General features: G+C 28.7%; 10 protein-coding genes and 1 pseudogene across 15 annotated transcripts; 6 read left to right on the top strand and 5 right to left on the bottom strand.

Annotated features, from left to right (window-relative positions):
* The first annotated feature begins 25,458 nt into the window (after positions 1-25,458).
* Positions 25,459-30,156, top strand: LOC111037027 (N-acetyltransferase ESCO2-like). 2 transcript variants are annotated; one of them, XM_022319378.1, is made up of 10 exons: positions 25,459-25,547; positions 25,697-26,162; positions 26,322-26,749; positions 26,823-27,067; positions 27,245-27,398; positions 27,527-27,676; positions 27,754-27,940; positions 28,001-28,168; positions 28,250-28,458; positions 29,268-30,156. In XM_022319378.1, the coding sequence occupies exons 2-10, from the start codon at positions 25,704-25,706 to the stop codon at positions 29,395-29,397; spliced, it is 2,130 nt and encodes a 709-aa protein (XP_022175070.1). In that variant the 5' UTR covers positions 25,459-25,547; positions 25,697-25,703; the 3' UTR covers positions 29,398-30,156. The 2 variants fall into 2 exon arrangements, with proteins under 2 accessions (XP_022175070.1, XP_022175069.1); XM_022319377.1 differs by having other exon boundaries at positions 25,472-25,607.
* Positions 30,157-31,000: 844 nt separating this feature from the next.
* LOC111037009 (cyclin-dependent-like kinase 5) lies at positions 31,001-32,740 on the bottom strand. Its single transcript, XM_022319356.1, has 7 exons — positions 32,449-32,740; positions 32,294-32,382; positions 32,046-32,239; positions 31,899-31,986; positions 31,656-31,827; positions 31,423-31,592; positions 31,001-31,356 (listed from the first exon to the last, which is right to left on the bottom strand). Exons 1-7 carry the CDS (start codon positions 32,483-32,485, stop codon positions 31,222-31,224), a joined length of 885 nt encoding a protein of 294 aa, XP_022175048.1. The 5' UTR covers positions 32,486-32,740; the 3' UTR covers positions 31,001-31,221.
* A 403-nt stretch (positions 32,741-33,143) lies between these two features.
* Positions 33,144-45,523, top strand: LOC111037008 (BTB/POZ domain-containing protein KCTD3). 3 transcript variants are annotated; one of them, XM_022319355.1, is made up of 13 exons: positions 33,144-33,260; positions 33,507-33,612; positions 34,072-34,385; positions 34,589-34,733; positions 34,848-35,159; positions 36,139-36,335; positions 36,398-36,601; positions 36,666-36,782; positions 40,633-40,772; positions 40,839-41,025; positions 41,129-41,225; positions 44,003-44,181; positions 44,881-45,523. In XM_022319355.1, exons 2-13 carry the CDS (start codon positions 33,560-33,562, stop codon positions 45,093-45,095), a joined length of 2,160 nt encoding a protein of 719 aa, XP_022175047.1. In that variant the 5' UTR covers positions 33,144-33,260; positions 33,507-33,559; the 3' UTR covers positions 45,096-45,523. The 3 variants fall into 3 exon arrangements, with proteins under 3 accessions (XP_022175047.1, XP_022175045.1, XP_022175046.1); XM_022319353.1 differs by lacking the exon at positions 33,144-33,260 and adding an exon at positions 33,269-33,427; XM_022319354.1 differs by lacking the exon at positions 33,144-33,260 and adding an exon at positions 33,274-33,370.
* Positions 38,136-40,257, bottom strand: LOC111037010 (annotated as a pseudogene).
* Positions 45,524-48,034: 2,511 nt separating the features above from the next.
* Positions 48,035-50,055, top strand: LOC111037021 (zinc finger MYM-type protein 1-like). The gene is made up of 4 exons (XM_022319371.1): positions 48,035-48,061; positions 48,130-49,180; positions 49,343-49,780; positions 49,871-50,055. Exons 1-4 carry the CDS (start codon positions 48,035-48,037, stop codon positions 50,053-50,055), a joined length of 1,701 nt encoding a protein of 566 aa, XP_022175063.1.
* Positions 50,056-53,315: 3,260 nt separating this feature from the next.
* Positions 53,316-55,199, bottom strand: LOC111037034. Its single transcript, XM_022319389.1, has 3 exons — positions 55,065-55,199; positions 54,798-54,909; positions 53,316-53,720 (listed from the first exon to the last, which is right to left on the bottom strand). The coding sequence occupies exons 1-3, from the start codon at positions 55,110-55,112 to the stop codon at positions 53,581-53,583; spliced, it is 300 nt and encodes a 99-aa protein (XP_022175081.1). The 5' UTR covers positions 55,113-55,199; the 3' UTR covers positions 53,316-53,580.
* Positions 55,200-66,013: 10,814 nt separating this feature from the next.
* On the top strand, positions 66,014-69,893 carry LOC111037033 (peroxisomal membrane protein PEX13). The gene is made up of 5 exons (XM_022319388.1): positions 66,014-66,283; positions 66,360-66,698; positions 68,140-68,387; positions 68,459-68,689; positions 69,102-69,893. The coding sequence occupies exons 1-5, from the start codon at positions 66,261-66,263 to the stop codon at positions 69,479-69,481; spliced, it is 1,221 nt and encodes a 406-aa protein (XP_022175080.1). The 5' UTR covers positions 66,014-66,260; the 3' UTR covers positions 69,482-69,893.
* Positions 69,894-73,453: 3,560 nt separating this feature from the next.
* LOC111037018 (40S ribosomal protein S7-like) lies at positions 73,454-76,760 on the bottom strand. The gene is made up of 5 exons (XM_022319368.1): positions 76,628-76,760; positions 75,814-75,987; positions 74,895-75,076; positions 74,467-74,617; positions 73,454-73,573 (listed from the first exon to the last, which is right to left on the bottom strand). The coding sequence occupies exons 2-5, from the start codon at positions 75,985-75,987 to the stop codon at positions 73,496-73,498; spliced, it is 585 nt and encodes a 194-aa protein (XP_022175060.1). The 5' UTR covers positions 76,628-76,760; the 3' UTR covers positions 73,454-73,495.
* Positions 76,761-77,134: 374 nt separating this feature from the next.
* LOC111037019 (cytochrome c oxidase subunit 5B, mitochondrial-like) lies at positions 77,135-80,674 on the top strand. Its single transcript, XM_022319369.1, has 3 exons — positions 77,135-77,435; positions 79,679-79,752; positions 80,180-80,674. Exons 1-3 carry the CDS (start codon positions 77,333-77,335, stop codon positions 80,387-80,389), a joined length of 387 nt encoding a protein of 128 aa, XP_022175061.1. The 5' UTR covers positions 77,135-77,332; the 3' UTR covers positions 80,390-80,674.
* Positions 80,675-83,152: 2,478 nt separating this feature from the next.
* Positions 83,153-86,284, bottom strand: LOC111037030. The gene is made up of 4 exons (XM_022319385.1): positions 85,820-86,284; positions 84,440-84,809; positions 84,018-84,194; positions 83,153-83,389 (listed from the first exon to the last, which is right to left on the bottom strand). Coding segments are annotated over exons 1-4 (711 nt in total). The 5' UTR covers positions 85,822-86,284; the 3' UTR covers positions 83,153-83,227.
* Positions 86,285-88,185: 1,901 nt separating this feature from the next.
* LOC111037029 lies at positions 88,186-132,113 on the top strand. 3 transcript variants are annotated; one of them, XM_022319381.1, is made up of 7 exons: positions 88,186-88,462; positions 93,123-93,326; positions 122,431-122,500; positions 126,940-127,122; positions 127,275-127,418; positions 129,586-129,651; positions 130,774-132,113. In XM_022319381.1, the coding sequence occupies exons 4-7, from the start codon at positions 126,999-127,001 to the stop codon at positions 131,667-131,669; spliced, it is 1,230 nt and encodes a 409-aa protein (XP_022175073.1). In that variant the 5' UTR covers positions 88,186-88,462; positions 93,123-93,326; positions 122,431-122,500; positions 126,940-126,998; the 3' UTR covers positions 131,670-132,113. The 3 variants fall into 3 exon arrangements, with proteins under 3 accessions (XP_022175073.1, XP_022175075.1, XP_022175074.1); XM_022319383.1 differs by lacking the exon at positions 129,586-129,651; XM_022319382.1 differs by lacking the exons at positions 88,186-88,462; positions 93,123-93,326 and adding an exon at positions 102,617-102,910.
* Positions 132,114-132,961: the final 848 nt, after the last annotated feature.

The following is a 132,961-nucleotide window of genomic DNA, read 5'->3' as shown; positions in this document are numbered from 1 at the left end:
TGACGGTTTTTTCTCGTCGGCGATGCGACGTGACGTCCTGCAACAGTGGCGTAATCATGTGGTAGAGGGGACCTGCAGGGTGTCGAAGCACTATCCCACGCCGCCACTGTAGCTGACGTCAAATCCCGTGGTTCGCGATTTAAGCTCATAATCATAAACTCGGATCGCCCCTTTTGGGGGAGGTATTAGTCGAGCGCGAGAGCGCGCGCGCGCGTGACGTAATCCCACTTTGTGTATACACAATAATATAAGCACTGCCCCCCGGGACAACCCCCGCCGCCTTCTCTACCGACCGCCACTATCGGGAAATGTGTTTATTAGCAATTTTTATTTTCCATTTTTTATTTTGGTACTTGTTATTGTATTTTAATTTCTATGTGCCTTATTGTTCCACTTGATGAAAAATATTAATATCGCATGTACATCATACACATAATCGATGTAATAATAAACCCTATATTAATATATTTATTTGGATTCGAGGTTGACATTGTAAATATATTTCAAAATGGCTTCTTGTCTCTTGAGTGATAAGTAACATGGGTTTATTATACTTGACTACTTTGTTATTCAATAATTTTAATCATAATAACATATTTACTATTTAAACACTTAAGTAAAAATTAACTTACATTATTGTATATTATATTTGTGCCATAAATTTAACCTTAATACACATCGTCTGTATTTATGTACATACGAATTGAGATAATTATAAAAATAAAAGTCAGGTCATATATTATGAATAGGTATTTAATATTTAAACCTACAGAAATTTCTAAGTGCAAATTAACTTTTAGGTATACCTAGCTAAACTCTTATTTTTTTTATTTCAATAGGAAATTTTAATTTTTTTCGTGTTTGCACATAGTGAAAATGTTTAAGTTTAACTGGAAAAAAATATTGTAATATCATCTGTGGTCGAAAAATATACAAAAATATTAAATATTGGTTATTTGGTATACATTAAACGCAGAGTCGGATATGGCTCAATAAATGAAAAAACTTCGAAAGACAGGAATACTAATAAGTTATTATTATACCTTTATAACTAAAAATCATATGTTTTTATAGGCGAAGATAAATCATAGACAAAGAAAATATTACCATAGATTTTTCAGTGACTACTGCAGTACCTATACAGAAAACTGCACTTTTTTATAAACTAACTAATTAAGAATAAGGTATTTTTGAAGTACAATGTTATAATGTAAAAAAGTATCTTTGGAGTATTATCTATAAGGAAGTAGAGCCGGAGATGAGCTTCATCCCCCAAAATTCACCTCTATTTACAAGTATACGGCCTATTAAATTTAAATAAAAAATATTTTATTTCAATGGGAGGAGGGAAGAGGGTGTAAAAGTTAATTTAGATTACTTGTATAGTAACTATACTTGAGATAATATTTCTATATATTTTATAGTGTATAATATACATACTATGATATAAATATAATAATTATAGTACATACCTGAAGGCTTATACCTATTTATGTATTACATTATCTAGTGTATAGGAAATATTTTATACTGTTGCAACGTGCAATAATATATTATATATATAATATAGGTTGGGCCCACTTTAGTAATAAAATGTACTGCGTTAATGCTTGTAAGTTATAATTTATAAACTGTAAAATATAATATAATACCTATATCTAATAGTTTACATATTAATCTGTTTATAGTTATTATGTATTTTATTTTTATTATAAATAAATATAGGTTTAATAAATAATTCTATTTACCTACAATTCTGTATATATTTTAAATATAATATATTGCTCAAGTAGGTATAGAATAATTATTTTATGGAGTTAGATATGTTTGGTTCCCGTGTGTAATTATGCTTATTATAAATTATAATGATAAATATGTTGACGGTAAAAAAAGTGTTAAAATAAATACATTTTAATATTACTAAAATACCGAATGCAAGCCAAAAGTACGTGTACCAAAAAAATATATATATTATAAAATAGAGAAATTACAATTTTTAAAAATAAAATGAAATGAGAGCCAATTTTTTTTGTATATTTGTGATTACAACTTCATTTAAAGTTGAAGTAAATAAAATAAAACGTAGATATATAAAAGTATACAATTTAAAATGTAGACAAATTTAAACTAAGATAGCCTGAGACGCCATTGCTTTTAAAATAAACAGCATGTTTAATTATCTAGCTTATAATGCTAATATTATACTCTATGAGCCTATAAAAGTTTTACTTGCAGGCTGCAATTTAAATATTTTAAAAAGTTCTTGTAATATGAACAATTTAAAATGCAATGGTGGTAGTATTTCTGATTTTTTTCTGAATATTGCTTCTCATTTGTACCTAATTTTATATCTTAAAATATTCTAGACGTACCTATATAGTTGTATAACAATGATTATCGCACTTTGAAATTTAAACAATTCATCGCTCCAATAGTAGGCTGCTTAACTATACAAATTTAAAAGTTTATTGGACTCAATAAATTACAATGACATACAGCAACGTGATTTTAAACTATAAAAATTTATAATACAGACATTTTATAGCGAACCCAGATTGTAGGCAGTGCCTATTTATATAACAGTATATATGTATCAATGAACTAAATAATGAAATAGGTATTTCGTTAGAACGATCAACATGAATGTGCTTAGAGGTATAAGTATATGTATCTATATTACTACCGTAATAATTAAATTAATTTCATTCCATAATTAATATTTCAGTGGTCTATGCCTCTATTAACTCAATTTGCATGCAGACGTCTGTTGTTGGTATTTTGGGTAGAAGCCAATAGCTAAAATCTTGAGTATAATATTATTAACTATTATGTACTGCAGTGATCAATCCTATTTCCACATTATTGAATAATGCGTTTCTATAAATGTATAATCACATCATCATTACTATACTATTCTAAATTCTAATGGAGATTCGATTATTTTATGACTTTGAAATATTTGAGCGAGACGTGTGAACTATAGCAGATTCGTCAGCCATATGCTTGCAGTATATATACATATAATGTTAATGTACTAGATATATCCATCATATTATTTAATTTTAATTTTAATACACTGCACTATATAGGACTATATTACAGATGTGTGTTTGTGATTTGGCCATTTCGGTCCCCGCGAGATCTGCCATCTCTTAAATTGAAAAACGAAAATATGTAATGGTATGCGAAAACACACGGGGGTCGGGAGGGGGCATTAGACGAGTACAATATACATTTCATAAGACACGAAAAAACATAATATATCATCATATTATATTACATTTTAAGCGCCGCCCCATTGCGAGCACGCTGTGTGCACAAGTGCATTTCTACAATATTCTTATATTTTGTCCGTCTTAGGTCGGCTATTGAACTATTCGCGTTGTGGACGATGGGTATCGCGTCCGCCGGACACACCCGAGGCTGCGGGATCTCCGGCGGCCAGTGGTGACGCCGACGCTTATGCGTGTAAGCATTGTGCACCGACTCAATGTGTAGCGGGGGCGTCTGTATGTGCGTGTGTGTGTGTGTGTGTGTGTGTGTGAGAGAGAGAGTGTGTGTGAGAGTGTGTGTTTATGGCGTGTACTGCACCAGAGATGATGATAATAATAATAACAATAATAATAATAATATCACGTCTTCGTCTGCTGCATAGAGTATGTGGTGTACACGCACAGAACGTGACCGGACCCTACGGCGCGGGATTAAAACGCTTCGCATGCGTCCACCGGACGGCCGCCCGTCGTCGACGCCTGCACTGTCGCCACGGTAATCGCTGCAGCCACCGCCGTCGCCACCGCCGAGCATGGTCCGCGTCTCTCCGGACACAGCTGATATATAGGTCGTGTATACACATAATAATTTGAGATAATATAATATAATGTGGACATTGGACACACACGTTCTTGACTCTCGAGACACAAAACTATATGACTAGGTATATATAATATATATTATATTATATGCGTAGTAATAGTGTACGACAGATTTAATAATATCATATGGTATCTGCAATATAGTTGGATCACAATTATTTACAAAATATAAACGTCACTGATGCATCGGAACTACAGGGTAAAACGCAGTCGTTATGCATGTGTGCATATTATAATAATATGTGATGTACTGATGTGTAGTAAGTATGTGCACTGTGCATACTATATACATTATGTATACTGCATAGGCACATATTATAGATTATTAGTACTGTAGAGACGTAGAGTCTATATAGTGTATTAGTGTACTATAGACCGCATCAAGGGAACCGAAAACATAATATTATATTATATATTGTGTTATACACTTATAAAAGTACATTAGTTCGAAAAATGTTAGTTCATTTGATTTTAAATCAATTAGGTACATACATATATATATAATATAATCTTGATATTAGTATATAATAGTATGTAAGTAAAATTAGAAACTATTCCGTAAGCAGAGGTCCTTCGGTATATAAATTATAATAAAGGATATTAGAATTAGTTCGTACCTACCTAATATTGCCATTTAGGACATATACATATATAGGTATAATGTATATAACCATATTATAAATTCTATTGATGAAATAATAGTTTGTTATCGTAGCTTAGTATTTCCGCTTGCTGTTAAAAAATAAGCATGTGCGTCTTTTTTGATTATGCTTCCTATTGCTTGAATAAATATACATAATATAGTTTCCCACGTTTTTGCCGCTTCATTAACGGAAACTTTAACTGAACACCATAGTCCATAGTATGATTGTTTTAATTATAATGATAATATACGTATACATAATTGTATAATATTAATTTGTTATTATATTTACTATTTTTGAATGGTGGTTCCGCAGCTTTCGGTGAAATTTTAGAATTTGTCAAAATGACAAAACAGATGATTTCTGACTATAGGTAGGTGACAATGGGAATAGATTATAATTTCAGCATAATTTTTGGAGTCACAGATACATAACTTTTTTAAAACTTATATTATGTTCTTTTTTTTAAGTGACTAAAATTATATAATGTTATATCGTTGGAATATCGTCTGTTCTATTGTTGAATAAAAGTTTTAAAATAATATAGAAATTGAGTTTGAGCGAATACACTGTACGCCAGATTACATGCAGTGGAGTAGAAAATAATATAGGTACGTTACATTATAATAGGTATATACAATATACTGTGTTCAATGCCATCATTTATGCTCCACCACACAAAAGTTAATGAACCGCTATGCGTTTAATATATATATATGTATATATTTATATCGTTTGTATTTCATGTTATACGAAAAATGATGGAAATTATATGGATGACCTAATGTTAACGAGCAATACGAGCATCTCCGAATTAAGACGCATGTGTATAATAATGATGTTAATTGAACCCACGACACGCCACGCGCGTATCCTGCACGTAGTCGTATGTACGTTTGTTTAATTTGTGTGTAAGAATCGTCGTGTTCTGGTTATAATTAAAATATATAATTTCATATTTATTCGCATAATGTCATATATTATACATCTATACAATCGTCCAGGCGGCGGAGATCAACAATTACGTTTCCGTGAATTTATAATAATATTATCATATATTATTATAATATTGAGGGTTTTATGTATTTATAATAGTACCTAAATGTCGTAAGTGAATATTCATATAATAGTATGATATTGAGTACAGTGCGGAAAATACGTGGGATAAGAAATGAAGGCGAAAAAGAAATTGGCGACATGCTGACGCTCAGTTATTGTGGTCTTATTATTTTAGGCTTAGGATTATTTCATGAAGTTTTTTCTACCTGTACTCGAAGAATAGTTCGTCGAGGTGACGAGGTCCACTGCTGCAATGGCTCCTAAGAGTAATGTTTAGATCAGAGGTATTCAAACTGTGCGTTGTGACTCCCAGAGGCGTCGCGGGAGTTGCCGAAAGGAGCCGCGTAGTATAATTGAAAACTAATAAATGTCATTTATAATTTGGGAGCCTTCAACATTTTGTGAAGACTTAAAGGAGCCGTGGGATGAAAAAGTTTGAATACCTCTGGTTTAGACTTTAAAGGTGTAGTTGAACGTGTTATTTTTGAAATTCGATTATCATTAAACATTTTATTTTATCGAATTTTCAATTTTTTGTTCGATATTCAAACATTTCAAACCTTTTCTGTAGGCCAGGTGTGACTCAAAGAAGCAACTATTTTTTTTTATGAATAATTAAATAGTTTTCGTCTTTGTGATACTTATAAAACAAAAATGATCACAGCAAATACTAACCAAACACCGACCAATGTTATTGGCTAAATTAATCTCTTATAATAAACATTGCTAAAATATGAAAATAATTAATTTGTTTTTTTTACCAACTACCTAAACAGTTTAAAGTTTAAGTTTAATATAAAAATCGCATATTACAATGCAGTTATGAGTTGTGTATATTTTTAATCATTTTCTGAATTATAAATTTAGATAGACAATTTTAAAATGCAATAATCACAAAAAAACTAAAGAATTTGAAGTGATACACAATTTAAAACTGACATTTTTCACACGATTAAACTGCAAATGCTTATAAAAAAAGTTGCCTTTGTTTCTTTAATATTTTTTAATTGCTATAAAAAAAACTAATGAGGAATCCTGTATTCGATTTTCAAGTTTTTTGACCCAACGAAATTTTTTTTACTTCTCGTATATACCTATAGACAGTTAAAAAAAGTAAAAATATTTTGAAAGTTGTATCACATGTATAAAATGATAAAATAAACATTTGGTGGAAATTTCAAGTACCTACAGTTATGTATTTTTAAATTACATAAATATAATATATATATATGTGTGTGTGTAACAAAAATTTATTGAGGTAACAAAAAGAAATAGTCAATTTACAGATAATTTTCACTATCCAATGACGAAAAAATTATTAAATGCGATGTTTACGGTAAAAATGCCTAAATGTATCAATAGGTTATTACTTATTAATATCAATATAAATACCTTCCTACATAAAAAAATAAACTTAGTAATAATATATACGAGTAACAGACCATCTCCGGCCTCCGTCCAGAATCGTTATAATTACACATCGATTACTATGATCTACTCAATGACGAGGAACACTTAACTACTAAACTACTAATCTATACAACAGAGGGAAATATTTTTCTTTCAAGCGATATTCTTATACGAAAACTATTGTAAGTTTCAGTTGTAAAAGTTTAAACTTATAATTATAACTACTAAAATGTATGCTAGCAATATTGTGCAAAATTTTGAGATTTTTTCTATAAAAACCATATTTTGTATTAAAAGGTAGTAAAAGGTAACCTGCTTATAGTTTCATATTTATCTAATGTTGCTTTCACTTATAAATTATAAAATATAAGATTGTACTAAATGTTTTGATATAATATGCTATTTTATTTTTATATGAAACAGTTCCCAAATTTTAATTGGTAACAATTATTATCGATTCCAGTCCGATTTACATTTCTAAAAAAATTGAAAATAGTTGCAATATAGGTTTCCGGTTCAAATACTGGTATTTTTAATTTCGGATCCAAACCCTGCATTTCAAAACACGTGTTGTCGATATGATAAATGATGCGTGCAAGCAATTCACTGTTGCTTAGACAAGAAGAATTCAAAACAAAATAAATAGGTAGGTACATCGTACATGTAGCAGCGTGAAATATGGAAACCGCGATAGCCGATAGGTATCACGGGTGACTCACGAGTATATACCTATCTATAGTAAATAAAAATATTATAAACTGCAATGTGGACCATAATATTATGCAGCCCGTGATACTCGCGATCCCTATTTTCTGTTAGCCAGTCGATTGTTTTCTCAGTATATCAGTTGTTCAATTGTCGGTCAAACTTTTAAGTTTTTTAACGCATTTTTATGACGACAATTTATATTGGGGAGGTGAATAAATGATAAGGTGTGCAGGTGTGCTCCTTTTGATTTGTACTTGAAATTTGTTAAAGATTTTGTTACTTTTTATGGGGGAAATCGGAACTAGTTTTGAAGTGCTGCGTATCAAGTGTGTTTATTGTTATGAATTTGTATAAAAGTTAATTTAATTTCATGCTCTTACTGGTGTAGGTATCCGAATTTGTTCCAAAATGTTCGAATTGGTTCTCAGGCATACAGCTCAAGGGGTAGGTACCATAAGCTCACGCCTAGGATGGCCCTTTAGTAAGGGAGCCGCATTTTCAAAACACTGATAAAATTAATTATGTTTAATTATATAAATTTGATTTTTCTTGGTCCTAGTGCGCTATTTTCGATTGAACTGGCCCTCGAGTTCTCGAGTTGTTACGAAGGGTTGTCCGAATTGGTCCCAAAATTGTTAAAAAAGCATTTTCAATTTTCCTCCCCGCATTTTATACTGAATTATGACTGTCCACATATTATATAGGTTTAGTTAAAAATTGTGTTTTTTGTTTCAGTCGTTTCGATCAAATCTAAAATACAGTCAATACTGTAGGTCACACATGACACATATTTTAGACCCAATCTGCAATCAATATAATAAATATTCGTTTTTTGGGAGTCAGTAAATCCCTATGTGAGCCCTCTTTAAGATGAGAATTTTGGAAAATCCTTTCTTAGTGCAACCTTGCATGGTAGTATGAAGGTACCTTGAAAATTTCAAGTCTCTAGCTATCATAGTTTTGGTTGTACGTTGATTATATTGTATCATTCAGTGAATTAAACAGTCAGGACTTCTTTTGTATAGGTACACACAGATATTAAATATGTATTTATTTTTTTAATGTGTATGATAAGATCCGAGGCCATGATGCCTACGGTAGTCACGGGCCACAGCTCTGGCGAGGCGGACTGGCGGCTCGAATCCTCGAAGAACGCCGGAGCCAATTCAATTCAATATATACCTAATTATTATATATATATATATATATACGTTTATTAATCCGTTTTTACTCCATACTGCAGACACACGTCGTCCACACAAATAACGACGGACGTCGCCGCGTCGGTCTGTCATTTTTATATCTGCATTTGGTCTCGCCGGCGCGCACGTTATCGGATAATTCGATCGATCCCTATCTCTCTCTCCGCGAGTATGGATAATTATGATGATGATGATGACGATGAACCAAGTATCAACATAAGTACCTACGACCAGTATAATAATATATTACGGTAGTTGATAGATGTATATTATAGATTACCTTTACCCGTATTAATCAAATGCATGTTGTTTCATCATTATACAATGTACCTATATAATATTATGTGTTTAATTTTTTAATTTTTAATTTTTTTTTTTTTAATTTTTTGTATTATTACCTATTTAATTATTAACCATTAACCATCTCCACCTTCCCGCCGGTTACCATATCGTATTGTGAGTCTGTGTGCGTGTGCGTGTGTAGGTATACACACAGTATCGTGTGGCGCCGGCGCCAGACGGACAACTCACACAGAAGTCCATTGCATATAATAAACTAGCTAGGTATAAACATAATATTACATATATACGAATACGATATATCAGTGTATAAACAGATACATTAGATACACTATATACGTATATGGTGTACGCTATTAATTTCGTTAAACATTGTTGCTCGTTTATTGTTTCTGTTGTTATAGCTCCTGGGTTCTATATAGAAAAAAACACACACTTAATATAATAATAATATCTTAAAAAACGATGATTGAGCGCATTTGACGAGTGGCAAACCTATCACGCATTTAAACGGAACAACCTGCTGCTGACTGCATACATACATATGTATAATATATAATAGGTATACAGACATGGGTCTTTATTCTATTACCTATGCACACATTTACTATACTTATATAATACACAGTTTGGGTATACAACATATATTTTATATTATACTACCCCGTCGGCGCCAAATAGTCCAGTATATTACATCGGAATGACTTAAAAATTGAATGTGATTATCATAATTGTTATTTCTTTTCGAAATAAACTTCTTGTGAATAAAAAACACAAGTTATGTACTTTTGTTTTCAAATTATTTCGTATGAATGTCGCTTGGGGCATCTTAAAATTTGGTACCCATACTTTCTTTCTATTCGTGCACAATACGCAAGCAGCAATGGTTTTGTACGTTTTTTTATTTGATAAAAACCGAAGTTTTTTTACTTCGCATGAAATATTTAAGTAAATAGTATAATTTATTTTTATTTACTTAAGTGTACTAGGTATATTAGTTTAGATATTATACTGTTATAACTTATAACTTATAAGGTGAATACTGTAATATAAATCAAATGTAAAATTGTAATAACCAACTTCAAATAATAACTACTTATACAAAGAAAACCAAAATATTTTATTTCTCAGCTATTTTAATAACATATTTCAATATTTGTATACCTACAGTGTGTTTATGTGTTTATTATAATATGTTATAGTCAGCAGACAAACAAATTGATTGTTATTGTGTAAAAGGAATAATAAATCCCTTAGTAAACATACAAATATATAATAATATATGATAAACTATATTAATTTGTTATATTTATGTTTTAAATTGGTGTACTTAATATTAATATAATATGTATTAAAACCTATTAATAAACATTAAATAACTGTTTAATTTCTTTAATAATAAAACATTTTAGGTGATAAAAATATAAGATAACCGAATAGTATGGCAAAGGAATAAATAGTAAATTTTTGCATTATATTTTTATTATTACGTACATTATGTGTTTAAATTTTTTTTCCATTACATTTTTGCCTGCAGAGAACGCATAAAACTGTTTATATTCGTATACTATAACGATGATGTCGCATGGTTAATAAATTGGCTAAATAACTTTTGACACATATACCTATGTATATAATATATATAAATATCATAATAATAAACACGAAAAATTTAGAAGAGAGAGAATAGGGATATACAGACGGTGGAGGGATTGTATAGATGTAGTATAGGGACTAGGGAGGGGATTATGAGGAGGGGTGGAGGAGTAACGGAGAGTGACAGAACGCAAGACTGGAACAGTAGTCCGTGTACTTAGAAAATATCTGTCGGTTAAAATTAATAAGTCTGCGAGCTGACTACTGTGAGACATACGAGTCTATTTGTGGTGCCGGGGGGTCGTTGGTCTTTATAAACTTTAGTGTTTCTGTGGGTATGGCGAGTGCACATAATATTTGTGTGCGAGTATGCATTATATCGACCAGGCCCTGGTAACCAAATTAAAATATGAAATTGTTTATGTATACTAACATTGAAACATACCTATATATACGATAAATTAATGTAGAAAATAATGTATATACGTACAATGTGTATTTAGTAATGTAATAATGTATTAAGTATATATGTACCTACTACAGTAATTACTACCTATATTTTATATTGTATTTAAATTGAACACAATTTACGTTACATTTATTCGATTTGACTTCTGAACATAAACCGCCGAATGACGTAAAAATCTAAAACATATTATGTAAGCAGTATAATTTATTATTGCGTGGTATAGTTTTATGGAAAACAGACCGAATCAGAGCTTGCCATAAAGAATTTTTAGAACACTAAACTCAGACCAATATAGTTTTGATTCTGAGTACCTATCGGATAGCGATGAATGCTTATTAGTTATTATTGATTTTATAATGATAATGTATGAATGTGTGTGTTTTTTATGTGTTTGTAGATAAAATGCTTATAGTTTAACTTTAATTGTGCTTATCGGTACAAAATTGGATCTAGTTGGTATTTTGGAGAGTCAAAAGTAAAAAATTTTAAGTACTTTCAAATTAATCAGAAACAAACAAAAAAAAAAATTAAGAAAAAACGGGAATTTAGACAATTTAGATATTTTCAGTTTTTTTGCTAGATCAAAAAGCTTGATAATTTGAAAAAAAGTTCATCATAAGCTCATAATACAAGATTCCTCATGATGTTTTCTAACTATAACAAAAAACTAAAATTACCCGAAATTCACATTAATTTTTTATTGGGGCATGGAGTAAAATTATTGACATTGGATATTCACACGTAAATTAAGTAAGTACCTATATATTTCCTAGATCGATTTTTAATATTTTATTGTAATTCAAAAACTAATAAAGTAAAACAGTAAATTTTAATTTTATAATTTTATAAGCATGTTAGCATTTTTAAAGTATAATTCCTATAATCTATTATATACAAATCTCGTGTCATAATATGAAAAATGCTTGTTACCGAACTCCTCCAAAACGGCTGCACCGATTTTCATGAAATTTTGTATATACATATATATTAAGTAGGTCTCAGAGAGTATACAACACGGTGGCGTAACTAAAACTTTGATTGCTCGTGGCAAAAAAATCCAGCGGGCCCTTACAAATTTGTAATATGAAGAGCATGCACTTACTCACACAATTTATACCTAGACCCACCCCTGCTATAAAAGGTAATAAATAATTAAAAGCATATTTATTATACTATTATGAATAATATGGTCATTTTTTATTACACATTATAATAAGAATCTTATTTTTTTAAATATTATAAATAACCACTTATTTTAGGCAGTTTTGATACTTTTTCTTGTTCTTCCATTTTTTTACGCTTTTCATAGCCGCTAGGTACTTTTTTCGACATGATCACAATATTAATTATTTGGTTCAACGAGTGACGACGACTCACAACTGATGACAGAATAACTAATGACAAAATAATATCGAAAAACGACGGTTATTTCAATTTTCAGCTGGGCAGTATAATAGACTGTATAGTGTATGATATGATAAATGATAATTGATAACGAATCGAGAAATCAACAGACTTCTGAGACTTCAATACGGTATCCTAGACTTCTAAGCGTGTTGCGTGTATCAGTTATTTTTCTAGTTATTACATTTATTTTACTTTAAAGTGATTTAATTTTACTAGAACTTATTAATAACTAAAATTCTATAATAATGGTAATCTGTTTTATTTAAATTGCCGCATTTTTAAGAGGGCCCTCCCCGGCGTTCTGGGGCCCTGGGCCCGTGGCACTTGCCCGTCATGCCACCCAATTGGTACGCCACTGAATTACAACACTATGGTTACCGAATATTAGTATCAATATAACTTTTAAACAATAAAATACATACAATTGATATAAAAAACAGAGCATTGCAATAATATTAGGAGTTTTGGTAAGTTCTGATGGAATATTTATTGTTTTTAAAAAGGCCAGCAATTAGACATTCAAACTAAAGTCTCAAAACTCGCAATGCTACAAGTCAAAGATATACAATATCAAGTAAAGCACATAATTTGAAGGATGAAAAGGTCAGGTTGCAGGTTACTGGAAACCCACGGGCTTCCGTACCATAACATATGTGTATACACGTGTATACAATGTGTATTACATAATACACATACGTTATGTACAACGTTTATTTTTAATTAATAACTCATTTTCTTAATTTTTTAGTGGAAATTAGTATTTTTTTTTTGCTTTTGGGTTGCCAATAGTTAATTGGGCATTGGGCAGAACAAGTCTAAACATGCATCAAATCGAATCTTCGCACATTGCCTACCAAGGAGGCAGAGTTGCACTTATAGCCGCTCATTAGAGTGTCCACAATCAAAATAAAAAACAAAATAAAAATAAAACATATTATTCATATAACCATTATATTATATTATTACAATAATAATTATTATATTATTATTTTATATTATTATATCATCATTATTTATTATCATTATATTTCGAATTATCACCATCAAGTCTCTTATATAGAGATGGCATTTTTAACGGGCAACGAAGTGCACGGGATCAGCTAGTAGCAATATAAATATTATATCTGGCTCCTGCAGGTGTGGCACTGTAGTTGGCCATAGTCAAAACGCGTTATAAGATCAAGCATCGGTCGGGGTTGCTAGCTCCCGGATGGGTGACCACTCGAGTTTTTAGTGACAATTCCTGGCTCTATGTATACAAATCAACTGTACCCTCCCCCACAGTAAAAACCAACTAATAAACTTCAGCTTAATGACCTCAGATGATTGATGATATAATAAAAAAATAATATCTTTATTATTTAGCAGTAGGAATTAGTAGGCTGACAGATCGTTTTTGCTCAGAAATAGAATCGTTTTTAGTATGTAATGGTAAGTATAATATTCAAATTTTAATACATTCACTACAGTAACTCTCACGCGGTGCCTAGTGTACGGCAGGGTACCCACTTGTCCACCTTGTTTTGTATGATTTGTGAATATATGTTCAACTTACTTGTTTAAAACAGTATAAAGAAAACTAATAATTAATCTGCAAAAACACTATGTAATATTATATTTAACTAGGTATAACAATACAATTTTATCACTCATTAAAATGCATTTGTTTTTCCAAAAAATTCACCGCTATCTTCACTTTCAATGGTTTTATTAGTATCTGATGTTTCAAAGAAAACATCATTAAAATGTTGCTTAGGTTCCTTGTTCTTTTATCAATTCTATGCATGTATTTCTACATAACTATTGGTGGACTGTATCCCAATGATTCCAGCTATATAATTGTGTCATTAAATTTATATTTAATGTTTCAATAGTTGTGGTTGTACGTAACGAGGTTTTAATAAGTTGTTCTCATTAATTAATGGCTCTACATCAGCACTATGAGGTTTAATCGTAATTCTCACCAATACTATACAAAGAATTACAAATATATTAGGTAAATATTTTGATTTACCTACAGGCTACATAATGTTTTTACTAGCTCTATAACATTTATTTTTCGCAGTTCAAATATATTTTTCATTGCTTCTTAAACAAGACCGATTTTAATTAAAAATTATGAAAGTTTTCTCTATATGTAATGTAAAATACGTGTGGGTATTAAGCACTATTTAATATTTATACCTACCGATAAATCATAAAAATAATTTATTATTTTATGTGCAAGACCAGACCAAAGTAATGCGAAAGGGGTGACAAGTGCTCTGCATACACTACTACAATCAAACTGATTTAGTGTACGTCACACTTGCATGTATTTTCTCCGTCTTACTACTCTTACAAACGTACAAGTGTACAACATAACTGAATTTTACACAAATTGTACACGTTGAACTTAAGTTCATGACAATTCATTTTATTTTATTCTATTATTTTTATATTTTATAATCGGATTGAATTGACCTATCATAAAATTTGAAGTTGAGACTATTATCTCAGACATCTCTGAGGATTTTATTGATAATTTTGAAGCAAGTTATAATAATTTTATATTTCACAGTTGTGAAATGCTCATATTAACTTCTTCGTTATTAAAATATTAATGTATAAATGCTTCCAATACATGTCATTACTCATTATGCTCTGAATAATAATAATCTTATCTTTAAATTGTATAATAATTAATGAGTCACTCTAATTTTAAAGATCAAAAAAGATTATGGTAAACGTATAATTTGCAATGTTGTATGCAGGTGTGGCGTCTGCTTAAAGCCTCAAAGAAACAAAATCTGGGTCTTATTAGGTCATATTGAGAATATTGTGTAGATGCCCCCAGATGTTACGAATGACGTCAGCTGCTGGCTGGTGCATTTATTATATTATTATTGTTATATGTATATAATACATCACATATATAAGTTAAAAAAAACCCTCATGGTCGATATTGGTATTATTCTTAAGGGCTAACTGCTAAGTGGTTCGTCTCCTGGCGGCGCCACTGCAGCTATATACAAACCGCCGAGAGAGAAACAATATATAATATAAAAGATGGAAGATAATTTATTATACGCGTATAAGGTGGGACGGCGTCTTAAAGATTTTCGGGTCTCGTCCCGTGTTTAATCTCTACAAAATTCTCGTCAAAGTCGTTTCGACCGACTGTTCGGTACCGTGCGGCTGTTGTAACGTTTAATTTTAATAATATACTTGGCGATGTCCTCGCATCGCCGATATGGCGATATGCATGCTGCGCTGGTGACAAGAAGAGTTGATGACACTATGTATATATGTCTGTATACAGGGTGATAAACCGGTGTTAATTTTTTTTTTTTAATAATAAGTATTGGGTAGGTACTTTGTAGTAATTAAAAATTTTTAAAAATGTAACTATTTTAAAATATAATCTTAAATACTAATACCTGATTGCACGAACATTCACTAAACATTTAACGAATCAATAGTGAGTTAATGGTCCTTTAAACATGATTTAGTGGCTCATGATTGGTCCATTAAATGTTATTGGACCGTTAATTAATACATTTTACATACAACTTGACATAAGTAGGAATACATAAAAATCCCAAAAACCATCATTTAAATAAATGCATAGGTAATTTAAACACAAAAATGGGGTACCTATGTATAATTTATAATCAGAAAATCACCCTGTATAGAACAGGGCGCTATTGGGACCATTAGCAACCCGTTATCTCGCGGTCAATTTGTCTTTTGAATGTTTTACTTGACGTTAGCATGTTAATAATGTGTCTGAACTGAACGTTATTAGTTATTATACGTAGATAGGTATGTATATATAAATATGCGTACGTGTCGTATTTACCACTATACTGTGCGTCACTGCCAAACCGAAATGGTATGTCCATATCCACATAATAGTAGGTATACATTTAACGGGCTATTAGTTCACACTTTCACAGCGATCCTGAATTTATTTTAGTTACACACTTTGTAATAGTACGTTAAGCCATGTCAACGAACATGAGATTATTATTCTCATTTAAATTACGTATATAAAATAGCCACAGTCACTATACAATTGTATAGTACACCTGAGTGTATATAAGATCCCAAATCGGGTAGCAGTTATACTATAGCTGTAAAACTTGACTTTGTCTAGGAGAAAATGAAAAAATATAAAATACTGAGCTATACATAGGACTTGTATTTCGGTTTTAGCGTCTCTTAGTTTTAGTATACATCCGTTAATAGGCAAATCCATGTCTTAATAATGTTACCTAGCTTTGTGAAATAATTTGACTTAGATGGATAACTGCAAGTCGTGAATTATTGGATTTATAGTACTTGGTATATATTTTAACATACATAATTTAAACTATTAACTTTACACTTCTCTGATGATATCTTTAAAAGCAATCTCTGAAATTATCGTCAAAATCGATCAAGTACTGACTAAAATGTCATACTCGTAGTTTCGGTGATTTCGACTAGGCGATGTTGAATCAGCTAGGCCAAATTAGTTTATTATTTAACAACTGCTATAAAATATTTAAACACTCAGTGCACTAATTACTTTTATGCCTATCTCCTATACATTGTACAGTAGGGCACATGTAAGCTGCACCCAAATGACCTTTTTTTTGTAAACTGAGCCCAAATATTTATCTATCCTAAAAAGGTATAATGTAAGCTGCGCCTCGTTTGTAATATATTATGCGAAATTGCGTGACTAGTATTGTGAAATGCAAGATATATGCACCAAACCAAACCTAGTAAAATATTTTGCAATGTTATTAAAAATGTACCACTAATGGACAATTTACAACTAAGTAATGTACGTAATATAAAAAAAATGTATCTAATGCTAGAAGAAAGACATTTCCTCCATTTTCTAAATCAATTGATGAAGTTCAATTAATTCTTAACGAACGTGGTGTTCAAACAAATAGAGAAAAGTAATTTTTATTAATAAATAACAAGGAGTTAAAATATGTTGTTTTCAGTTGCATTTCTAATTTAAAAGCTTTTGCAGTATCAAAATGGTTGTACGTGAATGGTACGTTTTCTTACTGCTCTAAATAATCTACTTATCTACACAAATGTTTACAATACATTGTTTTATCAACGGTATATACCACTCGCCATATGTTTACTTTCCGATAAAAGTACAATATCATACAATAATTGCTTAAAATCTATTTCTGAATATAGTTTCCAAAATAATATTACTATACCCCCTTCCGATGTTGTAATAGATTTCGAGAATGCTATTTATTTTTCATGTTCTTCAGATAAAGATATACGGATGTCGCTTTCATTTAACACAGTCATGGAATAGAAGTATTCGACAAAATGGTTTGAGTAATGACTATAATAGAGATTAGAACTGCAATATTGGAAGGTGGTTATTCCAATCCTACGGTTTACCATTTCTAAGCCCTAGAAGTTTATCTGAGTATTTTGAGAATTATTTAATGAAATCAAAGCCTGACGACCCTGACGACAAAAATATGACACGATTTATGAATTATTTGGTAGATGTATATATCAGTGGAGAAGCTCAGAATCTATCTGAAATATCGACTCAAGCATAAGCAGAAATAGTATAGCTAAATGGTATAAATGCACCCTTCAAATATCAAAATACTAAAACCAACAAAAAAAACTCGAAAAATTATTAAATTGAATTGATAAATATAATAGTGGTCAAACTCCGATTGATGAGTATGTAACAACAATATGTTATTATTGTCCTAATATTGTACTTTTTAAAATTATATTTTTTTTTGATTTTCAATTTTATTCTATTAACTATTCATATTATATGGCTGTAATGAAATAAGTATAAATTATAAATTGTAATTTTAGATTAGAAATTTTGTAATTTTGTTTAAAGTTCCAAAAATGTACCCGGGCCCAGTTTATGGGTTGTATTACATGTAACCTTTTTACACTTGATAAAATCTCGGACGCAGTTCACATGTGTGATTTTGTGTTTATCTGTATTTCGGGCATAGTTTACAATCGCCGGTATCGTGTGCTGCACCTGATTTATCCTGAGAATAAATACTTAAAAGTTAAAATACTTAAAAAAATATATAATATACCTATATCTAAGATGTATTTATATATGTATTAAAGTCTAAAGACATGACAGCCACCAAATTATGTTTGAAGATTATTTCATTTAACTCTGGCTGGAGTTGATTAATCTAAAATTCTAAAAGTATAACCTTTTTATATTACCTTCATAAGAAAAGTTATAATGGGAAACTTTTATTTAAAACTAATAATATAAAGCGTTCCTACAGTTTATGTCAATATAAACACTGGTTTTTACTAAAAAACTGATTAATTTAAAATAATTACAATAATTTTGTAGTTAGTTTACTATATCGTAATATTAAAACCTACAGTGAATATTCTATAGTTTTACACTAAATAAACATCACTTATCTTATATCTAGGACAAATATGAAACAGGCCATTTACTGTATTTACTATTAATAATCAACAGACATGTTGTGTTGCATTTTGCGAAGTGTGAACCTATAGTCGTGAAATTAATAATTATATAGTTGTTTAAGTGCTTCCGATGATGTGTTTAGAATACGTATATCATATATGCTACAGATTATACTGAATAAAAATAAAATACTATAATAGTTGAATAGTTCACCAAACACATTGAAATAATTTATTTTCTAATTATAGTGCATTGTACAACATCAACTATACTTAATTTCTAAAAAAGAGGTTAATGAACTTTGTGTAAAGATTGGATGTTAGAGTATTATCTTGAGTATAGACGTAATATTCCTCAGATTTCAAAATTATTTTGTGTCATAACTCATAAATATGAATATCTATGCTGTATTAACCAAAAATAAATAAATAATATTAGACCTTGATAATATTTCTTTAAATATCTTTTACGGTTGTTGGTAGTTCTACAATATTATATATTTTAAAAATTACTTCTTCAAAATAAAATTTAAACTCGATTACTGTTCATTATAGTTGCTACTTGAAAACTTTTATACAAATGATATGACTGTTTTGTTTTTAACACTACAAGGAAAAGGTACCTATATAATTTTCAATTATAAATAATGCAAATCGTGTGGTGTTGTTTTTACATTATAAAAGCATAAACACAACTATTTAACTTAGAATACTGATTCCAACAATCCCAAAAATTCTTCTAATGTCTATTACAACTACTATTCATTATCATAGAATATAATAAATATAAATATTAGTAGCATACTACCCACTATTTGAATTTTGAAGTGAGCAAGACAAAGAGAAAACGTGCATGTTTCCTTTTTAAGCTGAAATACTCAGGAGTGTATTGTGTGGATTCTATTAATTTATGACGCCGCGTTGGTGCATAAGAAGCATTATTTTGCATATTATAGTACCTATGTATAAGTACATTATATTAATTTCGTTGAACGCTATTTCTGTTACCTACGTTAAAGATGTTGATTTTTTTCTCAAATATATAAGAACAGTAATTTAGTAATTACTAACTATAATAGATTGATGATTACTGTTTACTTTTCAACTTGTGTGCGTGAAAAATATTCACACAGGTTATATAATATTTTACAGTATTATGCTCAAAATATTAACCCCTTTTAAAAAAATTATACCAACAAACATACGTATAGCAGTACAATAATTTAATAATGCAACATAATGCTTAGGATTCTAATACTTTAAATTATCTTTATATATTAGATGCTAAGTTACGATCTTACTTATTTAATATCAACAAAATCAAACAAATTTCTCTTGTGATGTTCAAAATGTGTTATGTGTGTTGTGTGTATGTATGTAACTTATATGAGTATTGAATAACTAATGACTAATGAGTATTATAATAATAGGTACACATCTCTCAAGTGATCAATTAATTTGGTAGAAAATAGGTCGAGGATGTGTTAGATGTGTTAGATGTGTTAACATACTTATAATTAAGTTTGTTTAAAAAAAAAGACATTTTACATACATTCACTATATCAATAAATTGTGTTTAAAAATAAAGTCAGTAAATTATTCGTTATTTTTACTGACTAAGGATAATATAGTATTGTAGTCGATATAAGTGGATAGGTACGCCCGGTTCATATTTTATTTATAGGTAGGTACCTAGTCCTAGTGTATCTATTTTTCAAGAAAGTTAAAAGTTAAACATGTAAAACTATATTAAATTAAAACTAGCAATGACGGCGCAAACATTAAATAATATATATTTTTTATATAGTATTATACATTTATAACTTTTGTGGCATGATATCTTTTACTAAAGTTTATCACACGTTATTAAATACGAGCGGACTCTAAAACTTTCAATCCCCCCTTCCCACCTTCCCACCAAAAAGGTTCACTCACCTCTTCAGTCATATACATTTTGTTGCCAAATTTTCTATTTAGTTATAATGCAAAACTAACCGGTCATGGTCTGCGGTCGATCGTAGCGTTTTGATAGAAAAAAATCATGACAGGCGTATATTCATATGATTTGTTATGTTTTACGATCATAAATGTATAAAAATATAATTTAATGTATTATGTATAATATTTTATATAGGTTAGCATAAACCAGAATAAATAACTAGTTATAACATCACTATTGTCTATCGATATCTCTTAAATAATATAAGGGGTGCAAATGTGCAATCATCAGTTTAAAGTTGTGGCTGATCGGTCAAATGTTATCAGAATAAACATGGTCAGTGAGATACAAGTCAGATTTAGGCTAAAATCGTTTTAATTATATACCTACCTATAATGATTATTGCATATTTTAGACGTGAGTTTTTCGTTATTTTTAAGGTTTTGAACATTTATTTTATTAATACATATTATATACACATATTTAATATCACATGCACTTACGTGTTTACTAAATTTAATATACACTGTATTTAAATTTTAATGGAAAAGTCATAAAATTATTTTTCGTGGCACAGAAAAAAAAATTAATAAAATATTATAGCGAAATATTATATTGTTATAATTAAAATTTTTAATATTTTACTATTCTGGTTATTGTTATATCACATTTCATTAATTCAATTAACAAACCGCAAATCTCTTTGGTACAATAATTATAATTTGTATTATAAAATATATCTTTGGATTTATTGTATTTGACGTAATGTCGTAATATAATACAATCCAATCCAAGGCGATCGCAATAAATAGTTGCAGAAGACGCAGTCGATTAAAGATTCTAAAATTTCAGTTAGCAAAGCAGGCGTGAACAAAAACATCCTGTGTTCCGTACGGTTTTATTTTTTATTTGAAGTGTTCCGCAGTGCATACATAATTTCAAGGATTCCGCCAAAGTCTGAAAGATGTTTAAAGTAATTAAGTTTGTTTTCATATTCTTTTGGGGCTTAAATTTACTTTTTTATTTTTTTTTTTACTTTTAAAAAAATTTGGTGTCACAACGATTAATATGGTACCCAAGAAGTGTAGAAGACATTAGACAAGTATTTTATTTTTGAGCGCAAAATGCATAAAATACAGGAGATTAAATAGTACAAATTCCGAATACCATCGTCATTTTGCCGGTTCCCGGTCTTAGGATAATTATAAATTATAATTATAACCTAGGTAGGTATTTGAAATAGACATACATTTCGGTTTAATTAATGGAAAACCCGTTACAACTGATAAGTCATGACTCATGAGACAACATTTTAAATTATAACTGGTACATTTTTTCAAATCAAATGTTAGAAGTTATGGAAAACTATTAATATTTAATTTAGTATATTATAATATATTTTATTGTTATATTATTCATGTATACATAACTTTTATTGTCCACCTAATGTCTATAGTCTATACCAACTATACCTTATGTCCTTGTACACATAAAAAAAAAAAATGTTCACCGAGTGGAAAACTGCCTATCCTAACCAGTCACCACCCCAATTTGTATAAAAAATATACTTATATATACTGGGATAGATATCTTTATGAATAGCGTAATATGCTTTCTTGTATCTTCCAGAATTGTATAGTTCTTCTTTTCTGAGCCTTAAACGAGTTAAATAGTTAATAGTTAATTTAATTTGCATTAAACATTTTTAACTTAACTGATTTTTATTGATATAAACGTAATAAATTACGAGTTATACTTTTAATCAAATCCAAGTTACGTTAATTTATAAAATAATTAAATAAAAAACATAACACAATTATTATTAATGATGGATATTGCATAAGCATTTACTTTTTATTATTTCAAACCATATTACCTAGGTACTGGTTATTTGTGTATTAAAAAAATAAAATAATTGACTTAATTATTGATAAGTTGACTGTAGGTTTCCATATTATTACTTTTAAATAAACTGAGTTTAAAAAAAATTAGAATTTAAAATTTTTTAAAATGTTTTATCTCAACTCAACTCAACTCAGTTTACAATTATCATTAACTTACCCAGGCTTGCAGTTATTATTATATTTTTTTTTTTACATATAGGTAGATACATTACTCTAATCTAATGGAAAAATTATTTATTTTCTTACACAATAAACTTCAGTAATTACCTAATATCTAATTAATTGGTATAATATTTATAAATTCTAGAAATAAAATAAACACACCTACTACTAATCAGTAATAGTAATTAGTCCTTGTATAACCTATTATTAAAATGAAAATGAACTTAGAGTAGCCGAGTTCTAGTAAATAACTGACTTGTCATGAATAGTAATACATAATATTACTTTCGAAAGGTATAAAACTAATAAGTCCTTAAATAAAATATTTAAAACACGAATTATAACACCTAATAACTAGGTAGGTATAGGTAAGATAAAAGCTAAACATTAAACGGCTTATATTTTAGCTTTACTGTATCTGTAATGGATAAAAACACATAGCTCATAGCCCATAGGTAGGTTATAGGTATATTGTTGAACATTTTACTGCAGGTTGAGTGTTGTTTCAGACTTTCAGAAATGGTATTCGCCTGGGTCTTACCGTCATGGTTTGAACTGCTATTAAAGCAACTTATGGGGCCCCTTGCATTAAATGTTTAAGCTTTTTATTCAGTGAAAAAGTTTTTATCAACAGTAATTGAAAAAAATTTCTCATGGCTATAAATAGCTCATAAAAAGTTATGGGAAAATACTAATGTAAATATTTTTTTAAAGTTTCGGGTGTTTACCTACGAATATTAGTTTTTGAATTAGAAAAATATATCAAACATCAATTAATTGGAATTCGTTAATTTACCTCTGAATATCAAAAATCGTAAAAAACGTATTCAAACTCTCATATTAGATGGATTATAAATGGAAATTATTAATTAATGAAGAATGCTAATATAAATATTTTTTGTGAACATTTCAAGTATTTATACGATTATTAGTTTTTGAGAATAAAAATTCCTATTGTTCCTTCATTTTTTTTTTTTTTGTTGTTGGCCTTAATGTATTCATATCCTCCCGAATGCACCAACTAGATTTATCAGAAAAGATACTGATGTCAAAAATCGGAGCATTTTTAGTTTTTACGACACGAAATGTTGAAGTCAGAAAAAAAACACATAATTGTAATTAATATAATAGTTACATTTATACTATTACCTCTACTTTCAGAATCTAAAAAACAAATATTTATTTACTCAATTTTCATTTTTCACAATAATAATATACTAGTTCTAGTATCTATGGCTTGGTGTGGCATGGTGTCTACACCCAGTTGCGTACACGTTCTGAGTATACGCACCGGCCGGCGTTGCAAGCTCCTGGATGGGTAACCACCCGGGATTTTTTGCAGCATATTCTTGCGGCACATTCACAAACACGTGTTAAAACCCTATACCAACTCAAAACCCTACTAAAAATATACCAAAAAAACACAGTAATACCCCACATCCAATGTACTATGTTGTCGCGGGATCCCCTAATAAAAAAATATATGTATAATATACTGTCTGTATATTATAGTTCAGTGCATACATTGTTAAATTATGTATAATCGCACCAATGTACTGGTATAAATCGTTTCCTTAAAAACAAATACAGGCATACAGTATGATATTTGCCATATTTATCATGTAGGCAACATACAATAATTTAAAACCTTTAGTAAAAATTAAGCAAATTTAATTTTTTTCCAAAACAAAAATATGAATTACAGTTTACAAGGCTTATTAATATTTTAGAAAACAATTGAATAATTTTTTTTTTTTTGGGGGGGGGGAGAGGCTAAGCGCACCAATTGCACTTATGAGAAAATGTCCACCCCTCAAATGACGCCACAGAATTACCATCTATAAACTATAAGCAGTATAAGCTAAAAAAAGGCAGATGAGTGGATAACGCTCTGTTGTAGTTTAGATGTCTATGTAGAGAGTCATTGCTGTGGATGTGTTAAATTTGAATTCAGTGACATAAAATCATTGAAAACAAGAAAACGATTCTGAGCAAATATAATAATACTACTAAGTAGGTATATTTTATGATATTGTGATTAAAGTAATTTATTTTACTATATTTGTATAAAATATAATATGTATATAATATACTCTAAAAGTTTCATATACCCAAGCACAATATTTTTAAATCACAACAAAATCACAAATTCTTGGTTTCATCAGCAATTTTGTCCAAATTTGAACTTAAAATGTCTGTACAAATTACTTAAACGGACTTTACAGATTATTAATAACCAATGATAATAATCAATGGTTATATTATGTTATTCTGTGGTTATATAATTTGAATTGTTGTGATAACGGATAACATGTAATCCCTTAAAACGGACATATTGATTGGACGTTTTCCCTCCAAAACAACAATGTAACGAACACCAGTCACCGACGTCACGACGGCGACGCTGCTTTTCATTTTTTAAGTTTCAGTAAGTACTTTAAAACCCAACCATTTTGAGTATTTGATTAACCTCCTACCACGTCCTCGTGTGAGTATATCTCTCAACATTGCTAGTAAAATACTTTGTTGTATTTAATTCAATAGTACAACACCTGTTTATTATTCATATTGTTTTAGGATAAGGATGTCTGCTTTTACAACTCCTCGCAAGTCTCTTCGGTTACGTAAAAATGAACCGTCGCCGTTTTTAAAAAGTAGAAAACGTGAGTTATTCCCGGTGGATAACTGGGATGAAGACAGCCATGACATTATTCCGCTTCAGTCATCTCCTGAAGTGTATGATCCTGGACTTGATTCTCCGGAATCGTCTTATAACATGAATTGCACTCCAATCACTGAATTAAGTCCATCTATGAGTGATAAATTTGAAAGACTTATGTCGGGATCAAAGAATGGACATGAATGTTCTGCTACCATTGTTATCGAGGAAACTCCAAGTTCAAGACGAATTAAAAATGTTAACACAACACCGTTTGAATCAGAAACTAACAAAGCAGCTAAAACTCCTTCAAAAAAAAGCTTTAGTTTAAATAATAAGGCTGTATTAGGAGTAAAAACATTAAACTTTTATGGCAGTAATCAAGTAAGAAATTTAAATGAATTGCTAATAATTTAATAGGTACCTACATGCATTTTTTCTATTGTATATATATGTAAATTTGTTTAGTTACAAATTTGGCACAATATTATTTGCATTATTCACAAACCAATTTTTAATCATTTTTTACTTGTTTATTAATAGATATCATTAGAAGATCTTCGTGTTAAAAGATTTACTCGCTTAAATTATAATCCAAAAGTAAAAGCTAAACTGTTTAAAGATACAAAATCAACGAGTAAGAAAAGACCAAGATCAACCAGTCAAGAACAAAAACCCAAGATAATTTTGTTTCCTGGTGTTACATTGCCATTTAAAAAGAAATCTACAAATAAAAAACCATTCATCAAAACCGATATCAAAACTGAATTATGTGAAGAAAAAGATGATTTAATTGAAAACAATGAAGTAGTTAAAAAAAACAATTTTGATTTTTCTAAACCATCTTCTTCTTCAAAAAATGTCTGGACACAATATATTAAACAGGAAAAACCTGAACGTATAAAAATTGAGGATTCGGATAACAGAAAATTTTTTAAATCAAAAGTAATTCATAATGATACACCAAACAGGTAAGGATTCTTTTTTACGTGAATTATTTAATAAGCTAAAATAGTTCCATTTTAAACATTTTAAATTTTGCAGAAAAGATAATAGCTTTAACTTTAAAGTTGTAAACTGGGGTGATGAAAATAGGATGAGCACTGTCGATCAATCTGATTTTAATAACACAGAAATACTTGATGATAGTGCAATTGAACAAATTGGACAAGAAGTTAATGATTTAATAGAATTGTTAGATGATGAAGATGATGATGACAATTCAACAGCTGTACGTTACCCTGGTCTTGCATCAAACTCTACAAAAAGAAATCATGAAGATCGAGATGGTATAAAGTTATTATAAATAACAAACTTAAATTTTAATTGAATACATTCATAAGAATATTAAACTACTTGATAAAAATATGTATGAAATTTGAGATAATTTTTTTATAGAATACAATTTTAACATTTGTATTTCATTCAATAATAATTTTAATAGGTAATTATAAATTATTGTTTAGATGAAGATTCGTGTACAGGACTAGATTCAAAACGATTGAAGTCAGATGTACAAAGCCAAAACCATATTATTTTAAGAAGTCAAATGCCAGATTTGATTAAAGATGCTTATGCTATTGATGAAAATTGTTATTCAGCTTATTCATCACAAAAATAGTAAGTTAAAAAGTAGTTATAATTAAATTACAATATTTTTTTTTAATGATATATAGGTTAAATAATTTAAGGTAGATGTCATTTATCTATGAAAACCATTTAATGAAACATGTATTATTATTTTTTAGTGTGTCAAGTACATCTGAATTAAATAATATGGTCTTAGATGAATCTATAGATACTTCAAATGATTCTTTTGTTATTTTAAATAAATCGCCACAAACAAAGTTGTTCCCTATTTTTACCAATCAATCGCCTTCTCCTAGTCATATGGCATGGTAATTGTGTATTAATTTTTTATATTGAATTATTAATTATTATCTATAAAAATACATTTTAAAATTATATGTTCTAGTGAAAAACCTACAGCACGAAGAATAAAAAGAATTATTGATGCTACTCAATATCAAATTGATGCAGGCCAAAAGAAATTTGGTGGTTTTTTGTGCAAACAATGTGGTCTTTATTATTCAAGAGGTGAACCAGAAGATGAAGCAGAACATGATAAATACCATGCAGCCAAGAATATTTTTAAGTATAATGTATGTTGATTAAAATAAATTGTTTCCTTTTATAATTTAAACTCTATATTTATATTTCAGAGCTTTAAACATGAAAAAGTTCTTTATCAAGACACTAATGAACGTATTGTTGTTATATCTGGCTCAGATCCTAAAATAGCATGTACCAAAGCTTTAGAAGTTATATCATTTGTTGATGTAGAACTTGGCTTTAACACACAAAATTCTGTTCTACCTACGACTAAAAAGGTATTTCTTAATTTTTTCTTGTAATAGATCTCTTTACATTAATAAATAATATTTTTTTAAGCTTGAAATTTAATATTTCAGGTTTATTTGTATATAAAAGACAAACAAGTGATTGGATGCCTAGTAGCAGAACTAATATCTGAGGCTTATCGTAATCTAGAAACTGAAACAGAAGACATGGTTATTGTGTCTGAAGAATCATATCCTGTAAAAGTTGGTGTTAACCGTATTTGGACTAAATGGGACTGTCGTAAAAGTGGAATTGCTTCAAAACTCCTAGACTGTTTCCGGTAAGATTTTAGGCACGGATATTTATCCGCTGTTCAAAATAAGATCGTACTTAAGCGGCGATTAGGTTTTGTCCCCAACGGTCAGACACATTGTCAATCACTGCCCTCACCAAGTCCAGGGCTTTTGAAAGAATCCACCTCCCATGTGCACATGTTGGCCACGTAGATACGATCTCATTTTGAACAAAGTTTATACGTCATGGTTTTCTAGTGTGACTACCACAAGTTAACACTAGGTTTTATTATTTTAAGAAAATTATATTATTTTGTATAGAAAACCTAGGTCTGCTCAACAGCACTCACAGCATTCAGCATATAACCACGGATTATATAAAACCAAATGTACAACTGCCATTAAACCAATTCCCTAAAACGTGCATTTCCTTCTCAAAAATCAGGGACTTACCCTGTGAATAAATTGGTATGTGACTTTTTCACAAAGTATTGATCATAGTATTATAATACTAGAGAGATGTGTCATGTACTCATGTGGGTCACAAATCTAAATTATATATTGAATTAAATATTTTTGAAATGTAATGTGAATAAAAGAAAAAAATTAAGTAACACCTATGTGTGATGCAGGGAATTGGTTTGTTTGCATAGTTTTACTATTATGTAAAGTTTTGTAGGAAAGACCTACTTGTATACTTGTATTATTTGTCTGTAAATTACAGAATTGTCTTAAAATAATTATAAAGCAGTTTTAACATGTGATATTTTCAATACCAGATTTAAGTTAAAAAAAAGAAAATCCAGAATACTTTTTGTGTTGGTTAATTATATAATACTAATATTAATTGTTTTAGGAAAAACTATGCGTATGGTCATATATTGACACTTGATGAAATAGCATTTACAGTACCCACACGTGCCGGAAAACAATTCATTAAAAAATACACTAACAAAAATGATTATTTTGTCTATACTGGATGGTAATTATGAGTTCATTCTTAAGAATAATTTAAAACAACTTTTTTACTATTTATAATTTTTTTTCATTGTTAAGATAAGATTAAGTCCTAGTGTTTAAACATGATATTCTTATGAAATTTTAATGTTTAATATTGACTAAGTTTTTAACAATAGAAACTTATTTAATTACCAGATCAATAGCTTCTCTTCAAATACAATGTTTTCATAACTTATTGACAATTAAAATTATATTTTTATACTTATCTAATTATAATATTGTAAAAAATGTTCAATAATGCATTTCATAATCAAAATACTAAAGACTTGTATTAAATTATTATTATTTTTTACTATTTGAATCAAATAAGTTACATTTAAGTTTCTAAATTCAAATTCATCTAACTGTATAATATTAAGTTTTGAATTGTAAGTATGCATAGTCCTAATGTGAGCAATTTGTATAGTTTATTTACTTAACTAGAGATAGTAGTATTTATATATTTTCTGTCTTACGCATATTTATTTTTAATAATTATGCACCTATCTATGTCATAAATTAATATGTTTCATTTTTTATAATAATAAAGCTGTGGTTCATTAACTTGATGTTAATTTGATTTTAGAAAACAAAAATAAACATAATGTTTGTAACAGAGGTTTTCAGAAAATGCTAGAATAATAGTTAAATTAACCCACTTATCTATATATTATATTTTTTTACTTTATACCCGGGCAACCAAGACATTTCTCTAATTTGCTTGAATAAAAACTTGGTAAACTTAAGCTGACTTGACATTTTAGTATACTCTATTTAAAATAAGAAAACATTGGTTCCCAGCGTCTGTGCGTGGGCATGCTTTGTTTCAAAGCACTGGCTTAATGCTTAGATTCTGTAGGAGAAGTGTCTTGACAATGCATTTGACCACCACCAACGAAAACTGGTTTTCCGAGGTCTGTTCTTATTTTGGACAAAGTACAGTTAAGATGATAAAAACAAATTTGTTTTAAAAAAATAATTTTGAGCTATTGATAATACATTACAAATATTTATTAAACCAAGGAGAGATGTAAATTTTATATGTAATATATGCCAAACATTTAAGTAATAAATATTACTTTAAATAATCATTGGAATTACAATTTCATGTGTGTGTATTTTTAATCTAACAGTATATTATTCAGATTATTATTTTAAATTGTAATGGAAATTTGAAGAAATAAATACTATCACATAATAATACATTGATAAAACAGTAATTATGATTTTAATATTTTTAACATTTTATTAATTCATATTAAAGGTGTTCACAAAATACTTACAATTGATTTTTAAATGACAAAATAATAAATTAAACTTTAATATAGTTGAGATCCAAAAAGGAATACACTAGTATATACTAGTTATGTTATAATTAATAAATTTAATGTAATAGTAACGTGTAGAAAAAAAAGTAATAACTTAAAATTTATAGATTGGTAAATTTCGTTTAATCAAAAACAGAATTATTAAATTATACCTAAAAAATTAGTTATATAAAGCAAAAAATAATTGATAAAAATTATATAAATCAAACAAAATACCTAACCTAACTATGTAGAATATGAGTACATATTTTTTTAAATACATTCAAATTATAAAATATGACCTAGTTAGAACCGGACAAAGATAGATTGGAGTAAAAACCAGCTATGGCCTAGAAGTAACAAAAGTTAATTCCCAACATGGCAATTTATATACTTCAGTTATTCACAGCCTGGAAATTACTTTTTTAATTTTACTGTTAACAATGTATTGCACATTTAATTATGTTTGGCATTTAAAATTTCAAAGTAAAAATCAATGTTAAATTATTTTGGTAACAAATTTATGTCTGCAAAGTATATATGACTCATTGCTTGTTCTGCTGATATTCTATGCGATGGATTGCACACCAGAAGTCTTTGTAATAAATCTCGCATTTTCGTAGTTGATTTAGGTACTACCTAAATTAATATTTACAGTAAAACATTAAACTCCAGTTTCATTTTTATATTATTATAACCACCAACTTGTACGAGTGTCATATTAGGCTGATATATCGGCATTGGCTTGAAGTCAGGTAGAGTTGTCATGTTAGGCCATGTCTCGTCAGTGGGCGTTCCCAAAAGTTTAAATATCCGTTTCAATTGATCATCTACATCTGAACCAGGAAATAGAGGTCTTCCAGCATTGGCTAACTCTAAACAATGTACTTTTTATTAATAAACCCTTTGAAAGGATATTGAAGTAAAAATAATTATACCAGCAAATATACATCCAGCAGACCACATATCAATAGATGTTGTGTACAATTTGGCACCAAATAAAACATCAGGAGGCCTGTACCATAAAGTAACAACTTCTGCAGAGTAACATTTAACTGGTATTCCAAATGCTCTAGCCAAACCAAAATCGGCTAGTTTCAATTCTCCGTTCTATAGAAAGAAAATTAATATAATATTGATCATCTGAATAAAATATTTAGTTTGATAACTAATTAGGTAACCTTATTTATAAGAAGATTCTGTGGTTTAAGATCTCGATGCAAGACATTATGACTATGGCAAAATGCTAATCCGCGTAATAGTTGGTACCTAAATTTATAAATGTTGTTTAATTGCATTTATCTAATAGGAAGATTATTTTTTAATACATGAATGATTTCACAACATTAGGATCGATTTCTCCATTCAAACTATCAAAATATTTTTTCAAATCTTGATCACAGTGTTCAAAGACAAGTACCAATTTTTTATCACTATGAAGTACATCATAAAGTCGTACGATATTCTTGTGTTTCAATTCCTTCAGCAAACATATTTCACGCAGAGCTGACGAAGGAACACCCTAGAAATATATTTTACTTTAAAACAGACATGACTTAATTTCTTAGATATATACCTCATCATCATCATCGAGCCTCACGCGTTTCAATGCAACAATCTCTAAGGTTTCACGGTTTTTGGCTTTAAACACCGTACCGTAAGTGCCTGTCAATAATTATCAAATAAGTACATAATGTATATCAATTTACTAATCACGTATTATGGACTTACCCTCTCCGATTTTATCTAGTTTTTCGTATTTTTGCATGTTTTTAACGAAGTATATGGAATAACGTGTACGATGAGAATTTAAAAGCGGTACATCTTCTTATTTTCTTAATCAATAACCAAATCTTATGTATACGAATACAATAAATTAAAGACTAGAAGGCCCACACGTCATAATATTATACAAAATATATTATAGTCCGTATGCTGTGCGGTACTGCACCACAGGAGGGATTATATATATCTATTCTGTAATTCTGTAAGTCGTGAGCATAGTTTAGTATATATTATAAACATTATACTATTAAAGAATAAAGATCAATATTATTATTGTTCTGTGATATTAAATATATATATAAGCAAACAATCCAGTGGTATAGTGCTGTGCTACTGATAATGGCTTATCGGAGAAAATAATATATTTTAAATGAAATTTCTGAGGGATACCCCGAATAGGTGAAATACATAGGGGAAGAACTGGCCTCGTCCCTATTCTATCAGCTTTTTTTTCCTTCTTTCGTGTCCATAGATTCATTCATTTATTTGTCGATGTCTTATGTCGTAACTCGTAGCATAACCGTGATAACCGTAGTCTATTTTCATGTCCGTGTTGTGACTAATTTATTGTGAACGTTAAACTATTTATTTATTATTAAGAAGCAATGCGTAACAATAGACATATCACATAATATGTATATCTTAGATGTAAAGGTATACAAGAATTATTACAGAATTATAATATGCTACCATGACGTGCGTTATCATACTATCAGCCGTGGTGGTCCGTGATAATGTGATATTGGGCTGATATGAAGGTATGAAGATTCTAGATAGCAAAAAAGTTATGTCAACATTGTCAACAGAAACCTTAATTAACATTTAACTATGTAAAATATTCTTTAATATTAATAGAAATAGAAAATAGGTATTGTGCTATGGTTTTTAATATTATTTCAGTATTCAAATTTGCCACGTAAACAATGCACGTTTAATTATTTGTTAATTATTACCACAAGTAGACCGTAATTTGTATAATAATCTCTTCTAATAAATTTGTTTAGTAACATATACCAATCAAATACGTCAACTGCAGAATTTAAAAGGCTGATGAACCATGTTACCTCCACACAATGGTGAAATAATGCATCTTAATGTTGGTGGTACTAGGTAAAGAATTACTAATAAGATCAATACTTTGGTGATGATTTAAATTATTATTTATAGTATCTAAGTTATAATATAAATATTAATTTTTATTATATATGCTAAACCTTAACAATAAAAACATTTTCTAGCTTACTCAGTGATAGATGCATTAAAAACATTGCACAATTGCTACATTGTCGTTTGATTGTATTCTTATTTAAAAATCAAATTAAATTCTGAATTCATCTACCTATTTTATTTAATCATTAGCCCTAAACTAAAATCCTTATTGTCCACCTCATTCACTTTTCTCTTTTTTTTCCATGTTATCGATTACACTGCCATAATGGAATTTATATTATGTTAAACATTAAAAATACTAAAATACATGTGTTAGGAACTAATTCAAACCTAAAAATCACAAAAGTACAAAGACTTCAAAAATAAATATGATGCTTAAATCAAAAATATTTGTTTTAGGTTCTCAACATCTCGGCAAACATTAACATGGGTGCCAGATTCTTTTTTTACTGCTCTATTAAGTGGGCGTATTTCTAGTCTACGAGATGATACAGGTGCTATATTCATAGACCGTGATCCAAAAGTTTTTGCCATAATTTTGAACTATCTACGAACACATGACATAGATTTGTCTGGCACTGATATTAGAACATTACGGCATGAAGCGGAATTCTATGGTATTATGCCTCTAGTTAAACGCCTTATTCTGTGTGAAGATCTAGAGCAATCGTCATGTGGAGACATCCTGTTTTATAGCATGTTACCAGCTCCAAGTAAATACAAATTTCAATATAGTTAAATACACTATTTAAAAGTGTTACAAAATTCTCAATTTGTATTATATATTAAACTGCATTAAGTTTGATAATTTGGTGTTTTATTTTCCAACCTACCTATCTCTTCTTTTAATTAGTTTGATATAAAAAAAAATGTTTTTCTGAATAATTCATTATTTTACATATATTTTTTTTCTTAGACCCTCCTATGCAAGAGTCCGAAATAATTAGTAATGCGACTAAAGTAGATGATCAAACAAGACCTGGTTCAATAGTCCGTGTTCCTGAACCAGCACCACCACCAAATTCACCATCATCAATACCTCATACTCATGGTTATCAAAGGTTGGTAAATATATAAATGTATAATATTCTAACTAATTGGTACAATTCAATATTTCATAAAGTATTTGTTTTAAAATAAAGGATTATAATATTAAAGACAAAATATTTTTCTAGTCGTTGTCATTCTCGTAACTCATCTTTAGACATTTCTCGAGTTACTGTAAATGGTCGTGGGTCAGTCATTAACGGACGTGGCAATGGTAATAGTGGGCACTCTCGAGCAGCTTCACTTGGTAACCATGTACCCAATCACCATTCCAGAAACTCATCAGCTGATCTCAACAAGTATATTAGAAATGATGCATTAAATTTGGTTTTTGGTTATAATCAAGGTTCCAACTGGGCTGATCCATTGCGTGTCCAAATCATCAAAGCTCACCATAATTGGATTGTAGTTGCTTACGCTCATTTTATTGTTTGCTACAGGTAAATAAAAACTTGTTTTATGTTTAGGAAACTTATGTAGAGGATTTACATATACAGTAGAACTTGTACATAATAATTTTCAAGGGTTTAAAGAAAATAGGTCATAATAACCGACTGTCATCAATACTACCTATAAAATTTAACATATACAACTTACCTATGCATTTTTCCGAGTCCTTTACTTTAAGGTCGTTAAACCTGATATATCTATGCAACCGGTGTCATTATAAACAATTTTTACAGTAAATTATAAGTGATTAAAAAATCAAAACTTTTGATGTACACCAAAAGTTCTCGTAATTAATAATTACGTTCTAAATTTGTAAATTTTAACCAAAATTAAAAGAAAATGATTATAGTAATTACTATTATTTACTCAATATGAATCGGTCACTGTCGCAATGATTAATCCCTCAAAATGTCTATAAATGGTGAAAAAAATACAAATAAATATAACATTAACATTAATATATTTATATATTATTATAAACACAATTAAACATAATGTATTTTATAATAAGAAAAATAGTAAAATATTCCAAGAAATTTAAACTGCAAGTATATTTTTGATGAATAAATTCCGCTTTATTTTTTATAATTGATTCAAAGCAACAGGGACATTGGTGTAATCTAACCTTTGTAACAAATACCTCTTTGTATTCAATTATTATTTACTGTATTTTTATGTAGTCATTTATATTTTACTGTAATCTATAACTTATATTATGTTTTATTATATTGTGTAAATTGGAATTTATAAATTTGTCATTAGAACATTGAATATGTAAAATAGACTGATAATTGAAAAATATGAAATATACAAACACATATAAATTTGCTCCCTAATTTTAATAATCAGATTGTTTCTGATAACAGCCTAATATCTATCCTTGGATGCTTAAACTAAATAATATGTTTCATTTCTTCCTAGATTTTTGTTGTTATAATTTTAAAATAACATTATTATATGTTGTAACAGATTGAAAGATTCAAGTGGTTGGCAACAAGTTTTCACATCTCCACATATAGACAACTGTATTGAACGAATAGCAATTAATGCCAAGATGAATAGTCAAAATGGTAATTCTGATGGTTCCTCTGTTATGGTTGCTATATCGTATGGAAATCAAGTTCGACTCTGGGGAGTATCAGAACAGGGATCTCGAACCAATATAGGTAATATTTGTTGTATAGTTTTAAAAATGTATAAATTTAAATTTGTAAACAAATGTGTTTAGGTACATTCAATTTGAATGTCCGTGTAGAACATTTATTTTTTATTGGTAGCCAACTTGTTGCTTTATCGCCCACTGGTAAAATAGGGGTTTGGCATGCAATGACTCAACATTGGCAAACTCAAGATGTAGTACCAATCGCATCATTTGATACAGCTGGTTCATTTCTGCTTCTTGGTTGTAATAATGGATCAATTTATTATATTGGTAAGAATTTTATACAAATTATATGATTACAGTACAAATCATAAAAATTAAAATACTCTTTTAGACATGCAAAAATTTCCATTGCGAATGAAAGACAATGATTTGCTAGTAACTGAGCTCTACAGAGATGCATCAAATGATCCAATCACTGCTATTTCTGTTTATTTGACTCCTAAAACAAGTAAGTCTACATAAATAATAAACTAATTCTAAAAAAACCATAATTTTTCAATATTTTATTACACTGTAAAATCAATAAATTTCAATATTTCTAAGAACAGTGAGATTTTTGTCAAAATCAGTCATGAGTGTTTTGAGTATTTAAGCTACAAAAAAACATAAGGTTATAAAATGTAGTTTATTTAATCAATGCAGTGGTTTTCCTAGGTTCTTCCTGACCATGTTTTCACCCAGTTAACTATTATTGGTTCAAAATATACTTATACTTTATAATTTTTTAACAACACAATTAGTATTATGTCAACATCAAGTTTTACTCATTGGAGATTGACTAGAATGTAGTAAAAAAATGTCATAAAATATTTGAATTTTTGGACAGTAATGATGGATGTCCTTTTAAGTTTTAATCATAAACGAGGATTTGTGTCCAATTATAAAAATATTGTGTAAGTACCAAACTATACTCTGTTCAAATTAAAAAACGTATTTGGCGGTGACCAGTTTTTATCTACTAAATAACTAAACAAATATTTAAAATGACTTAAGTATGGCACTGAAAATAACTATGAGCTATAAATTATGAATAAATATAACTATGCAACTTTTGAAAATGTTATAATGAATAGAAAATTATAAAATAAACATTTTGTGAAAATTGCATGTATCTACACGGTTATTCATTTATAATATACAAAAAAAAAAAAATCAATTTGATCAAATACTGGTTTTGAGTAAAATTTCCGGTTTACCAGGTTAATTTGAATAGCTTTAAGAATTTTTTATCTTTGACCCTTCAAAATACCAACTAGATCTAACTTTCTACCAAAAAACACCCACAAAGTTGAAAATCAAGGTACTTTTACAGTACCAAAAGGTAATATATGTTGTAAAAATTAAGAAATACTCATTATTGTATAAAAGATGACTTGATTTTTACCTTTAGAGCTTTTTAAAGCTTATACTGCCAACAATATAAGTTAACGTTAATGTAAGTTTGCTAATTTAAAGTTGTATTGTTGGCTGCACAAACTTAAAAAAGTTCTATTGTCAAAAATGATTTTGAAGTTCTTGGTTGGAGTTTCAATCCAACAATGTCCAACAAATTTATCGGATATATTTAATGTGTCTGTTTTAGTTCAAAACTTAACACATTGTAAAGCAAACACTTTGCTCTTCTCCGGACCTAAAATGTGTGTCTCAAAGCGTTATGCAAATTAAATTATTTATATTGAACATTTTATCTTTATATTTGACTTAATATTTTATGTCTATTTTGTTTAGTTTTTGGGTATACATCAGAATTATAAAGTGTGTAGTCTAATAGTGTACACTAATATACCCAAATAAAAAATTCTTTTTTTTGAAATTTCGTTATTATTTATTGGTTATGACTTAAATTGTATAATTAAACAAGTTATATTTTCAGTTCATGAACTAAAGACTAAAGTATTTTAAGTATTGTTATTTAAATAAGTGCTAAAAATTATAATCAATTGTCTTAATCTATTTTTAAATTAAATGATTATTAATGTGAAAACTTTAAACAGTTGATAAATGTATTATTCTATTTCTAATGGTTGACATTACTGTTTTTGAATCTGGTGCTATGATTACTTGACTGTCATTTGTTACCGTCATGATTAGTGTTTCTGAATCTTGAGATGGCATGATAAATGTATTTGGAACCTGAGATGGCTGAATTAGTTGTCAGTTATCTGTTACTAAATCTTGAGAAACAACTGTTTTTGTATATATCTTTACTTTTTCCACATCATCATCTATCGTTTCTATAATTGGTATATTTGGTACAGACGGTGGTACATTTAAAACATTCATTACTTTGTCTTTCAAGTCCGATGGAAAATGTATAATACCATTAGTTGTACCAAGGGCTAAATCTATAAATTTAAACAAAAGCATTATTACTATCAAGTGAGTTTTAAGAAAGTTGATGTTAATTTGTTTTCCTTTAATATTCAATAATACATATAATATGCTAACATCCAAATGTATTGAATTAGGTGATTGGAAGCAGCATATTTATTAAATTATAGTCTAGTGGTAAACATAAACATTTAAACCAATTTTGACAAAGTTACATAGAATAATGAGATTTCAATCATTAAAAATATTCAAGTTAATTGGCCTTTTATATAGGTTGTTATTCAGTTATTGTGGGAAATTTATTTTTTATATTTCAGTTCAAATTGATTTAAAATCTCATTTTGATTTCTTCAAGTAAATTAAACAATTATTTATTAGAAAGTGACTTCTACAATAATGTAGAAAACATTTCATTAAGTTTAAATGTATACAAAATTAAAATCTAATCATTCTAAATAGGTGTCAAATTTATCGGGCTCTCAGGTCGAAATTGGTTTAAATTAATTTTTTCTATGAGCAAAATATTATATTTTATTGTATTTTAATGTCATCTACATTGGTGTTTAAAATTTGGACCATGCTGGAGATATTCATACAAATGATAATTTAAAACACTTAATAACACAACCATATGTGTTAAAAACTATTTCCTATCAAGTACTCCTTAAAAAAGGTGTGCTTCCGACCCTCTAAATTTTTATGCAACTACAAACCTTTAAGCCACATAAGTTGTTGTGTAAATGTTGGAGAAAACCACGAAACAGAATTTTGGATTTGATCATCTACAGTTGATGGCAAAATCTATTTCAACAGTTCAATGTGTAAAGATTGTATTATTCTACATAACCAGAGAACATCATTTTGCATGTTAACATTTTTAAAATAATAATTGTAATAATATATATTTTTATACTAGGTAGCATGATATTATTTTATTAACATACTTGAGAAGTTGTGCCGGTTACCAACAAAAATGTTATTAGAAATTGCATTGTCCCTCAGTTGCTACTTTAAAACTTTTCAAATGTTAAATTAATTGGGAAGTCTATGCAATACTAAATATTTTATAATTTTGCTTCCATATTTCTTTCACGCATTTTAATATTGAAAACCTGAAAAAAATACTGAACACTTGTGCATACATTTTATGAATCCTACTTAATTTGAAAATCATCTGTCAATGGTTTTTTTTTTTTTGACACATTTAATGTGTGGAAATCATAGTTTCAAAGTTTTAAATGATTTGTAATATTTTTTTTAAAAAACTAACAAATTATAATGAGTTATTATAGAATTATTATATTGAGTTGTATTACATTGATGAAATATCTAATATAAAAAAGTATTTAAATTTTAAACAATTAGTGTGGAAAAATAAAATGAAATATATAATATATTATTGATTTCTTTATACCTGCCTAATTTTATAATAAACTGTAAAGCTTGTTTAGTATAAACTTACATTTCTTATGTTTAAGTTACGGAATCTGAAAATGTTCTTTATTTTATTCAAAATTGTGAAAAATCAATCATTTAACTACTATCATTACAAAGGTATAGACCAAGGGGAGTACTACCTTGTGACTGTGGGCCGGTTCCAACTATTAAGATTTTTGAACTGGCCTGCCCAGCTGACAGATGTTTTGATTTTCTACACCAAGATTCTATCAATGTATATATATATTATCCTAGTTATTATCGTAAAGAAATTAGTTAAATTCTATATGTCATAGACCAAGTGTCCATGACTACTGATAATATAAAACTATATATCATGAACATTAAATGAGCAATAAACAGGTTCATCTTCTCTATATAAATTATCAGTATATGACCATAGTACTCTTTAATTTGTAAGAACTCACTTTGTAAATATAATTTAATGATAAATAATTAACTATGTATTACTATTGCTTATCAGGCATCTATATAATTCTATAATTTAATTAGAATATAATTTGTTGTAGGTGTCAGTGGAAATTGGATTGAAATAGCATATGGTACAAGCTCAGGTACAGTCCGTGTGATCGTTCAACATCCAGAAACTGTAGGACATGGTCCTCAATTGTTTCAGACATTCACAGTACACCAAAGTTCTGTTACCAAAGTTTGTGTTTTAATACTAAATGAAAGTGATGTTTGTTGTTTATTTTTAACTGTTATTTTCATATAGGTTACACTGTCAGAGAAATTTCTCGTGTCTGTTTGCAGTGAATACAATCATGTGAGGACATGGAGTGTAACTAGATTTAGAGGCATGATTTCTACACAACCAGGTTCAACTCCAGTTGCTTCATTTAAGATATTATCACTTGAAGAAGTTGAACCTTGTATTAGCTACTGCGCTGGAAATGATTGTGGTTAATAATTTTTTATATGTTAAACTATAAATTCTTACAGAATAATTTGATAAATTTTAATATTATAATTAATTTATGTATCATATTTTGCTACTAATAATAGGGCCATATGGCGAACAGGATGACGAACAAGTATTTGTTCAAAAGGTCATGCCCGAAACTTCTGAACTATTTGTTCGTCTTGCATCAAATGGTAAAAGGTAAGATATTTATAATTTATAGATACTATGTACAGTAGATTGTTATCATTTAAGTTCATGTTTAATGAACATCCAATTTATGTATGTATAAATTATAAAATATTTTATACATTTGGTGAATTATTCATTACATGAAATGGTAACAATTTTTCACACATCAAGGTATGAAAAAAATCATCAAGCCGATTCCTTTTCATGAAATGCCCATAATAATTTAACTATCCACTATGTGCAATACAATGTAATTACAATTCATTAATATAATATAATTTTACATTTTTGAGTTTAAAGTGATTATTTTCAAAAACAAATAATTTTATAACTATAGGTAGGTATCATTGATTTTATAATAAACTAGAAAATAAATGGTAGTATTTATTTTATTTAAGTTTAAGTAGTGACACTGTTCTGGATCCAATGTCTTTTACCTTACAATTGTTCAGTTAAAAAATACGTTATCGTTTTTATTTACAATTTTATGAACATTGTTATTTTTAATTGTTTGTATTTATCAAAATATTTACTTTTTTTCACAAGCTTGATTTCAATCAAAACATACAAAATCAACAATGACAAACATAACATATTTTATAAGGTTGTATAATACAATATTTATACTTGGCAATATGACGTACACAGTTTAAAAAAAAAATGACATACCAACTCATAACATACAATTTATCTTGTTTATTTTATCTATTTGTCATTTTGATAAATACAAATTACGACTATAATATTTTATCATAATATATGACTAAGGGCTAATGACTAACATAGATATTAGAACAATATTGATCTTCCCTTTAAAACATATTATTTTAATTAGGTATGTTTTTTTTAAGTGATTTAGTAGGGGAGGTGTTTCATAATTTGTAAAAACAATTTGTGGTTTTTTACAATATTCTATAAAATCTTTAAAAATAACCATTTTAAATACTGTTATTTGTATATTATGTCTAATTTTCAGAATTAGCCTTTTTTTGTGACCTTTTGCAAAACTTTAATTGTGCCTCTAAAAATATTTTTGAAAAAAAAAAAAAATATTTATAATAATATAAAAAATCAATCAACTAGCCAAGAGTCACTAATGGGTGGCTACATTAATTATACCTTTCATGTTATAATTTACTGTTGGGGACGAAGTGGGCGAGTAGATAATGCGTCAGTTGCACTGTTGCCGGTTCAAACCTCGGTCACTGGCGGCACTTCTCTCAGAGGCTGCAACCCCCACCCAGACATGACAGAAACCTAGAGGTGCCCACTAGAATTCTGCCAAATAAACACACACATGTTCTGTAACCCTACAGTCCCTAAACCCTTCAGTCCCAAAATCCTACAGCGCCACAACCTACAGCTAATGGCCTCAGTTGCCGAGGCTTAAAAAAAAAATTACACTTATCATATAAACTTATTGGAACTAATTTGTATAGATTGTTTATGTCAAAAAAATTATTAAAAATAGTAAAAAAAATTCTTTGTATAATACTAAAGACTGATGGTTAATTCATTAGTAGTTCATACTTTATTTATTTGTGTATTTATTCTTAGTTTATGCAATAGTGGCCTGGGGGGAGGGGGGGAGGTAGCACTAGGGCCGTATTTAGGAATTTTCTTCTCTTGGGAAACAAAACAGCGCCTTATAATACTGAATAAAAATGTAATGCAATTTAAAAACACCAGGTTTATTGTATGTATAATGTATATTTTATTATGTATATAACATAATATTATTAATACATTTAATTTTTTTTCTGGATTGTAATTAAGCAAATGTATTAACTATTATGTTATCATAATTTATACAAGAAGTTAGATTACTTTTGTCTTTCAACGTTTAATGAAGACGAAGCATTTAGGCGATCCTTATTCATTACCGATGAACGTTAAGTTTTGATTCTTCTCAGGGTTGAAAATGATCTTTACGAAGAACAATTTGTTACTAGTGTTCACAAAACATTCAAAGCTCAATGCCATCATAAGGATAGATTGTTTGTAAATGTTTGAACTGTATCATAATACTAATGTACTGGATATTTCTTAGAGATTTATCTTTAAGAGATTCGGTATGACTTTTTTATATTACTTCCTAAAGTGTTGTACACATTCATTATAAAATCTTTTATCTAAGTTGTTTTTGAATATTTTACATAGTTTTTCAGCACATTTGAAAACTTCTGATTTGGATGTCATAGTTAAGTTTAAAAAATAGGAATGTTTTGATATTAAATTATCATATACCTTTTTTTGTTTGAATAACTCTATATGTATTTTATCTAAAATAGTATAGTATGTAATTATTAAAAAATGTTTAAATTGATTAAGTTCACCATAAAAAATTTTTCTTCATTTGTTGTATATCTAATTTATTTTCATTTCAAAGGTTAGAAATGGATTGAATGAATGATTCATACAAGTCAATATCGATTGACTTTAACTTTTTACTTTCAGCATTAAAACGTCCATGAAGATCATCCCAAAATATTGACATGAAATAATTTCCAAAACAATCCAAATTTTTAAAAATACCTTTTGTTTCACATCGCTTTTGTGCCTTTTGTAATATTAGAGAGGATTAAATATTGAATATATTAGAATATTAGCCGCTTGAGACAACAGCATCCCGTTGCCCTCTACCTTAAATACTGCCATGGTGGTAATGTTACATAAAAGTACTGACTAGTACCATTGCCATAATTATATCTGTGTGCTAATAAATTGTGCCTTTATGTATTTCTTATGTGTATTTGATTTTTGATTTTTGTTTGTTTAAATTTTAGAGTTTGCATAATTCGAGCTGTGGATTGTACGATAATTACTTGCTTTTGTGTGCACGAATGTGAAGGCTCTAGTCGCATGGGATCAAGGCCTCGCCGGTTCATATTGACCGGACATTGTAATGGAGCTATTCAAATGTGGGACTTAACCACCGCTTTGGATTTAGCTAACAAATGTCTGCGTGAGTACAAAAGTTTATATACATAATTAGGGCTCGTAAGTTCATGCATTTGCATTTCAATCTCGCCAAGTTGTATTAAATTAGTTGTATTATTAGTTGTATAGGTTACATAGAAATTTAATTTAAGATGACACAGTTGTATATTTCAGCATAATAATGCAATTTTTAATTTTAAGGAGCATTTAAAATATTAAAATTTAAATTGTTTAAAGCAATTGTTAATACATTGTTATTAGTTTGATGTAAATAAATACCAACTTTTTGATATAGCTGATCAAAAGCTAAATTTGTTTGAAAACTTTTTAAATAATATTATATTTTTATCTTCATTAAATAAATATAATCAATACATAGACTATTAAATGATTGAAAATTTTAATTTGAAAACAACTCAAATAAAAACAGTTATAAATTAATGCATGTACTTATGTACTTAATAAATGTATTTATTCATGAAAGTTTGAAATAAAAAATATTGGAATACAGTTAAATTGTATAGGTTTTATTGCATAATTTTAGGTTTTAACTAACATAATCAGTGTTTATAATTAACTAAGATGCAGCTTTCTCATATAGTCTTTTTTTGTTATTTGTAAGATAACAGAAAGGTTTTGTTTGATTCAAGACCACTTTTGTTACACGATTTCTAATTGTTTTAATTTTACCAATAATAATTACCATTATTTTGTCTCGCACCAGAACCTATCCCAAATGGAGGTCCGACAGCCGAAGAACTGTTACGTTTGCTTGATCAGTGTGACCTAAGCAACAGCCACTGTTCTACGCCTAGTATATCTCCATACCCAGGAATGTTGATCACAAAAGGAAACACGGCTAGATTAAAGGCATCCAATGTGGCCTTCCTCAATCAATCCCAACAAACAGACGCATCCACTTCAACGTCATCCTTATAAAATGATCTTAGGTATATGTATTGAAGTACTAAGTACTAGTTACAATAATAAATTAAAAAATTAAAAGGAGCACGTAGGAGAATCTTTGGAGCATATTAAATTAATAACTCTATATATGCAAGATCAAATGCAGATCACTTTTTTTATTTGAATATTTATATAAGTACAATAGAATTCATAATAGATATTGTGTAATAATTGCTAGGGTTGTAGTTAATACTTAATTCATTACATTTAACTATTCGTCTCAAATAAGAACAACAAATATATGTTTTAACTACTTCATATGGATTATATTATGTAGGATCTAACTCGATTACATGTTAGTTGTATTTCCTCTTTGAATGGTGACAATTAATTGATAATCATTGTCCTAGAAATGTTGTGCCACAGAATGTATGAATAATAAATGCAACATAAAATATTTATTTATACTTATAATAAATATGGGACCAATTTACCTTTTCAATAATAAATAATATATGATGCAAATTCAAATTCTAAATTTACTTTATATTTTGTAATTAATAATAACTAGTTATTTTCAACGTCAACCGTGGTTTTTGCTACATGAATACATATACACAACGTATAAACATTTTGATAAATTTATACTTATGAATTATTATATATAATATGGCCTATTATTGTGACTTTGTAGCATTTACAAACTTGAAATGCAGTTATAATATTCACTTATCAAACACTTAAAATAACAATATTAAATATTTTGTCAGAAGGGTTTTTTGTGACATACTGAATTTCTCCAAGTGGAATTGAGCAGGAAAAAATAAATTGATTATATTAATTACCCAGTAGTTTGTGTTTGTTAAAAAATCACTAACAAATAACAGATATTTAAAAGTATTTTGTTGTAAAAAAGTAATATATCTGTATTATTGTGTTTTGAGTCATGATGTGGGTAACAATAGAAGTGTATTCTAATATAACAACTATTTTTATTCATTTTTTTGCAAATCTATCATTATTATTATCAATGTGATATTAACAGATTATGTGATACTAATAATTACTATATTATATGAATCTCACCAAACCACCCATTGTGTATTGTGAATATTGCTTATGTTTAAAATTAAATGTATGTATTATAAAATAATGATACTTGATTAATTGAATTCCATACTTAAGTTTAAAAGTTGTAATTTAATTCATTGTATTACAGTACCAATATAAGTTTCATTATATTTTTATTATTTATGATAAAATATTTTATATTATTAAAAATGTTGAATTTCTCGATTACATTTTTTTTTTATAAGTTTAAATTAAATTATTGATGATAATCTAAATTTATTCATGAGTAGAGTAATACTATACAGCCCACAAATGAACACTGAATACTATCAATTCAAGTATAAATTTGGTACCTTTTTCACTTTTTGAATTTTTACCCTTCAACTATCAATTTTGAACATTATTGCTCATATATAAAGTATGTGAACATGTGATCATGAAATCCTTAATATGTATTGCTTGTTTAGTCATGTGCATGTTTGTTTACAATATTTGCACATTGTACTAACAAAAACAGTTAATTATTTGTCATTTTTTCAAAATGTATTATAGCTCACTTGTTTATAAAGTCTATTAAATTGTTTAAATTGATGCATTTTAACTTATTCACACAGGCAAGTAATGATTTTTAGTATAATTTATTTAAAACATGTTCTTGCCACACTAATTTTTGAACAGTAAATAGAGAAAATATTTATTGTATACATATTATTATGTACCATGGTTACATTAGTAATTACTAATTAACATTATTTAGATTTAACTAATTATTTCATAACAGTTTTTAGTTGTTTGTATCATTCAATTATTTGTTATAACTACACTTATCAATATATTTTACGTATTCATGTGACCTCACAAGTTGTTATTAAAATTATTCTATTCTATCCATATTGAACATTTTGTATAAATATTATAAATAATAATAAATATTTTTATACTATTTAAATATTTATCTATTTATTGTATTATATTATATATTATTTTATAATACCTATGTCATGTATAAATATTGATAAATACAATGTCGATCAAATCAGTATACTTTATAATAATTAATACCTAATGTATTCATTGAGCTTATTTTTTTCTTTAGAGCGTCACTAATATTAATTTAGATGTTAATCATAATATACATAATTTGATAATACAAAGCAGATAATTGAAATAATTTTCAATTAATCTTCAGAGATTTTTGCTAGGTTAGCATTACTTCTTTAAAGTACAATCTGTGTTTAAAACTATATACAGTGGCGCCGAACACGTACTTCGGATAGTTCAATTGAACTACCTTGAAAATTGGGTGGGTGGGTAGGTAGGTGTGTGGGTGGGTAAAATAATAGAGTACTGTTGAGTCTTTCTGCTTTAATTTTATTACACAAGAAAAAGAACAAAAGAACAAAATGTGAACAGTGATTCAACGTTTAATATTGAGACTTCCTCTATTGGTAAATACAACAATAATAATTATTCATCAATGTTATGATAATATTCAATTTTCGTATAAATTATTATCTATTAATACCTACTTAAATTAAAAAAAATGTATTATACATTTTTACCAAACATAAATTTATAAAGTTATATATTTTCAGAATCCCTCTCTTTAGACTTGAGCAGTTGTGATCCAATTATATTTGTTAAGAAAAAGTTATCACTGGTCGAAAAGTTGGCAATAATTTCTAAAGGCCCCTTCCAGCCTAAAAAGAATGAACTACCGGGAAACAATTTTCCTCAAAAATATGGTCATCGCTTTACCGAAGATTATTACTGGAGGAAACTTACTGGTGATGATCGTGTACATCGAGATTGGTTGACCTTCTCCATCTCAAAAAATCGATTATTTTGCTTATATTGTATGTTTTTTGGTGATAAATATGCACAAAAAAGTTGGATAGAAGATGGTTTTCAAGGTTGGAACAGACTTGGTGATATTAGTTTTCATGAGAAATCAAGTTTTCATATTAATGCGTCAATAATTGTTAAATTAAAACAGAACTCTGTAGCCATTTTACCATCGTTGGAGGAAAAAAAAAGAGAAGAAGTGGCCATAAACAGAGACGTGGTGAATACATTGGTAGAAATTACAAAGTTTCTCGGGAAACATTCTCTTTCATTTAGAGGTCACCGTGAGAATTGGTCTGAGGCTAATAAAGGCAATTTTAAAGATTTAGCAGAACTAATTAGCAAATGGTCACCTTCGTTGGCTATACATATTGAAAAAATAAAAAACAAAGGAAGAAAAGAAGTGAACTTTTTGTCTTGGGAGAGACAAAATCAGCTTATCGATTCTGTGGCTTCGTGTATCAAATTAGTTATCATTAAACAGTTAAAAGAGTCTCGATATTTTAGTGTTTCTATTGATACTACTTTTGATATTTCTAAAAAAGAGCAATTGGCATTTATTATTCGCTATGTTAATTTTGAAAAAACGATACCAGTAATTAACGAACGTCTTTTAGCTTTGAAAGAATCATCTATAACATCTGGAATAAATCTTTTTACTATTTTCCAAGAAATCTGTGCTGAAAATGGACTGAATTGGAGACGGTTTTTAGTAGGACAAAGTTATGATGGTGCAGCCAACATGCGTGGAGAATATGCTGGCCTTCAAGCACTTGTGTGTGCAGAAAATCCTGCTGCTACATACACTTGGTGTTATGCTCATCGTTTGAGCTTAATAGTTGTTCAAGGATCTAGCAGTTCGCAAAATGCTGTTGACTTATTCGGCAATTTAGAATCTTTATACGCGTTTATTACAAGTAGCAAAAAAAGAGTTTCTTGGTTTGATAATGCACAGAAAACACATTATCCAAAACAACGAGTCTATCGACTAAAACGTGTTGAGACAACACGTTGGTTTTCACTTTCATCTGCATTAAATACAGTAATTATAACACTTAATGCTTTGATAGATACCTTAATAAAAATACAGCAAGATGAAGGATGCGTAGATTTTAAAAGTGGAGCAAAAGCAACTGGTTTAATTGAATATTTTCTTTCTGAACGATTTATTCTTACTGCCTTTTTATATATTGATATTTTCTGTATTGTGGATCCTTTGACCAGAATACTTCAATCAATTAATATTGATTTATTAGGTACAATAAAAAGTATACACTTGGTAACTGATAAAATAAAAGAATTGTGAAAAGACAATGCATATACAGAACTTTGTAAAAAAACTGAAAATTACATTGAAAATTCAGATATGGAGTTCTCACCTTTGCCCATTCATCGTCCAAGAAAAAAAAAACGATTGCCAAGTGAACAAATAGAAGATAACCCTATTACTGATCCTAAATATGAATTTAAAATTAAAACATACTTTGTTGCTTTAGACACAATTATCACTGCTATTAATGACAGATTTACTTCTAAATCTCTAAATTTACTAAAAGATATTTCTCTCTTTTCTACTAAACGTTTAAATGAAATAAAATGTAAAAACTCTGCTTTACCGAAGGATGCTTTTAATTCATTTTGTGATGTATACTCAAAGTTTGTACAACTCGATGAGTTAAAAAAAGAGTATGTGCAATTTGCCAATTATTTCTCTGAATTTTCTAACATCATGAAGTTACCCAAAAGTATTCACAATGATTATAGTGTGGAAGTTTGTGATGAAGATAATTTGTCGGATATTGGTGAAAATACACAAATGGATGATTCAGATTCAGATTCTAATGACAAAATTGACTTCAATAATGAAAATATTAATTTAGGAAGTTTATTAGATTTATTGAAATTATGCCATATGTCTGGATTAAAAGAAGTGTTTCCAACTCTTTATACTGCACTTCATATTGCGACCACATTGCCTGTTACAAGTGCGTCACCTGAACGTACCTTTTCAAAGCTTAAAATTATAAAAAAAATCGGCTACGTAGCACAATCTCACAAGGAAAACTTGAAAACTTGATGTTAATATCATGTGAAAATCTTTCAATAAATAACTCTGATGTCATTGATAAATTTGCAAAGCTATCTTCAAAATTATTATAAACAATATGTACACCAATAATTTTTTTTATATATATAATTTTGACTTTGTACGTTATTAAAGGCAAATTAGTTTACAAAATATTATTTAATTATCACTTAATACTCTATTCTATTTCATCAAATTTATGTTAAACAGTGTTTATTTTAATTTATGTGTAAGAGTTAAGAAATCCATTTACAAATAATAATAATATTAACAATTATTAAAAAACATTATTTTTATTTGTATATTAATTTACAGCTGTTGTTGAAAAAAAATCCCGATGGGTGGTAATTTTGAAAGGGTAGGTGGGTGAATCAAATTATTTGAACTGCCAGTTTCAATTTCATTCGGCGCCACTGACTATATACAAGTGGTATTCACCAAGAATGCTCACCCCTATTTTTTCTTAAATACTAAATTTAATTTAATTCTGAATTTTGCTATTTTTATGTATATTATATAACTAAAGACTATACTTTCAAATTCTTGAATTTTGTTGTACTACTTAAAGAGTGTCCTATAGCGATACCAACTTCTGTTTTTCAAGTGTGAACCCCACTTTTTTAACTTGAGTTATTTTTACAAATAATTAATATTGATAGATTAATGACCAAAATTTTCAAAACATCATATACCTCAGATCTTATGAACATTTTATTCTTGGACCACAAAATTAAATAACTCAAAAACTACTAGTACAAGTTTTGATTATGGAACGTCAACATTTTTAGAAAAATTATCCACTGTATAATTTACAATTTTAAGGGGGTGTTCTCATCTGAAAAACAGAAATTTGTATCTTCACAGGACACTCCTTAAGTAGTACAAATATCTCAAGAATTTTGAAAATATAATTTTGGTGAATCACCATGTATATTAAAGTATTGCTACTGCTTTATTATAAGACTTTTATCTACCCATAAATAAATAAATTGTTTTCCAAGAATAACATCAGCTAGTAGCTGTTTTACCTGTAGACTGCATTTTTGGGAATCCATAAAAAGGACTTTTATAAATATAGTTTTTATATTCAGAGCGGAGCGATAAATGTATTGATTTTACAATGATGTGTGTTTTTTTTGTGTCATCGCATTTTGCGGTGTTAAAAATGGTTTGATTTTCTTCAACTGCATATTTTCTGGTAGGAAATTGAATCTAGTTGGTACTTAATACTCTTACTCTAACCTAATCTTCCAATAGTTTTCAAAAGTGCCAGGAAAAACAAAAAATTAAGAAAAACTGAGATTTTTACTTAAAGCTACTTTTCGAAAAAAATTGATTTTGTTTTTTATTTAACTCTAAAAAAAATAACCATATATAGAAGAAATTTTCACTGAATGATAATATAAGATATTTTTATGCACGAAAACATTTTCGAAATATTTTGACTGTTTTTGAGCTATTTATTATACATGCAAAAGAAAAATTCGAGTTTTTTTAGTTTTTTATATTATTTTCGATACACAATTTTTAATTTTTGATCGAAAAACTTGAAAATGTAATAAAATTTTTCTCATAAGTTGTTGTTAGTGGAAATTTAAAAAAAAGTTGAGCTTAAATCCACAATAATTTATTATTACTTTATTAGCGTCAGAAAATAAAATGTTGACAAAATTCATCAAAATTACGAAAATTGGCAAATTATTTAGAAGTTAAAAAAAAATAAAATGTTCAATTTTTATAGCTAAGAATTGAAAATTTAAATCAAAGATTCTCTTAAATAGTTCATACTATAACCAAAAATCAAAAAACTATGCAAGCACAGTAACTGTAACTTAAAACAACTGTTATTTTTTAGGAACATTTTAAGTTCATATTTGAACTAAATAACATAATAACGCTAAGAATAACAATTTTAATTATTTTGTTGTAATTTATAAATATTATTCGTGGGTACAACTATTGAGTAACCTATTACATATTTTTGTTTATTAAATAGGTAGATACCATAATAAATAAGCAGCAGACTGCAGACACATAGGTAAATAATGCAGATATTATTTACATTATTATCATCATAGGTTCATAGGCGGTCCCAGGATTTTACTTCAGGTGCAGCCGTGCAGCATAGATTGCTAATTTCTAAATGTTAGGGGTATTGGGAATGTGTACCTACGAAGTTAGATTTACTGAGTATCAATGAACCATAATTTACTTTAGACTATTATATATAATTTTTGTAACTAGTAAACTAGTAATTTCCTTTCCTCCGAACTTGGTTTTTCTTCATATTATGATAATTATAGATGTGATCGACTATAAATACCACTGTTAGCCTAGGGTCTTCCTCCCTTTAATTCTGGCTTGATCATCAGATCTACGAGCTAACAACTATCTAGTGTTGGGTAAATTACTTTCGATAAGAAACTAATTACGTTACCTACTTATTACATTAAATATTTTTATTTAAATTACATAATTCGCGTTTCCCGACATTATTTTTATCACGTTATGTTACTTTTTCATTCAAAAAGTAGTGGGTAATGAATTGTTACTTTTTCCAAATTTAACGACAAATTCAGTCCATAACGAATGTAATTAGAAGTAGGTATGCTATTAATTATTATATATGAATTGTATAGTAGTATATGTAATACATTAATTATGTAGGTACACTATATTGATAATGGATGGATGTAATACGCATGAATAAAATACGTAAGATGCCTCATGCCTGCATATTTTATAATATTCATCATTATTATCTAAAATTTTCAGAATAGTAAATACATTTTACCGATTTTTAATTTTTCTCGAATATCTTAACCCTTAGTCTATGTCATGGACTCTACATTCATAACTTATTTTAATAACGTGGAAAATAACACGTTGCTCCAAAGAAATTACTTTTATAAGAAATTTCGTTACAATTGCGTTAATTTCAATAATATATAATACAATTACTACAGCGTTACTGGCTACTACAATAGTAATTTGTATTCTTTGTTACGTTACTATCCAACACTGAAACTAACAAAGTAACAACTAAGTTCATGATCAGAACAATATATCGTGAAATAACAAAGATATAAACTATAAAATATCTACCTTATGAGTTATGAATAGTTATATGATTTCAACCAATAAAATAAAGTGATGGTTGTAATGTTAGGTGCAGCACAGGCTGCAGAGGCTGCACCCGTAGGACCGCATATGCATAGGTTGTTTTATTATAAGAACTAAGTGTAAATATATCAGTTTAAGAATTCAATATTTATTGTAGGTATTAATTATACAATTATAATAATGTTGTTGAAATTAATATTTATGAACTTTTCTAATGTAGATTAAATTGTGTAACATTTTTATTACAGTTACAAATTATAGTTATTCAAATAATTATTCAATATAGGTATTTATATATTTCCAATAACAAGACAATTATATTATATTAAACAAAGCGCTTGTATTTTTATGAATATTTATCTACTGTTTAAATTTCTAAGTATGACGTAATGCCTAATCCAATGCATCTGAGATAGTACCCACGGTATCTTTTGCCATTTGTCCAGCTCCTTCAGCCATATCTCCCACACCATCTTTGAAGCTGTCATACCCATCCTTCATTATGCTGGGTACCGGTATTGAAGGCATGTCAACTTATTTAAAAAAAAAAACAATTTGGAAATTAATATTTAGTGATTATCCTATAATATGTACTACTTATACTTACCTACTATGTACTAACATTTAGATATTGAAATAATAAAATTAAAAGAATTTTTCGGCATTATCGAGGTTTGAATTTTTAAAAAAAGTCCAAAAAAATGTTTGAGAGTATATTAAAAAATAATGTACCCGGTTAGGACAGAAGACCCCATCGGATGTAGCAGGAATCAAAATAGAAAACGACCCGGCTAGAACTTGCTGTGATAGCACTAAGCATGCCCTGATAATCTAATAATAATGGTATAGAGATTAAAGAAACCCTAAAGAGCACTATGTGTAAATTGATGGAAATGGAAAACAATTTGAAAACTGTTGTAGGTAGTCTTCAGTAGTAGTTTGCTGAGATGAGGTCGATCATTTATGGAGGTCAGAAGGTTCCATCAGCTAAGATGGAAACCAAACACCAATCGGGCAAGAGGAGGTCCTAGACAATGATGGGGAGATAAGATTGCCAACAACTTACCACTGTTAAGAGTAAAATTAAGAACAATATTGACAAATTAGAGGAAGAGATGGAGGTGATTAATATAGTTACGGTAGTGGACCTAAGTCATAAACGGTCTGTAGAAAGCCAAGAAATGGGTAGGTATGTTTGCCTATTTTTATATTATAATGTAGATATTTTTATATTTTTTGTTAACCTACCTATATGCTAAATAGGTATTGCATTATTCAGATTTGTATTAATCCTATAACTGTACCCACTTCTAAAAGAGTTGTATTGCCATTTTTTTAATAGTTGTGGACCTAATACTAGGTATTATTAAAATATTAATTGCAATCATAAAAACTGTGACATTGCGTAATATGCCTATATTTATGAGTTATGTACAATGTACAGCTACTTATTTTAAAATTTTGAACATAATTTAGCCTAGCAGTAATCTATTTTGAAATTTCAAGTGCATTCAGCATTGTGCACTTGAGTCTTGTAATAGTCAAATGTTCGAATATTGGAATAGGTAGTGAAATATTTTCGTAGGGACATAAATTATAAAGGTACTTACTGTCTGGCATATATTCAGCAATCGTATCTTTAACATAACGTATACCGTCACCCATCTTTTCTGTTAAATCTCCAATTATTGTTTCAGCAGGAGCACAATCCCCTCTTCCAATCTAATTCGACGATAAAATAAAGTATTTATTTATAATAAGTTATAACAAAATTGTATATAAGATAAGTGTCTATGTATAATAATATTTCAATGTTAAAATCTCAATAAAGATTAAAAAATAAATAAAAAGTTATAACAAAAAAAGTTGTATCTTACTTGGCAAGAAATACCGATCAACAACAAAAACGCTAACACAAATTTCATGATTATTATCGGAATTGTCTCTCGGTCACCACTCACTTGTAAATCTCAAATGAATTTGAGAGTGTGAGTGACATTTTATTGTATATATAGCAAAACGAGTATCTGTTTAAGGAATTTTTAATATTCAAAGACATGATTACACTCAACACATTTGCACATACCTATAGTTTTTTTTAATGCAGACTGTAATAATTTAAATATACACAATTTTTAAATCAACAATCAATGTCGTGTAGGATTTGTATTATAGCTACCTATATGCAACAATATAGAAATAATTAAGTCACTATATTTTGGTACGTGAGGAATTCGTAATCTTACGTATATGATTTGTATGTGCACTGTACAATTTTAGCTATACAGCATTTTATGCCCAATACAAATAATAGTTATACGAGCTTATAAGAATACCTGAACACCTACCTGTAGATGAAAGCCGACATACCGCGCATTTTGATTTTTATGCCACTTGATAAAACAATAAATTAGATTTAAAATTAAAAATTTTTTTTTAAAAACTAAATGATTTTGATGCACTAAATTAATGTGCAGTTAATCATGATTTATTAAAAAGTTAATTCAATAACAGAAAAAAATAAAAGATTATTATACTAAAATACTATAATAAAAATTCAATTTGTTGTTTATTTTTTTAAAATTAAAACTCATTGTAAATATCAACTATCATCTATGAAGTCTGCACCTACGCTATATTAAATTCCTAACTATGCGCCATCATACGGCCCAGAAATGATTTATCATTGAATTCTACTTTAACAAATCATTATTTTGCAATAATCATAAATAATAATATCATATATGAATAAAATGTACTGAATGACTAGGTACTTAAACAGTATACACTCGAAATGTACTAAGAACATAGCCAAATTTCTATAATATTATATTTTGAGCGATAATAAGATATTGATTTTACAGTAATGTGTGTGTTTTTTTGTGAATGCGTATACGATATAAAGTAAAAAAATTCGCCATGATTTTTAATTTCGATTTATTTTCTAGTTGGAAAGTGAATCTAGTTGGTACTTTTAGGAAAACAAAATTAAAAATGTTGTGTACTTTTCAAAGTAGGTAATCAAGAAATCCTTAAACCTTTAAAATAACTTTTTATTGTCAAACAATTTTGATATTTTATTGCAATTTATAAATAATTAATAACCGTAAATACTTCAAATATTCACCAACTGTTTATACTAGGCACTAGCATACTTTAAACATGGTGTAATTTTCAAAATATTTTGGCTTTTGAACTATTTATAGACATTAGGTAACAATTTTTTTTATAATTGTCGAAAGCAAAAATAATTGCTGAATAAAAATAACTTAAAAATGTTATATAAGGATTGAAGAATCCTCATAAGATTGTTATTATAGATATTTAAAAATATTTTGGATGCAAAGGCATGGTGTTTCTTACAAGAATTTCAAGTTCGAATTCGAACGACATTAAATATTCAAACGAAGTATAACGATTTTAATTATTTTGTTGCAAATCGAAAATATTTTTCGTAGGGATTTGAAACTTTTACGTACATTATTGTATTTTATGTAAACATTGAAAATATGTTCAAAACATTTAGATTAATTCTATGATATTACTTATAATTACTTATATGGGTACCACGAAAGTTAAAAACAATAATATATACCTATGATCAGTGACGGATTAACTATTAGGCGAAGTAGACACATGCCTAGCACGGTCTAAATTAAAAGTTTTTATTTAAATACTGGTTCTACTGGTTACCTTAGAATTTAAAATTAAAACACTATGTCAATAAAATATATTAAATCATTTATCATTAATTGTATGCGGGTTGTGTTTACGTCTGTAGTATACGCCTTTCTTACAAAATTGTTGTCTTTTGATCTAGTTGCTTAAACTAATCGTGGGTCCGTTAAATAGATCGACTTCACTGGCCTTTCATTCATATATTGGCGCATTTAGGGTCCCCAGTTTTATCCGTATTCCCCCAGTTTTTAATCATATTTTAGTTTAATATATTAACCATCAGAATTTGTGCTGCCGATACAATTCTAGCCCTTCCTCCCCAGAAAAATGCCCCAAGTTGCGCCCATGCTTTCATTATAGTTTAGAACATATTGCTGTTAAATAAAGCCATTCCAATCGTGCACATAGTAATACAGTCGACGCCATTAATTAGTATTTTAAACGTAAGCAGGAAATAATATTTGTTTTTATTTGAAATTTGTTTACCAAATTAATTTCTCAAAAGTAAACAGATTATACTATTTTGAATATTTCATAATTATTCAGATTTGACTAATTATTTCTTCACAGCGTTTTGTTGTTTGTATTTATTATTTTGTTTTTTTAAGTACGATTATCCACATTGAATATATACAGAGTGATCCACCAAGCATGCTCACCTTCATTATTTAATTTCATTAGGTATGAATGATAAATTTATATTTCATACATACTCAAACTTTTTAAATTTTTAAATATAGGTACCTACTTTTATTTATAAAGGCCATATTTTCAAATTATTGAGATCTTTTTGTACTATTGAATATTGATTACCGAAGAACATTTTTGTGGCGATACAAAGTTCTGTTTTTCAAATGAGAATACTACTTTTTTTATTGTAAATCATTTAGTGGATATATTTTTTTTTTAATATTATGTACCTAATTCAAAAACCGAAATTCGAAAAAGTAGTTTTTCAGTCATTTACATATTTGTTATTGTTTTACAAAAATATAAAATAGATGTAATATAATCGGATCTTGTATTTAATATTTATTATACTTAGACCATTTTTAAAATTTATATGAATATTGATAGATTAATATAAATTACTAAAATTTACAAATCACCATAACCTCCAAATCTTCCAAACCCATTATCATAGACCTATATTATCCTTCGTTCACTAAGTTAAGTTACTCAAAACTAATGACTATATTATTAAAAAAAAAAAGGTGGTGACCATGTTTATTGAATCGCCCTGTACCTAATTAAAGAATACATATTTATGCGAATTCACAAGTTATTGTGCGTTATACCTATATGTTTTTTATAATTTAATATTAATTACCAAATAAATATGTTCACTGTCTAGTCACATACACACACAGTACCTACTACACACACTACTACACTAGTATAATATAATGTTAGATATAATAACTTCTATATTTTTTAGATTCTTAGTGGAATGTATTGATTTTACAATGATGTGTGTTTCTTTTTAATTTTTTGTATCTGTCATAATATTTTGGGCCAGTAAAAGACATCGATTATATAGGCACTTCAGCATATTTTCTGGTAGATAAGTGAATCTTATCCGCATTTTAAAGGGTGGAAAGTAAAAAATGCCCTGTAGTTATTAAAAGAGCTTTGGAAAACAAAAAAAAATATATCAAAAAACGGAAATTTATACACAAAAACAGGTTTGACAAAACCTGAGAATAAGAACCTTTGCCCTTTGGTGTAACAATTGAAAGTTTGTACACAAATTGAAATATATAGTATATGAATAAAATCCACCAAACATTCACATGGTATTTAGGGGTAGTCAACAAGGAATAGAGGAATAGATTAAAAGTATAAATAATATAAAAATATCGCCTAAAAAACAATTCGGGAGCCGATCAGCCATAACTTCTAGAAACAATTAGTATTTCTGACGAAGCATAATTACAATACGAGATTCTGTAAAATGTAATTTACGAAGAATTAAAAACTCGCCCACTATATTATAATCAGGTAAAAATAAACAGATGAGTTCAAAATAAAATATGTTATGGCTATAACTTCAGGTAAAATATCCTTCGACAATTCTGTTATACAACAATTAAGACAAAAATAATCGAGTTATTGTTTTTTGTTCATCTCATTTCAGTATGTTGACTATAACTACTACGTATGATAATATTATATACCTTTATGTTTCAATCCAACGTCCTAAATGTCCAAATGTACTGATATTTTTGAAACAAATTGGTTTAGTTATGGCTTATGAATATAATAATAAATAATGTGTTTTACTTAAATTAAAATTAATTATAATAATAGGTAACATAATATAGTTTTTAATTGTTTATAATATATGTATATGTTCAAATCTTTTTTTGGAGGGAAATGTCTGAAGAAGAAAGAAAATGTTTAGTAGACACTAGTGGTAGGAGAGTATGTTCTAATATTATTTCTATGTGCCCCTCCACTCAGATTTTATGTGCTTTAAATACTTGTTAAGTTGTAAGTAAATAACTAGGTTACGTACTCATACTCATTCGAAAATTGATATTTTTTAACATCGAAAATCGAAATACCTATTCAGAAAAATATGCCGAGGTCCAGTGAGGACATTGTGAGAAAGGCAAATATATAACCTTAAATCTTAATATGCGACAAACAATATTACTAGACCTTAGGTGCACACAAATATGAAATATTAACATAATCACATCAACAAATCGACAAAAATAACTTCTTGGATATTGTGAGTTAATTTTAAAGTTTTAAATTCTTTGACCTGAAAATTTAATACAAGGTTAATCACAACAAAAATTATTTTAACTATGTTCCATGCAAAATAATAATTAGGTAAGCAGGTATATACAAATAACGAGTATCCTATTAGACGCATCACGCCGTACATTAATTATCTATCGGTGTCTTGCGTCAAATCGTGAAATTTTTACCATATGCAAATTTGAAGAGGGAAGCTTTTGAAATTGGCACCCTCATGCCATTTATGGTTAATTAATTGTTTTTTTATATTAATACCTACGTGCAGACGTGCAGTACAAAACCATTATTAAATATGTGATTATTGAATATGGGGGTGAAGTTGTTCATCCTAAAATCCATGCAGTGCCAGGGTTAGGATCTATGAGGCTCTGGTCAAAATATTTTAATAGTAAGGTGGATAAAAATTATTATATTTATTGTACTCAAGTACTTTCTTATACATGAAACATATATTATATATTTTCACTCATATAATACAAAAATATTTGTGTCCCTTATTCTCAGCTGATTTCCTGGCAGAAAATTACAGAATGCTAAGATGCACGCACTCTAAATGAAGGGGTCTGTGCAATAACTAGACAGCTCCATTTTTTATCAAAATCGAGGTTTAATTGAATTTGATAAAGCAAAAAATTACGAGTTTTTCTATGTAAGAATGAGACAAATCCTTTCACCCGTATGGGAAATATAATGTAACTGGGACCTGTCTGGGTTTTTTTCCGTTGAAAGAACTTGAAGAATTTTGAAAAATGAAGCTGTCTGGTTGTGGCACAGACTACTCCCTATATAGTATACGAGATAGAAAGGACCTTCATGAAGAACTGACATATCGAGAAGACGAGAAACCATTTTCATAAAATTCTACTCAGATATAAGATATAACCATATAAGTTTTATCGACTGTATGAATAAAGACTCTGATCTCCATTTTCCGCCTTGGCTTATATTATTATTAAACATATACTATATCTATAGGTACTTACGCACATCGAATGCACAATCGAAATTTCTACCACTACAAAATAATACAAATTATGAAAATATCAGCAGTCTTAACCATCTTAAAGAAAACGGCCTGCATTTTTACATATTTTATACGTACCTATAAAACATGCGTACCTGTGTAAGTTTTGGGTGGAAATATTAACTATGATTTATGTGTATGCATGTATGATAATTAATAAAAATTATATTGATAATTAAATAAGAATCTATTACGAATAATAATTCATAGGAATATTTTTATCTGAATTAAACAATATTTAGTCCACAAATCACAAATCACATACCAAAGAACCTTAAAAAAAGACCTTCCTTTAACTAAGAAACGGTGCTCTAAGTTATGCGCCCATGTTGTTAATTATATAATCTCAAATATTTTAATCTAACAACATATCGACATAATACATATGTATATATTTCTAGTCAGCACTCAGCACTGTATCTAGGACTCTATGATTTGGATTTCCCCAAGAATCGTATTACATTTTACGAATTTTATTTAAATTACCTAATGATAATACGCAATCGTGATATTAGCGCTACTACACTACTACAGTAGGTACTACCTATTATAAATTATTAGTACTCAAAAATCATATCCTTATTAAATCCTTTATTTTAATTTTAAATTTAATTCACTATAATACTATGATATTAATAATTAATAAATTATGAAAATATTGTATTCACCATTCATCAATTTATATATGACTATTTTTTTTTTTGCTATCAACATATAAGCTATTACAGCTTGACAATCACATGACTAAATTATTATACCTTCTAAAAACAAACCACCAACGGCTGAGTAAGGCGACACCATCTATACCGAAGTTTATCAGTTATAATATAAACTTAAAAAATTCTTCAAATCACAAACTTCTACATAGAACTACATAGGACACTCTGGTAGTAAATCATGCTTCATAATTTTCATATATTATCGTCAATAGCAGGGGTGGACTGGGCCGGTGGAATATCGGGAACTTATTTTTATTTAATGATTTATTGATATATATTTATAATAAAATCGGTATACAAATAAATTGTAAATATTTTGTATTTTCGTATCACAAAGAGTGAGTGTGAAACATTACTTATAACAGGTGTTTACAATTTTAGATTTCGATTCTGTTGATCGTTACCCCCTCGGCATTAATGCATCATAAGAAAATATTACTTATAGCTGGGAAGTGGATTAAAATACAAATTTAACTTCTTAATTTTCTAAAACATTGCTTTTCAAGCAAAAAATTTGTTTCATACATCATTGAACTGAAAAATAAAGTTTTTATTTAGTCCTTTTTTAGAACATTTTTTGACGTTGTTAGGAAATATGTATTGTTTGGATTTTAAGTCACTTTTTGCAAATTGTATAAGAATAAATACAATTTGATGAAAACTTCCAAAAAAATAAATTAATAAGTATAATTAGTTATAATTCTTTTACTAATTTTTCTATTTTTACAACGTATTATGTACGCTCCTATGCCTATATGACTATTATGACTTCAGTATACAAAACAACACTTGCCAATAACTGTCGAAGGTTTTTATTTTAAAATATTAAATAACATCTAATTGTCTGTCCAGTGCTTTAATGAAACACAAAATACAACGAAAATACCTACCTATATAAATTGTATTTTATATTAATTTAAATTGGCTTTTAATTTATCTGGGAATTTTATTAAGCTTTGTAATATGCACTAGTATTAAATCAAATTATACCAATCGATTACTATTTCCACATATAAAATATAGCCAGCAAGTATTTACTTAATATTACCTAATATATTGTACACAATAATACAAATAACACTATTTATAGGTTAATAAGATGATAACTATATATAGGTGCCTATAGTTTGGTGCTTATTCAATGAACGTTCTTAATTCATAAAAGTAAACTTTTTGTTTGTTTTTATTTTATTATCGTGTGTTGTGTGGTGATTTTGTAATATTTATCTCGCTATTAGTTGTTTAAAGTGGAATCGAAAAGAAACGGTATTGACGAGAAAATCAGAGGGAAAAGGGTAACTTTTAGAAAAATCAAGTTTGAGCAGTTTATATATCTACCTATGTTTTTCATCCATTGTGACTCAGTTATAGAGTACTTAATAGAAAATAAGTAAGACATTATACATTATACTCTGTTCTTAAGATAAATTATTCAACACGCATTATTGAATCTTAAGTTATTTCCTGAGAAAATTGAAGTTAGGTAGAGGATGCAACCTTCATTTATTAAAACTTTGATACCTATATTTATAATTTGTGATGACGGAATGCAAGGGCCGGTCAAAATATAGACTTACTGAGCCGAATAGTTATCTCAGCCCACCCCTGGTCAAAAGTCATTTACAATAAACTTTACGTGTAAATAAAATAATGAACAGTTAAGACCCAAACGTTTGTTGTCTTCGTCTTACCAACTTCCGACATAGCAAATTTTCGTTTACTAGTTTGAATAGTGTGCCGTTAGTTTTGATAATATTAGAGTGAATTTGAGTAATATCAAACTTTTAGATAAGAATATTATCTATACTTAAGTGTCGGCGGATTTTCGATATTTTCATTTTCAAGATACGAGCAAGTGAAATAACACAAATCAAAAATGCTCATATCTCGATTGAAAATTAAAATATCCAAAAATCCACTGATGCTTAGGCATAGATAATGTTCTTACCTAAAACTTTGATAATAGATCAATTCACTCTAATATCAAAACTAACAGCACACTATTGAAACTAGAGAGCCTTATTATTATGGTTCTCTAAATTTCTAATTGAAACTATATAGTGAACGAAAATGTTCTATGTCGTACGGGTGTACGATGGAGACAAAAAATGCATAGGCAGTGTCCTCTTAAAACAAGTACACGATCGATTTAAGTTAATTATATACGCAGTTATCAGGTCGTAGGCGGTGGTCACTTCTTGCGCCCCACCGACGCCCGCCGGCCACCTGTAGAATACAAAGCTAGGCGTAGAACATCTAGGTACCTAAATTAGTGACTTTACCACGATTTCCTATGGATATTTCAGAGGTAAGAAGATCTGTATAATATCATTATCTTCTTGAAGAATAAATAAATGAATAATAAAAAAAATATATTTTTAATTATTTTTGGCAAGGATTACTTATTAAATGGTAAGTACTGTATACATCTGTGGCTTATACAGGGTTTTAATTTAGGTGACAATTTTTAAAATGTATTAATATACAGGTGTCTTATAAGTAACAATATAATATGTTATATCATTGATCATAAATACTAATAATTATTATGATTATACCAATACGCAATAAAATATACATGTATATTGTATATAGGTAGGTATACTATATAACAGGTATTTATGTATATAATAATTTTTTTTTAAATACCTTCTATAATTAAATATTTAAAACCATTTCATAATTAAAAAATAAAAATAAAAATGTTGTAGCCATAGCTCATTGGCAAGTGTAAACTTGGCTCAATAAATCAACAATAAAAAGGTCGATTATAATAGGAAATTGCGTACTTATATTGTATAGGTAAACGCAGACTTCATATTTTAATCTTCGAAAGTAGAAAGAAACATTACGTTTTAAAATAACGAAATATATTACGAAATAATGAATCGGTAGAAAACTTTACTGACGTATGATCACAGGAATTAGACTGAAACAGATTAAGAAACATGAATTGCACTCGGAACTTGATGTGCTAAAAACCAGTGAAGTTCATAGGCGCATATAGGGTGTGAATTTAGGGGGTGCTGGAATAATTTATGGTACACAGACCCGTGTGGGCTTTGCCCCCCACACCCCCCTGATACAATAATAACAAGATTTAATTTCCTGTTTGATAACGCAAATTTTTGCAATATAATTTCCCCATCTATTTTATTGGTAAGATCTCTCTCAATGCTAAGCGTAGATAGCTTAGTAAATCTTTCTTGGCCCATACTAGTGCGTAACCAGTTTTTCAATCTACGCATAGCCGAGAAGGAGCGTTCACACGTTGAAGAAGAAATTGGAATTGTCATTTTCACTTGAACTAGTTAATAGACATTTGGAAACGAACTTTTATGACATTGATTTTTTAAGTCTTCAAATACAAAGTTGGCTGGTACACTATTCTTTAAGACCAACATTTCGTTATTTCTATATAAAGTAAGATTAGATAAATGTTAATATAATTTCCTATAATATTATGATTGCTGTTTATTGTTTAATGTTTAGACGAAAAATACGGGCAATCATACAATACTGTGAATTCGTGAACTATAATAATATTGTCTATTTAAATAGATAATAATAATTATAATGGAAAAAAAATGTCCAACTCAATAAACCATAATAATTTACAAATTATTGGTGGATTACTGAAATAAATTTTACAATAAACTTGGGGTGCTAATTTTAAACCTGGGGGTGGTAAGCACCCCCAAGCACCCCCCTATGTGCGCCTATGGTGAAGTTTGTTCTGCTTTGAGTGCACCTAATGAGTTATGATCATTTTAAAATGTAGGTAGTTTCAAAAAGGTCCATGACTTACTTAAAAATAACAATATTAATAAAAGCTTACGTGTAGCCCTAAATAATAATCTTACCTTTAAATTTTGGGTGGTGGTAAATTCTCCCGATTTTTAAAACTAGTACACTCTCAAGGGTCAACTTTATTTTTACCCGAAGTAAATGTGGAAACTCTCCTGAGTTGTTTTAAATGTTATTGCTACCCTGTGCATTGGCTAAAATATGGTAGTATTAAATTTCATATTGTAGCTGCAATATCACAAATTTTAAAATTCATGTTATACAACTCTAAATATTGCTGTTTTGCAGTCAACATATCCCACTACAATTAGTTTTTTTTGTTCAAGAACACCACAAATCGAAATAAGAGTCTTGAATTTTGATTTCGGAGATTAATTGGATAAATTAAAATAAGTATACTGTCATAAAGTAAATATTATTGCTCTCAAGCTTTGCAAATTTGCTTAAAACTAAATTATTCAATACTCACACATACTTTTAGTGTTTAAATTAAAAATGATATAGAATGTGGCGTTCTTGCATTTTATAAACTTCTTATTTTCTCACTATTTTAATTTTCGAAAGTAGTCTTGTGGCAGTCTTGTAGTTTTGAGGTGCGTTATATACTTATATATAGCGCCTTCGTCGGTGGTGACTAGGTTGAAAACATTTCGGTAACGACGGTTTGAGTACAAATAATAATTGTCATGACTTATGATAATGCAGAAGCAGCACCACTCACCGATCGTCATGCTATCACTATACAGTATTCTCAATTTCTTATCATTTTTTACCGTGTTACTGTCCACTGCCCAGTCAGTGTCCGACTTCTTTCCACCAAAATATACGTATTATTATAGAATATAGTTATGAGTTATGACTTTATAGTATTTATATTTTTACGCCAACTTACTATATTGGTCTAACTCCCATTAGAACGTTTATTTTAAACCCATTTTATTCTCATAGAAACTGCTTTCCATTTAGTAGTCGACTGGATTATATGCTTGTATTATTTTCTTAGTAGTCTCGTTGAAATTAATCGCTTCCGCGTGTTCTTTGGATTGTTATACTGCTGAGAAAATTATCTGATAATCATGAACGACCATGAATTTGAACTGTAAGCGCCTTTTAGCTAAATATTTTATTATTGTTGTCGATGCACTTAAGTTATTGACGTTTTTGTTTATTTTTAGCAACAATATTATACAAAGGTCTACTCAATTGTTACAAAATATCCAGACAGGTGCTGCAGTACCGGCTAGAGTTGCTCCACCGATGACCACAACCTCAACTCATCCTCCAATAACAAGTCCTAATCATCCTCTCAACTCGGGTGTGCCGAGAGTCCATAGAAGAGCTACAAACAGCATCCCAACACAGTATTCTATTCCTAGTATTCCTGGTATTCCTAGTAATGCTTACAATGGACAGTTCAATAATTATGGATATAGAGGTATGACAAACATGAATATTGGTGGATTCAACCCTTACAATACATTTGGACAACTACCAAACACTCCATTCACAAATCCGTAAGTATATAGGTAGTGCTAAACAAACATTATGTTATTTCGGTATAAATTCACTTTTGCTACCCAGCATTTTTAAAATTTTTTTTTTTGAAACATACCTACTTATTCAACGAGTTAAGAACAATGGTCCAAAAAAAAAAATTGCAGGAATCATTATTTGTAAGTTTTATCCTTTTAAAGTTTGCATTGTTTTTTTTTAATATCCCAATTTTATGTATTTTAGAATTAAGATAACTCGCTGATTGTGCAAATTGTGATTTCATTATCATTCCTGACTCGTTAAAATATGTAAAAAAAAAAATTTGATATAGACACTGCAAGCGGTAGTACAGTGTTGTGCGTATGCGTATCAATGTAAAATTATACGCTTTGAAAGGATATAACATTCAAAATAATTATTTAAATTTTAAATTATATTACATATATATGAATAATAAATAATAAATACATACATACAATATATTCCTACAATTATATAACTTTTGATACATCATAGGTCAATCATCCGGATATTTGCTTATCCGGCTACCCTTGACATTAATTAGTCTGGATAATCGGAGTTAGTTCTACTGTGTAATATAAAATAATTTTCTCGATATTCACATATATCTGGCAGACTCCTTGACATTGTCCCACACAAAGGCCCTCCAGTACACGCCAATGGCTACCTACTGGCTACTTAATCTCATTAATAAAATGTAATATAATAGAGTTCATTATTATGTGACTATAAATATAATTTTTGATCCATTTTATTGTTTACCATTAGGGCACAACTTTTTTTTATCTTACCGATTTTCTTACGCTTTGTTTATTTTCATAGAAGTGTAAATGAACAATAAGAGGAACAGTAGAAAAATATCTAGTTGCATGATTCTAGTTATTATTAATCATGTCTTTTTTATGGTACGCCAAATGGGGGTGTACTGTTGGCATTATACTAACCCCAATTTAATATCATTTATTGAATACAAAATTCATTCTACGTTAAAAATATTATAAAATTAGGTCATCATAGCTGCCATTATCGCCTGTCCCTATAAGTATGGGATGAAGAGTCTTAGACTGTTACACTAAACATGTCTGGTTGGTACAAGTCCTGGCGCTGCCCTGATAGCTTTTCCTCCTGTTTAGAAATAATTATTTCCAATGTGGTAGAATAATCTAAATGTCTGCATGGGCCTCTAACAGTTTCGTCAGTTAGGATATCAAACCACCTATTACCTACACAAAAAGTTTCTACCATTGACGCCTGGGAGTCATAAAATCCCTTACACCACCATGACACTGCTTCCTGTTATATAGAAAAACGTGACAAGCAAAGTAATAAATTCTATTTTTATAGAGCCGATTAAACAATTGATATATTAATGATAATCAATTTTATTGGTATTGATGCTTAGGTGTATCTAACTTAATGTTTAATTTTATGTTTTTACAGGTACGTAAATGCAGCATCTGAAAATTCTCGTCCTGCTTTTGATTCAATACAGTCTGTTGTTCAATCATTTAACTCGATCAGTATGATGTTAGAGTCTACATTTACCGCAATGCATATGTCTTTTCAAGCAATATTAAGTGTAGCTGAGAATTTTAGTCGTCTAAGAATGTTTATGATGAAATTGTATTCAACTATTGTATCATTCAAATTAGCTCGTTGGTTTTTAACTAAACTTTTTTATCTATTAAGTAAGTACATTATCATACATTACATTATTAATTATAAACATCGTATATTGTTTACTTAATATTCTATGTAGAAATGGTAAGAGGAGGTAGTGGATCGAGTACCGAAGAAGACTTGTGGGCAACTTTATCATCTGCAGATAACCATAGAGAAATAATAACCTCTGATGGACGATCTTGGCCATTAGTAGTTTTTACTGGACTTCTAGTCAGTACACCGTATCTTGTATACAAATTACTCAATTCAGTAACACCAGTAGCGGCTGTAGCTGGCCCTACTGTCAATAACAGTCTACCTTCAAACAGTGAGTATGACTAAAAATCAATATTTTATACTTACCTTCCTTCATAGGCAGCATATTGGGAAGTGTGTGTAGCTTCCCCAAAAGTATAATCTGGGATTGCAGATGTATAGTTTTTTTTTTTTTAGAGTGAGGAGTTTATATAAACAACAAAATTTCAAAAACCATAAAATCATAGATTTCTTTCTAACTAGTGATTATATTTAAAATGTAATAATATATGATTCGGTCATTCAAGCAGTACATATACAATTAATTAAAATCAAGTTACAATGAAAAAATATAGAGGTGGGAAGTCGTAAAAACTATTCATATTTTTGACAAGTGCTGCCCATGATTATTCTAACACCCTAAAATAATTTTATCAATGCTTAATTATTATCAATGCTCATACTCATTTCCTCACCTTTTACAGTGATTATTGCCACTGCGCATTATGACTGGAGCAGTACAGATCCAAAAACTATTCCTTTGGTGAAAGGAAAGTCTTATTTGACATCTCAAGAATATATAGCATTAGCCAGAGAAACTGGATGGCTACGTGTCGATAGCTGTGATGGGAAACAAGGATATGTACCCTTTAGTTGTTTTAAGGCACGCAAAACTGATATTCACTCAATAGAGTCTCAGAGACAATATAAACCCAATGTGAGTACCAATAATGCACCATCAAACTCAATTCCTCAACAAGTGCAACCAAAATCATCAACTCCGGTCACTGATGTACATGGTAACCCAATATCTCTACCTCATCCATTGGTTGATTGTGATAAATCCAACATTGGTAGGCAGTGATTGTAAAATAATATTTTTATTATTAGTTATATATTAATTGTTATGTGTTCTCTTACATGTAATCAAAAAATTTGTATAAAAAACAAAATAATAATCAAATATTAGGAATTTGCAGACTATGAATGTAGACAAAAAAATTATACAAACAGTATTTATTTTGTTTTAAGATTTTACTATCATTATCATGTCTGAAACATATAAAACTCAACAATATTTTAAATTTGTTACCATCATATTTGGCAAGGTTTCAAATTATACTTATAAATATTTTTTTATTTTACATTCATTCTATAGTTATTGTGTATGGAGATAGATCAATTGTATTAACTAATAAGACTTGTTTTAACTTTAAAACTTAAATATTGTAATTTTTTTAGGGATAAAAAAATGTTTGTTGGTAAATTTTATTCTTATATAATATATCTAAATGTATCAACATTTTAAAAGATAGGTACATTATTGAACTATAATAATATGTTACATTTATGATTTTTATTGTATGTATAATTTTTATAGTAAATTAAGAACATTTTATAAACGATAAGTGCTGGTGCACTTAATTTTTAAAATAATTAAAATTATGGAATCCAGGTTTTGAAAATTGGTTTTTTATCATTTTGAAATTAAAAACAGTTTTTGGTCCTGGGTCCAAATATGATGAATTCTGCATTTAAACAATTGTATTTAAACTTGACTTTAAAATTCAATGTTTTAACAATGGGCGTAAATTAAGGAGAGGGCTTAATCCTTGAACCTTCCCAAAATATTTCCTAACAACCTCGTTAGTATAATAAATTATACTAATACATGTTAAACCATATCCTTGTCTATTGGGTTTGACAACTATATTTCAAGTAGAATACAAATTCTAAGTATTCACCAACTGATGGTCTTGATTAATAATTATATTAATAAAATAATACTGTCATGTGCTGAAGTAATTTCTTTGGTTAATATTAGTTACTAAGTAGTCTCCGTAACACCAGTAATTTAATTTGTTTATCATCTAATAAACCAGACCTTAAAAAATCTCAAAGGAGAAATAGAGCTCAGTGTACATGCGTCTTAAGCTTAACACAAGACAATGGTGTGGATGTGGAATTAAATTTTAGAGCATTCATTATTGTTCAATTAATACAGTTTATGATGAGCAATTTGTATACAATTCAGATTTAACAAATAGCAATACTTGGTTGAACACTTGAATGACATTATAGATATTAAGTGGAGCTAGGAATGTATTGCATTTAAAATTGTTTTTTCCTTATCTAACTCACGTTTTGAAGTTAATATTTGGTTTTATTGCTTAATATTAAGTGTGGTTTATAGTAAAAATTCGCAGTATTTTCCTTATGTATTAAAAAAAGTAAAATGTATACTAATTTAATGTTACTAATTTGTTGTAAAAAAATCATAATATTTTCAAGTTCAAAATTTAACCCAAGCTATAATATATTAATATTATAAATTTTTTTATTTAATTTCATAATTTTATAGATATTTAAATATTACAAAACATTTATATTTTAGGATGCAATGTAGTGAGTTTCAGTGTACTTCATTGTTATCGTCGCAGTCCACTAATAATTAAAGACAAATGGTGGGATGTACATTTAATCTCGTGTCGCTCTAATATTCTGCCGTACTATTTTTTTCCTTATATTATTACTTCTAAAGCTTATAGTATATAGATTTTGGCACCACTATAAAATGTCAAGAGAGTCAATACCCTCCTCCCACAAGTATGATTGCAAGTAGATGAAATTGTATAATATTTTCAATTTTAATAACTTCAGTCATAAAAATGAAATACAAGCTTAATAATTAGTTATTCGTGAATTAAACACATTTTAGTATATTATATCTGTGGTGTAAATATAATATTAATATGATGTACAGCAGTCTCCACTCACATTTTTAGGTAACCGATTCTCAAAACTGGGCAAGGTTAGTGGTTTTTTTCAACCAGTTAAAGTTAAGTTACTCTAATAAAAAAACTAAGTTAGAATATATGTTAGTTTTTGGTATTTGCCAAATTTCTAACTTAGTGAGAAGTATGTTTGATGAAATTAGTAACTAAGTTAGTTTATTTTTATAGCTTAAAATAGAAATTAAAATTTATTTGTTCTAAATATGTTACATATTGCATTAATTAATTACTCAGTGTCTGTATTGAACTTAAATTATTGGTGACCTAACTGACAATTTGATCAAATGTCTCAACTTTTAAGTAGGTAGTAATAACTAATAACCTTTATTTCTTAAAAACAAAATTGGAACATCAGACATTAGAATACAGAAGGTACAACAAAATAAGAAATATAAAAACAATATGATAGATACTATATTCGTAAAATATGTCTTTATTCATAGATTTATAGAACAACTAGATAGCCGTCTTTGTACTACCGTTGAGTACTTGTGTACACCTATACAGATGATTTAAAAGATTTAAATGTTTCTAACTTGGAAGGAAAAATAATTTTCAGTTGCAATAACTTATTAGCGTTAAATAATAATGTTTTTAGTGATTTAAAATGTGAGAACACATCTTTATTAGGCCATCCACATAAAATGGTTTTGATACAAAAAAAAAAAAGAGAGTGTACGTTTATATACATTTGGAGAAATATTTTCTACAAATATTCTAAATCCTGTAAATAAACTCCATACACTGACTAAAGCTATTTTATTTTATCACCAGTAAACATTTTGTTCTTTATATTTAAAGTTTTTAATTTTGTTTTGTTATGTCAATTAATTTTTTTATAAAATTGTTTCCTTGTAACTTTATACAAATATTGTATATTGTTAAAAATATAAACTAAACTTTTTATACCTACATGAATAAATATATATATATATATTAATATTACAAGTAATATTTGTTTTCAGTTTGAGACATAATAAACAATATTCTTTCAGCTTATTGTCTATACATATATGCGGAAAGACTAGCTGATCTCTGTAACAAAACAAATACCTAGTTGACAAAAAGTGTACTTACCTATCTATATAGTTAAATTTGTTTCCAGTGGTGGTAAAAACAAATAAGAACCTAATTAATTCCAGCAATAATAACCATATTTATTTTTCAAGCTGCTACAAATCAATAAGGTAATGTTACATACGTTATATACATAATAAAATACAATATTATATTATTTAATACTTTGAATTTTTGAATAGACTATATGATATTTATTTGATTAATATACTGTGATAACTGAATACTGATAATATTGTTTTGTAAGCATTGCCTGCTTTGTAAATGGCGGCCAACCTCAATGATTCGAAGACGACCATCTATTTGTTGTATATATCTATGGTCTTATTTATTTTCGATTAAAATTAATATAGGCGTCGTGGTTTAAGTAATAACGTGTATTACAAAAAATAGAGTTATTGAATAACTACCATAAATAATTAATAAAAAATAATATGACGAAAATTAATGTTTTATCATAAAATTAATAACTCAATATTTATTATTAATAAATTATGATCATCGCTAGTCTATAGACTCTGATATCTGGCACTCATCAGTTTTAAACTTATGGATTTTTAGAATGAAAAAAAAAACTACAAAAATACTTATGGTTTCTAAGGAGTTAGAATATTTTACACATTTTATTCAACTAAGTTGAACTTAAGTTACAATGTTAATATGAATTTAAACTAACTAGTTAAGTTTGTGTCTAGCTCTACTGTTTCAGCATTGAAAATTCTAAACTAATATAAAATAAAAGTGATTTTAATTGTTATTTGTAATCAAAACAAACTAACAATTTACTAGAAAGCAGAAGAGGTTCTTCAGATTTACTATTAGATTATAATTATATGTTTAAATTCTGATGATATAAATAAATTATTTTTTTAACTGTAACCAATTCCAATTTAATCTTGAAAATTAATTCACTGATCTATACTTTAATTTTAGCTATCAGGATAAAAGCTAAAATAAGAACAATATAAAGTCGTAAAATCACGTTTTTATTAGATAAAAATAAGGATTTATAAATATGGTTCAGGAAATTCGAAAGTCACTTCCCTACCAGTCAGCTTTCTGTACACTGAAGCGAAAGTATCCACCTGTAATAAAAAAAAATACATGATTAATAATAGTAAAAATATATCTATACTATTATGGGTGCAACTAGTTATCTTTATTTTTTTGTATGCAAGAAGTCTATGTATTAAAGTGAGCTGAGGGGAGGAGCTTCTCCCCTAAATTACCTTCAAAAGATTCACACCTAGATACTTGGAAATTTTTTATATATAGAAAAATTGACTGTTTCTATTTACTATCAAACTGAAAAATTTAAACCTAAACTGTTCCAGCCACCTGAATATGACACTATAGTATTATTAATTATCATGTAAACACTGCCAATCATGAATGGAAAAATACTTTAAATATTCTAATACATTTTATGTAATAAATAAGTTTAGATTATTTTGTATATTTAATACATTTAATGGCAAATATTGGAAAATAAAAATAGGGATTCTAAAATCACCTCCCAAAATGGCACTATGTATACTCTATAAGAATAAGGCAGTATCCGTAACATTCAACTAAGTTTCCATATAAGAACTTTTCAACATAACTGTCTCCTCCCTCCTCATACTTGCCAGTTCAGAAACTACCCAGTGTGACTGATCAATGATGCATTAAAAAATAAATTAATACCACTAGTCAATAAACCGAGCATGACAGAAACTTACAGTACAGGTGCCCTAATAAAAATTCTACATACAAACCATATTTTTGGGTTAACTCATCTCTCGGTTATAAAAACTAATATATCTAAATCATTGTATTATTGAATTATACTAAGTAGAGGGCACAAACCAGATAATAAATTGATAATAATTTTATATTAATTGTGTATAATTGGTTCTTGATAATTTTATAAAGATTGGAATACATTTGATGTATATTATATATAGTATATATATATATTTATAACCTTAGAAATTACCTTATGTTCAATGTTTGTTTGCTGAGTCTTGTCCAAATGTACTTTCATGATTTGTTTACCATCCAATTTCACACGAATGCGTTTGCCAACAATTTCAGCAGGAAACACCAAATCATCCAAAATAGCATCATAGACCCACGTTAATGTACGGCTAAATAAATAATTCGAAAATCAAAATTTGACAAGTTACCTTTTATAAATTTAGTTGATTAAAATTAATATAATTATTAACAAAGTGGTCAAATGTAATTAAAAGTTGATGAAGGCATTTCAAGTTTCAAATAATCAAATCAATAATGAAAATTAATAAGAACAGGTAACAGTAAATATATAATTTTGCAACTTTTTATACATTGTCTTAATTCAACAATCCAAAATAAGAAATTCACTATTAAATACAACAAATGATATTAATTTCTATTTCATACCTTCTGGGGCGTTTTTGTTTGTTTTGTGTACGAGTTTTCCTCGTTGGTTTGGGCAAAATTTTTCGGTCACCAATGAAGACAACATGCTTACCACTGAATTTCTTTTCCAGTTCTCTAACAAGACGAGCTTGGATTTTTTGGAACTGTGATCTTTGTGGCATTGGTACATAAATAATGATACTCTAAAATATAAAATTATGAATTATTATTTTTATATTTTAAATATATAAAGGATTTCTTCAACTGATAGAGGTTTTGAAGTCTGAGTCCCCAAAAGAGGGGTTTTAACATTTTTTGAGACATACACTCATTCTTCTCTTTAATATATACAGAATATATACAGAACTTATAGTATTAAGATCCCATTTTGTATGATCTTAAGTTTATTACCTACAATAATCTTTAACGAATTCTGAATCATTAATAATATTGATACCTACAAAGAAAATGATACAAATAAGAAATATAAACAATACTAAAGGTAAGATACTACTATAACTAACACACATATCTATGTTTCTACTTTTAAGTATGTAGAATTTAATGAAAAATATATATTGCTATACCCAGCACACCCCCCACCTATTTGACATATCCACGTTGCACGATCACAATCGTCGACAGTCAGCATGCCACAGCACCAAAGGAGGGAAATGGCTGCTATCAGTCTGTATTCGCAAAATGAGTTTTAAAAGATAAATTTTAATTACAAAAACCATACTATTCTTTAACCAGTAATCCAATCATACAATCAGAAATTTGTGAATCCTGGAGTAACCATTTATGTACCACAAGTTAAGAACCCCTTATAGGCTAGTATATTATAATATATGGTTTATACAGGATAAAGAACACAACATACAACAGTTTGATGAAAATCTATGCTACCTGTATTTTGTAAGCCAATAATAAAACTTACCTTTTTGCCTAAGAGCTCAATTTCTTTAGCTTTGGTAATGTACAACTCACGAAGTTGAGCTTTTAAGTCACTATTGTTTTCCAATTCCAGAAGAGCTTGGGCAATGGACAACTCAAACTGATCAGGGCCTGCACTGCCCTTTTTAACAATTTTAGCTTGCGTTGGGATAGGCATCTATAAATAAAAAATTAAAATAATCAAAGTAGGTATATGGGTTTTACGACAAAAAGTAGGCATAAATATTTTTATTATACAAAAATAAAAAACAATTTATACAATAGGTTTGGCATCTTATTAAATTTGTTGCGCACAAAATGTTCAAAATATGTTCAATTACAAAAAGGTACACTTCAGAATATATAAGGTTAGTGGACCTATTACCTAATAATAATGTAACAAAATAAAATTAAAATGAATACCTTATTATGTTTATTGATATTTTTCAATCGTTGTTTTGAATTTTCGTTATCAGAAAAACTGCTATCACTTAACCTAAGTATCGTGTAAATACATGCTACACGTTTATTAAAGATTTGATTTAACCTATATCTTGTCAAATCCCACCGATAATTATAAAAAAAAACTCAATTAAATCAATTAACAGACTTAGCGCTAGTCGGTAATGACAGCGAGTTTGGGAATTTTAATTCCTACAAAAAATAATACGATGTCTATGAACTAACTGCTATATGCCTGTACACGCGCATAGCTGTTGATAACTAACGTCAAAATCTAACGATTCAATAACTAAATTTACAAAACCAATTCAAATCTAATATAAAAGCAATGAGTACAGAATCACGAAAATACATACCTTGAAGCTCGAGTAAAGCAAAGAACGACATAAAAAATCGAAGAGAAAATCCGAACTTCTCAAGCCATCACATGCACGTTCGATGAAAAGAGAGAGAGACGTCGGCAGCGAGCAGAGTTGAGATAGCCCAACAACAATATTCTGTACAGGCTAGCAAACTCATGAAAATCAATCTCCAGCACTGCGGTATTATCATTTTATGTTTTTTAGGATTTGCATAAATATTTCATATTGTAATTTGTAATTGATTATTCCTATTTCGTTATATTACGAATAAAGGATTAATAAAAACTAAAAACGATCTTGCGATTGCCCATGGTGTTTTTTTTTACTTACATCTTTAACATAAATACTAAATAGTATATTATTTAATTTAAGTTATCTGGTGATCATGCCGGGTATAGATAGGAATTCGTGATTGTGGGTAAAAAAACATAATTTTATCGGCGCTACCAACTTATCCGTTCTCGCTTGAAAAATGAAAGGCGTAAACTATCATTCTCGTTTTTCTATACGTAAATTGACCTTCTATAATCATGTGTTTTAACCCCGTCGCGACAACTTGAGTAAATTTTCTTTCCTTTAAACCGCTCACGGCTCACCACACGGACTACCTAGCCGGATTCTGGCGGAAAAATTCGTCGACTACCATCTCGACCATAGGAGTTAAGTTTTGTACTTAAAAACAATCCTAAATACATAGAAATGAACTCAAGACTAATAGTCTTAGGCTCGAAGCTCGCCTTCCGAAGTTCACCGCGGATGTTCACAACCTCGGCTACGAGGTTAGGCACAAGCAAGGATGAAGGTAAGCGATGTTCTTTTTTTTTGTGCGTAGGTAGTCAGCTTTCAGCAACTCCGCTCTTATTGTAATATGTTCCTATTGCAATAGTTTTAATGTCTAACCAGTAACCTTTACTGTAACAATCAATTACCAGCATGAAAGTTTGCTACGATGAATCTTTCATATAGTCAACTTTCCATTATTAATTCTGGTTTATTCATAATATTATTTTGGTAGTTAAATAAACATTTTCTTTTCAATGGTTCAACTAAACATTTTATGTAATTCGTTAATTGAAATTTGTAAATAGTCATCTAGACAATTTTGAAATTTTTTTGTTGGTGATATATATTATTTAATATTTGTACCTATCTGTGTCTGATATTCCTTTAATACCAATTAGTACTCGAATCATCAGATATATTTTACATCTTATTTAATATAATTAATATATTTTTATATAAATCTAAGTAGAGGTGTATCAAAATAATTTAAACATTGTTAAATTTAGTGTAGGTAGATAGTGGAATTAGATTATTCAAAACTTGAACTGTATCTAATAATAACGATAAATTTTCATTTAGTTATTTAAACATTTTAAATTTTAAAACCAAACATTTATTAAGTTACTCAAGATTGATTACAGGAGTAAATTAAAGTTAATTATTTATTTTATATTTGCGCATGTTTAAATACATTTAAATTAGGCTATAATATTAACTACTATAATATGCTATGATTTGGCTATATTTTAGGAACGGCAATTAAATTCTGAATCTTTGAACATCTCAACATCTGATGCAGATCTAGAAATCTGAAATGGGGGGGATACATTTTTTTCATAAAAGTACAATTATAATTTTAATACTTAATAGATTATAGATAACATAAAAGATAAGATTTGATAACAATATAAGCATTTGTATTCTGTTTTTATTTATATTTTAAATTTGTGGATTTTTATATGGCTATTTATCATATTAATTAATTTATAGTAGGTATATAACATTTCCAAGATGAAACCCTCTGGATCTGTGGTTGCATATCAGACAGTTTAATTAGTTTAGAGCTTAAAGCTTGATTTCTAAACAGTATAAATGTTGAGTGTATAAACTTTCCTACATTTATTAATTTTTTTGTTACTTCCGAAATTTTACATTACTGCTTTTTATGAGTAGTTATTAGTTATAATAAAATAAATTGTATCTAGTTTTAATAGAATACCATAAATCAGAACTATTTATAATTGATAAATATGTATTATGTAGGTACCTATATTTTAATTTTACTTCATATTCACAGTAGTTTAATAACAAATTAAATAATAAACGTTTAACTTACATACCAAACAAACAACCTCAAAAAATAATTGTTAAGAAAAATACATAAAAAATCAAATTGCTATCTATTAGCAATCAAAATGATTCATTCAAATTGCATAAATATTTTTAGGTTTTAGGGTTAAAGTAAATATTACTTAATGTACAATAATATTTCAAATTCATTCCATGCATATCCTTTATAAATTATAATTGACTAATTTTTAAGATCCTCTGTGGTTGTTCATAATGGTGAACTGTTGTACATACTAATTATCTTTAACATGCCTCTCAAAAAGAAGCCATATGCAAAAGATCAGGTGACCTAGGAAGCCAATTGCTAAGGATCATATGATTAATTTTGAATATCTCTGTTCTATTAATCCTTTCCTAAACCCTTTCTCTTATCTGATCGTACTATTATGTTCCTGTATTTTATAATATTATCATTTGCTGGTAAGATATTAGAAACGAACAAAAATACCTCATTGGCTCAACCTCAAGGAAGTTGAACATTTTTTATATTTTAATATAAATATTCAATTGTTTTTTTCAACTATTTTCTTAAATTTTCCATTGATTAAAATCATTAAAGTTATTTTTTAAATAAATAATATTGTATCCATTAAAACATAAATCATATTTTGTATAATTTATTTATTTTTATGATTTAGTTATGTTGACTTTAAGTGTTTATAACTTTACTTTGGTTGGTATACTTTAATACCAATATAGATAGTTAATAAAAATAAAAATATCCACAATAACTTATGAGTGAGTTATGCATTATAACTTATCTATCATCAATACTTTTGAAGGGGAAATATTAAAAATAGTAAATTTATTGAAATATTTCTAATAAAGATTATTTTAGATTATTTATCGTTCAAATCACGTTGAATAATTCTAGTTATAGTATTATTAATATTAATACATTTTTATTTTTAGGATTTCCCGATCCGTTGGATTTGGCCACAGGTATTGAAAAAAAAGAAATGCTTTTACGTCTAGCTGGAAATGATGTAAGTTTTATTTTTAATTATAATATTTAAACTAATATTAATAGTATACATCAAATAGGTAATGTACTTTTTAAATTGCTTCAAATGTTTGAATATTTCTTAAATGAATTAGGTGTATTAGTAATTTTCTAAAATGTACTAAAATAATCAAAATACCAACTATCATTGGTTACAATGATTGATCCTGTTGGTTATTATAGGCTATTAATGGTTCAAACATAAAATAAAATTACAGTCAATGTAGGTAATTCAATAACCATACTTGGTTTTTAAGTCCAATCTAGATATCAAAACTTCATCGAATCTGAATAATTATGAAGTCCTTAACAACTATTGGCACTCAAAAATTAATAAAAATTAAATTTATCTCATTTTAATTAATGTTTAAAGTTATTAATAAAATCAAAAATGTTATGTTGTATTATAGGACCCGTACAATTTAAAATCTATTAAGCGAGGTGTGGGAACCAAAGAAACACCAAATGAAATTCCATCCGCCTTTGAAGCTAGAATTGTTGGTTGTGTATGTGAAGAAGACTCATCACACGTTAAATGGATGTGGCTACACTCCGGCGAGCCAAAACGTTGCTTCTGTGGACATTGGTTCAAATTAGTTTACAAGGAAGCTCTTGTATAGATAATTAAATGTCGTTGTTGTTCAACCATATTCAACAAGTTTAGTCCTGCTCCAAATATTTTTTTGTTTGTAAAATTGTTTTGTCATTAAAAAAAAGTATTGTTGGCATCAGTATAAATTATTACTTTGATTATTAATAATAATTTATTTTTGTCCAATACAGACAGAACAGTATTAAACAATATTGTTCCTCGAGAATTAGCCTTATATCAATGAAAGCACTTATGTTTTTCTAGGTCTCTTACAGTTTGCAGATTCATAATTAAAAAACATTTTACCAAATAATTATATATTTTTTTTTTTTATCAAGAATACTTGAGTTATATATAAATATTTATATCTTTTCAATTAGGATTTTTAGATATGCAAAGAACAGGTTAGAAGTGTACAACTTTTATTATTATTTAATTGTTGAAGAAACTTAGTTCCTATATAATAATATGTTAGTATAACTGGGTTAACTTTTCTAAAATATTAACTGATTTTTTTTAAAGTATTAAACTCTTAAAAAATATAGATGTACACATAAGTTGTAATGCTTAAATGCTTAAGTTACAATGATACTTTACAATATATTGTTCAAATAAATTGATTTTTTTTTTTAAATAATAATTAAAATATTCAATTTATATTATTTAAAAAAAAAAATACCTCAATTGATTATTTGATTGAAAAGATCTTAAATGTATTTATGATGACAAAATAATAAGAAATGCTGCGAGTTCTTTTACAAATACTTTCAACTAACTATTAATTGTGTGTACTTACATTAGTCAATATCTTTAATTATAATTTTTTTTTACTAATTTTAACTTCATAGTAAGTTTGAATTCATAGATTTAGATTGTAATTTTAAAATGTTTGGGGGAGGCAAGGTAGGCATTTGCTGCTGTCTGATTTTAAAAGCACCCTAATGGGACGGTGCATGGTTGGTTCCATTGAACCATTATTATATTTTTTAGTATTTATTTTGAGAAAATATGTTATGTACTAGGAAATTATTGTCACAACTCTCAGTGAATAATTAATAATTGGAATATATTTAAATTTAGACTCATGCGGGAACTTGCATGAAAGTTGGTATTTGCGTGCATGTATTTGTTTTATCAAGGAAAAGGGACATATTATTATGTACTATAGTATGCGAGGTGAAAAATGAGCGGCGATTGTGTCACCCCCTGTGGTGTTTTTTCAGTAATGCTGATAGTGGTAAGGACCCTATCTGAAAAACGACAGGGGGGAGAGCAGTTTTATAAAGGGCTCCCTTTTAGTTTTCACCTTGTACCCATTTGGGCTAGCCAAAATTTTTGTTGCCCTCGGGCCTCAATTAAAAAACTAAATTGATGCCGCTAATTTTGGATGAATATGACAACTCGACAAAAACTTGATTCAGTGTATACCATCATATTTGCTTCAAGTTGGCTACCTCTCATATTCAATAACTAATTGCTTTATACCATTTTAACTGTAAAGCTACCTACATGTGACTTATATTGAAACATTTGCCTTGAGGTGTTATTTAATATTCAAAAACTTATTGCATCGAAATTAAAGAAAATATTTATAATTGATCATTCATGTATTTTCCTATTTGACAATGTTATTAATCAATTTTATCGATATTTAATATGAAGTTGGAAAAATAATTTGACCCTAGGAAAGTTAAAAAAGGTTTAAATTATTTCGTAAAAGAATGTGAAATTTTTAATTTTTACTTTATATATTATCAAAAACAAAACAAATTATGATAAATTACCTACATATAATCAAAAATAAGAAAACAAAAATCTTAAACTGTTTAACATCTTAATAAATAAACATAGGTTCCTAATTAAACTTAAATCAGCCTGGTTTCATAAGGATTTTGTAGTTAAAAAATGAAAGAACTAATGATTTTAAGTTTTAACCTAATTTCATGTTGAAGAATTCAATTCGAAAAAAATATCATAAGCTATTTTTTATATCTAGCATTGGCAATGTACAGACAATGTTTTTTGGATTAACTTTATCATTATCTGGAAACAAGGATTTACCTGCTCTTGTATTTTCAAAAAAAAATTTATATGCCACCCAGACAAGATCACAAACTTCATATAAAAAAGCGGCCAATGCAACCATATTAGCCAAAAAAAATTCCTTGGGGTTGACATTAAAATTTGAGATTTCATTAGAAATTAAAGCTTATAATATTTCAGATACTTTTTTTTTTTTTATTGGTCTTGAAATTAATAATTTCCGCTTCGACATCCATGGCCATTAGCGTTACAAGAAAAAAAAAGAATTAAATTAGTTATAAACAATGAAACAATTTGCTCTTACAAAATAGATTTGTACATGGTTCAGATACTTTTATTTGGGTATGATTGAATGTAATTTATTTAATTTTACTGGACACGTGTTAGTAGTTGACTATAATTTTACAAGGATATTATGAAATAAAAACAAATTAAATTGTTATCCTTTAATATTGTCAAGAAATGAAAATGCTTCTCATGTGTAAGGTACAGTACATTTTATTTGAAATTTAAAAAAATAATAGAAATTCGTTCATAACTTTCAATGTTACTAAATTTGAAGTTAGGAGATTTGGTTTTAGTAGCCAACTTCAAACAATATTACAGTAATCTTGCATCTTAAGACTTATTTTACATACAAGTAAGTTAATGTTGATATTTTATATAAATAGGAATATTTTATTAATATTCAACTGACATTTTAAAGTATACAAAATTAATAAAAATATTTTACCATAATAAATAACAAAAATATGTCTTAAATATTCAATAGAACTAAAAATTAAATTTTTTATACAACTAAAATAGTGTTTATTGATAATTTTTATGAAAAACCTAAAATACAACATATGATTCCACAAATGATTAAATTTAGTAATCCCAGTCTACGATCTTCTCCAAATTTTCCCAAATGCCAAATCATAGTAATGACTAAAACAAGTTCAAGTAAATATTCCGTTTTTGAATTTTCTTTTGATGTGTTACCCTATAAAATAATGAATGTAATTTTTGTTTAGATTTAAACGAAATAATTAGTTTAATGAAAGTTAAATTAATATGTTATTAACATTTTCTAATAGGTACATATTGTTAAAAACGGAAAGGCATTTTGCATTATACTGTCAAATTTTTTTTTTTAACAGACAAGCAAATCAAAAGAAATTTTAACTTCTTTAAACCTTTGCCTAAGAAGTAGCCAAGTAGGTATCCTTATTTGAGTAATTTATATTCTAACAATCATGTATTACCAGTTTTAAGTATGCTTAGATATTTTTTGTTGTTTTTCAGTAGTTGAGATATTTTACCTATAAAGAACGCATGAAGAGATTTCGAACAGAAACCAGACAATTCCATTTTTAAAAACTTTTAAAACATTTTTTTAATTTTGGAGCTATTTGGTTTTTCATCTGTTAATACAAAACTTAACAGCATCAAGAACTTTATATTTAATTTATGGGTTGTTGGATCTGTCACGTTATTGTGCAGATATACCAGCTCATTTTTTTTATCTAATATTATCTAAGCAACATTTTTTATTTTAATTATACTAGAAATTTTAATATATTAAATAAACTATACCAACATTTTTTGAAATTAATTAACTCGGCAATTACCTTTTTTTGATAAACTATTACACCTAAGCACCATATAAGAACTTTAGTTATTGACTCCGGCTTAGAGCTTCTTTTTGATTCGTTACTATTCAAATTTTGCTTTAAAATAGAATTTTCTTTTTCTAGCAAATCAATTGATGAAACATTTAAATTAACTTTCTTTTCTTCCATTATAATCTTAAAAAAAAAAAATGTTAATGTAGGTAATTATAACCAAGTAGGCAATAGTTTATAGCACAATGGTTCCAATCTTGCAATATTAATATTTTAAAATATGTGGTAAAAATAATAAATACATGATAGTATCGATAAAAATGTGTAACGTTTGAATACAAATAATCAATTTACACTTGAAAAATCATTTACAATGAATTTATTCATTCTAAAAAAGACAAGGAACATTTAATAAATATAAAATTTACCTTTTTTAATTCTAAAATTTCTTTGAATAAATCTTGTTGCTTATTTTCATAGCCATTAATGATACATTGGTAAGTTTCATTAATGAAATCTATTTTTTTACCAGACTTGTCAATAACTTTACTATTTTTTGGCCTTAATTTGTTTAACTTCTGTTGAAAATGATCATATAAAGATTGAAAAATTGATAGTAATTGAAGAGATACTGAATCTTTTTCTTTAATTATACATAATATTTGTTCTTTGTAACATTCTTCTAGATTATTTAAATTGCATTGATGTTCTTTGCTGAGACGACCAAATTCCTTTTTATATGCATTATGTATTGAAACAATTTCATCATTAGATGTCTCACTTGATGTATCATAATTCCTATTACAAAAAATACATATTTTTTATATTCATAAATAATAAAAATAAGCAGATTTTCAGATTCTCTATAATATGATTGATGAATAAAATTTGCAAGTCTCACGAAGCCACAATTATTTTTTATTACTTATTAGGTATACATTATAATTAAATACCTACTTAATTTGAGGATTAATGTTTCATAGTAATTCATTAAACAGTTTAATGTAAACCAGAAAACATATTCAACTAATAACTTAATAATTTAATACAACTTTATTAATAAACAGTAATTCAATATTAATTAACTTGACTAGACAAATTAAAAATGCTATACATAAGTAATTTAATCATTTAACTTCTTCATCATTTTTCTTCTAAATACAATATTAATAACATTGATCAGGGCCGGATTAACGTTTTTGCCGCCCATAGGTTGAAATAAATTTACATAGGTATTGATATTTTACTAATATCTCAACGTAGTCTTTGGGTCACACCAAAAAAAAATTTGCCGCTCTAGGTTTAGCCTACACAGCCTAAGCGGTAATACGGCCCTGACATTGATGGTAAAACCAAATGGATCAAAGTTCAGTTCTACCCGAAGTCTTGTTATTTTTATTGATATTATCTGTATATGTGATGTGTGATGTGTGACAGTCTTATGGTTCCATAATATATTTTGGAATAAGAAAAAAATAGGCTATTTACATAAAAATAAACTGTTTATGCATGTTTTACAATTGTGAATTCAAATATTTAAAAACTGCATTAAGGATAACAATTAAATTAAAATTAAACTTTTTAAATTTCAAGTTTGTTATTTGTATTCCTGAGGGATAGAGAAGAACATAACATCAGGAAGCTCAAATAAACACTAGTGAAATAACAAGGTTTAAGCACGAGTAATAATGTCTCAATTGACTTCATTTTAGTTTAAAATACTCACCAAAGGGGTACCTATTTTCTACAAAATACTAAATGCATAATGGAAAACGTATACAAAATAAGACACTTCAAATAATACTCACATGACTCACTACAATTGCTTATGTAAAGAAATATATAATTTATTTTTTATGAAGTAGGTATATATAGTGGAAATTATAATATTAATTTTACAAACAATATACTAATCACGTAGTGGAGAATTAGGTACTTGTGTAAACTGCAATTCGTGTATAATACCTATAGGCTATAACCTAGTATAATATTACTCATACTCGCTTGCTTGTATTTATAAATATTGAAATTTTAACGTTATTACCCAATTAGTGAGTAACAAAAATAGAAAATAAAATAGAACTTTAGAAGTTAAACATTATTTGTTATCAGAATATCAGATAAACCTCCGTCTTCCAATAGTCCAATTACTATGAAAATAAAACCTCTTGGCATTTCATAAATTACAATTTCACATGTTTAGCCCGATATCGGACAGTTGAATAATTTGTGTTTTATTTTTGACCTGTTTAGTGTAAAATGTACGCTACTCAGTATTCACTACTCACTGGTCAAAACTTAACCCTACAATGCATAACGTTACTTGAGAGTAACAATGTTTTTATCAACATCTTATACTTAAAATAATGATCGTTTTATGCTTTTCTACGTATATACTAGTAGCTAAGGTAATATATATTTAGTTTATAGTGTAAAGAAATAGTAATATAATAATAATTATTAATTAATTTGAAGTTGTCCGATATTTTTCTGAGTTATCAGCGTTATCAACTTTTTTCATTGAGTATGTCGATATGATGTACGATAAATCGGTCCTAATTCATACAATTTAACTTGGGAAAAATTGTACATGTTTCCTACACTGTATTTTATCAATTCGTTTGAAATGTGGACCTTTTGTAGATTCGTACTACTGCAGATATTCGATTTTTACTTTGTTACACATGGGTAACACTATGCATTCCCTTTACATTATCATTAAATTATACACTTGTGATACCTACAGAACAGATTGTTTATCAATTTTTCTTTTGAAGTGCTTTAGCTGCCTTTTTTTCATAAAATTAGTACTTATTATAGCTAGTTGTTAGTTAATTACTTATTTATTTAGCTTATAATTGTTTAAAGCACAATAAAATATGGATAATAAATTAGCTGATGATGATATAGTTCATTTATTAGATATTCCATCAGATTCTGAGGATGGTTTTGAAAGCGACCTTGATACTGAACAAATCGAAATGTATGATGAGTACAGGGATTTATTAGAAGAACCTGATTTATCTACTTTTACAGAACTCTTATTAAATAAATTTCCTGAAAACATTTTAGATGAAGTTGTTCAATTTCCTGTTTTGGATCCAGAACTGGATAATGGTAACAATTTAAATATTCCTCTATCCTCATCTTCTCCTGAACCAATCACCACACCAAATAATAAAAAAACCAGACAGACCCAACAAAGTAAAACACCAATTTTAACAGCTCCTACCAAACCTCCTATAGTAATTCAAAATATTAAATGGACAGATGGCAATTTTCCAGTATTAGAAACTGATTTTCTTGGCAATTCTGACTTACCAAATTATATATTAGACCTAGATACACCTTTTCAGATTTTCAAATATTTTTTTACTTCAGATTTGATGGATCATATATGTTCTGAGACTTATAAATATGGTGTGCAAAAGAACTCCAGTAGCCCCTTAAAAATGAGCACTGAAGATTTACAAAAATATATTGGTATATAAGTTGGTCAATTTATGTTATAGTTTTCTAAATTTGTTTGAAAAAAAAAAAAAAAAATTATATAATTTCATAGAATGTATAACAGTAACTGGCCTGAGATTTTTTTTAAACATTATTATTTATAATAATGTAATATATTATTATTTAAACTTCATGTATTTTTTAATTTTGTTATTGACGTGTCAAGCAAAATTTGTTTTAGGTACATCTGGCTTATAAAAAACGAATAATAGAATTCATAGGATGTATGGTACTATGGAATTCCTAAATATAATATATAATATCGTATAATGTAAATTCATAGTGTTACTCAGAAGTAACAAAGTACAAATTAGTGGATTTTGGGAGTAAAAATCCAAATTTGATTTTTTAAATATTTTTCATACTATCTTTAGGATATAAAGATAAAAAAAAAATTAAGAAAAAAATTTAAAAAAAAATCATGCATTGTAGGGTTAAAAGCCAAATGCTCAAATTAGAAGTTAGGTACCTTAATAGTTAATACTAGGGAGTTAGGACTTAAAATACCACAAATTATTCCTTTATCTTTTAATTTAGAACTGTTATCAAATTTTTTGTTTCATAAATATTAGCGGGAACTGCAGGATGGTTTAAACAAAGAGATCTTATAAATGGTTAGCAGTTATTGGCAACCATGTTTTAAATTAAATGTGTAACCATGCCCCATGCCTGTAAAAATGGCTGAGCACGACCTGTGAAGTGTACATACAAAATAATAAAGTAATAATCTTTCGGTGATAACCACTTTTTCGAATTATTTTATTTTACTTTTCATCTAAGTTAAATGTAACTACGATATTAAATAAAATTATATTTTTTGTTTTCAATGAGTAAACAATACTTCCGGAAGATCATAGAAATTTAATATTTTTTTTCATTTAATAACCATTGCATTATTTGATCGATACTTGGGTACAGAGTTTACGGTTAAAAACATTAAGGTGAGTCTATATCGAATTAAGTTAGTTTATAAGTTATTTCTCGATCAGCATTAAATACAGAATTGCCTTTTTCCTTCGACGTTTAATTAATATCATTTTTTGAATTTAACTCAAATTGCCGCTTTGTGGTTTGTCCATTGACCTGGTTTGGTAGGACATGATCTTTGGTTCTGTTTACAAGCTAGGTAGAAATGTCTTGTAACCATTCGGCTTAACTGTGGTTATAAGTTTATTGAGTACAGATACCAATGTGGCAATGTCCGCCGTCCGGCGTCCGCACTCCGTTTTGGGCGTTTTGAGTGTTTTAACTTATTTTTTAATCGGAATATCCATTTGATTTGTTTAATAAATTGTATTTAATTTTTGCAAATTACCAAATAAAAATTTTTATAACACAACATTTTAATTCTCATACCTAATCTAGTTTTAGGCATTAATTATAAGGTATCATATTTTGTGAATTAAATTTGAAACATTTCCAAATCATCCCTACTGTTGATTTTATACAAAATAAATCTCAACCATAAACTATAATACAATATTATGTAGTGATATGCTATGTAATGGTAGTTAAACAGTTAAAGCATATTTGCAGTTCATAACATTTCTTCACACCACAATATTAATCATCTATTCAGATTTATTTCTGGAGATAGGCTACAAGTTAAATAAATTGAAATAAATACGCTTTCATTTGTGTATGCGTTTCATTGTAATAGTAGATACTTTACGTCTACTCCCATAGTCCCATCAACAGTTAATATTTTATTCAATTATAATTTCATAACCTTATAACAATTTAAAACATATAGACTAATAATGATCATAAATCTTTTAATTCTAAATTTCAAGCTGTAATATTATATTTTAATCTGGTAATAAAATATATTGTATTTATCTAAACATAATATTTTTTGTATTTGGAAACTAGGCTACACAGAATTACACCAAGACTGCCTTGTGGGACTTTTAGACAATCGTTTAATTAAAACTAATCAGAATTGTAAAGGAGAATTTTAATAAAATGTATACACACCAACATTAAATTAATAAAACAATATTACTGTATTAGCTTCAAATATAGAGTATATATAAAAGCATAATAGTATATAATAATTAAATATACTGTGTTTAAAAATTGGTCTAATGGCGTTTCTCATGAATTAAATTATTTCTTATTGGCTCTACTGTGAAGAAAGAGTGGCAATAATTTCTGACGCCTGTCGCTTATGCATTATGGTATTTAGGCATTTAGTATAATTTATTTTATACCTAGTATTATCTCTTATCAGTGCCATGTTGAAGCCAGTTAAAGCCAACAACTACTGCCAAGCTGCCATGGTGTCCAAGAGCCCCTAAGCGGCCTAAACACATTTAAAACTATATATATATATATGTCCAGGCCACTCGTTTAAATAAACCTTTTTTATTTTTAAGTACAGATTATTTAGAAACAATCAAGTCACAAGCAATATTTTTGAAGTATTTTGTAATAATTTATATGTTTGTTATATTGAAAATAGAAAATATTAACAACCCGTATTTCAAATATAAAATAAGCACATTTTTGGTAAAAGATACAACAAAACATGGTCCTGTGAATGAATGGAGCATAAAATATTAGTACCAAACTACCTAATTCAATGATAAAAACTTTGTTTGATGAACATTTGTTTTTAATTACATTGAGAGGAGATTGCAAGGTTAATTTATTTTGAAATGATGAGGAGCGTTGTCTGGTAACTTATTAGAAGCAAGGTTGGAAATAAAAAGTTTGGTTGGTTTTGGATTTTTTTTATACTATTTTTCAAGTTAATTGGATGGGAATATAAGTAATGTTTGGATGTTGAGTTTATGAAGTGGTGTATCATATTATGTTGTTACTAACACACCAGTAGCTGTAAGCCTGTAACTATATCAAACATTTTTTTATTGTATATTAAAACCATATAATGGTTTTTTAACATTGAATACATTCTCCCTGGTTAAATGGATTTGAAAAAGTATTACATTTTGTATTTTAATATAAGTATGTATATATTTTAACTGATCATACCTGAATTAATCACCACTACAGTTATTGGTTATATGACTCTATGAAGTTATTAACCTAAAAGTTAAAAGCTGTGTAATCATAACAATACACAGAAAGTAAACACAATTTAATATGAACAATAACTTTTTTAATTTTTAATTTTGGAACTGTTGTATTTTTAAGTAAACATAATATACAGTTCTGTTTAAAGTAAGTATAAACCACAAATTAATGGTATTAACTTGTTTTTTGTAACATAAGTCTGTTACCACTATCTATTGTTTAAGATGATTATATGATAGAAATGTCTTAATAACTAGTTATTTAGCCATGATGATAGGATTGTGCGTATATTTTTACTCTTATCTACAACAGGACTACTACAGGGGTCGGTAATTATTTCAAGGTAGTGGTATTGTAAAAAAATGTCTGTGTCCAGGAAACCTTTACTTTTTTTGCTTATGAATGTTATTCTGTCACCAAAGGCATAATTATTTGGGGGGGGACATGGGGAAATATCCCCCTCAGTCTTTTTAAAAATAACTTAAATTCTTGTGAGCACTTGGCTGTAAAATATTTTGAGGTTTAAAAATAAAAATTAATGGACAATTGGACAAATGGTTAACTTATTAACATCACAGTTAAAAGATAAAGGTGATAATAACTTACGACTTCTGATATCAATTTTAACTGCTTAAAACCTTATACCTACCTTCTTAGTATAAAAACAGAATAAATTATATCTGTTATTGTATAATACTTAACAGCAGAATCTACGTAGTACGAAACGTCAAGATATTTGATCAGAATTATTATAAGTCAAATGTAGAAGAATATGCATTTGCATAAAAATCTGGGCCCTATTAATGACTATTATTTTTGTAAGTTACACAATAGTAAGGCCTGGGATTTTAATGCCTTTAATGCTCTATACTTAATATTTTTATGCAATACAAATTTTAAATAAGGCTCTACAATTTTTTTAATTTTAATAATTTTGCTATAAATTCTAATATAAATTTGGTACATCTAATTCATTTTAAAGAAAAATAAAATAGTTCTGCTGACAAAACTGATCTTTTTCAACTTCTTTAATCTGTAAAAACAATTATTTAAACAAATCAAAGTGCTTTGAAATCCTAGCCAAATTATTAATACTTAATAGTTTTACTAACTTAATAGGAATGCTTGATGCGTCAGTGCATTTGTACATAAAAATGAATTCCAAAGAAATACTAGTCATTTATATAAATTTTAAAGAATAAAACAATACGCTGGTGCAACTAAGGGGGTGCTTCAGCACCTCCAAGCTCTAATTCAGCACACCCTGGCATTTGTTATAGTACATCAAAAGTAATGTATGAACTTTGATGTAAAATAGGCTGATTAGATATTGCAAAAAAAATCAAAAGAAAAGTTTCAAACCTCAATTATATTTTTAATACAGCTGTGATAATAAATGCATAAATATTGTAGGTACTATTCTTCAAAAATATTTATGAATTAGTGGTGTAATATTTTAGGGCGGGTAAATAATGTTTTTATTAAAATTAGGTCCTAGAACCTTAACTAATAGTTAACATTTCTAATTTTAAATTTATAGGTATTTATAATTTATGAGTAGGTACCTAAGTAGTAACAATGCAATTTTTAAAATCATGTTATTCTAGAAAATAATTTAAATAACATTTTGGATTAACATCAATTGAAATTCTCTTCACACAATAAGTTTCTGCCCTCTGGTTGCTACTTAAAACAAAAATATACTGTATAGGTTTATACTCATAAATTTACTTATATTGTTATTATATACACATATTATTATGTATTAATAGGGAATTTAAAATATTGGATATTTGGAAAATATGTTATAAACTAATAACTAATAAGTATTTTAGCTCATAATCAAAAATATTGAATATTTAATCAAAACATTTTAAGTACTATAATTAATTAATTCCAATATTAAGAAACGCAAACTGGTTCTGTTTGTGACGTTTTTCATTTGTGGTGGCTGGACCAAAAATTAAAATATAGTACATTATGATTGGTCTCCACTCTCCTTAGCAAAATATCAAAATATTTAATAGTCTTCATAATATCATGCGTACAACTTTGTCCTTGTGTGTTGCAATATTGTTTTAATAAATTAAATATTTGTATGATTAGCATTCAAACTTAATTATGAAACATTATTCATAACAACAATTACGTTAGTTATACTATTCCGAATTTAATATAAAATTCCGCAGTCGAAAAATAATGCCTATGCATAGCAATTACTTGTACCATTGATTATAGAATTATTCTATAATCGATGCTTGTACCGACTACCGAGTAGTGATATCTAATAGTAAGTGATGATCTAATGATGTTCAATTTGATGTTCTACGATACTATTTTTAGAGTGCCTTGATAAAGCTGATCCATATTTTATATTTACTATTATGATTTACGGCATTAGGTACCACTATTATGAGGCAATGAGTGATTACTGATCGTGATACATCATGAAAATATTATGTTTTAATCGTACACTGTACACCAAATCGAATGTATAGAACTTATCGTCTTCATAGTTTCATGTCAACTAATAACAAGGTGGGGGGCTTTCTTGTGTTTCAGATTGACGGCTACGACAGTTCTACTAAGACTGCTTGCGACCACATTGGAATAAATTATTATTACGCTACTATGGTAATATTAGCGTGAAAGAGACGTAAATAGTGAATATGCTTGTGTTACTCACAGATGGCAGCACGTAATATACACAATTGCATCGCTATTAAAACACACCGTGGAAAGACGGAATCGTAGCCGTGTGACTGTGTGAGTATTAAAAATCATAATATTTATTGTAATGTTGTTTTATTACCATTATCAGTGCTCGCTACTCGTCGTAGGTATAAAAAAATATATACGGTTTTATATTGAAGTAACGTAATATTATTTTGTATTTTCGACGTGTGGTGAAACGTTCGGTGGTGGCGTCATATACATATTGTAGTAGATGTGTGTATGATTTAAAACAATAATACTCGCAACGACAACGGTTATGAATTATTATGATTTGAGTCCCGGTCCTGTCGTCGATAATTAATATTAATTATTATCAGTTCCAGTAGTCGATATTTGATACTACCAATCGACGTGTTGTTTAACGACCTGGTTCCCCACACAGGGGGGGCGAACGCGGTGTATATACGTTTCTATAATATTATTATGTTGACCGTTATAGTTGGGTTAGTTATAATTATAAAATACGTCTCATAATTAAATATTATTATATACCCGGTACCGCTCGACGCTCGCGTGTACACGACGTAATAATAGTTCAGTCCAATTTTTATTATTATTATAATATAGGTACACAATATTATGGCGGTTTTTACCGTTAACCTCGGTACAAGACATGGTGTCTGGAGAGAAAACAAGTACACGTTGTGCATATCCTTTAAACGGCGAGTGCATGCTGTGCATTTTTGCGTTATAATAATAAATATAGTATAAAAATGTTAATATTTATTTTTGTATCGTCACGAAACCTTTTATTTTGGTGCGTGGTGGTGCTCGAAGATGTGTGACACCGACCATCACAATTCATCGGTGTTTTTCTGCTTTTAAAAGTCCGAGCACAACGCCGTTGACGTTGAGGAAGGTCATGAACGCGTCAACGGCTCGTTTGGTGCTTCCCTCCCACCCTCTACAATATACTATACCGCACGCCGACATCAGCTTTGCTCCCTTCCCCTTTCCTACCATCTCTTCCGCACCCTACCACTCCCGCCGTTGTCTTACCACCGCAACCTGTCCGTTTAATCGCACATCGTATGTAATCAATGTTATATAATTGTATAATATAATTATTATCACCCCTCTTGCGCGTGTGTATGGTAACACTACGCCACGGCTTTTGTCATCGCTGTCGTTGCACCCGGTTCCGTGGATTGTATTGACCGTTTTTGTTTTTCTCCCCCATCTTTACTATTGTTTTTTCTTCGATATAACAATATACCGCGTGCAACGTGGTGTGTTTTTAACGGTCCTAAAATAGCAATCGCGATCCTCTTTGCTATGGGAACGTGGGAGGCCAGTTGTTTCGGTTACACGTTGAATAGTATTTCCCTTGTAAATGTATCTCTTTTGTAAGTACGTAAATAGAGAAACACAGTGGGAATGCGCAAACGTCGGATGTCCGCCGTTCATCGAAACTGCCCCCCCCCCCATACACTTAGAATTTAAAGACGACATGCGTCATATTTTATCAGTATTTATCACTTGTGGGCCCCACATAGCATCGCATATTACTACTATTACTATTAATTCCGTACCAAAAACGATCTATCCAAGTGGGTTAGCGAACTTAGAAAAAAACATTCGAAAACCACCAATATATTGTATATACAACCTGACTTAAAAGAATGTCAGCGCACTTATTTGTTTTCTCTCTAAATCACGAGCAACATAGCAAATTTACGTTTAGTAGGATAAACCCTGTGTTGTTAATTTTTATATAAGTGAATTAACATATTATCAAACTTTAAGTTAAGAATTCCCTGTGTCCCTACATTGGCTTTTTATCGATATTTTAATTTTTACACAATTAGCAATTTCAATTGTAATAATTTACACTTTCATTACTATTATAAAAATTCAAACATCATAAAATAGCCAACCTAGGAACAAAGGTAATGTTCTTAACTTTTGTTTGATAGTATGTGAACTTACTATAATATAAAAATAACGACACAGGGTTGGTTCGGCTAAACATAAATTTGTTAGGTTGCGTATTGGTCAGAGAGAGAAAACAAATGTGTGCTGACATCATCTTAAGCCATACAAGTAAAGTTCAACATTTTCTCTCATATCCTTTACCTATGTCACTTCCTACCTAACCACATTTTCAATGAGAAACCATTAGTATCATCAAAAAACTTCCAATTGGGAACTACATAGCTAGGTTATGATTTCATCACAAACCAAGTGTTAAAAAATCCTCTCTGATGATTGGATATCATCGATAACATCTATAATATTAATAATTCTTTGCTAAAATTGTCATATGTCCCTTTCATTTCAAAAATTTGTGTCGTAATTTTTGTTCCGAAAGTAGGAGGTAAACCCAACACCTGCAGGTTACTTCAAACAGACCCTGTTGCCTACCTTAGGCAGATTCTTCGAAAATTGTCTCCTCAGATTTTTTATCAGATCCATTTTATCCTATTATTTTACTTAATACATTAATACGTAAATCGGTTTCCGATCAAAAAATTCGACCATACATCAAGTCCACTATTTAACCAGCATGATTGCCTATGCGAAAAAATATTTTACTGGACCATTTCTCGACGTTGTACGTTGACAAAGTATGGCACAGTGGGCCAATTTTTAAATTAAAACAATTCATGCTAATACCATTATTCTTATTATCAAAGCACATTTAGAAAATAGACCGCTTAAGGTTCGGCATGGAAATACCTTCTCTCCTCTCTATGGTATCGTAGCAGAAGTCTCCCTTGGTAATCCTGTCACCACGGTGACAAGTCTGCAGACTTACATAACATCTTCACCTGGATATCCCTAAGACCAATAACTCTCTATTAGCCACATTTGCTGATGGTACAAGTATATTATCAACCACTAATGGCATTATCACAACAGTATATCGTCATAATAGAACACTAACTGTTATATTTTTTTCATGAGTTCAGTAATTTATCTAATAATTGTATACACATAATATGACTATATTTAAAATGTATTGTATAATAACCTACCTGTATACCTAATGTATAACAAAATGAAAGATTAAAGACTAAAGTGTGTGTTTATAGGTCTCTATTAAATTCAATTTTAATTTATTTTTGGTAAAATAGTTTCTGTATGATGACTGATGACTTTTAGTATATCATACTTATTATATATATATATTACTTTTATTTCATATATAGGTTCCATATATTATTAAGATCTGTATAGCGGTGTTAAAATATTTTATATTTAGATTTTATCAAGTATGTAATATAAACATTTGCTTATAGGTTGTTTATTATTGGGTGATTATAGTTAAAACAAACATTTCATAAGACGTTATTGGTTCTTAGATTACCTTTATCCATAACAGTTCTACCTTCCTAGGTTAATAAGGTATGCCATGTATTGTTATTGCACGTTTTGCGATAGAAATTGTAAACCGCTGGCATACGTGACTTTCAAAACAATATACTAGTTTACTATATGATCTTTTACCTACATAAAATATCAAAATACAACGAGTAATGAATAATGATGTGGAAAACAATTAAAACTATGTCAACTGTGTACACTCAAACCTCCGTGGTGGTGTACTTCATTTTATGGCATTCCAGATGTGGATTTAAATATTTACAAAGCTGTTTCTGAAGTTTGATTAAAATAATAAAAATATATATTTACTATTCAATTGATAATGTTTTTGGATGGTTTCTTTTTTTTTTATTTTTTAAAAAAAAAAAATTATAAAATACAATTTTTTTTTAAAAGAAAAAAATTGCTTAAATTTCTTTAATTTTGATTTACGAGTTAAGAGAATGCAGCGCACTATTTATTATCTCTCTCTGACCTCACAATATAGCAAATTTACGTTTAGCAGAACCAACCCCGTGTTATTACTTTTAATATTAAAGTGAATTCACCTATATTATCAAACAAAAGTTAAGAACATTATCCTTGTCCCTACGTTTTCTATTTTCTGATATTTTAATTTTTATGTAAGTTATAAGCTTGTAAATTATTACAATTTAAAACTTAGAAATTCTATTAACATTTAAATATCGTAAAAAAACAATGGACGGATACAGGAATATTCTTAGCTAAAGTTTGATATTGGGTGAATTCACCTAAATATTAAAAATAATAACATTGGGTTTTTTCTGCTGAACGTAAATTTTTGTTATATAGAGGATCCGTGAGAGTCAAAATTACATGCTGACACCATCTTAATAGTTTCGGTCTAATAGTTGGATGTAAGACGTAAGGCTTAAGCGGATAGGTACTTTTTTACTGGGATATATTTATTAGGGTCACATATACCTGGCGCCTTTATATTGTACATAAAAAAAAATTGAATTTTTTTTTAGTTTTATCGTTGGCACAGGCACATTTACTTAACAAATTGTGATCCATTCTTTTTTTTATTTTTGTTATTCGAACACCGATTATATTTATTTATGTTTACATTTTATACATTATTTAGTTTTAGCACAATAGTACATGCAACAAAATAGATATGTATTTATACTTGTATCGACGAGTTTATACAGAGGCCTCTGGGCCCTAATGGAGTATACAAATATTACAAACACTCATTAATACTGGACAGCGGCCAGGGCGCCAGCCAGTGTTATAAAAATTTACTTTCATATTATAATTTTTTTTGGGGGGGGGATGGGGGCTTCTGAATATAATATTGATGTGGGCCTACCGAGAAAATCCTGATTTCCGCTATCCGCCCATGGGCTTAACCGAGAATGTAAAATTGTTTAAATTAAATTTATATTATTACTTATTATCTGTTGTTGTTTGTACTTTTATTATCTATTAATTATTAAAAGATGATAAAGTTTTGATTATACTTATCATAAGATGATAAAGTTTTGATTGTACTTATCATAAGATAAAGAAACTTACCTACATTATAATGTATGCTAGCCGGAACGTTCGCTCTGCAGCAGGTCGAGCGTACGACCGCGCCTCACTAAGCCTCATATCACATAAGTATAGATATGTCCTAATAAGTTATACTGTCTATTGTGTACATAAAGCAGTATATAATAATTTGTTATTAGAAAAATAGGTAGACAAATTATAATCATAGCAGTTGCTATAAAAACAACTAAATAATATCATGATCTTATGATTTATGAACATGAACTAATTTCGTAGGTAGACTTCACTTTTAGACTAGAATGTGTCGTAGGGATCTTCAGTACGACTATCCATAAGGTCATAACCTATTCTAAATAATATTATTGTGCATGTGAACTGCTTATAGAATTCACATGGGGCAGCTGGGAATTACAGTATTATAGTGTTTTTTTTTTAAAATATAAGTAAATATATGTACAGGAATGTCAAGGATATTAAAGTGCCATCTTTGTCCGTTGGGTTCTATCTCACCTCAGGCTATAGCAAGTTCTGCGTGTTTGCCAATAGTATTTTATACCTTTGACCTTGTGGCACAGTCAACTCCTCAGAGTTGGCAAAACAACGCACTACTGAATAATTGTACCATTTGTATACCTAGTAATAGTTTTATGGAATTAATTTTTTAGCAGTGCCACACGATTGGGCAATTTTACCTAATCGATATTAAAAATCCACCCAACGTTTGGGTACTCGATATCCACAAAAATATACCACACTTGACCATTTAAAATTAAAATTAAAGATATGTGTACAAGAAGTATATATTCTTTATTTTATTTTTTATATATATATATATATTATACTATAATACCTAAGTACCAATAAAATGTGGAAAGGTAATTGAAATAGGTATATAATATAAAATGTGTTACGTTAAGTATGTATAGTAAATAATATATTATATACTAATTAAAAACATTTAAAGATAACATTTGTTTCCCTTAACATAGAATTTCTAGTACTTTTGTGAGACGCGCACTCCTATTTAATAATTTATGTTCAATGTTCATAATATAATATATATATGATTTCTTATAAACATGTATTTAACTTACCTACATACAAATGGTATATACTTTTCGTACATAAAAAACCTACGTAATATTTATTATCAATTATAGTGCCCAAACGTGTTACAAGTTGCGAAATCGGACAAAAGTAGCGACCAAACGTGTTCTAGCAGTTTTATGGATTACAATTTGTGCATTAGTTATTACTTATTACAATGGTCAATGATGATAGGGTGTTTTGTGGTTGGTTTATTGATAGAACAAGAACATCAATTACAAAATTACCTGTGAACTGTGCCCTGTGGTAGGTGTATAAATGTATAATATTTATAAATTATAAGTAGGCTACAAGCACTTATTGGAGAGTATTCGCGGGGGTATGTGATTTACCATTTGATAAATAGCGTATTTAATACTCCGAAAAATGACTCCTTAAAAATAATTGGTATGAAAACTCTAGTATATCTCAACGTATTTAAAAATGAAGTAATCTGTACCTATTCTGTATTATTATAATATGACATTTAATAATTTTCTATAAGTGTGTAATACATTGGTATAATTTGTTACATAGGTAGTTGCAGTTTTTTAAAAATTGTTTTGATTAAGTTGTTGTCATAGAATAACAATTGCTAATTATCAAGTTAAATGTTATGAATTGTTAAATCTGACCTGTCAAAGTGTGAAATAGTTTTAAATACTTAAAAAAAATTTACAAAACCAGGTAACAAAAATTTATTTTTGTAAAGAATGCCAATTAGTGAATTTAATCCTTAAAATAATTTTTCCATAGGAAAGTGAGCTGTTTTTTGAAAGGTTAAATCTGATTAGTTTTGTGCTTACAAAATCACAATATTCATTGCATATTTGACGTTTGTCTTAAATTTATAAATTACTGTGTTCTCTGTAGTTTTTTTTTTTTACTAAAACATCACTCATCAAATTGCTACCAGAAACCATCCTCGAAGTAGAAAATCGAATAATTTTTGCTGCTCTTAATGGTAAGACACTGTTTTTGTTTACAACCTAATAATACGTCCCACCCATAAGTGTTGGTCACAATGTATCGTTTTCACTTCCATACGAAGCAACTTATGCCGTGCTGCACAGCTTTATCGTGATTTGAGTGAAATCACAAATTCGTTTTCTGTAGCTTTTTTAGATGTCACATGGCAAAATGTACGATGAGTCTAATAGAATGAATATGTTGAACCTTTCTTAATTAATATACGTGCCTGAATAGAAAAAATATTAAATATTAATTGTTAGTTTAATAAAATTATTAGATTTTATGAAAAAGCACTTGTTTATACAGGTAATTAGAATACAGTTTAATTATTTTAACTAACTCGAAAATTATGTAAGCTTCATATTTTATTGAAAGTCAAGTGACTTAATAATTGTGTATATTTTTAAAAAGTTATCAATATCTAATTTAAATAATTTCGTTTCTTGGTTATGATTTTTAAATCGGTATAACTCTTATGGAAACACGTTCATTTTAAATTCGAAAAGATTTTATTAATTTTGATGAATACATACATTATTGTATTCTGACGTCTGAGATAAAAGACGTTGTTCCTGGTCTTGTTGAGTTATAATCGATAATGGCAAAAATGTTACGAAAAAGATTTAAAGATCGTATATCGGTTTTATAATTCTAGTTGTTTATTAATAGAGGTCACAGCTGTATTAGTAATTGTGGCTCGACTACATCCAATATTTAAATAATAATATCATATACCTAACGGCTTATACAATTTGTATTAGTTCAAAAATGCCGCATGATTGTGTTGCAATGTCGAATAAATTATTATAATGAAAACTATATTCAATTTTACATTACCATAATATTTTTACGTAATAAGCTAATAATAATACAAAGTATAAGTAACATTTCGGTTAAAATTTTACTTTTATAAAATTCAACGAAGTATTGTATGTTAATTAAACATCTTTTATTTAAACTGAGAAACCCAATATTTTAAAATAAAAATGTAAGATAAGAACTTAAATACATAATATGTGAAGTATTATAATTAATTCAGTGTAATTTAATTTATCTAATTGTCAACCTAATAAACTAATTTGTACACCAGGTACCATATAAACCAGGGGGGAGGGGGCAAAGTAAAAAATCTTTGATAATACAGCACGTATGTTTGTTTTTTTTCAAGTGATAAAACAATTAATATTAACTTTACTACAGGGTGCCCTAGCAATGTACCTATAAAATCATATAAACCTACAAACGATTCTGAGCGCAGATGGTCTGTCAGCCTAAATAATAATAATATTTTTAAATCACAAAAAAATCGTTATTTAACAGAATTTTTTAGGCGTTTAACGTATACGAGTAAGTATACTAGTTGGATTATCATTTGTCAGGGTGAGTAATAGAACAAAAATTGGTTATTATAACTTATAAATTATACAGGTATTTTTGGAATAGTAAAGTCTGTATATAAAAGTGTGTTTCTAACGATTTATAAAATGCCGTGTGTATGTATTACACTATGTCAATATTACCATTGATTAAAAATACTAATATTTATAGTCATTTCTATTAGTCTATTAGTCTATTGCTCAACTATTATCACAATTGGATCGCTTGTTATGCTTTCGTGGCTATAGGTAAGGTCGGTGCAGTATTCGTACAAAAACGTAGGTACCGAATAATGCAATTATTATAGTCGATACTCTATGTTTAAAATAAAATGTATAAGGTATCTCTATAACTCTCTACAACTCAGGGAGATCCATTCAAAACTAATACAAAAGCTCTAAAATGTAGAGTCTAAATTCTATAATACTCGGGAAGAGGCAGTTGTATACTAACTCCCACTCGTGCCGCATAATAATAGTAATAATAATAGCATACACCGTGGTGAATAGTGACTAAACAAAAGATACATTTCTTTAGAGCCATGTGAAGTCGCGTGTGCGTGTGAGAGAGAGTGATCGAGGGTATGGAAAAGAGTGAGTGAGAGGAGAAAAACGTGCGAGTCAATTAGTTTTACTGCGGTGTTGCCACGTAATGTCTATGTGCGCATTCTGCACGGCAACACTGTAGCAGGGAAAAAACCTCGGATCGCGTCGGTGCCTGCGCGTATGAGCTCTCTCGAGGGAGAAGTCGTCAGCGGCCCTGTTCACAGTCCTGGTTACTTCGCAGTATTTGTCGGCTGGCCTAATGTTTACTGTATGCGTTCATTCACTTTATCCACTCTCTCTCTATCACTCTCACTTATTTCTCTCTCACTCCCACTCTCTACCTCCCTTTCACCACTCCGTCTTAAATTTACTAATATTATCATTATTGTTCCGAAAATATTTTACTATCGGGAACTATATATATGTATATGCATATAATTTTCTAGCTATATAAAATTTACATATTACACAATTGTTTTAAAATATTGTAATATAATAATATAATTATATATTAAATATATTTTTTAAATTACGTACACCGACTAATAACAATATACAAGTATTAACTTTATGTTGAAACTTTGTTTTGGTTAACCGCGGCAATCGGTTGTTTGATTTGATAATTAAGTGCAACACATACGGTGATCGAATAATATTTTTATTGCCTTTGAAATCGGTTTTTAGTGATTTGTTTTTTCTCCTTTCCCGGCTTTAAAATCTAAAAGTGTGTACGAGAAATATCGGTCTACTGCGGTGGGTGCGTCGTACAGGATCACAATATTTCCGGTGAGTGACACCAAATTATATTAATATGTTGTGATTACTGATAATATTATGTTCGTCAACATGTCATGTGGCATATTATCATCCTACTATTCGGTAAAATAGTCTTCAACTGTCTTACTTATTAATTACTTGGTTTATAAATTATAATATATACCTTGACATTATAAACAAATTAAATACCTAGGTGGCCTAGATGTTGTGTTGTTATATCGTATGACAAGTGAATTTTATTTTGAGCTATCAAAATCAAATAAATAATCTACATTTAATTTAAATTGTACATTTTGTTCACAATTCACGTGACAATAAATACATCTCTAAAATTACTCAAGCACTATAGGTAGGTAAGTAGTCAAGGCAACACCCACGTTAACGCGCTTTCAGTTCGCTCCCTTCTTGTGCTATAATACAACCATGAACCACCCTTGTATACTCGGAGGGATGTTTTTAACATACACATTTTTAGTTATTATAAAATTCTCGAATGTTTTATCAAAACATTTCAAATATTTCAAAATTTAGTTTTAATTTAAACATAATACCTATTTAAAAATTTAATACTATATTAAGTACTGCCTATATTATTATATTATTGATATTATATTATCTCAATTATGTAATAGATTTTAATAACTTGGTTCTACAACACAATATATTTGTTATTTGTTTGTTCCAATAAATTATAATTATAATATAATCAACTTTTTTCTCGTTCAACTTTTTTTTTATCAAACCACAGAATACATTTAACCACTTATTTACTTCAATAACGTTGAGTTAATTATAACAAGGAACTTATTCGAAATAAATGTGAACTGTTGTAATTTTTTAGACCTTGACATCAAAAGTTAATATTGAACATATTTATAATTAAACTACCCAATTAAAGACCGTTTAAATCAATAAATATGTTTTAAAAAGTCTAAAAATATTCATATTATGTAAATATAATTGGAATCCTTATTTAATAGTATTTATATAATTATTTTAAATTTCATATTTTAATTAAGCTCATTATGCATATCACATTTAAAAAACTCCGACGAGGTTTTCAAAAGCTTATATACCTAAATACTATTGTAAAACTCATACATTTTGTTAAAATATTCATAAAAATATGTTTAAGTAAACATTATATTTTGTAATTATATTTTAACTACATTTCTGGTTAAATATATAAATAATTTCTAATTATAATATTATCGTAATTTTGATTAAACTGACTTAATAGTAATTTAAATGACAAAAGAACACCTGGTTTTAAGAATTTTAAAGCAAATTATTTTCTTAGTCTATATACCGACACTTAAAATTATAACAATAATCACAATTAGTAAACACATAATAAAAAAACTTTCCAGTCCCATAATGACAATCACCTTTTGTGTATCTATTCCTCCGCCCTCTCTTCTCGTCACACCTAACTTATACACACACGTGTGTTGCGCTGTCTGTGCCTTGACACCAATTCAGTGTTTGAATAGGTTGACAACCGTAACTGCTGCAGTTGGTCCTTGTAAAACGAAAAAAATATTTTGAAACAGAATAACTCTTCAGTAAAAACCGTTTATTTTTACCGATTTTTTTGTAAATCTAAAGTATATTAAATACACGATAGAAAAATATAATAAATTGTTTCTACACAATTATTAAAAGAAGTATCAATATGATCATTTTGTATATGATTTAGTAAAGATGTTATATCATTGTATTTAGAAATTGTAATCAATGTTTATAATAAGTAATTAACTTATTTGTTATAAGCGGTCTTTAATTTTTAAAATACGTATTCAGCCCATTTTTTTCTGAAAGTTGAATTAGTACGTTGTACGTCTTGTATTGTACCTTGCACGTATGTATCAAAGGTATCAACAATTATTGCTTTAATAATAATTCATTTTATAAAAGTATATGAGGTACATAGGTTATAAAATTTATCCAAAATCATTAACCATCATTCATATTCTTATATAGGTCAATAGTCGACAATCATCTAAAACTTATCAATAATGATTTCAATAGACATATATCTGTTTATTATTATTACATTTTGCTATCTTGCTATTAGGTTACGTAATTATAATGTCTAAAATGTTACGTCGTCGTTTAAAGTTGTCAAAATGTAAACAAATGGTACTTAATTTTATATCTCTAAACAGCCTAAACCATAATTTAATTTTTAGATGAAGGTAAAAATACACTGTCGTTTTCCTGAGAAGCTAAAATAAGTATAATTGTGTTACCTTGTACGGTTGTTTTTTATATATTTTAATGGAACCACATGCGCTATTCAGATTATTGAAATTTGAAACCTCCCACCACGTGTATACACACATTCAAATTCAATTTTGGATTCAGAAATCGCATTTTTTATCTATAAAACTTTTACTGCAAATTCTCGAATATATTTGTTTATCATATTTAGTTTGGCAATATTATACGACTAGGTAAATAATACCATAATAATTATTATTATTATAGTTAACACCTGCTGTATGTATTTTTTCAATTACTTTACCTTTCTTCCGACTTTGGTATAAGGGACGGATAGGAAAAAAACCATTAAATATGAATTGTAAGACCCTGAGGGATAAAACGCGTGTGTTAGAGAACGGGTCCGTCCCAATTCTACCCCAAGGTACAGTGAACCCCTTGTTACAAGCCATCTGGCTGCGCGCGCCTATGAATAAACAAGACGCATTTTAAAGACATTTGTTAAAATATATTTTAGGATATATTTTGTTTTAAGATGCATTACAAATATTACCTTCGTATATTTTGGTTGTTAAAGAACATGTATTACAAATAGTTTTAAAGATGCATAGTAACAGTTACATGTTGTAGTAAGTATTGAATTTAAAAATAGGTTCATAATAATTAATAATATTACATCTGAACAAATAAAGGTATATGCTTTATTATTAATTTTATAAAAATCGCATTCCCAATTATTTGATGATACGTGTAATTTGCAACCGTATGGTATAATTTCTATTGCCATTCTGGGCGTACTCTCTCTTTTGGCTCCCGGGGACCAGGGCCTGCTCCTAACTAGGTCAACGCTGCCTCCGTAGCTGCCGCCGTCACCATTAAACTTATCTAATTGCCCTTCGCGCCCGACTCGTTAGTCGTTTCCGTTGCATGTGTATCGATTATAAAATATTATTAGTTATTACATATTATAATATATAATCGAAAAATTATTGAGATTTGAGGCCAATGACTATATAAAAATATATATTTAAAGACCAGTATAAAGTGGAACGTTACATAAAAAGTAAACAATGATGACTGTGTTAGCGTGAAATATAAAGTTATACCGCCGTAATATTGTTCTTTCCATTACGTATTTTGCTGTTTATGGAATCAAACCAATAGGCTTCGGACTAAAAATCATCTGAATAAAAAAAATTTGTAAAACTCGTATTTTGTCCAAAAACATGCTAATTCATTTTTGTTTAAGTCTATTATTAATTTATTTTAATAAACTAATATAATCGGAAAATTAATATTAATGTTGTTTATTTAGGTAGGTACAAACACTTAAAAGTCAATAATTTTAAACATTCAAAACTTGTTGTTCTTGCCATCTGCAACACAATATTAGTTATTATAGTTAAGTATTTAATTGCACAATCTTGCTGTTGTCGTCGTTTCTGTTGTGAAATTAGTTGACGAATCAACTTAACCATTTTCGCTTTCACGGAACGTTTCTTTCGCTTTCGCGGTTTTTTTTCACTCTTCTCCTTCTGATGCCTTCCTCAGTACAGCACCGACATGGGCCACCGGAGGACAGTTTAATACCATAACCATAATTGATATTAGTGCAAATCCTAATGGCCAATTATTGTTTATAATACATATTATAGAAATGTTATTCGCCAAGTAGGTACCTATAGAATATGTTTAATATTTGATTCAGTATTCAATTGGATAAATAATCAAATACGAGATAATCGAGGTGATAATTAAATAGTTAGAGTATTAAATTTAAATATCCAATACCAATAATGACTTTTAAATTATTACAGTTTATTAGTGTTAACACACAAGTAAGCGCATAGTATTTTATACATGCCTCGTATTTTTAAGGAGTACCACTAGAATACTGGGTACATTCTCCACGTGTGTGTAGTGTGTGTTTTGTTGCCGTGGGGTGTAACGGTACGATAGGAGGGTGGATGAACCCGGGAACACAGCTTAAATATATGACCCTTCCCTACCCATGGAAACAGCTGATGAGAATTATTCTGCAGATGCCTCAATTTAAGTTGGGACAGAACGGTCGTTTGTTAGGGACCGTTTTATCGAAACCTGTACCGTGTGTTCGTCGATATACGAAGGATTGGAATATTGTACAGTTCTAAATTAAAACATCGAATACTATATATTATAGACAACTCCAGATAACTTAATAACTCATACTCGGGGATTAAATATTTTAAATAATTCATATTACATCATTATTTTATAATTCACTGGTTTCATTAAACAACTAAAAACAATTTTTTTAACTAATAAAAAACCTTTACAATCATTAATTACTAATTAATGATAACATTTAAAAATCGAAAATGTATAAAATATTATAAAATTGCAATTACTTTTCAAACGTATTAAAAATAACTAATATAAGTATCAAATATGTAAATACTAAATTATTAAATATAAAGTACATGTTTAATTAATATCATATTGCTGTTCTGTAATGAACAGAACAAGAAAATTAATAACAATACATTGCGTTAAAATAATGTATTAAGTACATTTATGTCATATATACTAGCTAAGAATATATATATATTAGTATTTACTGTGAATCTTTATTTATGTTGGCAATCTTGATTATAACACAACATTGTAGTAGTAACTCGGCTTATTGTCTATATTATGAAACAAAATTAGAACATTCTTAAAATGATCTATGTATTTTTGTGTTTTCATAATATAAGAAATATATACTATGTAATATTTTTTATTTTAAATGTCATCATTTCATCACATTTTATACCGAACGTTTTCCTTTTTTATTATTATTAGAAAAGTAATACATTTTGTTACAGCCACCGTTTGTATATTTAGATTGTATTTAGGTCACTAATAATCCATTTCAGTACCTTTAATATTCAACTTTTATACTAGGTACGATAAAATAATATCATAATTAATTGACAACTCGATTGACAAGTTTAATATTTAATTCCATTAATATAATCTGGAACTTATTGGTGCCTTAGAAATACTTGACATATAGACCACTTAAAATAGTGTGTTAAATAAATAACTTAAATATATTTTCAAATTAATGTTTGAAATATTCTATTAATAGTATTAATCTTTTAAACATTGATCATATTTGGATTTTGACGTAGTTACATATGTATAAACTTATTTCAATTTCTTACAATTTTTAACAAATTGCAAGCCCTATAACATTTTTGAAAATTAACTAACAATTTCAGCTATGTATTTTCCTTTAAATTAACCCTTTTTTATGTGCACTTTCACCGTGGACCCCCAACTTTTTTTAGCTTTTTTTTATTGAGCTCTTAAGAATAAATTATTACAGCTCGACAATTAGAACCACTACATTGTTTCAATACTTTCAATGCGTCATTTTATGTAAGGAATATTTACAATTAAAGTTATAATTATGTGTCAACATTTAAATTTTGAATAAAAAACCACAAGTTTCGGGAACCCTGAAGTGACCTCCGCAGAACCCTGAGGTTCCACGGAACACAGTTTAAGAAACGCTGGTCTATGCAGTTCACTGTAATATTGTTTATACTTTTATTAGCAGGACATTAAATTCTTTTGTAATTATTTTTTTTTTTGCACATGTTATTTGTTGAGTTGAAAAATCAAATTATATCTTTTAATATTTTAAATTTTTAAATTTTTTTAAATTTTTACAAATAATATACAATCTGTATCATTAATACAATAAGAATATATGCCAAGAGTACATTCACAGGAAACAATTTGATAAAAGGAGCCACCCATTGATGACACTTTCTATGGTTATTAATTATTTACTTAATAAATCTTTTTTTATTTTTATTTTTTACTGTAACAAATCACGACATCACTTGCGCTTTAAACGTCTTAGGGGATTACCTGGCATGATAGTGGAGGAATATTTTAATATGAAAAATAAAAATGAACAAATTCAAATATTAATATTACATGGCCATTGGCCTTAGATTTTATTTAAAAATATATTATAATAGTTATGTTTAAATTGAACGTTTTTGTTGACATTGATTTATGTAACAGTTAGGATAAGATGAGTGTTTCTTAAGATTCTTTATAGTTGCTTTAGTTGAATACTGATGATATAGTGTTTTGAAAAATTATTTTTAAAATTGGTAGGCTGTTTTTCAGAAAATTACATTGAATATTTAACACCATATTTTCAATCCCTGTTTATTTGCTCATAGAATTTTAAAAATCTAAACATTTATATAATAATATCGTTATTAATAAAATATTGTTATGAGCCTTATATTCATGACTTTATGAGTTATCAGCTATAAAACTTTGAAAAACAAACTTGAACATCTCGTACCCTCCATACTAAAATGTCTTTGCTTAGAAGTTAGAATTGCCATACGTTTAGAATAGTTTGTTGAGTTTTATCATTGCTTTCAAATTATTTATAATAACATTGAGCTGAGTGCTCAACACCCCAGTGTCTCTGTATACTTTTTTCAAACTACATTTTGACAAAGTATAATGGATACATACAATGGGAATATAGAGTTTACACAAAAGGTCTATAATAATGAAATAGCTTATAATCTAATCGAATTGCAGTTCCGGTCATTGGCCCGGAAATCGGAACTGGGCTTTTCGATCATCACCTACCACTATACATACTCGTTGAACGAATTGGCTTTTATTAGAAATATTATTATAAAATTGTATTACTTGTCAATTCAAAATTCTTTGAATCTTGGTGAATTGATTTAACTGTACTTATTGTTACATAAGTAACCCATAATTCAAGTGCTATCGGGTTTTTGTGTCCAATACACATATCCTAATATTTAGTTGTTTATAAAATGCAGAAGTGACAAGAAATTATAGTTAACATCATAATATTTACATGAGCAATGAGCATTGAGCTTCTATATTTAAATTATGTTTGTATATTTTTTTGTCTGAATATTTTTGTACGTATCTTTTTTTTGTGTGCAGACTATTGTCATAGACATTAGACATCCAATTATGTTCACTATGAACGACAAATGGGAAATGCAAATCAATATATTATAAGTATATTATGAGATGTTGGTTTTAAAACAACATTGTTACTTTTATCAGACATCTCAATATTATTATAATAGAACACTATAATATATTTACCCGAAATATGATATTCATGGTCATCAGTCATCACTCATCGTTATCCTGTAGGTTATTATTGATTTATTTAAATGTTACCATTTTAAATATGATAAATTTTCTTTTCGGGGTACTTAATTTAAATAGTTATCTGTTATTTTCCATAGGTTTTTATCAATTTAAAATTTTAAGAACTGATTATTAGTTGGTAATATTACATTATATGTTTTCATCAAATTAATTTATTATTATACATATACAATGTTAAAAATTGTTATTCACCATCAGATACATTTTCGTTTGAACATTTATTATTATAAAGTTTTTCTATGTATAATTTAGATGATTTACTAACAATTTACGAAATTAACGACTACAAATAATTTTAAGTGATATTTAATTTACATTTTTATGATTTTCCACTGTAGTTTCTACAAAATATATTGATTAACACTAACTTTTTTATTTTAACCGTCGATAATTAAAGTGCCTATAATATATAGGTGTTTGAAGAATATCTGAATATATTATACAAATAGAATAAACATTATATTATACGGAAATACTAGCCATTGGACGAGTTAAGGCACGTGAGAGGATATTGTATGTGAAAAAAACTCTTGTGTTTACCCTATGCAGTAAAATATTACATTATGGATGTTGTCTGTATTCTTCGTATATTGTCAAAGAACAAGTGCAACGTGGTGATGATGGTGGGCGTACACTCACTGCGTACAAGTTCTGGTGATTGGCGGGCAAAGAATTACCGGTGAATCACGGGTGTACTGGGTCTATCGGAGGAAGTACCTATGTAAATTAATTTCACAATTATTATTGCCGCCAGTTGGTCCAGGATGAGGAAGGAGTGGAGGAAACCATGGAAGGACAGCGTTCTAAAAAAAAAAAATAATAGTAATAATAATATTAAAACAAACGGCCAAGGCCGACGGCGGCAGCAGCTATAGAATATGCCGTATCGTCGTTACTCGTTACTGCAGCCGTTTGAAGGTTACAATATGAGAGGATCACAAAACTGATACGATTGGCAAGTGTTCATAAGGGGGGGGGGGCTATAGAGTATAGGGAGTATAATGGGACAGGTAAAAAGGTGGGAGGTACTGTGTAGATACAATACATCGTTGTCATGTATAAATGTATTCTATCCGTGAGAAACTGCGGTCACTTCTCTCGTTATGGAATAATAATAATATAAAAGTAAATTAGATTTCTGAAAGAGAAGAGCACGGTGGACGGACGGAGAGATTGCCATCACTGTTATTACTTATTACTATTATAGTATTATTATTGTTATTATTATTACCTATTATTATGAATTGCTTACCTATGACTAATATTGTTCGAAGCAATCAATGCTATACTATGATTTCATCCAAATGAATATTGGCCTTGGAAAATGTTTTCGAAAGAATCTGTGTCTATCTTCATTCTGAGTGCATTGTCGTAACGTAAACGTACCCTGCAAAATTATTCAATGCAATGCGTCTTAGCTCAAAACCTCATCCTATAATATGGTTTTTTACTCGTATTTATTCATTTTCGTTCTTTTATAAATCATTTATAAGAACTAAGATAGTGAAATCCCTTATTGAATATTTTTTGTTTACCATTAATCCATCATACATTGTTTGTATTATTTTATTTTATATACAAAACATTCAATAAAATATAAGTTTGGAAGTTTTTCCACATTTATACTGGGCATTACTAATATGAGAAACACTTAATACAATTCATTTTAAAACAAACAAATTAACTGAAATTATTATTTTATAACAAGTCAAAATATTAAATCGCATTTGAAAAACCATAAAAATGAGTCAACTGTTCTTTTTGATGGTTTTTCAAATTCGATATAATATTTGGTACTCTCACATTTCTTGTTTGTAATTTAATTATTTATTGACAATTAGATTAAATATTTCAAAAATTAAATTAATGATATTGTAGTAGCTCCATGTTTAATTATGCAACATTTTAAATGTTAAGAAAAAATATCTCCTTCTAATAGATAATTAAATATTTACACGTTGTAAATCCATTAAAAAAACTCATAAGACACTTGCATTATTTAAAAAATAATTTTAATTCATTAAAAAAATCATTTTTCTTTTTATACAACATGCATACCTACTTAATTCCTTATTACAAATCAGAATATTTTTCAAAGTCCTTTGATTTTTAAAAATCAAATTTTGGAGGAGTCATTTTTGAATGAGTACCTCGGTATTTAAAGTAGGTATAGATGAGTAGAGTCAAGTGGTACAACAGGGGTACCCTCTATACCCTTTATACACTCATTAAATCTTTAAATACTTATAAGTTATATAGCTAGTACACTATGATCCAAAATTTGATTTCAATAGACTGAAAGACTCTGCTTAGAAATATGATATGAAAAATGTAGGTATGCTTTTGTCATTCAAAGAAGAAAAAACTTTAAAACAATAAAGTTTTTTTTCTAAAGATGTTACTTTGTAATAATTTAAAACTATGTAAAAAAAAACATTTAAAAATATTTGCCTGGAATAACGTGTGTCTTATGTTGAATGAATCACCCCGTATACATATAATTATGTAGTAATATTAGCTTGCAACGAAAAATAGTTATGTTAATTAAAATTAAAATTCTGGGGACTACTTTTTATACTATTTCAAATTAAGTTTAGTTACGTGAATCGATAATGATTAGAATTATACAATTAATAATTTATTTTAAGCGATGATTGTCAATAAATTACTTTGTTAAAAAATGACTTATGAAGTAGTAAAAGGATTGTCTGTATAAATGAAAACCAATATTCTGATAATCTTGTGGGTGTTCGTAGGATGGCATGAATAGATTTATAGTATAAATAGCTTAAAATTAGTCTAAATGTTTTGAACATTTCACTATGTTTAAAAAATTATGAAATGACTAATGGCAACAAGTTTCAAGTTTCTTCTACGATTAATATTTTTTTTTTAACTGCAGTATAACCAAAATGTTATTTTTCGTACATTTTGTCAAAAGTTGAACTTTAAATGTTAAAAAAAATGTTCATGTATTTTATACATTTTCATTCACTAAAAATAAAAAGTTCTAAAATTACTCTTAAGGAACTTTGTATTACGTTTTTGAGATTTGATTGACTACAAAATATAACCAACACATTTCATTGAATAAAAAGTAAAACTGTTGGATTTTGTACCAACATAAATCTAAAAACTGTTTTTACAGTAAAAACTTTCAAATGTCTATAAATAGTTTGAATATTATATCTTGTCTAGAAAATGCTAATATAAATATTTGGTGAAAATTTCAAGTATTGAAGTATCTAAGGATTTTTATTTTTGATTTAGGTACCACATAACAAAATATATTTTGTTAAAAATTTAAATCATTCATATATTCCGGTTTACTCTAATTTTTTTTGTTGTTCCAAAAAGTAACAAAAAACATCTAAAATGAAATATTATAAAAATTCGTGTATTATTAATTTATTAAATAAAAAATACATATTTAGTCACAATTAAAAAACATTTCAGAGCTGCTAATATAATATAGTGTCAAGTGCACGTGACCTTGTCTAGAGACCACGGACGTTCCCCTCCTTCTCGTTATTGCAGCCCCACTGTGCTGTGTATAGCATAGGCTATAGAGTATAGACTGTAGGTGACGTGTGTGTTGCGCGCCGGCCGGTGCCTAAAAGGTTTCTGCAAATCGCACGATCCAACGGTGTTTCGCAATGACTTAATGTCACGCCAACTATAAATAAATTTCAAAATGCATCGCACAAGCTCACCAACTCGTGCGTAAATATTAAGGGGTATAGTATAATAAGTAAACGCAACTGCTACACTAACAACATTGTCTTATCCTGTCGGTTATAAAGTCGGTGACCTATCAGTGGCAGTTTTTTTAAAGGTGTTGATGTTGGTACATTTTGTTTTTTTTTTGTGCTTATACTATTATTTATTAAGCCATCAATAATCAAAATATATTATCGTTATCGACTACAACAGATTTTCCTAGATTTGCTACATTTTATAGCAGCAGCATTATTTCAGATTCTAAGTAGAACAATGAAAGTATTTATTTTAAAGTTATGTGTTTAAAAAAATGAACATTTTGTACAAAGTTGATTCAAATTTAATATAAACATGACAATGACTTACTAACTTACTGAATGATGAAGTACACTGAGTACCGTCACCTAATATACAGCTTAATGGTGTTCACTTGCATATGTTTTTAACTCTTCTACTGTCCAATATTAGTGTGGGTACTTAGGAAACCGTTTTCATTTTATCATCCTGAGTGATTTTACAAAAATGTGTTTTTTGTTTGATGCCGTTGAATAATTCAATAAGTTTTATACAGACGTCTGTTTCATAATATTGTGATTTGATAAGGTTATTTTTTTAAACTTAATGTTTCTAAACATATTTAAAAATAAGGCGTATCATACCACACTCGTTGTTTTTTGTTTTCCAAAATTATGCATTGACCCCCCCCCCCTTGTATTATAATTGATAAGCAGTATTAAAGTCATTATGTATTTATAAATATACTATTTGAGCTTAAATTTAAACGGCCTGAAGCGGTTATATACACGATTTTATTGAATTTTGTTCTTTTATAGTTTTGTACAGGTATAGTTGTTACAGTTCAGTGGTATACAAATGCAACGGATTGTTATCTAGGACCATAACCTTTGACAATGTCAACAATAGACTGTGTCGGTAACTATTACAAAAACAACCTAGTGGCAAATAATTTGCTGCGCAGCCCATCAGACCCGTTCGAAGAGCAGTGAGTTGGTCGAACCCCAACGAAAGTCGGTCCCTGTGTTATTTATTTATAGCACTCGTAATTTTTTTTTACTTGAAACTATTTAAACGTAGATGGAATTTTTGTATTTAATTTTCCTTCTCACCATCATTGTTACGTCCAATAGCGTCAACGACTACCGTTTTGCTTAAATATTATACACTACCACTATACACTTTGTATTTTTCCACTCGACCGAAACGAGCAGAGGTTGTTTGTTTCCGCCCTCATACGAACATTGTCGGTTCTCGGAAGGAGAAATTTCGTTCTCTATCAATTCCGTCGCTACTTAACTTAACTACCTATTTAACTCTTGGCTCTTACCTGTCGTTCTGTCACATCATTTTTTGAAATTTGCCCGCATTTTCTACATATTTCAACGTTATGTCGACACGATAAAGAATATTATATTCGGAGGCGACGCCTGTAAATACCGCCGTACCTTTTTTTACTGTAAACTCGGCCAGGAAAAATAAGGTAAAATTGGGTTCTTGTAAACTCGCCAGAAAAAAAAATTAGGTAAAAATGAGCACATGTAAACTCTGCCAGTGAAAAAAATCAAGTAGGTAATAGGTATGCAATTAATATAGTAGGCATATTATCATTAAAAATAAATAAATAATTTTCTTAATAATAATTAATAATAGTTTGGCAAATATGCCATAAAATATATCAAAATGAAGCCAATAATATATAAAAATTAAAAATTACTTACCACTTCTATGAAATAATCTTGATAATAATCATATTTTTTAATAATAATTAATAATTGTCTATATAAATATTTAAGTCATAGTAAAACAATCATAATAAATAACCGTTATAATAATGCGACATAATTTCTAAATATTCTAAGTCTAATATTAATCTATTAGAGTATCTATTTATAGCATTCTGTAACAGTCATTTTTTTTTTTTGAATTTTTCATTTTATTTATTTGGGAAATGCCATTAAGTTTGATATAAGTTTGGTTTTTAAAATTCGATAAGAACTTCAGTAAAAATATGAACATTGGAATGACTTATAATTTATTAATTTTGACTATGAAAGAACTCACAACCATTGTAATTCGATTTAAATTCTGCATGTTTATCAGCCCATAAATGAGGAGAAAAGCTGTGTCACTAATTATATAATTGTCCACAAGGTAATCCGAAAAATCAATTACTTTGGGGTCGGATGGCATGATTTCTAAAGTAAATTCAAGTATATCAGGAACTTTTTCGGGAGATAAAAATATTAATCCAAAACATAGACGAAGTCACTTACTTATTTCCGATTCACTTTTATATTCAACACTCAGTCCAAAGTTTTGAATTGCCTTCCACCATGATTGACTGAGGTGAAATCGACATCCCACTGAACTAACATTCCGCCATATTTTTCTGCATGCTTTATGAATTGCTAGTTCATAATCAACAACTATTTCCGTTGGACTTAAAACTACATTAAGCTCTAAATATTTTTCACAGATAGATTTAAAACAATCAATATAAGTTTCTTGTTTTTATTTTTTATTCTGAGTACCGTGTAATTAATTTTGTGAATTTTGTGAATCTTCAAAATTATAATAAAAATTAATTAAGTGTTCGGTATTTTATTAATTTATTAATATAGTATCAGAATATAATACACCTACTGTTATAAATGTTTAATAAAACCTCTAAGCTGTTCAGTCAATCGTAAGTCATAATAGGTACATATTCAACTCTTATTTGATGCGTTATTGTAACTCTTTCTAAGACCACCAACCAAGGCAGCTGCATTTTATTTCTGCAGAAAAAAACATTCTTGTATCCAATATCCAATAGCACTCATGCCTATAAAATATGTTTTTAAAAATCTTAAACAGAACATCAGAGGTCTCCATCTTAAGCCTTTTTAGACAGTGGGCCACTGATTATATGAAAAAAAAAACGCTGGTCAAATAAATAAAGGTGTATGTACATGCTATATGCTTGAAATGTGTTTTCGGGCCTCGAAAGTATGACAAGGACAAATACTACAAATGCATTACCTATAGCGTAATACGAGTGTGATATTGTTAATATCTACATATACTTCAATTAAGCTCATACTGCAGTTTAGTTTTTTTTTTATTATTTTCTTTTTTTTAACAGCGTTGATAGGTAATCTGTTTCTAAGTAAATACATTTAAAATCTTGTATCTAAGTACATAATATGTAACTGTCGATCGGTAGTCTGTTCGATATAATATAACATTTAAATTTAACACTAGTATATGTACGGAATATGCATTCCGTACATCTGGTGCATACTCCATATAATATAGTCTTTGCAGTTACATAGCGACTAACTTACATAATATTGTGGAGAAAAGTGATTAAAATTAAAAACAGAATAATATTATAGGTGGAGGCGTTTGGCACAAAATAATATAATAATATCATACAGTCACATATGTGTCATATTTTAGTTGAAAAGTACAGCACATGCAGCTTGGACAAAATTAAGTTAGCCGTTAATAATTCTTCCTATAACCTCAGATATTAATGTGCCAAGTGCAATTTTAAACACTGGACATTTTTATACGCCATTTGTGGTTTTCTATTCCCTCTCCTCTACCAGTAGTATAACACCACCGTTCAATGTGATTCATTTGAATACGTAGCGGCGAGAAAATATATACGTATTATATAATAACGTTTCGGTTGTCTTTCAGCATTCAGACACAACTATTATTGAATTGAATAATATATAAAATGATAACCTGTATCGTAAACAATGTGCAGTTTTTCGTTTTGATAATAATATTATTATCGTCCATCGATCGGTGGTTGACCGCTACTAAAACTCATTGATTGCTTTTATTTGTTCGCTGCGCGGGCGACCACTACTGTTGGTTGTTATTTCGGGGAAAAGGGGGGGGGGGTAGTTATTTAATTGGTGTGATACAACTCTGGACCGTCGGGCGGGTTTGTGTGATGTATTATATATAGGTATATGTATTATATTTTATTTATATATCGTGGAGAAAATATATATTCTACGGAGACGACGATAAAACCGGGATAAACTAATATATTATTATTATGTATATATATTGTTGTATCTGCGCGGCGTCAACTAAAAAGGCGACGACGAAAAGATCGATGACGCTTTTGGCTACCAGAGGGGGGTGGTGGCTTGTGGTCTTCCTCCCCTCCCGTCCCCTTATGCAAGGGTGGCGTGAAACGATCCACTGCGTCGTTCCGCTTCGATTTTATTTGGGGCGGTGACTGCGACGCCAGCCAGCGGTTGTGCCGTTTTTAGTAGCATCTGCTGTGAATTAGAGCGCAAGCGCCGCCGCCGCCGACAATACGCATTTCGCGCGCGCACAGCAACAGGAGCAAAACTGCACGGGTTGGCCCAGGTCAGTGATGACACACTAAATTTTAACACATTTGGCCGTTGCCGCCGCTGACGACGTCTGTCTGCGCATACACACGTTGTATGAAACGCACATGTGCCAATAACGCTTGGTTTTGCGCGGGATACACAAACGAGTGTAGACATAGACAACCGATTAATGATTTTATTATATAATGCTGTTCTACGCGTTGTGGTGTAGTATTAAATGCAATATATTTGTATTAAATTATATTATACTTATGTTAAGTTGTAATTATTGCCGTTGTTATTACGTGATTGAATGATGCGCTCATGAGCCGAATGCCCCGTCTCTGACCTCATCCCCTCCCCGCTTACCATCACGTGTTAATGTGTTATCCTCCGTAGACCCGTCGCTGTAAATATTATACCTATAATAATAATATTGTCGTTTATTACAAATAACTATATAAATCGAATATTAAATAATGTTATCGCATTGAGATTTATAATGATTTATAAAACCCAGCAATATTATTATTACGATTATTTATCGTTTCGTTCTATCGCTGACGTGTTGATTTGTTAACAATTTATTGATCTTTAAATCGAATTATCGAAACTTGCTTATATTTCGAACATCGAACCCCGCAACAAGAGCACACGTCTGCATTGACTACTTAGTGGTGTACTAGTCTTCATTTGTACCTACGCAATATTCAAAATATGATTAAATTAATAATTTGAAAAAAATGTGAAAAAAGTCAACGCATATAGTTATATGCTTGAAACAAACATTACAATAATTAAATCTTGCCACTTTGACCGAGGATTACGTCTTCGAAGAAATCGTTTAAAACTGACGTAATTGTCTTTCAATACTTATAATTAAACTGTATTTTTTTTTTAATTTTCGTCCCATTATAGTTTGATAAAACCTTACTATTCCATAGGTACACCTATTCTGTGTTGTCTTTCAACAGCTGTGTTTATAACTAATTGTTCGATTGTCGTTCAGTAAAATATATTAGCATGTAATCAATTTAATTAGGTAGTTATACAATATTAAATGTAAAATAATACTTGTTGAATTTCAATGTCAATGAATCCATTAATGTTATTTTAATTATTATCGTCTGAAGATAATATAGCTTTAAAAATATACCTTTATTGATGAAGTTTTGTCAATCATATTTATATACACGGTGTAACAGAAAGATATGACATATCCGATATATGATATAGGTATATGATATTTGTCATATATTTTTGTCACACTCTGCATATATAAAGGACTTGTCTTGACTGACTGACTGACTGATTGATTCATCGTCGCCTAGCCGGAACGTCAAATCGATGAGTAAGAATTTTGGTCAATGGACAATAGTTTCGTTTTATGATGTAAGGATCCACTAAGAAAGAATTTTAAAGAGGCCATAATCAAGGATTCTGAGATTAACGGTAGAAATCGAAACTTTTTTCTTTATAAATGGTTGCCGTCGGTTGCAGATTATAATAGTAATAGTAAAAAATAGTACTTATTTTTATTTTTTTTATATATATATTTATATATTTTTATATAAAAGTTACCATTGGTTACTCGTGTAAATCAGGTACAAGCAAGCATCAAATCGTCACGTTGACATGGCCTCGATTAAAGAAACTATATCTTAAAATCAAATATATTTGAAGCTTATATTATCAAAAACTACTCGATTGATGTTGACAAAAATTGTTTTTAGAGGTATAAAAAAAGTTAAAAGATTAAGTAGTAAACCACGTTCAAAAATATTCCGTGATTACCGTGCGGTTGTTCATCTAGGTCGAATTATTTCACTAAGCTTTTAATGCACTGAACCGATATACACCTATTATTAAGCATATCTATATAATATACTATATAGGATATGCCTAAAAAAAAAACTACACACGGTGAAGCCTCTAATTCAGATAGTTTTTACATAATATAAGTATTTTACCTGTATTCTATTGTATAGGTATTTGGTAGTTAATTTTAAAATTTATTTTTAATTCTTTATTGTTACATCACGTCATAATATTATAATACAAATCGCTTGTCCTCATTAAAGTGTAAAATATTTTCATAATAATTAGGCGTTTGCATTAATTTAGGCTACGGTAGTTGGTTTATTATACAAATCTAAAAATAATTGATGACTAAAAATCTTATCCACCATTAATATTTGGAATATGTAATTCTATGTACCTATTATTGCGACAAACTCTAAAGTCTTAATTAATCATAAAAAATATAAGAAAAATGAAATAATTATAAATAACTTATTTTGAATTAAGAATTTAGAATTTGTGCCCATTTAGCAGAGAATTGTTTTTTAATTAGTTTAAATATTTAATTAAATTATTTATTTATCTCACTTGATCAATTGTAACTTAGGGCTGTCATGAAAATAATATTACTATGGCTAAGATTGCAGTTCTACAATTTATAATATCAACGTTTGTACTGCTCATCTGATACGATTTTTTTTTTTGATAGGTGTTATCTGAACTCTTCAGTATTATTATAAGTGTGGAGATTATTACATCCCGTTAGCGGATATACATTTTTCTTGATTATGTAAACATATATATATTGTAATGATATCAAATGACATTGATATGTTCAAATTTTAAACTAGCTAGGTAGCATTTAACTATTTAATTGAAGTTAGGTACAAATTCTAAAAATAGGTTCTTTATCAGTATGTACAATGTACATGCATATAGTGTCAATAATGTTGTATTTTTCATACTGAATTGGATTATAAAATCAGTCATAACCTAAATATTTCTCTGCTCTATAAAACAAAATTAACTAACCAAGACCAAAATTATAATCATTTCCAACGACTTATCTAAGTATAATTAAATTCCAGTACTTACTATTTCTACATTCAAATTTTGACACAAATCAAAGAACAGCAAAAACACAATACAATTTTTTGTACGTTCTTGTTGACGTGACTGGATTTTGAAATATTTAATGGATGCTAAATTTGGGATTGGTAAATTGGATCCCGGAAAGACCATATTTTCGAATTCTTGAATTCTTTTGTACTACTTAAAGAATGTCCTGTGGTAATACAATATTCTGTTTTCCAAATGAGAACCCCCTTTTTTACTGTAAATTAATAAGCTAATAATTTTTTTGAAAATTTTTATGTACCACATTCAAAATTGGAATGAGTAATTTCTTAGTCATTAAGATGTTTGTAATTATCCTTAAAACTGGTTTTACAAAAAATAAAATGAACTTAAAATTGAATCTACTATATTTATTATACTTAGGCCATTTTTACAAATTATTAATATCGATTGATGACTATAATTTTCAAATCACCATAGCCTCCATATCTTATAAACTCATAATTATGGACCTTTTATCCTTAGAACACTAAGTTAAATAACTCAAAACTACCAGTACGAATTTTGATTTTGAAAATTTCAGAAAAATGTTCTACTGTATAATTTATAGTTGAATAGTTGTTTTCACATTTGAAAAGCAGAAGTTTGTATCTCTACAGGACACTTCTGAAGTAGTACAAAGAAATTCAAGAATTTGAAAATATGATTTTAAAATAAATTCAAAAATTCAAAAAAATCAGATTTGCGATAACTGCATTAATAAAGAAAACAAGGGGGTGAGCATGTTTGGAATCACCTTGCGCAGTTTATTTTGCAGGGACCCAACTTACCTACTACCTTTTTATACCCGGGACTCAATATACCGCTTTGGAAATTTACACAAATTATCGTGGAGCCAATTTTCATAGCTCCTGTAAATTATTGCAACATTAGCATTTTAAAGTTAATATTTTGTACATTGCAAAAAAAATAAGTATAATTGTAGTGCTTTTTAATTAAACTCCCTCACGCAATATCCAAACATGTTTATTTTTCTTTTAGTTTATCTATATTATTAACATGCATATCACTTGTATTCTTTTATTTTATTCATAACTAATTAGTTGTATTTGTTTGTTGCAGGTATGTTTTAATCATCATAAAATATCCATAAATCAATATAGGTACATAATTAAAATTAACAACACTTGTGGTAAGTAAAAATTTACTTCAAATTACATTTAAGTCAACATGTTTTTTTTTTTAATGGAAAATAACTATTTATTAAATCATTGCATCATTTAATCCTTATTAATATATTACACTGGGTAAATCAAGTTTTTACGGATCAATACTTGAAAAAAATGTGATTGAAATATTATTTTATTTGTTTCTAGCTATATTATTATTATATTGTTCTTGTTGTTAAGCTGTGAAGAGTTAACTTTCCTGTTTAAGATTATTATTTTTAAAACTAGTTGATAACTATCATAGATAACATGTCTGTGTGTATAGATATTTTAAGTTCATTAATCATTATACGCGAATAAAAATTCTATTAAGTGGTTGTATATATGCTTAGTGATTTTTTTAAATGAATACCAATACGAATACTAAAATTACTGTGACGTCTGACAAATGCTTATATACGCGATCCTTACTTAAAACTACTTTCAATGTTAGTTTTACTTTGTGTTGGTTTAAGTAACTGATTATCTTGATTGAAACAAATGGCAAAATTGAAGAATTTTCTAATAACATTGATGTTATAGGTGTTATAGATATTTAATGTGAATTCAAGATTGTTTTGTTATTCCAACATAAAATTTCTTGAATTGTTAAAAAAAATAATCCATTTACCTATTTTTATTATTCACTGTAACGTGCATTAATATTTTATTGACTTTCGTGATTCTTTATATGAAATAACTTTTTGAAAAATTGGATTTTTATTATTTATTTATGCATTATGTTTTGTGTGTATGGGTTTGTGGTTAGTGGTCATAATGTTTATTCCAGTGTTTATTAATATTACTTTGTATAACAGGTAGTGAATTTGATTTTCCTTTTAATTGTAATTGTAGCAACCTTTTAATTTTATGTGTATGTTAAACGTATGAGTGGATTAAATAAATAAATTAAAATCCATGAGACGCATGTACACATAGCTACGAGAAAAATTTAGATAAAATAAATGCATATAATTTTATTGGGTAACCATAGCAGTACTAATTTATCCAACAGCGGAAACTCTAACTCTGCAGATTGCTAAAATATTCCTCCCTAAAACATTAAAAGAAATTACGGGTGAGGACTATACGAATCTTAGAGTTTTTGGGATTTGTTTTCAGCATGAGAGAGTCGTTAAAAAACGGTTTTTTGTTGTCATATTTAAAGTTAGGCCAATCCTTATTCGATTGATTAGAACAAACTATTCCCAACAATTGTATCAGTTTTGTTTCAACCATATAAGATTTTTCAAACCAAAACCCCTATACTCATTTAATTGTAAACCACTAATAACATGATCGATACACCTTAGGTGCCAACACACAGACAATAATAGAATGCATTAGGTCATGCCCCAAAATGAAAATACTTCGAAAAATGTATAGTAAGTACCTACTACTACTTCCGAACCCCTGCTTCATCATCTTATAGAAGCATGCTGGAGATCAATTAATAACTGTATATAATATACTATATATTTTTTTTCCTGATCCTCCACACGAGTTGTTCTCGGCGAGACCCAGTAATCTTTTTGATATTAATTTAAATTTAAAACATTTTTAATATAATTAAATTTTTAATTTATATATAAAAATTTTATTGTACTCAATTATTATAATCTTATAATTTTTTTTTAATCCATTTTTATTTGTACAACCCTTAATAATTATAATCAAGTTGTATGTGTTCGAATTTTCTGGTAGGTCGTCCATATTATATTAAAGTAATTGATTAGCATCTGGTTGTAGATCGTCTGCCACACGAATGCCTACCTGCCTGCCTGTTGGTATTTAAGTACTAAAATAATACTTCATTCTGGTTCTATTTTTAATCGGCAACGTTTTATGTTTTTTATAATACAATTAGGTTGGAATATGTACGTAATTTTTATGAATGTGGAATAACTTTGCATTAGCACCCTAAACGTATATAATATGTGACACATTATGTTGATATTTCTGTCTTATCATTATATTGTATGAACTTGGCAAATTTACCTTTCATATCATCAAAGCAGTATAATGAAAATGTTGAAAGTATTTCGTATACCTAGTTTAGGATGTAAACAAACATGACATAGATTATAAAATATGTTCTTATCTTTGAATATGATGATAAAAGTTAACTAGGTACTTATTATCTTAATCGTGAACCCACATTTTGTTTATTTTTACCATACGAAAATACATGATCATTTGTTTTTGTAATTATTATACATAGTATGCAGAGCATACTTAGGTATATCTTCCTCGACGTGTCAATAATTAAATAATTAAATAAGAACTATTGTAATACCTAATGGTGATAGTAGTTCAATACATTCATCTTTAGTGGCAATCCAATGACTTAATTTTGTTGTTTTTTAAATATCATGCATTGCTTTATCGGATTGTGTATTATTATACTATTGAATGATACAGATGTTGTACTTGCACTGCAGGAGAAGAATGTCTTTGCATAACGTTGTTTGTTATTGTATCTTTTTTTCAATATATCCATTTTACAGTGATATTGTAAAAGATTGTCTAAAAAGGCTAAGGTGAATCAAAAATCGGCAATTCTTAGTTCTTACCACCCACTTACTATATCTATTTTTATTATAATTACGTGCATGCGTGTGTTTGTCTTTAATGTTTTTACCAGTGCTGTGATTGTTGTTAGTAACGAGTTTATGTATATAGTATTATGTATTTATACTATACACAATAAAGGTTTAGTGGTCTCTCTCTCTCTCTCTCTCTCTCTCTCTCTCTCTATCTCTATCTCTCTAACCTAAAGACATTATGACAGTGCTTGTGACGTGAACTTGTGCAGTGCAGCGGCATCGATGTCATGCAATAGCTACTGCCCCCGCACTCATCTTCCTCGTTCCGGCCTTGGGTCTGGTTAAACTGCCAACGTTGCATCGCGTGTACATGTGTGGGTGTGTGCGTGTGCGTGCGTTTGTGCAACAAACGGAGGAGGTCGATGCAACGCCCAACTTTTTCAAACTGTGTGTACTCGTACCTATGTGTGTACGTTGTGTGCACTGTGCCATTTCGGTCGTCTTGTGCAATGGACCATAAAGATGTTGTACGGAGGGTCTAGACCAAGGCCACCGTCACCGCTATCGTTTCTCGTCTTTCTCTCTCTCTCTCACACACACTCTCTCGTCGTTTCTAGTATACTGGTGTATATAGTAATCGTCTTACAACATGCATTCACCGTACCGTTAAAAAACCACACAGTGTGTATCGGATTTCCGTGTTCATTCTACGTAACATTCATGTTAAAAAAAAAATAATAATACTGCATCTACAACTCGACTTACAACCGCTCACATATGTTATATTCAGAAATAAACGTATAAAATATATTTAATATGTATTGCCTTAGTTATTCGCCGCAGGATTATAGTTGTATTAATTCATATATTTTATTACACCGAATAAGTCCATACATCCTTACGTTTAGTTATTTATTTAGGTTTACAATTATTAATGCTTGAGTATATTATTGAACGACGATCGTACATCACCTCGATGCCTTCAACACCGATCTTAATTCATAAATCGCTCTTCTAAAATGCTATGATTTATTTTCATTTTTTTCCTTTTTACACTTCATCGGCCGTCTGTATATACGCTCGTAAGCTTTGAAAATAACTTATTTGTAATTTATTGACAGAATAAACTTTATCATTGGACGTTGTAACCTGCTAACACGAATATGTAAATCTGCAATATTGTCTGATACAGAAAGACATAAAAGTTGTGTATTAAATATTAATACATAGGTATATTTATGTCGTAAGTTGCGACAAATATTGGTATTTCACCGAACCAAATTTTTGTGTTGTTATATAAATGTTAATAACTATTAACTAATACGAAATATGAATCAAACTTAAAAGATATGTGCAATCTTTTAAGAAACAGTACTTATTGTAATGAATTCGTTTAGTACTGGATAGTGGATTATGCGTCACCATTCCTATAACAAAAATATTGTATTTACTTAAAATTTGGTTGTTTTTATTGTAATACAGTGTTATCACTTTTTAAATATTGAATATTTAAAGATATTTTAATGATAGAAAAAATATGTGACATGTGATATTAACATCAAATAGATAAGTATCAGAAATGATATGTTTTTTACAGATGTATAAATTATAAGAAAAGTTACTCATATTGCCAGATACTTAAACCATTATAATAATAAAATTGTATTGTATAAAAGAATATTCAGATAAACAATTTTAACTATTTATTTATTGAATATAATAATTTATAAGAACCTATAACTGTTTTTTATTTTATTTTTTGTTATAGTTGAATATAATTATGACAATTACATATTTACTCACACAATTTTATTTCAATGAAAGTCTTATCATTTATTATATATTTTGTATAATTATTCACATTTATAATTTGGCAGGTAAAAAATATTACGTATAGTTAAGTTATAAAAATACCTAAGTAATATAAATTGAATCAATGACTCCCATTAAGATGGAAAAATATCAATGGATTAATCCTGATAACCATAGTATTGCCGTTGATGACCAGAAACAACCAGTTTTAAATGAAAATGGCGACCTTATTGTGTTGGACAACGAAAGTGAGTATCGTTTAAAAAGAAACTTCTTCGAGAAGTGTATGTATACATTATATACAGTTGGTATACACTCTTCGAAGTTTTTTGTTTAAATAAAACATTTTATTTTTCACATCAAACTGTCTAAAGAAAAATTATACAACCAACAATTTTAGGCGGAAAGTGTATAGCTGTTCCTAACTCAGAGGATGTATTGGAAATCTTTGGTTTTGGGTATCATGGGAGTTACGGGTCACCCCCCGGGTCACCAAAAGATTCGCCTGACCGTGATATGAAACCAATCGTCCAAGTCTTGACAGGTAAATATTTCCTATATTATTATAATATATAGGTATTTAATCGTTTATCCGTTTCATAATGTGATTTGTAAAAAAAGTATATTATGCGATCTGGGTAATAAGTTTTTGTGGATTCCCCATCTACTTACCCGCTGTTCCACTATTCACGATCGTAAATCTGTTGTTGACGTCCAACTGAAGGTCTAGTTTCTTAATGTCTTAATATTATTATTATTGACGATCATTGATGACTTATCATTATGAAAAATGCAAATTCCTATCATATAGTTGATCGAGGAACTTCATAATTCAAACTTGTTCATAATTAATGTTTATATTCAATGTATTTCGATTGGAAATTAATTTGGAAAATATTCTCAATTTTTTCAAGTCAATTTTGTTAATTGTTCTATAGTCTTTTTATGTATAACTACTAACATTCAAATTATGACATAAATCGATGTTTTTATTCTTTCAAAACAATAATTAATGTTTTTTTCAAATGACATCAATTGCACTCCACCACTGACCTATCTTAACAAGTACATATAAATAATTATTTTATAAAAATTAAGGTGCACGCGTTGTACTCTTTATGAAGTGCCATAACCTTGAATTTCAAGTCAAATCGTATTAATTTAAATTTATAATTAATTATACAGTTTACAGAGGTATACTTAATAAAAATATGTGTAATTGTCCAAATGAATGTTTTTGTTTGGTTTTGGTTTTGAACATTTTAATATTAGATATAAATTTGTCTCTATAAGATGATGTAACCCTGGCATTTGTTGTATCCATCTTACAAGTGCGTAACATAGCAAATTTATGCTCAGCAAATCACGTGAAGCTCCGTTACTTTAAAAATGTACTTATTAGAACTTGATGGTGAAAACATTATCCGTGTTTGTATGTCGGTTTTTTAAGATAGTTCAATTTTTTAGCAAGTAATTCCTACATAATATAGCGTAAATTAAAAATTCTTGTTACTCACTTCAAAATTGAATTACCGTAAACAATAAATATAGAAACACAGATAATGTTCTTACCATCAAGTTTTACAACAGCTAGGTCGATTCACTATAATTTTTAAACTAATGAAACTACACGTAATCTGCTGAGCGTAAATTTGCTATGTCGTGCACTTGTAAGACGAAGACAATAAATGCCCGTGTTACGTCCTCTTAATATTCAGAAATCATCGACTGGAGTGTCCATTTTATAAACCAGCAGGTATAATGCATTTGTAAACAACTAATAATGTTTTCGAGATTTTATTTTATTTCATAATTTTATCACATATTATTGTTGTTTTTAACTCCATTATTTTTTGTTTATTTATATAGTCATCATTTGATTGTAAAACGTGCAATAGTAATATATACATTTAATGAGCCATACAACTTTTTTAATGGTATTATATAATTTGTTTTTACTATACAGACATTCACACACCAGTATTCAGTACATGTTAAATTTATAATACCATTTTTAAGTAAACACTATTTTAATGATAAAAAGTAAATTTAATTTGATAATAAGGTGGTACGTGCTTGTTTTACTATAGATAAAAACATATTATATAGGTAATTGAACAAATATTTAAAATTTAAAATTTCGGTCGTACCATTTCTTTCGTTCTATGTTCTTACTTATTCAAGATTGGTAGTTAATGCTATACCAAGATCACATTTCGCAATGATAGTTGTATTTTATGTATAATAATGATTTCATCCGTAAACTAGGTACTTCATTGCATCATGAAACGGATAATTTATTATGTTATATTCATAAATCTTATAATACCTAATAGGCCGGGCTTTATTGTTTACTGAGAGCAGTCAGAGATAAATGGCACTTTTTGTGTGTAACTTGTGACTGAGCTATAATATTATACTTCGTGTGTTATCAATGCCTTTTATCACTGTTGTATGTTTACTACAGCTACACTATATGCAATACCGGTCTATTAGCATAAGGTCTGTGGATATATTATTAAATGCTATCCACCACTAAATATACAGGGTATCTCGTACCACCCGGTCGCCTACTGCTAAATAATATTATACTACTCATCTGCTAATATCTAAACACAAAATTTTAAAATATTGACTCAAACATAATATCGTTATCTCAAATTTTTAATAAGCTCAAAAACATTTTTACAATTTTTCTGTTTCGAGTTTAGGCCCTCTGACGCCCAGTAATAGTTTTCCAAAATCATTTTTCACTGACGGGGTGGAGGAGACATCCGGTATGTACAATATATATATATATAATATTATACTTTATGTCTTTATCTAAGAACATTCATAATTTCAAAAACTACTATTGTTTTAAAAAAATTGTTTTTACGTAATTTTAGATCGTTACAAAATAATACTTGAAAAAAAGAATTCCAAATATTTAAAGTTTCGATGAGTGATGTAGTGAACCAATATTTTGCAGGGTAGGTACCTCTGACCTCTCGATCCTCTGCTCATCAAAACTTAAAATATTTATAATTTCTGCGCTGCATATTATGGTACCCGCCGTTTTTCCCGAATCGAAATTCCCGAATTGTATTTTGCCTGAAAGTCCGAAACCGGAAACCTTTTTTTTCCGAACTCCTTTCCCTGTTCTCGAAATAAAAAGTTTTAAAAATTTAATTATTGTGAGGAACTACAGTGGCGTACTTTTTATCCAACATATTTACAGCTATTGCTATTCATTCTAATCTACCAATAATTATTTTTTCCGTGCGATTAAGATAGTATTTACGAAAAAGTACGGGTATTTTGCCTTTACCGCACTTTATATATTGATTTTAAAATATTTAATTATAACACTACAGTATTTATTATGTTATTATTATTATCATTTTTATTTTTTAAAGGCATTATAATTTATCGATTCGGGTAAAAGGTGTTCGGGAAAAAAGGTTTTGAGTTAACTTACTTTCGGAAAAAAGTTCATTCGGGAATTTCGATTCTGGAATACTGGTAACCACCCTATTATACTTGTTCGAAATACTATTTTAAACACCGAAGTACCCCGTAAAATATTCTGCTTATTAAAAATGTATACTGTCATTAAAAAAGTAAAAAGTAAAAATTAAATAAATGATAACATTAATATAATGAAAATATTTAAAAAATACATTTTTTTTAAAGTAAAATGTTGTGACGACTATACCTTTGAACAAAAAAGTTTTTATAAATATTAATAGTTTTTGAAATAGTTAGTGTTGCTCGTTAAAAGAATCATGCGGTATTTATAATACGCGGTTTTATAGCCCCCCCCCCCTAAAAAAATAGATTAAATAAAAGACGCATTAGCCTTAACGCTAATGCGTTACCTACCTACCATACGAAATCTGTGCATCACTGTATTACAGACACCGATCAACTACTATGGAGCATGAGGACGCCATGCCAGAAGGATATCGAAGCGACCAGGGAGATGCTGGGATTAGTGGCCTCTAAAAAATACCAAGATATGTTCAACGACCAATGCACGGTCAAGATTCGGGTGTGGAAGCGAATATGCGAGGAACTAATGTCGAAAGGGTACAGAATCGCGGACTCAGTTAACGAAGGTGGCATTAAGTGCCACCAGAAGTGGCGCAACCTGGAGAAGTCGTACCGGAACTACTTAATTAGCTCGACAGACCCGAACAGTTCGGCCCCCAAAAAACCACCCCCGTACTTCGAGGCACTACACGACATTCTCAAGCGGAAGAAGAAGTACGCAAACGCCGCCACATACACGCAAACTGTGGTGATCGGCGAAGACATGGCCGACCCAGACGCGTCGAACGTCAGCGGCATGCAGAACCATCACATGAACGACTCGGACGCGGCACTGGACGATATGGACGATATGGACGGCACGAATGACGACCACTGTTACGTGGTCAACAGTTCCGGGCACGTGTCCAAGCGGTTCAAAGTGGACCCGCTGACAATGTGCTCGACCACTAGCGGTGGTGGCGGCGGTGGCAACGGCGGTGGAGGCGTCGGTTTGTCGTCGTCCCGACGGCATCATCACGTCCAGCAACCGGACGTGCTGGAACAGATACTGGAACAGATGGTCCGCGTACACCGGGACACGTTGTCCATGCACGACCGGCACTTCACCAGGATGGAGAAGCTGATGAAGGAAAACGCATCGCAGACCAAGCGGCTGGCCGACGTCATGAGTCAGTTGTTGCACAGCAGCCGGATGGACGATTGCGGTAGCGGCAAAAGCAACGACAAGTCGACCGGCATGACGTCGTCAGACATCGAATGATCAGAGTTCCTCGCGGCTCTTAGTATATAAAGTGTACAATATTATATATTTTCTATCGGCGGACGCGGCGCCGATGATTAACGTTACCCACACAACTTAGCGCCTCGTTCGTATATTTTTCTTATCCATGTACCACTGCAGAATTGTGTACACATTTAAACAATTTTCATGTAATCCCACCCCACTTTCCCCTCCCACCAATTTAGGCTCCCAATTTTTTTCAAGTTACATTTTAATGGTTTAAATAATATGTAATAATAAATATACATACGCATTTAGATATAAGAATTAATGAAGTAGCGCGCCGTTTTCATGTATGTTTGTGACGCGCATGGTTATCATCTTGTTCGGTATTCTTTTACACTCTTGAGTATAATTCATATTAATTATAAGTTACTTGAAACCATTATACCATTATGATAATAAAACCATTATTATATAATATATTATTTGCATTTCATTACTGCATGTATACTATAACACCGTACACACGTAAGTATACACTGGTGCAAGTGAACTCTTGGCTGTCAGTTTCCCTGTTTTTTTTCTTCGATGAACAGCCAAACTCAGTTTTCGAAAAACGTGGTTATATATTTACCTTATTATTACTTTATATTTATTAATTATTTATTTGTGTACATGTAAGACTGTATAATGTATATATAGATCTCTCGATATTCCTGAGCTGGAAAAACCTAGGTACCGGTCTAACGTGTGATGTAACGGGGTTACTTTTGATTTACAATCATAAAAAAATAGGTTTATGCACCAGACACAAAAAGTACTGTTTTCATATCTTCTAAAAAGTCTTTTCATCATACATTTTTTGTACATACAATTTCTCTGTAACCATTACATCATGTGACGCAATTGTTGTCACTCCATAAAGGTCCAATGTATTGAGTTTGAGCTCTAAAAATCTAGAAATCTGCAATAGGATTAACAAAGTGGTTTTTAATTTTTTTATCATTAACTGTAAGATAAAGTTAACATTTCGTATATTTATGAGCATTTTATGCGCTCTCATTTATCACTATATGAATAATTTATCGTTCCAATTTTATATTAATTTTTTATCAGGTATAAATATTATGTAGGTTCAATTGTTTGAGCATCTCGTTTTGGAAAAATGAACTGCCTTCGTTCTATTATTGTAGAGCAGTGGAGCCTGAATATCGGAAGCATAATACAAACATTCAGCTGGGACCTTGAATTCGCTTTCATAGTTTTTTTGTGACTTCATCATCATGATTTTCACTATATGATGTGGGTACTGTTATGACTGTTGGGTA

Source organism: Myzus persicae, unplaced genomic scaffold, assembly GCF_001856785.1.
Source record: "Myzus persicae strain clone G006 unplaced genomic scaffold, MPER_G0061.0, whole genome shotgun sequence".
Classification (NCBI taxonomy): domain Eukaryota; kingdom Metazoa; phylum Arthropoda; class Insecta; order Hemiptera; family Aphididae; genus Myzus; species Myzus persicae.
Note: the sequence above shows the minus strand (reverse complement) of the source record. Positions and strands in the feature narration are given on the sequence as shown.

Coding starts and splice junctions, on each gene's coding strand:
- LOC111037027 (XM_022319378.1), top strand. CDS start 25,704: ATGTCTGCTTTTACAACTCCTCGCAAGTCTCTTCGGTTACGTAAAAAT. Junction 27,677..27,753: donor TCTCCTAGTCATATGGCATG/GTAATTGTGTAT, acceptor TATATGTTCTAG/TGAAAAACCTACAGCACGAA. Junction 27,941..28,000: donor AGAATATTTTTAAGTATAAT/GTATGTTGATTA, acceptor TTTATATTTCAG/AGCTTTAAACATGAAAAAGT.
- LOC111037009 (XM_022319356.1), bottom strand. CDS start 32,485: ATGCAAAAATACGAAAAACTAGATAAAATCGGAGAGG. Junction 31,987..32,045: donor AATGTTGTGAAATCATTCAT/GTATTAAAAAAT, acceptor TTATAAATTTAG/GTACCAACTATTACGCGGAT. Junction 31,357..31,422: donor CTAATATGACACTCGTACAA/GTTGGTGGTTAT, acceptor ATATTAATTTAG/GTAGTACCTAAATCAACTAC.
- LOC111037008 (XM_022319355.1), top strand. CDS start 33,560: ATGTTACCTCCACACAATGGTGAAATAATGCATCTTAATGTTGGTGGT. Junction 40,773..40,838: donor ACCAAAGTTCTGTTACCAAA/GTTTGTGTTTTA, acceptor ATTTTCATATAG/GTTACACTGTCAGAGAAATT. Junction 41,026..41,128: donor CTGCGCTGGAAATGATTGTG/GTTAATAATTTT, acceptor TACTAATAATAG/GGCCATATGGCGAACAGGAT.
- LOC111037021 (XM_022319371.1), top strand. CDS start 48,035: ATGGTTTTCAAGGTTGGAACAGACTTG. Junction 48,062..48,129: donor TCAAGGTTGGAACAGACTTG/GTGATATTAGTT, acceptor AAATTAAAACAG/AACTCTGTAGCCATTTTACC. Junction 49,781..49,870: donor AGATAATTTGTCGGATATTG/GTGAAAATACAC, acceptor GAAGTTTATTAG/ATTTATTGAAATTATGCCAT.
- LOC111037034 (XM_022319389.1), bottom strand. CDS start 55,112: ATGAAATTTGTGTTAGCGTTTTTGTTGTTGATCGGTATTTCTTGCCAA. Junction 54,910..55,064: donor TGATCGGTATTTCTTGCCAA/GTAAGATACAAC, acceptor TCGTCGAATTAG/ATTGGAAGAGGGGATTGTGC. Junction 53,721..54,797: donor TGCTGAATATATGCCAGACA/GTAAGTACCTTT, acceptor TTTTTAAATAAG/TTGACATGCCTTCAATACCG.
- LOC111037033 (XM_022319388.1), top strand. CDS start 66,261: ATGAACGACCATGAATTTGAACT. Junction 66,699..68,139: donor AACACTCCATTCACAAATCC/GTAAGTATATAG, acceptor ATGTTTTTACAG/GTACGTAAATGCAGCATCTG. Junction 68,690..69,101: donor TAACAGTCTACCTTCAAACA/GTGAGTATGACT, acceptor CACCTTTTACAG/TGATTATTGCCACTGCGCAT.
- LOC111037018 (XM_022319368.1), bottom strand. CDS start 75,987: ATGCCTATCCCAACGCAAGCTAAAATTGTTAAAAAGGGCAGTGCAGGC. Junction 75,077..75,813: donor TTGAGCTCTTAGGCAAAAAG/GTAAGTTTTATT, acceptor TTTATATTTTAG/AGTATCATTATTTATGTACC. Junction 73,574..74,466: donor AAACAAACATTGAACATAAG/GTAATTTCTAAG, acceptor TTTTTATTACAG/GTGGATACTTTCGCTTCAGT.
- LOC111037019 (XM_022319369.1), top strand. CDS start 77,333: ATGAACTCAAGACTAATAGTCTTAGGCTCGAAGCTCGCCTTCCGAAGT. Junction 77,436..79,678: donor AGGCACAAGCAAGGATGAAG/GTAAGCGATGTT, acceptor TTTTATTTTTAG/GATTTCCCGATCCGTTGGAT. Junction 79,753..80,179: donor TACGTCTAGCTGGAAATGAT/GTAAGTTTTATT, acceptor GTTGTATTATAG/GACCCGTACAATTTAAAATC.
- LOC111037030 (XM_022319385.1), bottom strand. Junction 84,195..84,439: donor AAATTTTAGAATTAAAAAAG/GTAAATTTTATA, acceptor TTTTTTTTTAAG/ATTATAATGGAAGAAAAGAA. Junction 83,390..84,017: donor TAATAGTTTATCAAAAAAAG/GTAATTGCCGAG, acceptor ATTATTTTATAG/GGTAACACATCAAAAGAAAA.
- LOC111037029 (XM_022319381.1), top strand. CDS start 126,999: ATGACTCCCATTAAGATGGAAAAATATCAATGGATTAATCCTGATAAC. Junction 127,123..127,274: donor TATTGTGTTGGACAACGAAA/GTGAGTATCGTT, acceptor CAACAATTTTAG/GCGGAAAGTGTATAGCTGTT. Junction 129,652..130,773: donor CGGGGTGGAGGAGACATCCG/GTATGTACAATA, acceptor ACTGTATTACAG/ACACCGATCAACTACTATGG.